This window comes from Vipera berus (genome assembly GCF_964194415.1).
Source record: "Vipera berus genome assembly, chromosome: 3".
NCBI classification, from domain to species: domain Eukaryota; kingdom Metazoa; phylum Chordata; class Lepidosauria; order Squamata; family Viperidae; genus Vipera; species Vipera berus.
In genome coordinates this window covers 25922825-26067003 of record NC_138204.1, presented here as the reverse complement: position 1 = coordinate 26067003, position 144179 = coordinate 25922825, and the positions used below count along the sequence as shown (strand labels likewise).

The following is a 144179-nucleotide window of genomic DNA, read 5'->3' as shown; positions in this document are numbered from 1 at the left end:
TTGTTCGGTCTCATGTCTCTCATCTTTCTCTTGGCAATGCCCCATAGATTCTCTATGGGGTTCAGGTCAGGCAAATTTGCTGGCCAGTCAAGCACAGTAAACCCACAGTCATTGAACCAGGTTTTGGTGCTTTTGGCAGTTTGGGCAGGTGCCAAGTCCTGCTGGAAAATGAAGTCAGAATCCCCATAAAGCTCGTCTGCAGAAGGAAGCATGAAATGCTCGAAAATCACCTGGTAGATGGCTGCATTGACCCTGGACTTAATGAAGCACAGTGGACCAACACCAGCAGATGTCATGGCTCCCCAAATCAACACAGACTGTGGAAACTTCACCCTGGACTTCAAGCATCTTGCAGTGTGTGCCTCTCCATTCTTCCTCCAGACTCTGGGTCCTTGGTTTCCAAATGAGATGCAAAAGTTGCTCTCATCAGAAAAGAGGACTTTGGACCACTGAGCAACAGACCAGGTCTGTTTTTCTTTAGCCCAGGTAAGACGCTTCTGACGTTGTTTGTTGTTCACGAGCGGCTTGACGAGACGAATACAACATTTGAAGCCCATGTCCAGGATCCGTCTGTGTGTGGTGGCTCTTGATGCACTGACTCCAGCCTCAGTCCACTCCTTGTGAAAGTCCCCAACACTTTTGAATGGCCTTTTCCTGACAATCCTCTCCAGGCTGCGGTCATCCCTGCTGCTTGTCCACCTTTTTCTTCCACACTTTTCCCTTCCACATAACTTTCTATTAATGTGCTTTGATACAGCACTTTGGGAACATCCAACTTCTTTTGCAATTACCTTTTGAGGCTTTCCCTCCTTATGGAGGGTGTCAATGATGGTTTTCTGCATAACTGTCAGGTCAGCAGTCTTCCCCATGATTGTGATTCCTACTGAACCAGACTGAGAGACCATTTAAAGGCTCAGGAACCCTTTGCAGGTGTTATGGCTTAATTAGCTGATTAGAGTGGGACACTTTGAGCCTAGGATATTGCACCTTTTCACAATATTCTAATTTTCTGGATTTGGGGTTTTCATGAGCTGTACGCCATAATCATCACAATTATGACAATTCACGGCTTGAACTATCTTGCTTTACATGTAATGAGTCTATCTCATATATTAGTTTCCCCTTTATAGTTGCATTACTGAAATAAAAGACCTTTTGCACGATATTCTAATTTTTCGAGTTTCACCTGTAAATTTTAAAGTGTTAAGACTTAGGAATGTGTAGAAAGCTTTGAATTTTAAATGTTTCAAGCTTGAAGCATTCAGTCCTGGGTAATCAACAATTAGTTTCAACCTTCATTAATATTTATTTCTTGGATTTCTATACCAGGGCTTTTCAGCCAGTGGTACGGGTACCACCTGTGGTACATTGGCACCTGGCAGGTGGTACAGGACCATCCTAGAAAAGTAATAGCGGGAAAGGGGAATGAGCTGAACTGGTGGCAGCACCACACAAGCCTGAGTGAGAGACGGCTGGAGCTGCAGGGCTCAGTGGAAGCGCCAGGATCAGTGCCAGGCTCCAGCTGGAGCTCGGTGCTGATCCTGGAGCTTCTGATTTACATTCAGATGCTTGGCAACGGATTCATATTTATGACGGTTACAGTGTCCCAGGGTCATGTCAAGTGACCAAAACCTGCTGCAACCACCCAGCAGACGGGGGGGGGAAGAATAAAAACCAAACACACACACACACACGCTGCCAATCCTCAACAGAAATGCTCACAACAATGAAAACCTCGGACAGGAGAAAAAGCGCTGCCGGCTGTGGCTTGGGGGACACTTTTTTCAGTGCCATTGTAACTTTGAACAGTCACTAAGTGAACTCTTGTAAGTCGAGGACTACCTGTACTTCATCACTTTTTTCCTTTTTTTATGTCATCAAGTTTTTGACAACTTGCTAGGCGACTGGTGGTACTTGGATGTTGCCGTATCCTAAAAGTGGTACAATGGGTGAATAATAATAATGATAATGATAATGATAATAATAATAATAAACCTTTATTGTCAAAGTACAACATGTGTACATTGATATTAGCTGAGTCTCTCCCCGTGCTCCCTCCCCCCAACACACAGTGACAACAAACCCTCCATCCTACCACACCATGTGAACCAACTACACCACACACTGGCCTCCCAAGTCAATTCTGCATAAATTCACAGAGATTATATCCCATTCAAAAGCCTAACAGCCCACGGATAAAAGCTGTTTTTCAGCCTGTTGGTACGGCTGGCTATACTCCTATATCTCATACCCAATGGTAGGAGAGTAAAGAGATACCGTCCAGGGTGTGAGTCATCCCTGAGAAAAGGTTGAAAAGCCCTGTTCTATACCACCTAATCTCCAGATGGTCAAGGCAATCTCTCTTCCAGATTTCCTTTCAAGATTTCCTTTGATGTGAGTTAGGATAATATCACTAGCCCAACGCATTAGTTAGCTTTCCTGGACTTAATCCTGGGTCTTCCTGATCCTACTCTAATACCTCAAAATATTTTCAATTTGCAATCTTTCAAACTCATACTTCTGGAGTGTTATAACCCTGCCAGTAATGATAGAAATGCTGCATTAAATTTGGAAGACAGCATTTTGAATTCAAAAGATTTTCCATACTGCCAGTAATATCCAAATAAGATACTTCTGATGGAGACAAATGTTGGAACAATGCAGTTTCAAGAGTTCTGCTTTCTTGGGAGGTTTAACTGAGGCAGGTCCTTACAGTCATCACTGATGGAATAATATAAAAGAAGCTTGGATAAGAACTGGACTTGAACATACAGATTTATAAGTTTTCTGAAACATGCTGCAAACAAGCTTCCCAATCTGGATCTGCTTCACTATCACTGTCACCAAAATTACTGCACCGTGAGCATATTTACGCTCGTAACATTTACCTTAAAAGATACAAACCTATTAACAAATAATGCAAAATAGCCAAAGAATTTTCTCCATTTTCTCCATTATACCAAAACACTCCAAGAAGTTACTGGTTGGCTTTTTTAAGATCTCATCTCAGAAGAGTGTAATGTAAACATTTGATTTCTATCTGAGGGCAGTTCTACAATTTCTTTCTCCACCACAAATGTTAAATGTTTTTCACCTTTTTATTCATATATACTGCACGCTTATTCTTCTTATTCTTCTATTCATTGAAATAATCTCATTTATTATATCGTGACTTCTTCTGAGTTAGACTTAAAAAGTATGTCAGTTTTTTTCTTTTCTTTTTTAAAAAACAAGGACCCTGGGGAGCTGCCATCCTTCATCACAAACCTTAGCAGGAAAATATAAAGGCTAAGTGTGGGTTTTTCCCCCCCTCCCTCCCCACTTTTCATATGCAATCGATAAATGCAAGCAGATTGAAAGTCTTGATTGAGGTCACAAAAACAACTTGCCGCCCATGCTGACGTGATTTCTGAAGTGCTTGATATTTGACCAACTTGTGTCGGCAATTGGTATATCGTACTAATATTTATTTATGACACTTTTAGTTTCCCCTTTTGCAGAGCTAAGCCCTCCAGCTATCCTTCCGCTCTCGAAGGAGAATGGAAGCACATCCAACCTTGCTCTGAAGAGAGAAGGGGGGAGGGGACAGCCCCCTCCTTGTCCCCCCCCCGCACCAAGATACAAGGAGGGGAGGCTGTCCCCTCCCTCCCTTCCTCTTGCTCTCAGAGTGTGTGGCAGTCTCTTTGCCCAGGGAGCCTCTGTTAGTCCTGGGGACGGATGGAAAATCCTCATCTTTACCATAGAATCAGTGATTTCTCTGAGAGAGAAAGGGGAACAAACTAATCTCTGCCCCAGCACTGAGGCTTTCTCCCTTGGTAGTCCTGAAAATCCATGATGAGACTATTTTCTCCTAAGTGCAAAGGAAGGAAGTAGTACCTAGAGCAGTTATGAAACTGTTTGACCCTCCCCCCCACCCCGCTTTTCCTAGTCTCAAATAATGTCATTATTCCTCCTGCTACTGAAAGATAACTCTGTTGTTTAACACATGTGTCTTGGCAGTAACAATCTCAAACTGCCCCTTAACCACACGCAAATGATTACAAATTGTTTCTTTACCCCAAGACTTGCTTGACAGTGAGATGGGCAGTATATAAATGTAATACACAAATGAGTAAATAAAATATGCCCCAATTCCACTTGGGGGTACCTATGTCCAGTTGAAGAGCCATTGTTCCAAAGCAGGGGTCTCTAACCCAAGATGGTGGCCCACTACTGAGCTGTGAGCCATTCTTAACTGGGCTGTGGAAGTGCCCATCCCCTCTTGCGCGAGAGGCAGGAGAGCATGTCTGCTGCTCACACAAATGGAGCTAGGCATGTGCACACTTGCTGGCTGCTGACGTGGAACCATCCCCTCTTTCCCCCCCCCCCGGTCTGCAAAGCCAAAAAGGTTGGGCAACTCTGTTCTAGAGGTTCTCCAGGCCTGTTCTAGTCCACCTATACATTATAAGGGACTGGTGCTCTCCAGAGGCTCAAGCTGTTATGTTTTATGGCTTCTTTGCTATAACGTCTACCTTCTGAATTCCTTCATTTGGACTCTTTCTCTAAGTTGTGACCCTTTCACGCTGTAAGTCATGTTTCTGGAATAATTTGAGGGAGACTGGAAGCTGCCCTTATGAAAGTCTGGAATGACAAGTGAGGAATTGAACTCTGTATACCCAGAGGTGTTATTTTCTTTGCTCTCATTCCTCGTGTTTTAGGATTGGAATACATATACTGGCAATTACTTCAGTGAACTCTTGCCTCAAATTAAACCCTGCTGATAGTGTATGTCTCTACTTTGACTTTTTTATTTTACTGCTAAACACATAATATGTGGTCCAGTTCTTTCTGGTCAAAAGAACATTAATGATCTCCTTAATATTCTCCCGATTAGGAGTCAACTCTGCTTGCCCAGTTGCACTCCGATTAGATCCAGAGTGCTAGTAACCTTATGGTCATAAATGAGTGGCACACATATAGTTGGACAATTATATGTATTGTGACTAAATTTTCCCCTGAAGAGCTCATTCAAGATGTTAGAGTGAAAGATCATAAAATGAATTAATAGCTGATTCACTGTATAATTTCCTAGTTCAATATACTTTAGTGTACTCGCTAAATGAGCCATACACAGCATTCAGCCTGGCCAGTTAACAGCTTTATCATTGAGATTTCAGGCATAGAAATAAAAGCGATTCTTCTGAAGTAATTGTGTCTAATTAAAAGAAACATTTAAAAAGTGTAACCAAAAGGAATTCATTTCAAATGGAAAATTAATGCTGAAAAATAGCCCTAAGCTCTCTTGTCTCTGCTAATAGCTAAGCATTCTTGAAATAATTAAACTGTTTTGAAGGCATGATATCTTCCTTGGTTAGGAATGATGGCCAGTGGTGTGCCTATTAGGAAATTGTCAAGGAGTGCCTGACTGTAAAAACAGGGCACCATGTGCAGGATAAATAGTGATAAAGATGGAGGATATCTGTTTTCTTATTTCATTGTTTCTAATATCTATAGATAAGTGGAAGGCAGCTTTCTAAGTTTTCAAGACAAGTAAAAAACAAAAACCATCCCTCCCCCAAGTTTTAGCCAGCTACATGACAGCCAGTTTCTGGTATCTATTTAACCCAATCATAGGATGGTGACAATGGTATCTATTTAACCCAATCATAGGATGGTGACAAAGTCCCTCTTTTTTATGTATCACAATATCTTGGTGAACAGTGATGTCTCTGAAAGGGACATCTGGATAGGACAAAGTCAGAGGGGGCACAGGATTTTTTTTAAAAAAACAAACAACAACGGGTGCCTTGTGCAGATCTAAAAGAGATCTAAAGAGCCTTGGTGGAGCAGTGGGCTAATGCCTCCTTAAGTAACACTAGCTGCCTGCAATTAGTGCAGGTTCGCATCCCACCAGGCTCAAGGTTGACTCAGCCTTCCATCCTTCCGAGGTAGGTAAAATGAGGACCCAGATTGTTGGGGGCAATTAAGCTGACTTTGTAATAATGCCGCTTGGGGTGTGTGTGAAAGCCCTAATAAGCAGGCATATACATAGAATGAAGGCTACTGCTAAGCTTGTAAGCCGCCCTGAGTCTTCGGAGAAGGGCGGGATATAAATGGAATTAAAAAAATAAAAAAAATAAAAGATGCTACAAGTTCCTAGAGGGAAAATGACCTAAGAATTTTAAAACAATTCATATCGTATCTTGTTGAGAATGGAATTTCGCAGCAGCAGATTCATAGTGAAATGAACATTACTCTGGCTTTTCAGCTTGGCCTTGTGACCACGTGACAGTAGGAGGTGGTGGGATCTTCAAACTACAATCCTATGACAGGGGTGACTGTAGGGTATAGTCAAAAAAGTCAAAGATGGCAGCCAGTGTTTTTGACATGTGTGTGTGCAAATGAAAAATGGATGGGGCTTTGATCACACCACTCAGTTGCCATCTTAGCTTTTTTGACCACAACTTTTGCCTATAAGATAGGAATGCCAAATTCCCCTTTGTTTTTATTTATAAGATAAGAACACTACTAACACTTGATTAATCTAAAACTATGAAGTATGAATCCAAACCTAAGCTTGTACTTGTGCAAGAGGACCTTATTTTTCCAGACCTCTGAAAGGAGAAGCATTTGGTGCAGAGGCTAAGGGCACTGGACTTGTGGAGAGTTTTAGTCTGGCCTTAGGCACAAAACTGCAGGGTGATCTTGAGCCAGTCCCTTTCTCTCAGTCCTAGGAAAAAGAAGGCAATTCCAAACATCTTGCAAAGAAAATTATAGAAACAAATCAAGAAGGTGATCAGGAATCAAGAATCTCTCTCTCTCTCTCTCTCTCTCTCTCTCTCTCTCTCTCTCTCTCTCTCTCTCTCTCTCTCTCACACACACACACACACACACACACACACACACACTTACTCAATGCTACATTTCTAGGGGAATGGATATCTATGAGGAAGAGAGAAGGGCAAATGACCAAATAGTTGTTGCCACACTGTAACACAAGCTCAACCCCTTTGTATCACATACATGTTACACACATGTACATCACAATGTCACAAACTCATTTTGGCTTTCTAAAAGAACTCTTGAATTCTGCCTTGGAAGTAGTTACAAGGAGACACTGTCACGCTGACACTTTCTTCAGTACCGTTGAGCACAACAGTAAGAGCAAAGGAAAAGTGGATTTGGATGTCTCTTTAGATAGGTTTTAGCCTGGGAATGTCTGGACATTGTCAAGAGGAATGGTGTAATACTTGGGGAAAGATATCTAGTTTTATCACGATGCAAAACCTCCATTTGCTCCTGAATCCAAAATAAGTCTTTTAACAGAATTTTAAAAGGTAATTTGGGATTTAAACATTATGAGAATAGAAATAGGTTCCTAAAGCTGAGCAATTAAATAAATGCCTCTATCACAGTCTGATAATCTCTACCAACAATTACTTAAATAGATCTTGACATATTACAGTGAAAAGACATCATCATCTAATCCTCTGCTATTTATAATTGCTTTGTTATTATTTTTATTAAGTGGAAAAAAGCAGAGCCAACAACATAAATATTCATAAAAAGAGAATAAATATTTCAAAGTAAAGGGGCAGTTTATGGTTAAATATTGTCCTGTTATTTATTATTTTGGAATTTTGCAAATGAAGTTGGTATTTCAAATGCCATTATTTATGTGCTATGTATCATTTGATTTTATATACATTTTATAGAACGTTACACTTTTACTTTATTCCAAAGCATTCAGCCTGCAATAAAATTTTATTTCAAGTTATTATTACATATAATTTAGCCTCCATGAAGAAGTGCAAGAATTTCAAATTCATCAAATTGGTAAGGAAAAATACACAAGACCCCTATGGCACTGCAAACTGGATGTTTGCAAAATACATGCAAAAGCCACACTGCAAAATTATTCCTGTATAATCCAAAATAATTGTGAATGTATAAAATAAAAATATATTTAGCTTATCTGGAATGAAATACAATTAATGCTGATTTTTAAATAATATTTTCAATTAAAAGTTCTGACCATCCATTTTTCACTTCTTTAATGGATTCTCTTTTCCCAAATATTTTATTCATTAAATGCTAGATACTTACAGGTATCTAATAACACAGCAAAAAGTTAGCTCATAAAACCTTTAGAACAATTAATGCCCATCTATAAAAAGAAATTTCCTTCATTTTTCATATTTTCTGAATGTTTTTTGCTTGAATATACTGAAAAAAATCCACACTTCATTTTTTATCAAGACTTTTTATCAAGTTTTCCATTCTTTCTCTCTATAACTTTAAAATGTGGTATGTCAAAGTTTTTAATTCATTATGTGTTTCTTAAATAGCAACCTGGAGCAATTGACAGAAAGATTTTTAAGAGCAGTAACAGAAAACTGCACGGGGAACTCAGAATTTGGGGATATGATTTTATCAATATTAATCTTCCTGAAGAATGCACACATCAATTAAAAAATCCTCTATGAAGAATATTTTACAATTTGAGAAAGATAATGTTATCTCAAATTGTCTGTTCGAAAGTACCTGACAAATGTGATACATGATGTATTTAAAAATGTTTTTTTAGAAAAAATAAATAAAAGGAATTTAAGCAGAACTCATTTCAGCAATCCAAAAAGGGTAGTTCAGAATTTGTCTTCTTTGCATGGTTCAAATAAATGTCATCAGCAGTCATTGTTATAAGCCTTGATGCAAAAGGCTTTTAGTGATTTGATTAGGTAAAGGGTAATAATTTAACTTATTCTAGCCTGTTACAGATGTTTGTTTTAATAAAAAGAAAAAGTTGCTCTATTTTCAGATAATGATCTAAAGATAAATGCAGTGCATCTTAGGCCCCAAGAGATGCAGGTGAAGTTTAACAGTGCTCTTCAAGAACTCTATAGTGTATTCAGTAACTGATAAGCTAACGACTAAGCTAAAATATATCATATTTTTAAGCAGAAAGCAATAGCTCACATGCTATGACCTGAGTTAGGGTTAGGATTAACTAGCAGACATAGGAATATATATCTGAAGCATGTATACAGTATATGTCAGCCTATATGGGGAAAACCTCTTTTCTTGGTAATTATATGTATTTAATTCATCAGAATTTTCTTCCAAAACAGATGGTGTTTCTTGCTCTCTTATACTATCAAAAAAATTTAGGCAGGATCCTGCCTATCTAAAAGCAATATGAATTAAGACAAACAATACAAAATTAAAGACAAGAAGTAGAAAAATGAAACAAAACAATATAACAAAGAATAAATAAATTAAAGCAAGTTGTAAGCTTCTGCTTTAAAACTGAAGAGGATTTAATAATCTTAGACAGCAGAATATTCCAGCGTTGAAGAGTGATTCTTAAAAATAAATCAATCACATAGAAAGAAAATAATTCCATTACTGATCATGGTGAAAGCAGTTTTGAGTATTTTTCTTCAGGAAATTTATAAATCCTAGCAGGAACAAAATTTGACTAGTGTATATTCCCACTTAAAAACGAAAAGGGTTTGCTGCTTGATGTAGTTATAATCTCTGACACAGACACACAGCACCTGAAGGAAAAGCTGTGGATGAAATTCTTTACAAGGAATTTGCTGTAAGCGTTCCTAGCTTTTTAAAACATAAAAAGTTGAAAAACCAACATGTACATTTTGGAAATGTATCCAAATCTCTGAAAATCTGCCCCTACTCCACAAAAGAAAGGCTGGTATATCAAATTGAAATATCCTAGATTACTCATGAAGGAAAAGACCACTTTCACTAATAGAAAAGAAAATCATGAAACATTAAACATGTGAAGACAACTGTCTGGAATCTGTAAAAAGAACATACAGCGATCCTCTTTGTCACTTTTGTTTATTTAAGACTAGGTTTGTTCAAAAGAGAGTCTCAATAGATTGTTTTCATCTCTGTGAATAGCGTGCATATATGCCTGTGTGTGCTTTAAATCCCCTGATGTTCGTGAGCTAACATGATTAGATCTTGTGGGGGGGGGGTTTAACCACAAAAAAAGAAAAGGAACACCTTCCCAAATTCTCTTTGCATCTCAGCAGCTCCTTAATATGCAAGACAACAAAAGATGGGGCTGGTCTAATTATGAGTCCCAGGAGTAGCCAGTCAGAAAATGAATTGATTCCTTTTCCTTTATGAACAATACATGGACCACAAATTAGAGGCACCATCACCAGAGATTTAATTACAAAATATCATTACTTTCACACATCATTTCAGATTTGGCTGATCAAATCAGGGTTAGGAAGAACAGAAGACAAGGAAGAAGAGCGAAAAGCTGCACTACTAACAGGGTCATTTCTTCAGGGGTACTTGAAAGCAGGAAACTAGTGTTATTGGAAAGTGAGAGGAGGAAAAATATATTTTCCTGTTATCTTTCAAGAAAGCCCAGATAGTTTTTCTTCAAGAGCCATGGTGACACAGTAAATAGAATGCAGTATTGCAGGCTAATTCTGCCAACTGCCAGCAGTTTGATTTTGACTGGCTCAGGGTTGACTCAGCCTTCCATCCTACCGAGTTTGGTAAAATGATGACCCAGATTGTTGGGGAAGGGGGCAATATGCTGACTCTGTAAACTATTTAGAGGGCTGTGAAGCGGTATATAAGTCTAAGTGCTATTGCTATTTAACAACCATGATACAGCAACCAGGATGTTCATATATGCATGAAAACATGGCTTTGGGCCTTTAAAAGACAGCATTTTCTCCTGTGATTGCATAGAATTGAGAAAAGCTATTGTTGCTGAAAGTAACTTGGAAATAAACAGTTCGAGACTCCCAATGAGGCCATAGCAAGCTAGACATCCTTGCCAATGTGGGATGGTGCTTACAGTAGAGATTAGAAGCCAGACACAGTATTCTGACCAAGAAAATCTCTCCAGAGAAAGGAGATTGTGAGGTTGACCACGTGCACTTCAGACATGAACAGACTGCAAGTTTTAATACTTAAAGGGGACATACAAATGTCAAACCAGAAGTGTTAATTGTATAACCTTTTTTTACTGGATGTACGAAAGAGATCTGTTAAAGTTTTGATGATTTTCAGAGGAGAGACAAAGAAAACTGAAAAGAATACATTATTTGAAGGGATAAAAAACCAACATAACTAAAAGTACAGGGAAGAAATATACAGTTGGTTATTTGATCAAGGTTAAAACAAATATGGTTTAGTATTAAACTATTAAAGGCAACTATTAAAGGACTTTTACTGATAAGGAAAGAATGACAAGGCTTTTGAATTTTGTTTATAATTAAGAGATGAAATATGGGAAACAGAGACCATTTGTTGCATTTTAAGATAAGATGATAAATTATTAAAAAAATTACTTGTGATGAAGGGAAAAGTTACTTCTTTATATACTTACCCCTTTTCTCTTTTCTTTTTTTTCTTTTCCACACTTTTTATTTTTTTTATTCTTATATCTTTTGTAGTTTGTATCAGATTTTACTTTTCTAATTGTAATCTCTAATAAAATTATTACATATAAAAAAGGAAATAAAATCACACAGACCAATGTATTTATTTCTACATTATTTTTAATTATTAAGATCTGAAGTAGTATACAAAAAATTAAAGAAAAGCAGTAATAATACACTGGAGAAATATTAGCAAAATATTAAAATGTTTTAAGATTCATTTAAAAAAGGCAGAGAAGCAAGGTGAGATTATTGAGAAAGAACATTATGAAAATGTGAGGCTGTGACAGAAGAGGCAATGTTCTTAGGACCAGCTAAATAATTCTGCTTAGTGGTGGGATATAGATAGTCTGAAGCCCATCTTGATCTGTAAGGAACAATTCATTTACTAAAATTGCTCTAAGGTGTGAAAGTGCCTCTCATTCGTTGCTGCTGTCCTTGCTGTTAGGTTTTAATAGCAGACTTTTGAGCTCTAGATATCCTGCACTGAGGAGAATAATTGTATATACCGGTATTGCCCCACAAGGGCCGTTTCTTTCCTAAAATGGCAGGTATTATTATTTGTCCATTTATCTCAATACAGGTAGTCCCTGACTTACAATAGTTCATTTAGTGACTATTCAAAGTTACACCACCACTGGAAAAAGTTTATTATGACCATTTTTCACACTTATGACTGTTGCAGCATCCCCTTGGTCACATGATCAAAATTCAGAAGCTTGGCGACTGACACATATTTATGACGTTTGCACTGTTCTGGGGTCATGTGATCACTTTTTGCAACCTTCTGACAAGCAAAGCCAATGGGAAAGCCACATTCACTTAACAACCATGTTACTAACTTAACTGCAGTGATTCCCTTAAGAACTGTGGCAAGAAAGGTCATAAAATGGGGCAAAACTCATTTAACAAATGTCTCACTTAGCAACAGAAATTTTGGGCTAGTGGTCATAAGTCTAGGACTATTTGTATTATTACTTTCACTGGTAACAGTGGTCAGAATCCCAAGAGAAGTTGTCCATTCCGCTTAACTGGAGGTACTTCATGTTTATAGGCACTGTAATTCTAATTGCTGTTGGATATGCTGGAAATGAATTGGTGAAAAGAGCTGTAACAATCAAATCCCTGCTTGTGAACAAGAGCCCAATATCTGACTGGTGGCCACTGTTGGACTAGATGGCATTTTGATTGGCTCCAGCAGGGCACCTCTTTCCTAAAATAAGACTCTTAGCTTGATTTTCACCATAATGGTTGTTGATGAAGTTAAAATTTGTGCATATATAAGCTGGCACCTCTTTGACTGTCACACAGATGCAGGTCTTTCTTTCAATAGTGCTGTATATTCATATAAACTGGAGTGACAGTTGGGAAGGGGAGAGGCAAGTGCCCACAAACCTCTGAGACTGATTTACAGCTGCAGCTTTCAGGGTAGGCCGTGGCTGTGATTATTTCTCCAGCTGACTTGCAAGCCAATCGTTTCAGGAAGTAAAAACACTCTTCAAAATTGATGAGGGAAATGACAGCTTGTTGAATACATGATGTTGTGCAATGTACTTATACATTAACTTAAGAGGCACTTATGGGGGCACTATTCATCGTTCCTGTATTATAGCAAGTATAACAGCAAAGGACGCTATGTCAGCAGGATATTATATCTGACAGCTACAGTGTACATGGAAAGCAACAGCGGCAGGTATGACAAAGAACAATATGGCAGAGGGCTGGGTATGGGCGAGAGAGAAACTGTAGTGGGTTCTCACATAACTTATCAGTAATGCCCCTTATACTATACAGCACGTTTCTTCCATCTACTGATATCTGGGTTCCCATTGCTTGTTTCATAATTGCAAGCAACATTGTTGTATTATAAGTGCAGATATTTGTGCTGGAAATGATTTAAATGATTTAAATTCCATTTTTCCCCACTATAAGCAGTGTATGTGTGTGTACATGTGTGTAGGTGTGACTCATATGAATCAAAGTAAAACTGAACAAAATATACAATGTGTATACACACACACACACAAATAACACACCTATACATACTCTGCAGATACGTTTTATTCAGTTTTACTTAGTTACCAAACATCTTTGATTTGCATGAGTCACTGACCCATAAAATAATCACATCTGCCATATGGCAAATACTTTGGCCACCTAATGAGAAGGAAGGACTCACTGGAGAAGAGCCTAATGCTGGGAAAGATTGAGGGCAAGAGAAGAAGGGGATGACAGAGAATGAGGTGGCTGGATGGAGTCACTGAAGCAGTAGGCGTGAGCCTAAATGGACTCCAGAAGATGGTAGAGGACAGGAAGGCCTGGAGGAACGTTGTCCATAGGGTCGTGATGGGTCGGACACGACTTCGCAACTAACAACAACATATGGTTTTACACAACATATTGGGCTAAAGGATGATTAGCAAAACTGTCATTCGGTGTCCCATGTAACTGCAGCTTCTACCTATTTGACGTGGGGAGAAAGAAAAGACTTGTTGCTTTTTATTATTTCTCCACTCTTCTGATCTATGTTGAAGGACAGAACAAGACAGGAAGAACGGGAGGCAAAAGCTGTATTTATAATAAAAGTGGCTTCCTCGGGGACAGTTGCAGTCTCATTCAGGACAAAACTAGTAAATGCAATATCAGGTTGGCCGAGAGACTAGTAAATGTGCATCAAATAGTCCTAGAATAAACTTCACTTGAGCCATTTGAGCCAGGGCTTGAAATCAAACATGTATATACTGGCTTGTCTAGAAAAAAAAAACATTCAGACAGCACCAGAGAGAACTGAAACAAAAGCGGTTGGGTGAAAATGAAGGAACAGAAGCATGACATATGAGTCCCATTAGATTGAGGGAAAATTGAAAGGATTTATTGATATCAATTATCTAGAACAATTTGTTGCAGTGCAGATGACATGTGAATTACCCTCCCTTGCTAGATTTCAAGCTTACCAGATTTTAAGCCAATCTCAGAGGTTTACAGTAACAATACGATGCTGATTTATCTCTCCTTAATAAAAAAGTGATCAGGAAAAACCTGCATCCATCATTCTATTTATCACTCATGGTGATTTATTAACTAATTATACTTACAGTGGGTCTTTTTCTATAAGTACGGATAATAGAGTGATGTAGTAGCGATCCAAGCAATAAATAATACCAGAGTACAGTATTTTTAATACTTAGTCAGAGACATTGCCCATAATACAGTGCTTTGATTAAGTAACCAGATGGTTTTGTTTGTCATGTTTTTTTTTTCTGTATGTGTGCATGTGTATTTTTCCTATCATGTAACAGCCTAGTTTTTCCTTAAGTATAACATCTAGAAAAAATTACAGATTTTGAGGAGCATCTTACAACAAACAATAGCCTACAACAGGGGTCCCCAACCCCAGGGCCACAGCCCACCACCAGGCTTTGAGTTGTTCGGAACCGGGCCTCGGAAGTGGCGGGTGTGTGCATGCACATCCCCATTTGTGTGAGCAATGGGCAAGCACATGCACATTCCATTTGCACAAACGCAAGGTTGGAAAGGTTGGGGAACTCTAGTCTAGAAAATAATATTATGAAATTTTCATGCCCAAATTCATGGAACTTCTTCACATCATTGTCCCCACTCCTATTGGATCTAGAAAGAGAATGGTCCTTTCCTTCATAGAACAAGGAGCCCCTTCTACATTTGCAATGCAAACTAATTAGTGCAGGTTCGCATCCCACCAGGCTCAAGGTTGACTCAGCCTTCCATCCTTCCGAGGTAGGTAAAATGAGGACCCAGATCGTTGGGGGCAATAAGCTGACTTTGTAATAATGCCACTTGGGGGGGGGCGAAAGCCCTAATAAGCAGGCATATACATAGAATGAAGGCTATTGCTAAGCACATTGATTTTTGCTTCTTAGATTGTAAGCCGCCCTGAGTCTTCGGAGAAGGGCGGGATATAAAGAGCCTTGGTGGAGCAGTGGGCTAATGCCTCCTTAAGTAACACCAGCTGCCTGCAATTAGTGCAGGTTCGCATCACACCAGGCTCAAGGTTGACTCAGCCTTCCATCCTTCCGAGGTAGGTAAAATGAGGACCCAGATTGTTGGGGGCAATTAAGCTGACTTTGTAATAATGCCGCTTGGGGTGTGTGTGAAAGCCCTAATAAGCAGGCATATACATAGAATGAAGGCTACTGCTAATCTTGTAAGCTGCCCTGAGTCTTCGGAGAAGGGCGGGATATAAATGGAATTAAAATAAAAAAATAAAAAATAAAGATATAAATGGGATTAAAAAAAATTAATCTTCACCCCTCCCCAGCTAGCTGAGAAAGTTTATGGAGTACCGAGAACATGAAAAATCTTTCAGAAAAAGACAGGAACAATAAAATACAATTTGAATTTTTATCCAGACCAAGAGCTGTCAAAGAAAGGCAACTGGCTAATCCAAGTGCTACTGGAAAAAAGATCAATTCATCTAGTTTCTTGGAGAGAAACTAGAGAGAAGTTGAGAGGGGGAGGGGGCAAAAACTTAATAAAAAATAAATCCAGATATGATTCTCTGTAGTAACGGGGATCCACATGACAGCTCTATTAAGAGTCTAAGAATAGAAAATAGAATAACAGAGTTGGAAAGTCTTCTAGTCCAACCCCCTGCTCAAGCAGGAGACTTAATACTAGGCAAATGGCAAAATATGAATAAAGTCCATTTGGGTAAAACCCATAGAGAATTCAGATTCTCTTGAAGAAACATATGATGAAGAAGCTTGAACTTGCCATGGGCTTCATTACATTCATTATATTTGTCCAGTAAAGTTCCTGGAGAATGAAATAACATGGATGGAGCAATAGAAAAAATAGAAAATGCAGTCTCAGCATCCCAAACTGATTGCAGTATTTGACTCATTTGTTGTATCATTTGAGTAACAACATTGTTCAAGCTATTTATCTGTGCATCTACCTGTTGTAAGTGTTGAAAAAGGGTACTGCTGACCAATTCACCTGTCAGAGGTTCTGCAGTGGATCAGCTGTCATGGGATAGTTCAAAAACAAAAAAACTAGATAACTTCTCTTATAAGGGGAATAGTAAATTTCCAAGCCCCTTCATGGATTACTGCCTTGTCGTGGTAAAGGGGCTTGCGTAATTCAATGAAGCTATGAGCTATGCCATGCAGGGCCACCCAAGATGGACAGGTCATAGCAGAGGGTTCTGACAAAACGTGATCCACTGGAGAAGGAAATGGCAACCCACTCCAGTATCTTTGCCATGAAAACCCTATGGACAGTACCAAAAGGAAAAAAGATATGACGCTGGAAGATGAGCCCCTCAGGTCGGAAGGCGTCCAATATGCTACTGGGAAAGAGCAGAGGGCTAGTACTAGTAGCACCAGAAAGAATGAAGCGACTGGGCCAAAGCCGAAAGGACGCTCAGCTGTAGATGTGTCTGGTGGTGAATGGAAAGTCCGATGCTGTAAAGATTTTTTTCTCCATAACAACCTGGAACGTAAGGTCCATGAATCAAGGAAAGCTGGACGTGTTCAAACAAGAGATGACAAGACTGAACATTGACATCTTAGGAATCAGCGAACTAAAATGGACAGGAATGGGTGAATTTAATTCAGATGACCATCAGGCATACTACTGCGGGCAAGAATCCCTCAGAAGAAATGGAGTATGCCCCAACCACCGGTGTTGAAGAGGATGAAATTGACCGGTTCTATAAAGCCCTACAGCACCTTATAGAACTAACGCCTAAAAATGATGTCCTTATCACCATGGGGGATTGGAATGCTAAAGTAGGAAGCCAAAAGATAACTGGAATAACAGGCAAGTTTGGCCTTGGAGTAAAAAATGAAGCAGAGCACAGGCTGATAGAATTTTGCCAAGAGAATACGATGGTCATAGCTCTTTTCCAACAACCCAAGAGACGGCTCTACACATGGACATCACCAGACGGTCAACACAGAAATCAGATTGACTATATGCTCTGCAGCCAAAGATGGAGAAGCTCTATACAGTCAGTAAAAACAAGACCAGGAGCAGACCATGAGCTTCTCGTTGCAAAATTTAGGCTTAAACTGAAGAAAGTAGGGAAAAGCATTAGGCCATTCAGGTATGAACTAAATCATATCCCGGACGAATATACAGTAGAGGTGACAAATAGATGTAAGGAATTAGATCTGATAGACAGAGTGCCTGAAGAACTATGGACAGAGGTTCACAACATTGTACAAGAAGTAGCAACTAAAACCATCCCAAAGAAAAAGAAATGCAAGAAAGCAAAATGGCTGTCTGACGAAGTTTTGCAAATATCTGAGAACAGGAGGGAAGCGAAAAGAAAGGGAGAAAAGGAAAGATACGCCCAATTGAATGCAGAATTCCAGAGAATAGCTAGAAGAGATAAGAATGCCTTCTTAAATGAACAGTGCAAAGAAATAGAAGAAAACAGTAGAATAGGGAGGACTACAGATCTCTTCAAGAAAATTGGAGAGATGAAGGGAATGTTCCATAAAAAAATGGGCATGATAAAGGACCAAAATGGCACGGACCTAACAGAGGCAGAAGAGATGAAGAAGAGGTGGGAAAATTACACAGAAGAACTATATAAGAACGAGCTTAACGTTCCTGATAACCACGATGAGGTGGTCACTGACCTCGAGCCAGACATCCTAGAATGTGAAGTGAAATGGGCCTTAGGAAAGCTGAGCAACAACAAAGCTAGTGGAGGTGACAGTATTCCAGCTGAGCTATTCAAAATCTTAAAAGACAATGCAGTAAAAGTGCAGGAAATTTGGAAAATACAACAGTGGCCACAGGATTGGAAAAGATCAGTTTACATTCCAATTCCAAAGAAAGGCAGTGCCAAAGAATGTTCAAACTATCGCACCATTGCACTCATTTCTCATGCTAGTAAAGTTATGCTTAAAATCCTACAAGCTAGACTCCAGCAGTATGTGGATCGAGAACTACCAGAAGTACAAGCAGGATTTCGAAGAGGCAGAGGAACTAGAGATCAAATTGCCAACATACGCTGGATCATGGAGAAAGCTAGGGAGTTCCAGAAAAGCATCTACTACTGCTTCATTGACTATGCTAAAGTCTTTGATTGTGTGGATCACAACAAACTGTGGCAAGTTCTTAAAGAGATGGGAGTACCAGACCATCTTATTTGTCTCTTGAGAAACCTATATGCGGGCCAAGAAGCAACAGTGAGAACTGGACACGGAAGCACTGATTGGTTCAAAATTGGGAAAAGTGTCTGGCAAGTCTGTATACTGTCACCCTGCCTGTTTAACTTATATGCAGAGCACATCATGAGAAAGGCAGGGCTAGATGAATCAAAAGTTGGAATTAAGATTGCCGGGAGAAATGTCAACAACCTAAGATATGCAGATGATACCACTCTAATGGCAGAAAGTGAAGAGGAACTAAAAAGCCTCTTGTTGCGAGTGAAGAAGGAGAGTGCAAAACTTGGGTTGAAACTAAACATTAAGAAAACCAAGATCATGGCATCCGGCCCTCTCAATTCCTGGCAAATAGATGGGGAAGAAATGGAGGTAGTGACAGATTTTATTTTCCTGGGCTCCAAGATCACCGCAGATGGGGACTGCAGCGAAGAAATTAAAAGACGCTTGCTCCTGGGGAGGAAAGTCATGGCAAATCTAGACAGCACACTAAAAAGCAGAGAGATCACCCTGCCAACAAAAGTGCGTATAGTCAAGGTTATGGTCTTCCCAGTTGCAATGTATGGCAGTGAAAGTTGGGCCATAAGAAAGGCTGAGCGCCAAAGAATTGAGGCCTTTGAATTATGGTGCTGGAGAAGACTCCTGCGAGTCCCTTGGACTGCAAGGCGATCAAACCGGTCAGTCCTAGAGGAGATCAACCCTGACTGCTCTTTAGAAGGCCAGATCCTGAAGTTGAAACTCAAGTACTTTGGCCACCTAATGAGAAGGAAGGACTCACTGGAGAAGAGCCTAATGCTGGGAAAGGTTGAGGGCAAGAGAAGGGGACGACAGAGAATGAGGTGGCTGGATGGAGTCACTGAAGCAGTAGGCGTGAGCCTAAATGGACTCCAGAAGATGGTAGAGGACAGGAAGCCCTGGAGGAACGTTGTCCATGGGGTCGCGATGGGTCGGACATAACTTCGCAACTAACAACAACAACAACAAATTTCCAAGATTAATATCAAATCCTTTGCAGCAGGGGCAATTCTGAAAGGCAGAGGCAATTCTGAAAGCAAGACTCTCAAATATTTAGAGTAATATGGTCTATTGCAAAAGAAAAGTAGTTAAGTTACCAAATCTTAGAAACTGTTCCTCATTTATCAGAGAATAAGTTAAGGCAGGACTTCTTTATTATCTTTGATGTTTGTTCTAACAATCTTTGTTTATTGGGGAAGATGCTAATCTTTTTGTGATACCACAGAAATGTCCACCTATTCTTATTCTGCAGTACTTTGGAGGCGTCCACCTTCATTCCCATGGACAGAGAATTCTGTCAAAAACAGTCCCACATAATACCTACCCTTAAGCATCACTCTCTACAGAAATTCATATTGCTGCACAAGTGTCTACATTGATTATTTCCATCTTTCCAACCTAAACAGCCTTGAGTAGGAATACACAAAATTATATTTCCCCCAAGAAATATATGCAAGCACAATAATATTCAAATGTTACTTTATGAGAACTTGATAAACTTTAGTCTTAATCTAATGCCGTATAGTTCTACAGTCAACTAACTGGGGCAGCAGTGAATTAAGTGACACATTTGCTTAATAAATATAATATATAGTTCAACTGGGGCACCAAACACAACAGTGTTGCCTGATGGCAAGATGGAACGTATATAAATTCAATTCAATTCAAATCAATTCAATAAACAAAGTAACTGAGATTGCTCAGTTTGGAGATAATGTGACTGATGTATCTTAATCTCAGGAAGTGAACCTATTTTTCATATATTAACATATCTCTCTCTTTAAATTGCTAAAAAGAACTTTTTTCATGTTTCAAAATTACGCAAGTGTAATAAGACCATAATCAGCCTAAATAAGGTTATCATTTATTTTAATATCCTAGTCACAAGACCAGATCAAGGGATTATCATTATTATTATATAATATATATCCAACCCTTGGTGCATAGGCAACAATTTATAGCTAGTAACCCTTCAGGTGCTCATTTTTGGTAGGTAATTTTGTAAACCTGAGGAAAGGGTTAGTCCATCTGCTCTTTTCTTTCCTCTTGATTGCGGGTGCATTCACATCTACATTTCAAGAGTTCTCTTAATGAACTGCAATTAGATACTTGTGCTTTAAAAATATATTATTAGGCCATCTTTTTTATCATTTTTAATTATTAATCATCATCATGATTATCATTGTCTCTGTTTCTTGGCTAAATATTCAAAACAGTCTAAAAGCAAGTAGCTAGTGTGATGAGCATAGACTATTAAAAACAAGTTGAATAAATTTTCAGATGCTAATTTCCCTCGATATCTTCTTCTCCTTTTGGTATATATATATATATATATATATATATATAAGTTGCTGTGATTTGGGCTTCAAACTGTATTCTACAATCTCTCTCATCTGCCAGCTTTTATGTATACAAAAGTAGAATAAGACAGATACCTAGTTTCTATCTGATAAAAATGGCAGTGTTGGTTCATTATTTCACGGTTTCTGAGATTGTTTCTAAGGTTTTCTTGACAAGAAATAAGAAACATGTCTACCAAAAATTTGCAATCAGAGCTGACCCTATCAGGAGATGCCTTGAACAGCCTCTTTAATAACACAAGCTTTGCTTTGTCGTTTCAAAGGATACATGGTGGATAGCTTCAGTGTGCATGTTGGCATGAGTAGGATCTGTGGAAAGTAAGATTGGAGGGCTTTTTAAAGTGAGATGACTGTTTCAGATTTTATTGCACAATTCTGATGTGTTATCTAGGCTCAAAATTAGGAGTTTGGGGTACAGGCAGCCCTACAGCCATAATTGTATAGGTCATCAGTAAGGTCATCTTTTGGGGTTCATCCAATCACTATTTGCTTTATGATGGGCATGCAAAAGAAATCAGGCAATTTCAGTGAAGATGCCAAATCAAAGAAAGTCCTCTCGGGAAGCTTCATTGGCCCCCTTCTGTATCCACATTTAAACAAGTAAGCAGGCTGTAGTTCCCTGCTGCTTGAACATCTCGCTCCTTTATCGCTATGAATGTTATAGTTGTCATTCTTTAGGTTTAAGTGTTTCATTTATCACCTATATTTCCTTTTTCCACAAGGTTTTTAATGTCTATGTGTGCTCTTACAGTTTTATTTTACAAAAAGGCACAGTTAAAATAAATCAGCAGACTGAACAAATGTCCACTGAAAAAAGAAAAATAATGAAAAATAGACATACATTCTTTCATTTCTCTGTCAGAAATCCTTTCTCTGTCCATACTTATTTATTTGCCTGTTAAATTCATTTACATCAGTTCCATGTCTTAAACATAGCTACTGCTGGCTGGGAAAAGCAAAAGGATAAAGCAAAAGAGCTGTTCAAGTGTCAAAAGATGTGTGAAATGCCCTAAAGTAGGGTCAAATGCTGTTGCCAAAATGTGTTTGCAAAAGGCATCCACAGTGATTGGTATGTGGCAAGGTTACCTATTCTCTGTTCCCATTTCACTGACATTTTCTTGCTTGCAGCTGTAGAAAAGGCAAGCCAGTCGCAAGGGAGAATATTCCCTATCTTCCAGCATTGACCAAGTGAAAACAAAGACAGGTACAATACATTCTAATTCTCAAAACAGTCAGAGCTCTACCGTGATTGAAAATGATCACATACTCATTTATTTGCCAATATCTATTGTGTTTTTCACTGGTTAAATATGCAGGAAATGTAAATGTTCTGCAGCTAAAGCATATTCTAGATTCTAGAAGGTTCTTGGATTTAAGATATTAATCCTGCTCTTCATGATCCCCATTTCAGAATGAATTTTACCAATCTGTAAAAGGATCATATATACTGCTAGATTTGCTTTTTTTTAGTTTAGTTTTGCTTAGTTCATTCAGTCCAGAATCAGAAAAGTGCATGGATATCCCTATCTCAACACCAAGATTCAATCTTCATTCAAGGGGATGTTTATGTATTAATATATGCACCTTCCTCTCAGTAAATTAGCTTTATAGGTTTTATAGGCTTTGTACTGAATCTCTACATCTTTTGCAAACAATAATTCCCTAATAATGCAAACAATCCCTCATATGAAAACAATTTTCCCAATACATGCATTTTGGAATGGGGGGAGGGACATTGTTTTGAGTAATAAACTGCTTCACAAACATCAGGGGGAAATCAGTTAGGAGCAAACTATTACATTATAATTATTACATTATAGTTCATATATGGGTTCTGAAAGTGGCAATTATGTTAGTTCTCATTAAAAGGTGAATTTTAATCTATGCATTGCACTGGCCATGTTGAGCATTTCTGTGCATTTAAATACATGGGGGGGTTTTGTGCAATTTTAATTTGTTTCAGGATTAATTCCTAAAAGAGGAAGAATAATTGCTGGAATGGGCTGGCAGTTGAGGTTTACATTTATAGCACTGTGAGTTTTCCATGCTGATAATTAACAAAAGAAATCCATAATGAAACCTTCCTTCCTTCTCTTCCTCCCTCCCTCAATACAGCTTGCCAATTTTGATATTATTACATTATCCTGTCATTTGTTCTGATATTCACATAACAACAGGACCGACTGTATTCCCCCATTTTTCTCAAAGCATGCTTTTGCAGCAGTAACCATGTATAAAATTAATTCATGATAGTTAGTTGGTATCCATTGGATAAGTTAACACACGATTAATGAATCTCAACATACTCATAAGCAATAGCAGCATTAATTTTATTCCAGAATGTTACCATTCCTAAAGAATGGGCATTTTTGCATGGTTGCTTTAAAATATAGCTTTATGAAAATAACATAATTTTCTGTTAAAAAGGTTTGAAGATATTCAAGAAATTGTAATTCCACAGAGGCATTTCCCTTTTGCGTAAGATATATACGTGAGGCATGTAATTCACCCTGTCCATTACAGTTTTCATCATTCTCTACATCCTGGTGGTGAATGTTTGAAGAGAACATTTATCCATCAAGCAGACTTGATCCATGTTTTTAAAATTTTGCAGTAGCCTTTTGGGACAGAGTTGTCATTCTCCTTTCATGTGTATTATAAATTATAAATCACTTTTCTGGTTTCACTAATGTGAAGATCATAATTTTACTTTATTTCTGCTCTCTGCCACAACACAACCTTAAGCTTTGTCCATGAGAAAGATTGGAAACTAACAGCCATGTTGGATGGGGCAACCCCAAGCCCTATTCTGAATATGAGGTATAAACCTGATTGTGAGAATTTGCTACATGCAGTCTTCACTTCCATGCTGACTGGACTTTTAGCTGTGGAATTCATGGCTGAAACAACTGGCTTTCTTGCTTTTTTCCTCACACAGACACAGTCACATATACCACATACAAATACGTTTTTTCAAACAACTTGCCTGATGAAGACTTTTGGAGTCCTCAGATGTTTGCACACTCTTTTGTGCTAGTTTGATTGGCCTTAACAAAAGCATTGCCTTACTGTGCATTTTGGTCTGTCATGTCTATTATTAATTTTTAAGAGAATTTTTGCCTCAGGTAAACCCCTTATGAAATGAAAAAAGGCAAGTAGCTTGAATTGTAGAATTTATCCCCTCCAGCTCTAAACAGACCTTTCAGTCAAAATACAACAATCCCATGACAGGATTGGTGAAAATGCAGCTTCTGCTGGCCCAGCTTGTACATGATGGATTTGTATTTCATTCAGTCACAGGCCAATGCAAATCATAAATAAATCGCAATGGATATTGTGTTGGGAGAATAGGACACTCAGCTGGCAAATTAAGTAGCAGCCATAGTGCCTCCATCATCACTGCTAAGAGCTGAGAGATATTCAGAGATATTCAGAGTCATCGGTTTACAGGTCAAGGACAATTTTTGGAAGAGGAATTGAACCAATCTCCTTCCTCCAAAGAAGCAAAATAATCAATCAACCAGTGAAAATCTGAACAGAGGTTCCAAAGATCTTGGGAGTAATAGGGAGGAAATAGGATCTTGTGAGTAAAAAGAGGCCTAACACATCCCAATGCAAAGCTGGTAGGATGCTGGGGGATTAATATTTATTTATTTTATTTATTTTAATCCCATTTACATCCCGCCCTTCTCCGAAGACTCAGGGCGGCTTAAAATTTAAGCACAAACCAATGTGCTTAGCAATAACCTTCATTCTATGTATATGCCTGCTTATTAGGGCTTTCACCCCCCCCCCAAGCGGCATTATTACAAAGTCAGCTTATTGCCCCCAACAATCTGGGTCCTCATTTTACCTACCTCGGAAGGATGGAAGGCTGAGTCAACCTTGAGCCTGGTGGGATGCGAACCTACACTATTTGCAGGCAGCTGGTGTTACTTAAGGAGGCATTAGCCCACTGCTCCACCAAGGCTCAATATGGGCTAAAGCACTCGTGTTAATCTCAAGGGCCTCCACAAGCATGGATCAGGAGGCACTTGAAAGAACTTGGAACGTTTTAATTTTCCAAAGTTAAGTATAGTAAATCGCTTTTGGCTTTATCAGCCTGATACTTGGGAAATGAGGCATAGATTTCCAGAATCCTCCCAATCCCCACCAGAAGAAGTAAAGCCAGCAGAACGGCCACAGGATGGTCAGCCAATAGCCTTTGGAGCTTGGGCTGGAGGAGACTGTGGGGGCCAGTGGGTGGGAAAGGGTGTGGCTGAAAGGAATGGAGTGAGACTTCCCTCACCTTCATGACATTTCTGACCTGATGTGATGGTACTGTCATTAGTTCTGATTTTTCCCTGATATTTAACTGTGGATGGCACAGCATCTTACATGCCCAGAAACAGCACCCTCTCCAGTAATAATTTCACTTTGCCCTTGATTATAGTAATGTCCAAGACAGGATCAGACACAAATTCAATTCAGCAGTTTGTAAGAGGTTTGTGTAGCTGGTTGTAGCATTGGATGCTTGCCAAACTCCAAAGAAGGGTCTGTTAAGAGATGAAAGTGCCAAGCTTCACCTTTCTCTTGTTTAATAAATATAAATTTTCAAGAAATCTAGACACTTTCGCTATTTGGGGAATCTAAATCGCAGAGTCTGACAGAACACGCAGCTATTATTTAGCACAACAGAGAAGAAACTAACTTTCAAATTCCTTTTTTTGTTGTTATTGTTTTGCAGAGCAACAGCGCCACCTAATGGAAACATGACCAATCTTGTCCTTTCAGCAGCGAGGTGATATACCTAGCCCATCAAACTGGTAATTACGCATAAAGAATGCTCGTTTGTAGCTAGCACTGCACAAGGGAGTGATGTGACCATCACTATATTTGTCAACCTTTTAATTGCCCCATGAATGCACTGCCTGGTCGGATGCTTACTGAAAATAGTCAATCAAGAGAATAGAAATGCTATGTATCTTGCTATCCAATAGCAAAGGAAGGCTTTTAAAAATTATATCCCTTTCATCCCAAACATCAAAGGGCTTTTACAATGAGGAGGAACACTATCATACAGATGTAAATCTAAGGTGTGTTTAAAGCAGAGTTTCTCAACCTTAGCAACTTTTAAGATGAGTGGACTTCAACTCTCAACCAGCCATGCTGCTATGCTAGAGAATTCTGGGAGTTGAAGTCCACTCATCTTATTTTTTTATTTTTATTTTATTTTAATTCCATTTATATCCCGCCCTTCTCCGAAGACTCAGGGCGGCTTACAAGCTTAGCAGTAGCCTTCATTCTATGTACATGCCTGCTTATTAGGGCTTTCACACACACACCCCAAGCGGCATTATTACAAAGTCAGCTTATTGCCCCCAACAATCTGGGTCCTCATTTACCTACCTCAGAAGGATGGAAGGCTGAGTCAACCTTGAGCCTGGTGGGATGTGAACCTCCACTAATTGCAGGCAGCTGGTGTTACTTAAGGAGGCATTAGCCCACTGCTCCACCAAGGCTCTTTGTTGCTAAGGTTGAGAAAAACTGATTTAACAACCTAAGAAGGACTATGCTGGGTAGAAGGTTCCACTAACCCTGCATTCTGCTCTTATAGTGGTCATCCAGATGCCTCTGAGAACCCAAAAAGCAGCAGAAACTCCAATATTATCTTCACAGTCGTATATTTCTCAAGAACTGAGACTGATGATCATGTCACCTTTGATAGTGGAGAAGACATACAGATACTAGGACTAGTAGCCATTGATGGCTATTAACTGCTATAAATTTGTCTAATCCCCCTTTAAACCAATCATATGTTTTAAGAAATGAGGAGGATAAGGAGCTAAAACATAAAAAGACCAAACAATAGGTCTAAAACCATTGCTTTTCATAGTTCTGTCATTATTAAATGCTTTTAAAATGTAATGCATTTCACCTGATATTATATAGTAAGGTGCTTTACATACATTTGTACCTGAGCCCAAAGAGGCTCTTATCCTGTGAAGTGAATATGCCTTCTTTAAAGCTGTGTGCTCTCTACTGCAGCCTACAAAATGTATGACACATGGGACACATTTTTCACCAGGCAAGTCAGTTTGGAAATGACTCCTGAAATTAGAAAATCTGAAAACTTGTTAATCTAAGACACAAAGATCAAAGAAAACAGAAGATCTGGTGTAAGGCACAAAATAGTTCATGGTTTCAGTTCCCAGAAAACCCAGTTGGAAGGACAATACAGATGGATGGAACAATAATTAAAAAAGCAATGATTTCTACGAGCAAGTTAAAAGAAAAAGCATTTGTAACCATTTTTCAGTGGACCAGTTGCAGCTAATAACGCCATTGGCAAGATTTCTGAATCATGGGTTTTTCTCATGAGCTGGCAAAAAAAGGCAATGTTGGCTGTTCACGATTTACAGTCTTGTCATCAATTACATTTTAAGACTAGAGTTTTGTATCATCAGTAAAGACACATTTTATTTTTATATAGATCTGTAATACACACTTAAGGAGAATGATAGTGTTGTCAAAGAACATTGGGGTGATGGAAAGGATGTGGGTAGTATAGCTCAGAAGAAGTTTAAACTGCAAAGTCTTTATGGTTCACTGCACAACGGTAACAAAACTATTTTTACCTGCATAACAGTAATGTAGGTGATCTTCTTGCACTACCTTCTATAAAGATGATTCACAAATCCAAATGAATGTTAGGAAATTCTTCTCAACAGTTAGAGTAATTCAAGACTGCAACTAAGTTTAATAGTGGCTCCCCTTTTTCTCTGAGGAGCAATTAATTTTTTACTTACTGAAGAAAAAGACAGCCCCCCAAAAATGTTTTTTCACTGGGAACAAAATTAATCTTAAGGAGCTCTCAAACCACGTCAGCAATCATTCCTTTGTAAACCATTTTAAACTCACACTGGTTTGTAGTTTGATTAACAATAAATGCTTCGCATCTAAGAATTGATACTATGGTACTATTTCACAAAGGTAGCTCCGCTTTCATTGTTGGCAGCTCCTACATTCAAAAAAGTAAGATGCTCCATGTTGACAATCATACCAAGACTGGCCACATCACCTTGCTGAAAATGCCACTGGAAGCATGTTATGCATTTAAGTGAGCATGAATAAAAGATAATCAAAGACCACCAAAGGAGCTGCTTTGATAAGATTTAATTATGTTGAGTGACCAGTAGATACCAGGCACTGCTTTGTTTCATGGAGTAACCATGAAGGACAATGAATAAATTCAGCCTTTGACCAACCCCTAATTTACAAGCTTATGGTCTGGTTTAAACTTGCTGTTAGGTATGTCATAACCAAAAATAAAAGTAATGCTACGCTACGAATAAGAATTTCATTTAAACTGAGCTATGTTTTCCCTAGCTGTAACATCACTTACATGGAGGGATATTTTCATTTACACACTGTCCATAGATAAGGGCTATGGAGCAGATAAAACTAGGCTCACAGAATGAAGTGCTGTCTATGCCAATGGGGATTATGGAGCAGAAATCCAAGGTATTTGACAGGGACTAAGATTGGGAAAGACAATAGAGTCATAGATGTCTACAGATAGCCACAGTTGCAAAGAAATTATACTACATACAGTATACAGTAATGCCACAGTACATATCCTGCCCTGGATGAAAGTACATACATCACGGACTTCATGTTATGTCATGTGACCTATGTTTTTTTCCATTTGCCTTCAATATGAAACACATACAATATAAGAGAATATTAGAGTAGGCTCAGGTAGACTGAGTTCCTTATATTCTTCCATCTACTTCAGACATGTCAAACACAAGGCCTGGGGGCCAGATCCGGCCCGTGAAGTGGTTTCATGTGGCCCGCGAAGCCATCCTGGAAACAGTGAGGGAACGGCCCCCACTGCCTTGGCCCTGGCCCAGAGACCCTCCTCCTGCCAGAGCCCCCCAGATCTGTCCCACTCCTGCCCAGGCCCCCATAGGCACCCTTGATCCGAACGATGTAGAGCTGGCCATGCCCACCCAGTAGGCCATACGCACTCTAGCCACGCCCACCCAGTAGGCCACGCCCACCCTGGCCACACCCACCCAGCCCCCTGAGGGCAACCACAATGCTGATGCGGCCCTCAATGAAATTGAGTTTGACACCCCTGATCTACTTTACCTAAAAAGAAGAGTATGCTTTTTTTCCAAGCTCCCATCCAATGGCTGGAATAGCACGAAGGTCAGTTCTTGCTCCCTAATATTATGTTAAAACCAGGTGTACAAAGTACTAAGAGAGGATTGCCCAGATGTTCAGATTCAAAGACTAAGGTGAATGGACTCATTTTCTATTGGAACCATGAGCTAAAATTGGATAAATTGCATTAATTTGATCCAAATATGAAACATAGGTTCCAGAAAAGGAGGTGTGGCTGTGTCCATCACTTCTAAGCTTCCGAAGCAAGACATGGTTATACCAGCAGGTATAACAGGACCGGCAAACTATTACGGTTGTTGTTGTTGTTGATGATAATGATGATGATGATGATTCATTGCACAATCAGCCAGAGGTTCAGACTGGGTTTGGCATTTTTGTTCTACCTATCGAGTCCTTACCAAGGATCTGGGATAGGCAGATGTGGATGTTTGATGTTTTACAGATATCGTCGCAGGATGGAAGCTGTTCCCAGTAAGGACACCTTTTTCAATTGACTGATGGTGAATTTGTCAATGCCTATTATATTATTATTATTATTATTATTATTATTATTATTATTATTATTATTATTATTATTATAAAACTTTTATTCATAAAACATGAAACTCAGTCAACTGAACACTCAAATTTACTGGCACTAATGGTTGACATGGGCTGCTGCCAGCATCCTAGGTATCAACCAGGTATCTCCTTAAAATGTAAGATGTTCCAAGTAGCACAGTTTTTTGTAGCTTTGCTGGAGTTATTGCAGGAAGCTGCAATTTCTTGATGTATTTTGCAAAGTTTTTGGATATAGTTCCCAGTGCCCCGATGACAATGGGTATCACTGTTTCGCGTTTGATCCATAATCGCGCAGTTTCGATGGCCAGGTCATGGTATTTCGTAATTTTTTCCAGTTCTTTTTCTTCAACTCTGGTATCTCCTGGTATAGCGATATCAATCAGCTGTACACTTTGGTTCTCTACAACTGTGATATCTGGCGTGTTGTCTTCCAAATGGCAATCTGTCTGCATTTGGAAGTCCCACAAGATCTTCACCCTCTCATTTTCGACAACTTTTTCCACCCTATGTTCCCACGATTTTTCAGACTAAGGCAAGTTGTATTTTTTACAGAATGCCCAGTGGATTAGTTTAGCAACTCGGTCATGTCTAGCTTTGTAATCAGTTTGCGCAATTTTGCTGCACTCACATATTAAATGTGAAACAGTTTCAACTTTGTCTTTGCAAAGTCGGCAAATTTGGAATGTCAGTAGATTTTTGTATCTTTGCTTTCATGGCATTAGTTTGTAGTGCTTGTTCTTGAGCAGCCAGTATTAAGCCTTCCGTTTCTTTCTTGATGTTTCCCATCTTAAGCCACGCCCATGTCAAGTTATTATCACATGTTCCTTCAATGTTTTTCAAATGTTGTCCATGCAAAGCTTTGGTTTTCCATCTATTTAATCTATCAATCCAGCCATTTTCCTTATATTCTGCCTTTTTTTCTGTTATTTTGATAATGCTGTTTTCACAGCCTGCAGCAATTTTTCTGTATTTTGATTCACAGTCATTCAAACTTTCTTTTTCTTCTTCTACAGTTTGGTGGATTTGCAGTAGCCCTTTGCCCCCTATTCTTCTTGGCAGGTACAATCTGTCGACGTCACTTCATGGATGTAGAGCATGGTGCATGTTCAAAAGTTTACGTGTTTTCCGGTCTAGGTGTTCCAATTCGGCCAATGTCCAGTTGATAATTCCAGCTGGGTAGCGTATCACTGGGACTGCCCATGTATTAATGGCTTTAATTATATTTCCAGCATTCAGCTTTGATTTTAGTATTTTGCAGACTCTTCTGGTGTATTCCTTTTGTTTTGACTCTTTGACTTTTCCATTCAAGATGTTATCTGCTTCCAATATGCCTAGGTATTTGTAACCGTCATCCTTTGCTACTGCTTTCATAATACTTCCGTTTCCCAGTTCTATTCCTTCTATTTTTCCCATTTTTCCTTGTTACATGGATAATATAGCACATTTTCCAAGTCCAAAGTCCATTCTGATATCACTGCTAAACAGCTGAACTGCGTTGACTATTGATTCAAGTTCAGTGTGGCTTTTTGCATACAGTTTTACTATACCATGTATATTAGATGGTTTATCTTGAAATGCTGGCTTGAGATGTGGTATCCCAGTTTTGTGTTTTGTAATATTATTGTCAATGGAATTAATGCGATGTTGAACAGTAGTGGTGAAAGTGAGTCCCCTTGGAAGATTCCTCATCTGATGTTGATTTCACCAATGTTCTCCCCATTTGCTGTTAGAACTATTTTCCAATTTTTGCATATTTGCTTTCAAAAATGTACAGATGTTTTTGCTGACTCCAAAGTTTTCCAAACATGCATTAATCCAACTGAGGGGTAATGAGTCAAATGCTTTCTTGTAATCAATCCATGCCATATTTAAATTTGTTTTTCGTCGTTTTGCATTTTTAAGTACCATTTTGTCAATGAGCAGCTGATCTTTTGTTCCTCTTGATTTTCTATAATTTCCTTTTTGTTCTGCTAGATACAAATTGTTTTCCATCAGATGATTGAATACTGAATTTGCCAGTATTCTTGTAAAAAGTTTGAATGTTGTTGGCAGACAGGTAATTGGGCGGTAGTTGCTTGGTTCTGTGCTCTTTTCAGGGTCTTTCATTATCAAGTATGTTCAACCAGCTGTTAATCATTCTTCACTTGTGGCATTTTGAAGCATTTCATCAAACTGAGTGGCCATGCAGTGATGGAGGCTGATGACGTGTTTCAACCAGTATCCATGCAGCTCGTCCAGGCCAGGTGCACTCCAGTTCTTGACCTTCTTTACTTGTTTTGCAACCATATCAGTGGTTATTACAATATTCTCCATTTTGTTTTATTATTATTATTATTATTATTATTATTATTATTATTATTATTATTATTATTATTGTCATCAACATTATTATTCCTTCACCTACTACTTCTTGTCTTATCTTGTTTTCAGAGTTTTTAGTTTTCTTAAAAATTAGGATGATGATGATGATGACTTTAGGTACTTTCTGTTTTAGCTTTGTTATATGCCACCCAGAATCACTTGTTTCAGGAGACGGACAGCTATATACAATGGACAAATAAATAAAAGTGGTAGGAAGTTAATGGGGATATATTGTGGTCCTCCCTTTCTCCCACTAAGATTCCCCAGTGCCTTTAGTCCTTCCAGAAGCGTATTGAATTATCAAGGCAGCTAAAAGGCAGACTGTTTACAACTTGAAACATCATCTGTACTCCTTTTAAGAATAGATTTTATATTTTGATTGTTGTATGTATACTACAAATCTTTCTCACTGACCAACAGAAATGTGTTTGCTTTTGCTTCTTTCCTTTCTATCTTTCTTTTAGGAAAAACATATTATTGGACAATAATAAGAGCACAGGATTGCTTTGTTTTAGGTGCCCCTGAAAAGGAGTTCAACTGAAATATAATGAACTAAATAATGCCCTAAATTAGTGAGCCTTCACAGGTCTCTCTTTTCTGTCTCTGGAATTTTATTTTGCAAATTCCTTTAGGTTGTTAAAAGAAACCAAAAATTTTTTAGATCTCATCTGGGATATCTTGGAAACCTGCACAATGCTTACTTTTATATGGGGTAATTGACAGCAGTGGTGTGCCCCTGTGCAAGTAAACACCGCTGACCATTTTGTGACAACAGGAATGCATATCACCCTTCCTATCATCCTGATAAGGAAGACAATTTCTACCTGCCTTTTTTTCTGGCTATCATGAGTAGTGCTTTCTGATTTGTGCCAACAAGTGGTCCTGTACAGCAGAGTTCCCCAACCTTTCATGGTTGGTGGCCTGGAGCAAGGGGGAAGGGATGATTTTGTGTATGGGGGGTAAATGCATGCACACATCTGCACACACACACACACACACACACACACACACACACACACACACACGTGAGTGGGGTCATGAGCACTCACACAAGCAGGGCTGCAAGAGTCCACAATGTTCATGGTGATGGAGCGATCACACGTGGGGCCGCAAACACCTGCAATGCTCCCGGCGATGCTCATGCAAATAGGTCCATGGACACCCGCAATGCTCGCATGAGTGGGTCCACAAACGACTGCAATGCTTGCAGAAGTGAGACTGTGCATGCACACACATATGCGAACACCGGCCAGCCTCTCACACAGCCCAGTGGCAAATAGGCCATGGGCTAATAGTGGGTCATAGTCTACAGGTTGGGGACCCCTGCTGTACTGTTTGCTTACAATGCTTATCTCATTTGAGACAAATCCTTCCATTTCAATTGTCTACTATGCTCTGTGGCAAGAACACCCCCTGTCCTCCGATTATTCATAGAGAAACAAACTGGTGAAAGGATGAGTCTTTTCTTTTTAAAAGTTCACCAATGGAACAGTGAAAGTGGACCTTTTTTTAAAAAAAAGGTTAAGTTGAACAGAATTCTGTCACTTTCCTGTTCTAACTCAAGCGAAAAAATATAATAAAACTACAGCTTTCTTTCTCTTTTCTTTTCTTTCTTTTTTTTGTCCACTAGTAGATATATCTGATGAGAAGGCATCAAGTCAAGCAAGAACATAGAGGAATGCATATAAAAAGATATATCAATGAAGATTAAGGAGCCCTGGTGGCACAGTGGTTAGAATGCAGTATTGCAGGCTAACTCTGCCCTCAGCCAGAAGTTCTATCCTGATCGGCTCAAGGTTGACTCAGCCTTCCATCCTTCTGAGGTTGGTAAAATGGGGACCCAGGTTGTTGGGGGCAATATGCTGACTCTGTAAACCACTTAGAGAGGACTGTAAAGCACTAAGGAGTGATATATAAGTCTAAAGAGCTACTTCTATATATTCTCAAAAAACCACCACAAAAGATAGGTACTCAGCACAAATGGGAGAAATAAAAAGGCAGGGCCCCAACCAATCAGTAGCTCTAAAAACACATCTGGATCTTCACCATGAACAGGAAGAAATCCAGTCAGTTTACATAAAGAAGTCAAAGATCTTTAAGCAGGAAAGTGGAAAAGCCCTAAAATTGGAACTCTAACATAGACAGAGAAAATGGAAATGGACACCCCAGTCACTTTGTACTGGCTGTGTACCTGCCATCCAAGCCAAACCGCCAACTAGCTACTAATATCTGCTCTGGTATTGATTTGGAAAAATGGATTCCTGCTTGGATAGGGGTGACAGGGTAGGCAGGGTAGGCAGGACACAACCATGTGATTAAAGCCCCACACCTTTTTACAGGCAATACACATAAAATGGGGGGGGGGGCGCTTTGATCACATGATTGGGGACACCATCTTGACTTTTTAGTTACATTCAGCCTTGCAGACACCCCTGCCCTGTGGTATACAATAGAAACTATTAAGACAGCTGGGGGGTGGGAGAGAAAAGAAAATCAAGTGTTCTTCATTTTTATCCAGAGGAAATTGGAGCTCAAGGCGAGAACAACTCTTGCTCACTTCCCTCATGCCGGTAACTTCAATATTTACTGGAGCAACAACTCCTGGAACTTCTACGTGGCACTGTTGTATTCAAGGGGTTGTAGTCCCAACACAACTGTAGGATTGGAGAAGACTGTCAAGGGTGGTAAGGAGTGCTAGGATCCCTGCTCAGCTCTGTCAGAGAAATTGCCCAGAAAACCCACCAAATATAAATTAATCCAATGTGTAATATTTCACTCCCAAACTGAAAGGCTTATATCTGACTCTTTGCAGACAAAGGAGTAACTTGTAGGCAGCTTTAAAACAGTAGTACTGATGACCATTTCTGCTTCGCCCAGACCTTTGATGAGGTAGAGGAAGACCTCTTGATTCATTGCACTTGCATCTTTTATCTTTATGTTTTATTGATTTTACTGTAATTTCTTATTTGATTTTGTAAGCACCCATAGTCATTGAGAGTTGGGTGACACATAAATTTAATGGATGATGATGATGATTAAAGTGATTTACAGGTATGTGCTCTCTATAGGTGCTGTATGGTACACTGCAGTTTCTGTTTTTGCCCACTAGGTGTCTCTTGCGCCTCAAAAAAGTCGAGCTATTCTCCCTTTGCAGTCCCCCCCAAAAAAATGATAAGAAATTGTTGACATTTTTATGCTGGCAAATTTTATGGTTTTTTTTTAACAGCTCTCACCCTGTCTGGAGTGCATTCTTCCTGAACAGAATAAATATTCTGCTTATTTTTCAAAAAGGGGAAAGTACTTTTCAACAAGTGCAAATTATTTTGATAAAGAAGTATTCTGACAGTTCTTTTAAATATTAGTGAAAGAAAATCACTTTTGTGCATATTTAGAGTTCCATCTTATAAAGGATGTAAACTTCCCTTTAAAATATTTTTTCCAACTTAGTTGCATATTCTGGAATGCAAAATAAACAATAATATTACTTCATTCCCTCATTGCCAAAGCCCTAACTTTGAAGCAATTCCCAAGTCAGTAGGGTATACAACTTTAAGACAGTCATAAAAAATGACTGCAGTTTACCATGTGATTATCATTCAAAAGGAATTCACTTTGCACCATAAATGCATGGACAACCAACAATAATGTAAAGAGAATGAGTCTGAAGTTCAACTTATCCCAACATTCAACTTCTAACAACAACACAAAGCCAAATGCTTACCTATTTTAAGTCCTCAGTCCTCTTGTTAGTCTACATATAAGGCTGGAGACATAATTTATTTACCACAGCTAATACATATTTATAGACCTATCTTAACTTTATTTGCCATTTCTGGGGGAAAAAGGAGTGTTTAAGCTATGGCTGAGTTTTTGGATCAAATGAAGCCATACTTTGCTGAATCCTGGTTTACTCAGTAAGCCACAGACATAAGATTATAGTGGCTGAGTTTATACAAAATTCCAAAACAAAATTCCAGAACAAACCCAAAGAAATCACATTAAAAGGTTAGCAAGATCTGTGACCCCTTCATTACTGCCATGTGGTGAAGGGGCTTGCGTAATTCAATGAAGCTATGAGCTATGCCATGCAGGGCCACCCAAAATGGACAGGTCATAGCAGAGAGTTCTGACAAAACATGATCCACTGGAGAAGGAAATGGCAACCCACTCCAGTATCTTTGCCATGAAAACCCCATGGACAGTACCAAAAGGGAAAAAAAGATATGATGCTGTAAGATGAGCCCCTCAGGTCGGAAGGCATCCAATATGCTACTGAGGAAGAGCAGAGGCTAGTACTAGTAGCGCCAGAAAGAATGAAACGACTGGGCCAAAGCCAAAAGGACGCTCAGCTGTGGATGTATCTGGTGGTGAAAGGAAAGTCCAATGCTGTAAAGATTTTTTTCTCCATAACAACCTGGAACGTAAGGTCCATGAATCAAGGAAAGCTGGACGTGTTCAAACAAGAGATGACAAGACTGAACATCGACATCTTAGGAATCAGCGAACTAAAATGGACAGGAATGGGTGAATTTAATTCAGATGACCATCAGGTATACTACTGCGGGCAAGAATCCCTCAGAAGAAATGGAGTAGCCTTCATAGTCAATAAAAGAGTAGGAAAAGCAATACTGGGATACAATCCCCAAAATGACAGAATGATCTCAGTTCGAATCCAAGGCAAACCATTCAATATCACAGTAGTCCAAGTCTATGCCCCAACCAGCGGTGTTGAAGAGGATGAAATTGACCGGTTCTATAAAGCCCTACAACACCTTATAGAACTAACACCTAAAATGATGTCCTTATCACCATGGGGGATTGGAATGCTAAAGTAAGAAGCCAAAAGATAACCGGAATAACAGGCAAGTTTGGCCTTGGAGTACAAAATGAAGCAGGGCACAGGCTGATATAATTTTGCCAAGAGAATATGACGGTCATAACAAACACTCTTCTCCAACAACCCAAGAGACGGCTCTACACATGGACATCACCAGACGGTCAACACAGAAATCAGATTGACTCTATGCTCTGCAGCCAAAGATGGAGAAGCTCTATACAGTCAGTAAAAACAAGACCAGGAGCTGACTGTGGCTCAGACCATGAGCTTCTCGTTACAAGTTTAGGCTTAAACTAATGAAAGTAGGGAAAAGCACTAGGCCACTCAGGTATGAATTAAATCATATCCCTGTTGAATATACAGTAGAGGTGACAAATAGATTTAAGGAATTAGATCTGATAGACAGAGTGCCTGAAGAACTATGGACGGAGGTTCGCAACATTGTACAAGAGGTAGCAACTAAAACCATGCCAAAGAAAAAGAAATGCAAGAAAGCAAAATGGCTCTCTGAGGAAGCTTTGCAAATGGCTGAGGAAAAGAGGGAAGCGAAAGGCAAGGGAGAAAAAGAAAGATACGCCCAACTGAATGCAGAATTCCAGAGAATAGCTAGAAGAGATAACAATGCCTTCTTAAATGAACAGTGCAAAGAAATAGAAGAAAACAATAGAATAGGGAGGATCAGAGATCTCTTCAAGAAAAATGGAGAGATGAAGGGAACATTCATGCAAAAATGGGCATGATAAAGGACCAAAATGGCTGGGACCTAACAGAGGCAGAAGAGATTAAGAAGAGGTGGCAAAATTACACAGAAGAACTATACAAGAACGTCCCTGATAACCATGATGAGGTGGTCAGTGACCTCAAGCCAGACATCCTAGAATGTGAAGTGAAGTGGGCCTTAGAAAAGCTGAGCAACAACAAAGCTAGTGGAGGTGACAGTATTCCAGCTGAGCTATTCAAAATCTTAAAAGATGATGCAGTAAAAGTGCTACACTCAATTTGCCAGCAAATTTGGAAAACTCAAATTTGGCCACAGGATTGGAAAAGATCAGTTTACATTCCAATTCCAAAGAAAGGCAGTGCCAAAGAATGGTCAAACTACCGCACCATTGCACTCATTTCACATGCTAGTAAAGTTATGCTTAAAATCCTACAAGCTAGACTCCAGCAGTATGTGGATCGAGAACTATCAGAAGTACAGGCAGGATTTTGAAGAGGCAGAGGAACTAGAGATCAAATTGCCAACATACACTGGATCATGGAGAAAGCTAGGGAGTTTCAGAAAAACATCTACTTCTGCTTCATTGACTATGCTAAAGTCTTTGATTGTGTGGATCACAACAAACTGTGGCAAGTTCTTAAAGAGATGGAAGTACCAGACCATCGTATTTGTCTCTTGAGAAACCTATATGCGTGGAAAAGAAGCAACAGTGAGAACTGGACACGGAACCACTGATTGGTTCAAAATTGGGAAAGGAGTCCGGCAAGGCTGTATACTGTCGTCCTGCCTATTTAACTTATATGCAGAGCACATCATGAGAAAGGCAGGGCTAGATGAATCAAAAGTTGGAATTAAGATTGCCGGGAGAAATATCAACAACCTAAGATATGCAGATGATACCACTCTAATGGCAGAAAGTGAAGAGGAACTAAAGAGCCTCTTGATGTGGGTGAAGAAGGAGAGTGCAAAAGTGGGCTTGAAACTTAACATTAAGAAAACCAAGTTCATGGCATCCAGCCCTCTCAATTCCTGGCAAATAGATGGGGAAGAAATGGAGGTAGTGACAGATTTTATTTTCCTGGGCTACAAGATTACTGCAGATGGGGACTGCAGCCAAGAAATTAAAAGACGCTTGCTCCTGTGGAGGAAAGCTATGGCAAATCTAGACAGCATACTACAAAGCAGACATCACCCTGCCAACAAAAGTCCGTATAGTCAAGGCCATGGTTTTCCTAGTTGCAATGTATGGCTGTGAAAGTCGGACCATAAGAAAGGCTGAGCACCAAAGAATTGAGGCCTTTGAACTATGGTGCTGGAGAAGACTCCTGCGAGTCCCTTGGACTGCAAGGCAATCAAACCGTTCAGTCCTAGAGGAGATCAACCCTGACTGCTCTTTAGAAGGCCACATCCTGAAGTTGAAACTCAAATACTTTGGCCACCTAATGAGAAGGAAGGACTCACTGGAGAAGAGACTAATGCTGGGAAAGGTTGAGGGCAAAAGAAGAAGGGGACGACAGAGAATGAGGTGGCTGGATGGAGTCCCTGAAGCAGTAGGTGTGAGCCTAAATGGACTCCAGAAGATGGTAGAGGACAGGAAGGCCTGGAGGAACGTTGTCCATTGGGTCGCGATGGGTCGGACACGACTTCGCAGCTAACAACAAGATCTGTGAACTCAGTCTATAGTAGTCTGTGAATGTCATCTGACTTTCTCTGTCTGCAAAGCCTGAAGAAAAAAAAATCCAGAACTTTTGTTATATTTGGGTTGTTTCTACAATGCAATAGAATTTGGAACTGTTTTTTTCCTCACGGACTAATAAAACCATCTTGCTTTTTATAAATGATAAGGACATCATCATCGTTCTTTTCTGGGGCGGATGGAGATCTCAACACCTACATTATGAACATTCAAGTTGGGTGAAAACAAGCAAAATGGCAAGATTAAATTAGCTTTATCTGTCTTCAGAGCCATCTGTCAGCTGGTGAAAATCTGTGGAGATGTGTCATTACAGAATTAGTTGAGTATCTGGCTACACAATGAAATTCTGAGTCCCAAAATTACCTACTGAGGAGAAATAAAGGTTATTTTACTGATTCTTATGAAAAGTAAACTTAGAAATCTGTCAAAACACATAGAGGCAGGGGACATTAATGCAATTTGCTGAAGGAAAAATACCTTCTGTTTAATGGTGGGCTCACCAGTGTTATTTTTCCAGTGACCTGATCAGCTGCTAAGCTGGCAAAAATGCAGCAGGCAAAGCATTTTGAACATTTTAAGGAAAGCTATTTCCGATGAATTTCTGGCTGATCAGGGAGGATTTTTTTAAAAAGGCACTCTGGAGAGCTAGAAAAAGAATGTCAGTAGCTATATTTAATAGACAAAATCAAAATATAACTAAAGAAAGAAACTGATCCATTCATACAGAGATATCTTCAGGAGAGGTCAAAGATGAGGCAAATTGGCCCCATCCTTTCCTGACTTTTGGAAAAATGTTAAAACCGAATTATTTGAGAGGATATTCTCTTATATTTATATTTGATGCCATCTTTCTTCATGTCCACTCCCTTCCATTCTCTTTCTCTCTCTGCGTGTGTATACAGACACAAACATACGTACCCATACATAGAGTGGGTTTTGTCTCATTGTCATTTTTTTTTGCTGGAATTGGGGTTAAGATTGCTTTTAATTTGACTGTGGACATTTTAATTCCTGTTTGATATAAATAAAAAGTCACTAAATTGCAATGGGGTAGAAGCCTGCTGAATGAAATGAAATGAATCAATGAATAAATAAGGAAAGCATCATTGCATGTACAAAAGGGATGTTGCAATGCTGCTTTCATCCTTTTGATGACAGTACTAGTTCCTGTTAGTCTTCTGAGTTCATCCCAGTTTGAATCTCGGTCCTCACCTGACTCCTTTCCTACTTGTGTTGAAAAGTCTTCTGAGGCAGTTCTCTGCCCAGGTAAATGGCAACACCCAATCTGGGCCATCTGAAGAAGCTAAACAGAGTTCAATCTGGTTAACCCTTGGTTGGGTGACACCCAGGAAATTCTACCTACATTTATAAATTAGTCAGGGAAGTCAAAAAGACATCCTAGAAGAGAATGACAAGCATTGTGATGTGGTTGCCAAGAAAACAAGATGAATGTGTCCATATAGTCACCAGGAGTTGAGCTCATCTCAAAGATTTTATTTTCAATATTCAAGTATTTGAGGGGCTGCCACAAAAAGAGGGGGTCAAATTATTCTCCAAAGCACCAGAGGGTAGGACAAGAAACAATGGTTGGAAACTGAGCAGAGAGAAACAACCAGGGGAACAGCTTGCCTTCAGACATCATGGGCGCTCCATCACTGGAGGTTTTTAAGAAGAGACTAGACAGTCACTTGTCTGAAATGGTATATGTTCTCCTGCTTGAGCAGGGGGTTGGACTAGAAGACCTCCAAGGTCCCTTCCAGCTATTCTATTCTGTTCTGTTCTACTCTACTCTATTACAAGGGACTTGCCAAGGAAGCCTAGAGTTGCTATCTAGCTGAGGAAAAGAGGACAATCTTTCTTAGGGCCCCTTAGTGATTTTCCACTGACTACTTTTGGAAACAAAACAGCACAACTACAGGGCATTTAAGGGTTCTTTTTTTTTAAAGCTATAAAGTGCTTTATCTTGGGGATGCTCACGATTTTTTAATTGAAAGAACCCCAACCTGTTGTTTATTGTACAAATAAGGGAGAAAACATTACCTCTGATCAATAAATGAGTATGTTTAAGATTTCAGCTGGGAAAAATAAGGAACTAAGGAGAAATTTCCTGACAGTTAGAACAATTAATCAGTGGAACAACTTGCCTTCAGGTGCTGTGAATGCTCCAACACTGGAAGTTTTTAAGAAGAGACTGGACAGCCATTAGTCTGAAATGGTATAGGATTTCCTGCCTGAGCAGGGGGTTTGACTAGAAGATCTCCAAGGTCCCTTCCAACTCTATTATTGTTGTTGTTGTTGTCATTGTCATCATCATCATCATCATCATCAAATGATATGGCAGGAAGTTTTAACCTGTTCCCAAACTCTTCCCCCAAAAATGGCAGTTGTCTGCATGGCAGATTTAAACAAAAAAAAAAAAAAAGTCAGAAATCAAGTCCCAGAGTACCTTGCATAATATTAAGTTTGGCTATTTAATAATTAGTTTACACAAGCTCAAAACTTCTAAATAAAGTGGACTGGATAACCTGCATATAGCCCCCTTATACCATAAGCAACCAAAGATTATTGGAACAATATTCAACATTGGCAGACTGCAAGATCCAGGCCAATGTTTCCAAGATGTACTTAGTGAAAAACTCTCTGGCTATTTAACACTTGTAGGAACCTGCTCTGAAAAGTAGATGAGGTTTAAAAAAGGTGTCATCTGCAACAACTGTACTTGGACTGAAAACCTTGGCAGTCAAGACTGATTTGATGAAAACCACAAGACCATTTAAGCAGTCCTCAATGCCAAGAACCAGGCTTATACAGACTGACAGCATGAGCCATCATCTGTCTAAAAAAAAAAGACAAGTTTGGACTTGTAGTCCTAAGTACAGGTGAAAGATAAGTAGTGGCAAAGAAAGGGTGAGCAAGTAGAATGTACACCATCTGAGAATTCTTCAGTGTCATAAAGGCAGTTTATGGTCCTTCTAAAATAGGTCAAGGCTAATCAAAGACCAGGAAGGACTAAAAGACCACTGGGCTGAACACTTTTACAACCTATTCAATAGGCTGTCCATAGTTGATCCTGATGCTTTATGGGGGTTTTCTCAGCTGCCAGTCTTGGATGCTCTAGACCACAGGTATCAAACTTGCCACATCACACGACATGTTGCGACATATTGTGACTCTTTTTGCATTGCTGGCAATGGGGTGGGCGCAGCTTCGGTATGATGAAGCCATCAGTTTGACACCCCTGCCCTAAACCTCCCTCCCTCCACTGATCAGATCAAGAAAGCAATCCTGCAGATGAACTCAAAGCAACAGGGTAGGATGGCATTCCTGCTGAGATCTACACAGCACTAAATCCAGGTATTCTAAGATATCTTGACTCACAGAATAGATGCATGATGACTTCTGCAATGCCTTCTTCATAGCTGTATATAAAAATAAGGGAAGCAAATCAGACTGTGGAAACTACAGGTGTATCTCACTGCTGTCCATTGGAGGCAAGAATTTTGCCTGCATTCTCCTTGAACAGACTTGTCAGTCTTGGAAAGAAACTTCCCAGAGGCACAATGTGGATTTCAGCCAGAACAGAATACAGCAGACATGATTTGCCAGAAGACAAGTCCAGGAAAAGTACAACAAGTAGAACAAACCTCTTTACTCTGTCTTCATTGACCTGACAAAGGCATTTGATACTGTAAACAGGGAGGGTCTCTGGGCTATTCTGAGACATTACGGATGCCCAAGGAAATTCATGTAGTTGATTCAGCTATTTCATAATAGAATGACAGGACAGGTTCTTTACAATTGGAATACATTAGCCGCATGTGCCATTTCCAATGGAGTGAAGCAGGATTGTGTGTGCTCGGCCCCATCCTGTTCAATATGTTCTTTGCTTGCAGTTGTCACATGTGGTCCAGGGTCTGAAGGAGAAGTGTATGTCAAGTACCAATTGGATGATTGTCTCTTTGATCTTTGCTGCTTGAATGCATGAAGTGCCTCTATCCAGTCATTCAAGAAATTCTTATTGCTGATGACTGTGCACTCCTGGCACACAAAGACAGTGTCCTACAGTTGATGCTGAACAAATTTTCAGATGCTGCTATGCTCTTCCACCTGACTAACAGCCTGAACAAAATTAAAATACTTTATCAGCCCATACCAAATATAGAACTAAAAATCTCTGTGGAAGACACCCAGCTGACAATTGTAAACAGCTTGAAATACTTGGAAAGCATCATCTCAAGCAATGGATATTTTGGCAATAACTTAAGGATCAGCAAAACACCAGCCATGTTCTAGGGCAGCTACATACTAGAATACTCAATCAACACAATGTCTGTCTTTACAAAACTGAAAGTTTACAGAGCTGTGGTTATTTTTTCTCTCCTATATGGATGTGACTCTGCACTAACAACACATCAACAAATCCATGCAGCTCCCACCTTGTGGGCATTCTGTAAAATTTGAAAATTTGGTTGTTCTCCCAGGCCTTGTGATGACATGGATGGGGCTTTTTGGTTATATTAGTTATGTATTTTTATTTTCTGTCTGTACAGTATATTTCACTGAGTTTCCATCTTGGTTTTGCTCTGCATGTTTTTATTTTATTATTTGTAATTCACCCAGAGTCAGCTGAAGTTGGACAGTATTCAAACTGAATTAATGAATAACCATGCCCATCCTGTTTAACTCTTCCCCCCCCCTTCTCCTCCTTTTTTTTTTTTTTTTGCAATCAGCCACGGTTAGCTAGATGTCTTCTGCATTGGAAGGGGCAAACATCTATACTGGGAATCAGTATATTTGTGGCATATTCTTGAGGTAGTATTTAGTTTACAACAATAATCTTTCCTCATAAGATCACTGGAATTCTTAACAATGTCTTTAAATCAATATTGACATAAAACTGTTTAAAATATTTATATCTAGAATACACTTTTCTTGAATTATTATTTCAAGATAACAAACAGAAGTAAAACTGAAGTAAATGAAACCCTAATTTGGATGGATTTCCATAGATACATTAGAGTGTATAGGAAGTGTATGCAAATTACTCTAATTAATTGGGAACCTGATACGTCATCAAACTGTTGTATGAATAATATTTGGCATAAATGTTCATAATTATGAATAGGACATAAAATATAAATTCCAGCAGTTTTTATGCTCTGCCTGGCCTTCAGTTATCTGACAAGACAGGATGGTGGTTCTGACATCAAATTAAAGAAGATATCCTTGATAAATTCTACAAGACATTTTGATAGGTGAAAAATAATAATTTCTGAAATACACCTCACTGAAGGATTAGAACACCACATTTTAATCCAATCAATTTTTAAAAGACTAAATTTGCTTTCAAAAATTTGAAATGCATCATATCAAAGACTTTTTGACATCTAATGAGGCCATCACTGCCAACTCCAATGTATCTGAATATGTAGCATAAATGTCAGTAATCTAATATTATACAATGCTTGTCATATTATCAACCCAGACTTTGCAAGATGAACAGTCAAAAGTAATATATGTACCAGAGTCACTGTCAAAATTTTGCTATCAGCGTTTAGCAAGGTTAAATGGTTTTCAATGGTTAGCTTGCACTATCAGCAGAATCTTTACCAGCTTTGAAAATTAAGTTACATGACCCTCATTAAAGGAAGTTGGAAAAATGTTATTCAGAAAAGTACCATTATAAACCTCAAACATTGTAAGAGCAAATCAATATGTGTCCTATCCCACTTAATAGGATATCCATCAGGACAGGAACTTTTCCTGCTTTCGCAGATTCAATAATATCTATTATTTCCTGAGGAAATAAAGAAGCAGCTAAATAAACTGCTTGGTTATATGTAATCTTTGGAAGATGTAGATAACTTTAAATGGATAATTTCTTCCTCAGTAACCTCTGATTCAATATTATAATGTTGAGGTTAAAAACAAATATTTAAAGTTATTTAGATATATTAGATCATAGTTTTGTATACTTTGCCCCAAGAACCTTTAATAAAAGAAGTTATAATATTTTGCTGTTAACAATTTCAAGTGAGAGGCTCATAATTTCACAGATCTTTTCTCCTTGATTCCAAAACGTTTGTGATTTATGTCATTAATTGAACGTTCTGTACCAAAAGCATAAATGGAATTGTGTTCTAATTTTACAGAGATAAAACCTTTTGATATTTCCATTATTTATTTATTTATTTATTTATTTATTTTAATCCCATTTATATCCCGCCCTTCTCCGAAGACTCAGGGCGGCTTACAATTTAAGCACAAACCAATGTGCTTAGCAATAGCCTTGCAAATGTATTTCCATGCCTTGCAAATGTATTTTAAACGTCCTTAACTTTATATTTTTCTAAGTTTCCTGATTTATAAGAGTACATAGGTAATCATACGACCACAAGACTTAAAAGTATTCCAAATAACTATTACGTTCATGAGTGTTTATTTTTATAAAATCCTTCTTCAAAATGCTGTAAGTATTCATTCTTGCGAGAGTCAAGTCTGTTATGTAAGCAACCACAAACTTTCCTGTAATCAATGAAGAGAATAGCCTCTTCATCAGTTCATTCAGAAGGCTGTTAGAAAGAGAATTTGTGCCTTAATTGTACATTAAGGGTGTTTTTGTTCTGAACTGAAGACATTCCATTGTTGAAATTCTTGTAATGGCAATCCTTCCATTTCAATAAATCTTATTCAAGAGAACTCTATGAGACTCATGCTTGGAAAAGAATCATTTCCAATTTGGATGGCTGCTAATCTGTTTATAAAATATAAATCTATTAGAAAGAATGTACTTAAAAACTATCTTGGGGAAAATGACTTTGTTTATTGTTATTGATGGAATAACTGCAACATCATTAAATTCCGCAGCATAATCTATATTACAACAGAAGAGAATACAGACTGCCCTAGGCTGAACTGAGGAGTCCTTGTTGCTCTGAGATTGGTTGTTCGCTTGCAGATATTTGGTTACTAGACTAGATAACAATTTTAAGGCACCAAGGACTTTACAGTCTATATTAGTTTTCTTATCTGAATAATTAAGGAGTGAGATACTAAGAAAAAATTAAGTTGGGAACATGCCTGATGTGAAACTGAAAAAAGTACATCCTTGTTGTCTCCATATAGCCACTAAATTAAATTCTACATAAAAAGATTTTTCTCATGTGGAAAAAACTTCCTATAAACATGTAATAGGCTTGAGTTTTAAAAACACTGAACACTTGAAAACATGCCAAAGGTATGTGATACCAGCATCCTTTTTGTGGCACTCAGAACAAGAAAAATATTGCTTCTGATGTATACATGACTCTGTGTAGTGTTTGTGTTCATATTTGCACTGCAAACATGAACAAATACTGTAACAGCAGATTCACAAATCAGTCCATTATAAGCCTCTGAAAAACATACAATAGCATTTTAAACGTACAACCTCATTGGAATTAGGTTGTAATGTCTTCCAAATTGTACAATGGAAACATTGTTTTTAATTTAATAAACTTGTCTTTGCCATTTTGAACCAATTATGTACAAAGCATGAGATTTGGAAACAGGCATACAATATTTATCATCTCACAATATGTACTTTTGAAAACTGCGACATAATATATTTTCCTATATGAACAATTTTAGATTATTAATGGAATTACTATGAAATCACTGTAGCAGTTACAAGATGTTTTTGATTTACATGTTGTCCGGTGCCAATGGGGGTACTTAATTTCAAACACTATCCGATTACCAGCTCAATTACTTAAGTACTCATTTCAAGGATATATGATACACCTTCTGTCAGAAATGGCTGGGCCTAATTGTTATTGTCTGGTTTCATTAATTGGTTTTATTCTTATTTTAATCAGCTGCTTTTCATTATGGATAGTGGTTGAAAGAAACAGAACTAAACTGACAAATATGAATATAATGATATTTGCTTTGATTTAGGAGCTTGGTATACATTCCCTTCCTCTATACAGTGTTATTCAAGCCTGAGGAAGCACCATATTCCCATGAATTTGAATTTAACCAGATATTTTTTTTACAAAAACTTTATTCACTTTCATTTGAAGTCAGAGGAAATCTTTTGCACTGTGCTCGCTCAATGTTGCCATATTACATTAATTACTTCTCAGAAGAGCTTTTTGCATCACTACAGCCATGTAGTTGCTCATCAGAAATCAAGAACATGGCCACCTCCTGACAAACGTCTAGAAACTGCTCTGCTTTGCTATAAAATACCAGAGATAAAATACCAGAGATAAGCAGGTTCACTCTTAAAATTCAGACCCAGAACTGGAGCAGATTGGTGAAAAATCAAGTGACCAACCATCATCATGCTGGGTCTGAGGAAAGAGATGCAGGCACCTAATTTGGTTGGGAAACATAAACTGTTGCGGCGATGAGGACGGCGAAGGCTAATTACTTCGCTGCCCTCATCACGTCCGCAGATAATCGCCCGGCCGCCCTGTTTAGCGTGACTCGCTCCCTTCTTAATCAGGAGGTGAGGGAGGATCCCTTACAGGGACGGGTTGAGGAGTTTAGTCATCATCTGACGGACAAAATTGCTCAGATCCAGGCCGGCTTGGACTCTGACTGGGCGGAGTCTGACGTGGAGGAATCGGACGGTCTTGAGCATGTTATCTGGACTGAGTTCGATCCTGTTTCCCCTGATGATGTGGACAGGATTATGGGGAGGCTGAGCTCCACCACCTGTTTGTTGGACCCGTGCCCCTCCTGGCTGGTTTATGCGGCTCGGGAGGAGACACGAGGCTGGTTCCAGGCAGTAATAACTGCTTCTTTGAAGGAGGGTATCTTCCCCGCCGCCTTGAAGGAGGTGGTGGTGAGACCCCTCCTCAAAAAGCCTGCCCTGGACCCGGCTGTTTTAAATAACTATCGTCCGGTCTCCAACCTTTGCTTTTTGGCGAAGGTTGTTGAGAGTGTGGTGGCGCATCAGCTTCCTCTGTTCCTGGAGGAAACTGATTATCTGGACCCGTACCAATCAGGTTTCAGGCCCGGGCACAGCACGGAAACGGCATTGGTTGCGCTGGTGAATGATCTCTGGCGGGCTCGGGACAGGGGTTGTTCCTCTGTCCTAGTCCTATTAGATCTCTCAGCGGCTTTTGATACCATCGACCATGGTATCCTACTGCGGCATCTCAGGGGGTTGGGAGTGGGAGGCAACGTTTTACGGTGGTTCTCCTCCTATTTCCTGGGCCGCTCGCAGTCGGTGTTGACAGGAGGGCAGAGATCTGCCCCGAGGCCTCTCGTTTGTGGAGTTCCTCAGGGGTCGGTTCTCTCTCCCCTCCTGTTCAACATCTATATGAAGCCGCTGGGTGAGATCATTCGTGGTTTCAGGGTGGGGTATCATCAGTACACTGATGATACCCAACTTTTTTTTCTTCACCCCAAACCAACCCAGTGATGCGCTCGCCGTGATGTCCCGTTGCCTGGAGGCGGTCCAGGTCTGGATGGGGAGAAACAGGCTTCATCTCAATCCTGCCAAGACTGAGTGGCTGTGCATACCGGCATCTCGGGTTAACCAGACTATCCCATCTTTAACGATGGGGGTTGAGGTGTTACCCCCTGTTGATAGGGCTCGCAACTTGGGCGTCCTCCTGGATTCACGGCTCAATTTTATTTATTTATTTATTTATTTATTTAGTTACATTTATATACCGCCCTATTCCCTGAGGACTCAGGGCGGTTTACAGGAAATTAAAAAATCCACCATACAAAAGTTAAAAAACCAAATTAAAAAATATTAAATTGACCCTGTATACTTAAAACCCCAATTAAAATTAAAATTTCTCCTCAGCCTGGGCCCGAGAGCTCAAAGAGCCAGGTCTTCAGGCCCCGGCGGAATGATCGGAGGTCGGGAGCAGTCCTGAGCTCCACCGGCAGCTGGTTCCAGAGGGCAGGCGCTCCCACTGAGAAGGCCCTATCCCTGGGTGTCACCCGCCGGCAATCTCTCACCGGCGGCACCCTGAGCAGACCCTCCCTGTGGGAGCGCACTGGGCGAAGGGCGTTTGATACCGGCAGCAGGTGTTCCCTCAAATAGCCCGGACCCAGGCCATGTAGGGCTTTATAGGTAATAACCAGCACCTTGAATTTCACCCGGAGGGCAACCGGAAGCCAATGCAGCTCGCGGAGTAGAGGTGTTACATGGGAGTATCGGGAGACCCCCATTACAACTCGCGCGGCCGCATTCTGCACCAGTTGAAGCCTCCGAGTGGTCTTCAAGGGCAGCCCCATGTAGAGAGCGTTACAGTAGTCCAGACGGGAGGTAACAAGCGCATGAGTAACTGTGCGTAGGGCGTCTCGGTCCAGATAGGGACGCAACTGGCGCACCAGGCGAACCTGTGCAAAAGCCCCCCTGGTCACGGCTCCTATGTGGTCTTCAAAATTGAGCCGTGAGTCCAGGAGGACGCCCAAGTTGCGAGCCCTATCAACGGGGGGTAACACCTCACCCCCCATCGTTAGAGGTGGAATAAGTTGGTTAACCCGAGATGCCGATATGCACAGCCACTCAGTCTTGGCGGGATTGAGACGAAGCCTGTTTCTCCCCATCCAGACCTGAACCGCCTCCAGGCACCGGGACATCACGGAGAGGGCATCGCTGGGTTGGTTCGGGGTGGAAAGAAAAAGTTGGGTATCATCAGCGTACTGGTGATACCCCACCCCGAAACCACGAATGATCTCGCCCAGCGGCTTCATATAGATGTTGAACAGGAGAGGCGAGAGGACCGACCCCTGAGGAACTCCACAAATGAGAGACCTCGGGGCGGATCTCTGCCCTCCTGTCAACACCGACTGCGAGCGGCCCTGTCAACACCGACTGCGAGATCACATAGGAGCCGTGACCAGAGGGGCTTTTGCCCAGGTTCGCCTGGTGCGCCAGTTACGACCCTATCTGGACCGAGATGCCCTACGCACAGTCACCCATGCGCTCGTGACCTCCCAGGTAGACTACTGCAACGCTCTCTACATGGGGCTGCCCTTGAGGACCACTCAGAGGCTTCAACTGGTGCAGAATGCGGCTGCGTGAGTTGTGATGGGGGTTTCCCGATACTCCCATGTAACACCTCTACTCCGCGAGCTGCATTGGCTTCTGGTTGCCCTCTGGGTGAGATTCAAGGTGCTGGTGATGACCTATAAAGCCCTAAATGGCTTGGGTCCAGGATAATTAAGGGAACACCTGCTGCCGGCATCGAGTTCCCTTCATCCTGTGCGCTCCCACAGGGAGGGCCTTCTCAGGGTGCCGCCGGTAAGACTGCCGGCGAATAACACCCAGGGGGAGGGCCTTCTCAGTGGGTGCGCCTGCCCTTTGGAACCAGCTGCCCGTGGAGCTTAGGACTGCCCCCAACCTTCGTTCATTCCGCTGGGACCTGAAGACCTGGCTCTTTGAGCTCTCCAGCCCAGGCTGAGAGTTTTTAATTGGGGTTTTATATTTTTCAGGGATCAAATTTAATTATTTTTAATTGTTTTTAACTTTTGTATTGTATTGACGTTTTTAAATACCTTGTAAACCGCCCTGAGTCCTACGGGAAAAGGGCGGTATATAAATTCAATAAACTTAAACTTAAACCAAATATGGGATTAATAGACAGTGACTGGCTAACTATATTAAGCTTAGTACTGTATCTTTCAGACTTTTATTGGCAGCTAAGTTATCTTTAAGATAAAAGAAAACATAAAAGCCTCTTTGGGACAACCATGACCTGGAGGATGATTGAGAAACTCCATAGACAGTTATCCTCAAGACTTTTTCCATTTTTTCAAGACCCTCACAATAAAGTCCCAACCCCCAAAAACCACAATCAGTCCACACATCTGGATTCTCCCTTTTAGGGCAAAGGACTGCAACTCCAAATTGCCAGAGTTGAGCTGGTTAGGAGGGTGAAGGTAATAAATCTAGCATCAGTGGGCATCCAAGAGTGGGGGGGGGGAGAAAAGAGGAAAATGTGAGAGTTCAATTGTGGGCTGATTGTAACTTGTATTTATTTATTTATTTATTTAAATAATTTATATAGCTGCCCAACTCATAATGAGAGTATAGACAGTATGCAAAGATAAAAAGCTCAACAGATAAAAACAGTAGCCTATGACATCCAAGGTAAAGATGTTTTCCAACCACTTCATCAACAAAGTTGACTAACTTTCTGGCCTGAACACATGTGGAAACAGCCAGATCTTCAGAGCTTTACAAAAAGCAAACAGGGTCAGGGACATCTAGATCTAAACTAGCAGTTGTCGAAGCAATGGACAAATGCAGGGTGCCTGCCTTGACCAAAGGGGCAGCTAGCTGGCCTTCTTCCCTCTTTACAGCTCCTCCATTGTAAGCCTTCAGTTCTCCTAATTTAATTAACTATATGTAGAAACTCATTTGAAATTAAGGCACACGGTGCAGTTCTTGTGCTGCACAGTCTTATCCTTCTAATAATTATCACACTCTGGTTTCTGGTTTCTTGAATGACCTGTTTCCTCCTAAAATAGCAAGAAGAAAAGTCTGATAAGCTAGTAACATCACATACATCATGACCTCGATGCTTTTATATCCATTTCCTTGGAAGTAACTCCCACTGCAATTAGTTCTCAGTAAATTTGCATTGGATAGTGCTTCAACATTACTGGCAGTGTTATACTGTATACTTAACAGTTTGTATTTTACACCTTTAGAGCTATAAAATCCCTCCTCAGTTTGGTAGCATTTGCCATGCTGGCTGAGGAATAATTAGATTAATTGGAGGAACTCTGATCTACAATATTAAAACAATACTGGCTTTGTATTATCTCTTTCTTAGGCTTGAATTCCAAGAACGTGATGCGCCATAATCCAGAAACCACAATATTTGATTTACATGCTGTGTTAACCTATACCACAGGTCTGCAACCCGCGGCTCCGGAGCCGCATGCGGCTCTTTCAGCCGTCTCCTGCGGCTCCCAATCCTCTGCCATGTGCAGTCCAAAAAAAAAAAGTGGGACTAAAAAAGTTCAACCAATCAATTCAAATATGCAGGGTAGGTGCATATCTCGCCTTGGCTCCACTCTTCAGTCAAACCCTGTTCTGCGCATGTGCGCATGTACGTGCATGCGCACATATTTTTTGCGGCTCCCAGGTTTTCCTTTTGTGAAGGAACCGGTTCCGAGTGGCTCTTTCACTGTTTCAGGTTGCTGACCCCTGACCTATACCAAACAAAACAGTTTATGATACAGCATACTGCATAAACCCAATCATATTTTCTCTTAATCTCCAGCAAACCGATATAGGCAAATTGAGAGGGTAACATCTCAATAGATGAAAAGGGTTATCTTCTCCAGAATCATAAAACTTCACTGTTGCAATCAGAAACACTGCTCTTGAACTAAAATGTCATTCTGCTACTTACCATTTTGCTAAAGCAAAACAAAGAAACACTATCTCTGTTCTAATTCCCACATTATTATTTTGGAAAACCCATTTCCCAGGTAGAATCTAAAAATTTTAAATAGTAGGGATCTGGTACCTGTCTTTGAATGTCGAATAGTCGCTACAAAGTGATTCCACTCACCATTCATACAGATTTGATAACTGAGTTTCTAGATGTGCTGGTTTTCATATAAGTCAGATCATCTCCCCCATCTGTCATTTTCATGTGAGTGCTACCTAATTCCTTGTATCTTAGGCTATAGATCTGCAATACTGTGGCCAAAAGGACATAGGGCTATCCTGTCACATAAAATGAAACTGAGCAGAAAGGAGAAGTGAAACTAGCAGATGTCATATCAGAGCTTATAACAATTTGAGCAATTGTTATGCATTGTCCCAAAACAGTGATTCTCACAAACTAACCTACCAAAAGAGATAAAGAACTTGCTAGCAGGACAGTTTCGCTGCTTAAGTCAATAGTTTCAAAACTCTATGCATCTTGATTCTTGTTCATTTAATAGTAGAGCTGGAGAGCAATTCCACATCTTATTTGTGGATACAGCTTTAAATCATTATATTCTTTGGTTCTCATGTTATCTATTGTGTGAACCTAGCCACTGCAGTTCGCTCCACAATTCATAGTTAAAACAAACCATGGATTAACATGGAGTTCCCACGTGGTGGTATTACAATTTGTTCATTAAGTAACAATTAAGCATGTCACGTTATTGACATGTTAAAGTATTAATTGTGCTTTGAAAATCATAGTGATTTCTACAATACATGATATTAAAATAATAAATCACAATGCCCATCTAATTATTATTTTCTTTTTTAGTTCAGCAGGGCTACCATGGGACTTTCAAACATCAAGATCTATGCTTTCTTTGGTCTTGTTTTATCTCTTGGTGAATTTTCATACCTCATGTTTAAGGACGTTTAGCATTCTGTAATAGAAAGATAATAAATCAGTGCTGATTATGGTTAGTCCCAAGAATCTAACCAGGTTATTCCTAAACAGCACAGCTGCTAAGTGGTAGTTTTACAACATGCAACAGGAAGTACCTCTTTGGTTAGACCTTTCCTGTTTTGTCATCTTTCTCAGTGCACTTTTGGCCATTAAAAGCAACCTAGAAAATGATACTATCAAACCTGATGCAAAGGAAAAGATAAATCAAACTCTTTCAATGAAGTGTCAAAGATATATTTTGTACTATACAATCCTATTTAAGTGCAAAGAAAAATCATACTTCCAGTTTCTTATAATTGTAAGATGAAAGCTGTGGGGATGGCTCGTTTATTTGTGATACACTGAGAACAAAGATTAAAACTCATTTTTGAGTTTAATGTGCAGTAAGCTTTTAAATGTAGTTTATATAAAAATAAATATGGAGAAAGAATATAATCTTTCCCCAAAAGATCTTTTTTTTGGAAACCAGTGGTTGCATATCACTTTTTAACACCAAACTTTCTTTGAAACAGTGGAATAGGAAAAAAAAGAGTTAGATTTCCTTTTTATACACACAATGAACTTATTAAAATCAAAAACTAGTTGATTGCTAGGCTTGGGCACAAGTCTTGCCAACATTGCCAACTTTCTGGTGCAAGGACTTCAACTCCCAGAATTCCTATGAATGGCAATAAGGAATTTTGAGATTAATAATCCGAACACCTAGAAATTGCCAAAGTTGGGAAATAGTGCTGTGGCAGCAGGTTCTTCATGCATGGAGAAGGAAAGTTTCATTGTTCTTTCCTCAGTTGCTTTCAAATGAAAACCTCTCCCATAAATTGTGGCTAGAAAGATGGGTGCCTTCTTATTAAGTGATTGGCTTCCATAAAATGGGTCTTCACAAGGGAGATATGATGGAATGAAATCTTCAGTGGTTCAAATGATTAGAGAAAGGTCAGTGCCCTGGACAAAGACTCATCATAAAGTTGATGCCAGGTAGACATTCTGAAAGCTATGCGTTTAGAGGCTGGGTGAACCAAGGAAGAAGAACAAAAAATACTAGGAGGTAAAATTCAAGGATTTGGTATTAAAATGGGTGTCAGAGATAGGAAATAAATTCAGGAAGTTCCAAAAAGAGAGGAACTAGAAGGAAACTTCCCTGAAGTCTTAGGGAAAGATGAGACATAGAGCTACAATAGAAGTGGAATGAGTGGCTCCTCATGATCCAATGTTATAATATAATAATGATTTGTTGAATCTGGCCATATTTGTTTCAGAAGCACCTACAAAGCTAACTGAAGAGCGCTTCTGGGTTGAAAGGATTTGCAGGTGACAACACTGTTGCCCAGGGGACGCCCAATTGCCAGAAATAATGCAGTTTTTGAGGTGGGTCCTTTCATGCCCCAGTTTGTTGAATAAGTCATGATAACCCTGGGTTCTTATACTAAAAAAAGCAACTGTACAGTATACCTGTGGTGATGTTTGAATTTAGTCAATAAGGAAAAAGGTATAAGAAGTTTGGCTAGTCTAAAGAAAAGAAGAAATGATAGTAGTATTCCAGTATTTATGGGGCTACCATTATTCCTGGGTTTGGCTAGTCTAAAGAAAAGAAGAAATAGGGGAGGCATGATAGCAATATTCCAGTATTTGAGGGGCTGCCACGAAGAAGAAGGGGTCACATTATTCACCAAAGCACCAGAGGACAGGACAAGAAACAATAGTTGGAAACTGATCAAAGAGAAAAGCAACCTGGAATTAAGGAGAAACTTCCTGACAGTGAGGACAATTAACCAGTGGAACAGCTTGCCTCCAGAAATCGTGGGCGTGCCATCACTGGAGATTTTTAAGAAGAGGCTAGACCAGGGGTAGGCAGCATTGGCTCTTTTATGACTCATGGACTTCAACGCCCAGAATTCCTGAGTCAGCCTGGCTGGCTCAGGAATTCTGGGAGTTAAAGTCCATGAGTTGCCTACCCCTGGGCTAGACAGTCACTTGTCTGAGATAACATAGGTCCTCCTGCTTGAGCAGGGGGCTGGACTAGAAGACCTCCAAGGTCCCTTCCAGCTCTCTTCTCTTCTCTTCTCTTCTCTTCTCTTCTCTTCTCTTCTCTTCTCTTCTCTTCTCTTCTCTTCTCTTCTCTTCTCTTTTTAATATTTCCTACCAGTTTGAAGCATGTTCTTCCTGTAAGAAAAGCCTTCATAGGAAATTTTGAGAGCTTATCCTGGAGACTCTCTTGTTTATTGTATTGATATTCCACATTCTTTATTCAAGCCAAAATTCGTGGTTTTTTATCCCTTTTATTCTGAAAAAACAATATAGATTAAACTACCAATAATCTAAAATCTTTTCGTGAATGGGCAGCTATTCTGTCTTCAGCATCTTAATTTTACACTTTAACTTCTTTTTATCTACCACTTCACCTACTTGCTACCCAATCAATTATAAATGGTCAGATGAGATTTATGCATGTGGACAATGCATGATAAGTACTACTACTTGAGAACAAGTCAAAGATCTGTCTTTGTACTCCTCCCTGAGATTAATGGCATTTCAACAGTCTGATTCATTTACAGAGAAGCGGTGTAGCAAGAAGTTTTATATAGTCCAAGCAGGCAATGTTAGCTACTTAACTCAAACTTATAATTACATGGGATTATACTATGTGCCAGTAATTAAATAATAACTTTGATGTTCACTTAAAATCATAGAACCATGAACAAGCTTGACCATACAATTACCTTGTCCTCAAGTAGGTGGAATATTGTGGATTGTATTGTCCCATCTTGAAGTTGATATCAAATGTAACCAGAAATTTACCCAAAGCAATCTAATCCCTTGGCTACCAACAAATATTTCATTTCAAAGCAAATTTCCCAAATCACATATTGCATAAATTTACATATTTTGTACACATGTATTATAAGCATTTACATTGTACAAGTGATTTGAGGTTTAAGCCTATCTAAGATCCATGGAAGCCCAAACGTCACAATGAATAGATTCACAAATTATATTCATCTATTAATTGTGAACCAAGAAATGTAAAGTTTCATACAACACACTAAACCATAAAAATGGTTTATAGGTTAAAAAATGACACACTATAGACAATACTATGTGTGAATCCAACTACATTATTTCCATGATGTAGTACACAATACACAATTTTCCCAGAGTAATTTTGTTTGTAACAAGTATGTAATACTAACTCATTCAAATTCCACATCAGCTACTCATTCATAAAGTAAACTGGCATACACTCCCTGCTACCTGATTTGTAATATACAGATTAGACAAATCTAATTTACTGTTGGAGATAGGTAGGTATGCTGAAAGAATATATAAACTGGGTTTAAATCTACTGATTAAAAACCCTAATTTAAGCAACCAAAACAACTACATCTGATGAGTAATAACAGAGTAAGCCAATCATTATTTCCATGAACAGGCAGCCAAAGAATCTCAACAGATCTCTATCAGATGGGTTTTGAGAGCACCATCAGAATGAGATCCTAGTTACAAATAGTTTCATTTGAAACATTTTTTTTAATTTTTACACCCAAGAGATTTAGGCTGAAAATTATATATAGTTGTTCATATGTAAGCTATATCTGCATCAGGTTATAATATTAATAAAATTCATCTGTTGAAGTCAAAACTTTCCCCATTTTAGGAGGCAAGTAACAGAATGACTAGACAGACTAGTCACTATACCAACAACTTGAAATAATAAATGGAATTCATCTATTAACAGTATATGGTGGTTGTCATCTGCTCTGAGGGCTCAAAGGAGGGCTAGATACATTTATAAAGGCATATCCATCATAAAATCATATGGTTGGAAGGAAACCTGGCCTGGAGGTTTTCTGGCCCAAACCCCAAATTCTGATATCATTCAAAACAAATGGCCATTCTTTTCTGGAAAACCTCCAGTAATATAGTACCCACAACTTCAAGAGGCACACTATTCCACTTTTAATAGCACTCACGGTCAGGAAGTCCTGATCTCTCCTTCCACCTATTGGTTTTTGTCTTACCTTTGGATGCTATAGAACAGTGTTTCTCAACCATGGCAAGTTGATGTATGGACTTCAACTCCCAGAATACCCCAGCCAGCCGCGCTACCTGTGGAATTCTGAGAGTTGAAGTCCACACACCATAAACTCGCCACAGTTGAGAAATACTGATATTTCTCTTCTCTGTACTGTTTAGACTGCTTAGGCAAATAAACAGTTACTATAAAGACTACTAAACAGTGATTGGACTAGGTCAGGGGTAGGCAACCTTGGCTCTTTTATGACTTGTGGACTTCAATACCCAGAATTCCTCAACCAGCCATGCTGACTCAGGAATTCTGGAAGTCCACAGGCAATAGAAGAGCCAAGGTTGCCTACCCCTGGACTAGGTGGACTTTTAATCTGAACAGAGTTCATCTTGTGAACTTACATTCACTTTTTTATATACTTTGTATCAGATTTTTTAATGGGAAGGCTAATACAGTAATATCCAGAAATAAACAAATATGGACCAAGAATATTTTCAGGAAATTTGGTGGCTCAGTGGGTTAGGACGCTGAGCTTGTTGATCAGAAGGTCGGCAGTTTGGCGGGTCGAATCCCGAGTGCCACGTAGCACAGTGAGCGCCTGTTACTCATCCCAGCTTCTGCCAACCTAGCAGTTCGAAAGCACGTAAAAATGCAAGTAGAAAAATAGGGACCACTACAGTGGGAAGGTAACAGCATTCCGTGCGCCTTTGGCGTCTAGTCATGCCGGCCACATGACCACGGAGACATCCTCGGACAAGCGCTGGCTCTTCAGCTTTGAAACGGAGATGAGCACCGGCCCCTAGAGTCGGAAATGACTAGCACGCATGTGCGGGGGAACCTTTACTTTTACCTTTATGATCACTGCATGATAATCTTTTAGAATCACCAGCTAATTCATCTCAACTCATTAGGAAAATATCAAATTGGAGAAGGCAGGGTTAAAATGTTGTATATGTGCTTTTTCAAAATAGAAAAACTGTGGTGTTAGAGAACTCTCAGTTGTTCGGCATTGCTGATGATAAAAATGCTAACAGATCTATTTTAGCTGTGTCAAAAGTAAAGGTGTGTTAATTCAGATTTAAAGACGTTACTTATGCCACAGAATTCTCCCCAAATTAATAAATATTTATAAACAGAATGACAGAGATAAGGATGAGGGTGTTCTTTCAATATGGTTAATGCAGAAAAACACTGAATATTCAGCATAATTGCAAAGATCTACTGCAGGACAAAGACCAGAGTGACCCAAGTTCAAGGCTACATTCCATTGACGTGAACAGGATAACTGGACTATCTCTTGGCCCAAACTCCTGAAGTTGTCGTGATGGGAATAAAATTGAAGGAGGGAGTTATTGCAAAAAAGATGGATATAAATAGGAATTAAATCTAACAAATAAAATTATGCATCATGGAGAATTATTTTTCAGGATTACAGACACTTTCATTCATTCAAATATTTTTTATCCCTCCCATTCAGCTGCTAATCAATTTTTTTTTGGGGGGGGAGAATATTTCCAATCAAGATTTTTTCCCCTCCTTTAGATTTATACCTATGAAAATTTTAGCACTTCCCAGTCTGTGTTAATATTCTTCTCTTCTTATGCTTAGGTTGTGCAGTGTTGATTGAGAATGTTGTTTAACATTAAGATAATATTCATATTATTTGTACCCATGTGGTTCTTGAATAATTTGAATCAGTCTAACTATGGAAGAACAGCAAAAAACCTATCATAAGACATACCTATGATCATTGAACATGTGAATCAAGATCAGTTTCTATATGTTAGTGCAAAGAGGCTATGCACACATGCAAGGATGCAATATGTGTGAGACCAAATCAAAACATGCAGATAAGGAACTTGATCCTGAACATTTATATTCTTTCAAATTTTCATGATACAAGTCACTTGGAACCAATGTACAACTGGAAAATTGGAATTAGCTATTTTTTTCTTCTTGCCAACATCACAGTAAATAAAACATAATTGCACATATAACTAATCTATTGGTATAAGATCCCTACCTATCAAGTATTCAGGCTGGAAATAGTTAGCATCAGTGTTAGGGATTAAAAAGTAAAAGTTTCCCTGTCACTGGTGTCTGATAGAGTGTGGTGCTCATCTCCATTTCTTAGTCAAGGGAACCAGCATTGTCCGAAAATATTTTCCGTAGTCATGTGGCCAGCATGAATGGTACCTTCCCACCGAAGTGATACCTATTATACTCACATTTGATACTTTCGCACTGCTTAGGTGGGCAGGAGCTGGGGCAGGAACAGGAGCTCACCCCGTTGTGTGGCGCTCGGGTCACAAACCTGAGTTGTCAAGCTCAGTGTCTATAACTGCTCAACCATTGTGCCCAGTAATTAGGAATTATCTTTAAAGAAATGACATTGGTTTCCTCTGTGTCTTATTTATAATATTTATTTTTGATAGTTCTTGTTGGTCATAATTACACATGTTTAATATATTGGCTACATTGTTAATATTCTATTTCTACACTTTACTGGTAGATACATGGTATTAAATAATGCTCATGCTAATATACTAATATACAGATTTTCAATAATCCGATAATTTACTAAATGACTTAAAAGCATGGACCAACTATGTTTGGCTGTCAAAGTACAAGGGCTGCCTGCCTTCAGTATCCATTGAGTCAGAATTGCTGAAAGCCAGCATTGATGTTCCAGAAATGCAGCAAATATAGACCAGAATTGAAAAACCTGTAAGGAAGCAGACTAGAGGCATTCTGCTGACACACTGCACTCTTTGCTGTTTATCTGCATACTGTTTATTTAGAAAAGTGATGAGAAAGGCTCTTGGTATAAGACATGAGTTGCTGCAAACAGAACGAGGGAGGGAGGGAGGGAGGGAGGGAGGGAGGGAGGGAGGGAGGGAGGAAGGAAGGAAGGAAGGAAGGAAGGAAGGAAGGAAGGAAGGAAGGCTTGATGCAAACATAATTAGCCCATTGCAATTTTCCAAGGTTATGTCATAAACAGATAAGGAGCTCACTGGGAACAAGCAAGGTTAACTCAAGATTTATTGTTATGAAATGGATTAAACTGGCAGTTGAATTACTTTTAACACAGTAATGGAGTAACAGTACACAAGAGGGCAGAAAGGGAGTTGAAGTCCACGAGTCATAAAAGAGCCAAGGTTGCCTACCCCTGCCCTAGGTGCTTTGAGTTGTAGATAGTTTCTACAGCAGACTTTTGTTCCATGAAAAAAGATCTACTGGGAATTCTACTTTTGTTGTTTGTTGATACAGTAATATTATTATGAATATTTATATTTACTTTATGCTCTTCTACAACAGTTAAAAGTCACTCAGAAGATTTTAAATCAAGAGCCGTACCAGCATGCTTTTAAATAAAGGTGTTTTTTAATTGCACTAAAAAAATATGCCAGATGGCATTATTTGATGAACAAATGGCTGCACACACCATATCACAATGAGGAAAGAGAGAGAGAGAGAGAGAGAGAGAGAGAGAGAGAGAGAGAGAGAGAGAGAGAGAGAGAGAGAGAGAGAGAGGGCGGGCCCTCAATATTGGTAACTGTATAATAAATTTTGTTTACCTGAATGAATGCAGCTTTTCCATTATCTTATCATTATTTTTCCCATATCATTTGAATCAATAATACATTTTCTTTTTTAGTACCCCCTTGAATGAGAGCGACTATCAGTCAACTCTGAAGAACCCAGATTTCTGAAGAAATAGAAAAATAAACTTCTGGAAAAAACAACTCATATTTGTGAATAAGTTATGCTGTTCTGTATTTTGATTATATAGTATGAAATTTTGTGCCTGTTCTGCAAAAGCTTTTTAAAATCAGCCTTCTCTTTGATAGTACCAAGTAATGGGCCTGTCTACATTAGTACATTCAAATTGGAAATCCATATATATTGTTGCAGCCGATTGTAAATGAGATTTATTTCATTGCTAGCTTGAGTTATGAAGAACACAGAATTTGGTTTCTTTGGTTTTATTAACCTGTATTTTTATTGCAATTTTATACATTAGTGTGTGTGTGGTTTTATTTTGATGCTGTAAGTTGCCGAGTCTCTTTGCAGTGAGATAGATGGCAAAATAACTAAATAAATAAACTAACTAACTAGCTAAATAAACTAAATAAATAAATAAATGTTGGTGTGTTCTATGAACCCAGTCAACTGTGATTGTTTTAATAAATCATGATTAAATAAAACAGTCACTGCTGGTTTTATAGTTAACCAGGATCTGTTGAACAAAACATAATTCATTTGGTTTGTACAATGTGCTAAGCTAAAAAAACAAGCAAACCCTGATGTGGATTGCCAGTTACAATACTTACTTGCTTTCCATCTAGTATCAATCCCTACAATTGTCCAGAAAAAGCAGATGTGGGCAGACAGTGGCACCTGTTATGGCCAAAAGGAAACAAAGGCAAATACAGGAGTAATCTAAATCTATTTATTAGGTCACCTAATAAATAGGTTGGCTGGCATCAAATACCACCAGGTTAGTCATCATAACTCCAAAAAGTAGATTGGAAATGGTAACTGACATTTCAGACTGCGGTCTTGTTATAGAGAATAAACAGCATCCACTCAGAGCCTCACTTCAGATTGTAGTGTGTGTATGTAGGATTGCACTGCTAGTGAATTTCAATTGTAAATAAAAATACTAGTCTCTTGAAAGTTCAAAGTTCGGTCCTTTATTGATTCACTGGCATTTGATTTTGGAATTACTATTACGCCCAAGAATGTACATTTAACAGTCATATTCTATGAGTATCATGTCTTATAGGGCTAAAACATCACTATTCACATTGATGCAGAAGCATCAGGTTTGATTTGCATTGGGGGGGCGGGAATTAAGTTTTTTAAAAAAAAAATGAAACAAAGCAGAACAATCCAAGGGTTATTTGAGTAAATTGCTTGGCATGGAATATTAATTGACCACTGGAGTGCAAGGATTCAAATACTTAAAAAAATGGATGGAGAGGATAGTAAAATAGAAAACATGGCTTATTAGCTGAATTACTCAAAAGAGCACTACGTGCTACAGCACTATGTAGTACTTCCCATTGGAGACATTTGCTCTTGACTATAATTTGCCTTGACAGGCTTGTTTAGCTATTGTGCCATCCAGGATGTTATTAGCTTCCCTGCCCTGGATTTTTTTGATATTTTTAATTAGATTTGTGAGCCATTGCAGGAGGATATTTGTTTTGCTATCTTTGTGTCTGTCAGGAAAAAGGTCTCAATAGTCTTCAATTGGTGGCCTGATGATATTGACTAGAGAGAGGGAATGATCAAGGGGGAAATGATAAGAAAATATACTCTGGCCAGAACCATCACATCCTATCTCTCAAGAGTCTGGTTTTCCTCCTGGAGAAAGTATAAAGAGAGAAGCCTGTATTTCACCTAAAGTCCCTGTGTTATTTAAAACCCTGCATGATTGAAGTTCTAAATTAGCAGGGTGCCTACAAATAAAAAAAAAAGTTTCTTGTTCTGAAGACCTTCTTCCACAGTGGGAGGACAAGAATGGCTGCAAGGAAGGAGGCAGGGCTACGAATGCAGAGAGCTCCACTTTCCTTTATGCATAGTCATAATCGTTTGATGGAAATACATCTGAAATGGACTCCCAAGATGCCATTAGCTATCCTGTCCTTGTGGACAAAGACATGGTCAGATGGCATTATGCCTATGAGGAAACCCCACACCACAGCATGAATGCCATTGCTCCTTCCTAGTACGTTCTCTCTGACAAGTAAGCAACATTAGAAATGCAGAGGAAGAGCAGTTATCTCCTGCTCCAAATAATTTTTCCCCATTATGTTGGCATAAAGAAGCCAGTGGATAATGGACAGGAGGAAAAGGATATCCAGGCACGGAGCTGGGATACCTCTATTTGAATATATAATAAATGTATTAATAATGGTGATAACAGCAATAGAGCAAGCTATTATAGCAATAATTTTTTTATTTTTTTATTCCATTTATATCCCGCCCTTCTCCGAAGACTCAGGGCGGCTTACAAGCTTAGCAGTAGCCTTCATTCTATGTATATGCCTGCTTATTAGGGCTTTCACACAACCCCCAAGCGGCATTATTACAAAGTCAGCTTAATTGCCCCCAACAATCTGGGTCCTCATTTTACCTACCTCGGAAGGATGGAAGGCTGTCAACCTTGAGCCTGGTGGGATGCGAACCTGCACTAATTGCAGGCAGCTGGTGTTACTTAAGGAGGCATTAGCCCACTGCTCCACCAAGGCTCATAGTGAGCTAGCAATATAAAAAACTGTTAACAAATAAAAATAATAAAAATATCATTAGCAATATTACAGTACCATTTAAAATGTTGTATTTCTGGGCTGAAAATAATCTCAGTCTTTTCCTGAAATTCCTTTACTTGTCTATACAAACACACACACAAACACAAGTACAAGCAGACACACACAGCCAATTTTGATCACCATATCACAAAAAAGGATGTTGAGAGTTTGGAAAAAAATGCAGAGAAGAGCAACTAAGATGATCAAAGGCCTGGAGAGTAAAACATATGAAGAACGGCTGCGGGACTTGGGTTTGGCTAGTCTAAAGAAAAGAAGAAATAGGGGAGGCATGATAGCAATATTCCAGTATTTGAGGGGCTGCCACGAAGAAGGGGTCACATTATTCACCAAAGCACCAGAGGACAGGACAAGAAACAATGGTTGGAAACTGATCAAAGAGAGAAGCAATCTGGAATTAAGGAGAAACTTCCTGACAGTGAGGACAATTAACCAGTGGAATAGCTTGCCCCCAGAAATTGTGAGCACTGCAGCACTGGAGATTTTTAAGAAGAGGCTAGACCAGGGGTGTCAAACTTACAGTGTCACATGATGTGTCATGACATATCATGACTTTTTTGCCATTGCTGGCAATGGGGTGGGTGCGGTTTGATACCCCTGGGCTAGACAGTCACTTGTCTGAGATGGTATAGGTTCTGTTTGAGCAGGGGGCTGGACTAGAAGACCGCCAAGGTCCCATCCAGCTCTATTCTAGTCTATATACAAAATTCTATCTCTATACAAAAGGAATGAGGGAATGGAACATGTCAAAAACTGGATCTTTAAAGGAATCCATGGTCACTGATTCATAGTGATATTGGTACCTAGAGAGGCATCATGATCATTTAATAGCAAAGTCAGTCTTTTTTAAATCAATAATTACTTTACTGTGATGAGTCTGCATGGTTAATGTAGTAGTATTCTCGTATTGACAAGCAACTTGTGCTTTACTGTGCTAGATATTGTGGCACTAAATACTATGCAGTAGAGCAGCTCTTGCACGAAACCAGAGAAATGAAGTGAAACAACCCAGCTCAGATTAGATGTCACATTTTGGAGAAACGGTTCTGAAAATAATACAATGGGAAGCTAACAGTTTGAAATATAGATGTTGCTATTATTTATACTACACTGTAACAGTGCCTGGGGCAGTATGCAAAGAGAAATCTATCACACTAAGTGTTTATTATATGAAACTATCCAAGAGCAAATGGATGAATTTTGAAATGACTGTGACCGAGATTTTACTTTAGATATGACTCTTAAGATATGTTTGTCTAAATGTACACAAATGAGAAATATGTAGGTGGTGCTTATGCAATGCACTAAAGCATGATTAACAAATCATATTGGTGTATTTGCACAACATATGAAGGTAAAACAAAATACTAATTTATAATGTAGTATATTCTATATTCCAGGCTCTCAAGTTATTATATAATGTATTTTTTTACATCTACTAGTCACTATGGCTTATTTGCTGAACAGAAAGGGATGTTAAGGACACAGTCTTGTGCCCAGTTCTCTGGGAATTAACTCAATAAAGTCAATAGTTTATCAGTAAATAATTGTATCATAATCTTTGCTTTTCCTTCAGCTGTTTAGTCACAGAATAATTATTATTCTACAGACTATCCCTTTGTGTCTATTGGCATGTTATAAAGTCACATCTTGAGATGTTTCTGGTCTTTTTAATCATCCAACTGCAGAAAGACGAGAACAATTTGAGTTTCTTGTAGCCCACTAACTCCTCAGTGTCATGTTTATATAGCACCTTCTCTTTGCTAAAGAGAAAAATGTTACTTAGTCCATAATTTAATGATGGAGCAAATGAAGTCCTTACTCTGCATGTACTGCTACTTGATGGCTTTAGAGAAATCTGCACAAAATATCTACAAGTAAGCTTAGAGTAGACTTTGGCGGTATCTGTAACCATAGTAGCTAAAATATGCAAAAATTGACTGGTACTGTCATTACCATAAAAAGGGAATTGTCCTTACGAATGTGTATTTTCTATATATAAACATTATGTGAAAGCCTCAGTTGATCAAGACCATAATAAGTGGCAGAGGTCAAGTCTATGTATTCATCTAATATCATATAGGATTGGATATTGTGACTTGGATTCAAAGAGGAATGAATGACAAAATTATATATATATATATATATATATATATATATATATATATATATATATATGCTTGTTAACTATCCAGGCAGTATATATATATATATATATATATATATATATATATATATATATATATATATATATATATATATATATATATATATATATATATATATATGCTTGTTAACTATCCAGGCAGTAGTCATATATACATATATATATATATATATATATATATATATATATATATATATATATATATATATATATATATATATATATATATATATATATATATACCGTATATACTTGAGTATAAGCCGACTCGAGTATAAGCCGAGACCCCCAATTTCACCCCCCAAAACTGGAAAAAGTTATTGACTCGAGTATAAGCCGATCCGCCGTTCTGCAAGCCTGAATACACAGGAATACCCTGTGTGGCCGCGGCTCGTCGGCAGGTCTCCGTTCCTCCTGCCGACCTTTGGGGAGGTTTGGGCGCCTCCCCAAACCTCCCCAAACGTCGGCAGGTCTCCGTTCCTCCTGCCGACCTTTGGGGAGGTTTGGGCGCCTCCCCAAACCTCCCCAAACCTCGGCAGGTCTCCGTTCCTCCTGCCGACCTTTGGGGAGGTTTGGGCGCCTCCCCAAACCTCCCCAAACCTCGGCAAGTCTCCGTTCCTCCTGCCGACCTTTGGGGAGGTTTGGGCGCCTCCCCAAACCTCGGCAGGTCTCCGTTCCTCCGCGCAGACCTGCCGACCTTTGGGGAGGTTTGGGCGCCTCCCCAAACGTCCCCAAACCTCGGCAGGTCTCCGTTCCTGTTTGGGGAGGTTTGGGCGCCTCCCCAAACCTCCCCAAACCTCGGCAGGTCTCCGTTCCTCCGCGCAGACCTGCCGACGTTTGGGGAGGTTTGGGCGCCTCCCCAAACCTCCCCAAACCTCGGCAGGTCTCCGTTCCTGTTTGGGGAGGTTTGGGCGCCTCCCCAAACCTCCCCAAACCTCGGCAGGTCTCCGTTCCTCCGCGCAGACCTGCCGACCTTTGGGGAGGTTTGGGCGCCTCCCCAAACGTCCCCAAACCTCGGCAGGTCTCCGTTCCTGTTTGGGGAGGTTTGGGCGCCTCCCCAAACCTCCCCAAACCTCGGCAGGTCTCCGTTCCTCCGCGCAGACCTGCCGACCTTTGGGGAGGTTTGGGCGCCTCCCCAAACGTCCCCAAACCTCGGCAGGTCTCCGTTCCTGTTTGGGGAGGTTTGGGCGCCTCCCCAAACCTCCCCAAACCTCGGCAGGTCTCCGTTCCTCCGCGCAGACCTGCCGACCTTTGGGGAGGTTTGGGCGCCTCCCCAAACGTCCCCAAACCTCGGCAGGTCTCCGTTCCTGTTTGGGGAGGTTTGGGCGCCTCCCCAAACCTCCCCAAACCTCGGCAGGTCTCCGTTCCTCCGCGCAGACCTGCCGACCTTTGGGGAGGTTTGGGCGCCTCCCCAAACGTCCCCAAACCTCGGCAGGTCTCCGTTCCTGTTTGGGGAGGTTTGGGCGCCTCCCCAAACCTCGGCAGGTCTCCGTTCCTCCGCGCAGACCTGCCGACCTTTGGGGAGGTTTGGGCGCCTCCCCAAACGTCCCCAAACCTCGGCAGGTCTCCGTTCCTGTTTGGGGAGGTTTGGGCGCCTCCCCAAACCTCCCCAAACCTCGGCAGGTCTCCGTTCCTCCGCGCAGACCTGCCGACCTTTGGGGAGGTTTGGGCGCCTCCCCAAACCTCCCCAAACCTCGGCAGGTCTCCGTTCCTGTTTGGGGAGGTTTGGGCGCCTCCCCAAACCTCCCCAAACCTCGGCAGGTCTCCGTTCCTCCGCGCAGACCTGCCGACGTTTGGGGAGGTTTGGGGAGGCGCCCAAACCTCCCCAAAGGTCGGCAGGAAGAACGGAGACCTGCCGAGGTTTGGGGAGGTTTGGGGAGGCGCCCAAACCTCCCCAAAGGTCGGCAGGTCTGCGCGGAGGAACGGAGACCTGCCGAGGTTTGGGGACGTTTGGGGAGGCGCCCAAACCTCCCCAAACAGGAACGGAGACCTGCCGAGGTTTGGGGACGTTTGGGGAGGCGCCCAAACCTCCCCAAAGGTCGGCAGGTCTGCGCGGAGGAACGGAGACCTGCCGAGGTTTGGGGAGGTTTGGGGAGGCGCCCAAACCTCCCCAAACAGGAACGGAGACCTGCCGAGGTTTGGGGACGTTTGGGGAGGCGCCCAAACCTCCCCAAAGGTCGGCAGGTCTGCGCGGAGGAACGGAGACCTGCCGAGGTTTGGGGAGGCGCCCAAACCTCCCCAAACAGGAACGGAGACCTGCCGAGGTTTGGGGAGGTTTGGGGAGGCGCCCAAACCTCCCCAAAGGTCGGCAGGTCTGCGCGGAGGAACGGAGACCTGCCGAGGTTTGGGGAGGTTTGGGGAGGCGCCCAAACCTCCCCAAACAGGAACGGAGACCTGCCGAGGTTTGGGGACGTTTGGGGAGGCGCCCAAACCTCCCCAAAGGTCGGCAGGTCTGCGCGGAGGAACGGAGACCTGCCGAGGTTTGGGGACGTTTGGGGAGGCGCCCAAACCTCCCCAAACAGGAACGGAGACCTGCCGAGGTTTGGGGACGTTTGGGGAGGCGCCCAAACCTCCCCAAAGGTCGGCAGGTCTGCGCGGAGGAACGGAGACCTGCCGAGGTTTGGGGACGTTTGGGGAGGCGCCCAAACCTCCCCAAACAGGAACGGAGACCTGCCGAGGTTTGGGGACGTTTGGGGAGGCGCCCAAACCTCCCCAAAGGTCGGCAGGTCTGCGCGGAGGAACGGAGACCTGCCGAGGTTTGGGGAGGTTTGGGGAGGCGCCCAAACCTCCCCAAACAGGAACGGAGACCTGCCGAGGTTTGGGGACGTTTGGGGAGGCGCCCAAACCTCCCCAAAGGTCGGCAGGTCTGCGCGGAGGAACGGAGACCTGCCGAGGTTTGGGGAGGCGCCCAAACCTCCCCAAACAGGAACGGAGACCTGCCGAGGTTTGGGGAGGCGCCCAAACCTCCCCAAAGGTCGGCAGGTCTGCGCGGAGGAACGGAGACCTGCCGAGGTTTGGGGAGGTTTGGGGAGGCGCCCAAACCTCCCCAAACAGGAACGGAGACCTGCCGAGGTTTGGGGACGTTTGGGGAGGCGCCCAAACCTCCCCAAAGGTCGGCAGGTCTGCGCGGAGGAACGGAGACCTGCCGAGGTTTGGGGAGGTTTGGGGAGGCGCCCAAACCTCCCCAAACAGGAACGGAGACCTGCCGAGGTTTGGGGAGGCGCCCAAACCTCCCCAAAGGTCGGCAGGAGGAACGGAGACCTGCCGAGGTTTGGGGAGGCGCCCAAACCTCCCCAAAGGTCGGCAGGAGGAACGGAGACCTGGGGAGGTTTGGGGAGGCGCCCAAACCTCCCCAAAGGTCGGCAGGAGGAACGGAGACCTGCCGAGGTTTGGGGAGGCGCCCAAACCTCCCCAAAGGTCGGCAGGAGGAACGGAGACCTGCCGAGGTTTGGGGAGGCGCCCAAACCTCCCCAAAGGTCGGCAGGAGGAACGGAGACCTGCCGAGGTTTGGGGAGGCGCCCAAACCTCCCCAAAGGTCGGCAGGAGGAACGGAGACCTGCCGAGGTTTGGGGAGGTTTGGGGAGGCGCCCAAACCTCCCCAAAGGTCGGCAGGAGGAACGGAGACCTGCCGACGTTTGGGGAGGTTTGGGGAGGCGCCCAAACCTCCCCAAACGTCGGCAGGTCTGCGCGGAGGAACGGAGACCTGCCGAGGTTTGGGGAGGCGCCCAAACCTCCCCAAACGTCGGCAAGTCTCCGTTCCTCCGCGCCCTGCCTGCCTGCTTCTTTCCGCTGCGGAAAGAAGCAGGCAGGCAAGGCGCGGAGTTTGGGGAGGTGCGCGCGCACCTCCCCAAACCTCCCCAAACTTCGGCAGGTCTCGGACGGCGGTGGCTTGGGAGAGGTGCGGGCGATCCCGGAAGCACCAAAGCCTCGGCCGCGCACAAGTCCTCGGTAAGTTTTTTTTGTTGACTGGAGTATAAGCCGAAGTGGAATTTTTCAGCCCAAAAAGTGGGCTGAAAAATTCGGCTTATACTCAAGTATATACGGTATATATGCTTGTTAACTATCCAGGCAGTAGTCACAACAGTGACAGCTCATATTTGTGTAAATTTTAGATTGCTAACAAAGAATTAAAGGGAGACTGATATGCATTTAATTCTTTGTTAGCAATCTAAAATTTACATACACACACGTGTGTGTGTGTGTGTGTGTGTGTGTGTGTGTGTGTGTGTGTGAAATGTTTGCTAAGCATTCAGAATACACTTGCTTGGTCCCAGACACAGGACAAATCTTATTTCCTGTTTCAGCCTAGCCCAAGGCCATCTACAGGCAGTAGCCACAGCAGTGGCCTAGGGGTTAAAACAACTGCTTAAGATGCAGTCGGCCCAGGTTCGAATCTCAGAAGGGTATGGCTGACTGATGAGAACAAATAAGTTTGAAATGATCATATCGGTCTCCCTTTATTCTTTGTTAGCAAGCCAAAAAAAAAATACACAAATATGAGCTGCCACTGCTGTGGCTACAGCCTGTAGATGGCCTTGGGCTAGGCTGAAACAGGAAATAAGATTTGTCCCGTGTCTGGGACCAAGCAAGTGTATTCTGAATGCTTAACAAACATTTAACACATATCTCCCTTGCTTCTTAGCTAACAAAGAGCCTGTGGCCTAGGGGTTAAAACAACTGCTTAAGATGCAGTCGGCCCAAGTTCGAATCTCAGAAGGGTATGGCTAACTGATGAGAACAAATAAGTTTGAAATGATTGTATCGGTCTCCCTTTATTCTTTGTTAGCAAGCAAAAAAAAATTTACATATATATGCTGTATATTTATGAAACTAAGAGACAGGGCAAGGACACTTTTAATTTGAATGAAGGTGGTTTCATCTTATGGAAATGGTAAAGATACAAAGGAAAGTGAAGGTATAAGATTCTAATCTATAAGATTAGAAATCCATAATTATGATGGTCACATTACATACTGATGAATGTTCTTAATGGAAGAACCGAAATCAGAAATATATTTTTGGGAAATATGTGCATTAGATAAATGCGCACAAGTTTCTTGATCTGGTCTACCTAGTGGATTTAAGATCAGATCTACAAGTTAACATTTGGAAGTGGATCAGGCAAAAGCCTTTCTAGTTCACTAAGAAGGAAAAAAAGGTACAGTGCAAACTTAGATTATTTTTATTACAGATTTGATTGGAAAGAATTATGCAAAAAGAATTAGCAAATGATACAAGAATTCAAGAGGCTTTGAATGTGGATTAGTGGAAGTAAAGTAGAGGATTTAGAACCTGCTTTGAACAGAATAAAAAAAATGTTACACACTGCCACAGAATGATGTTATGATGTTATGTTATGCTTGTATAAGTAGCTTAGGAAAGGCTACTTGATGGAATGATGAACTGTGAGTTGAGCTGGAAAGGTGCAAAACAAGGAGTTTGAAATGGAATGAAGAGTTCTGTAATCAAAAGCTACTTGAAGGGCCAGTGCCAGGAAAGATCTGCAAGCAGTTTGCTGCAAAAGAGAAGAAAACAGCTCAGAATTTAAATCCAGGGATATGCACATAAATACCATTAGATTCCTCACTTACTTTGTTGTTGTTGTTAGTTGCGAAGTCATGTCTGACCCATTGCGACCCCATGGACAACGTTCCTCCAGGCCTTCCTGTCCTCTACCATCATCTGGAGTCCATTTAGGCTCACGCCTACTGCTCCAGTGACTCCATCCAGCCACCTCATTCTCTGTCGTCCCCTTCTTCTCTTGCCCTCAATCTTTCCCAGCATTAGGCTCTTCTCCAGTGAGTCCTTCCTTCTCATTAGGTGGCCAAAGTATTTGAGTTTCAACTTCAGGATCTGGCCTTCTAAAGAGCAGTCAGGGCTGATCTCCTCCAGGGCTGAACGGTTTGATCGCCTTGCAGTCCAAGGGACTCGCAGGAGTCTTCTCCAGCACCATAGTTCAAAGGCCTCAATTCTTTAGCGCTCAGCCTTTCTTATGGTCCAACTTTCACAGCCATACATTGCAATTGGGAAAACCATGGCCTTAACTATACGCACTTTTGTTGGCAGGGTGATGTCTCTGCTTTTTAGTGTACTGTCTAGATTTGCCATGGCTTTCCTCCCGAGGAGCAAGCATCTTTTAATTTCTTGGCTGCAGTCCCCATCTGCGGTGATCTTGGAGCCCAGGAAAATAAAATCTGTCACTACCTCCATTTCTTCTCCATCTATTTTCCAGGAATTAAGAGGGCCGGATGCCATGATCTTGGTTTTCTTAATGTTTAGTTTCAACCCAACTTTTGCACTGTCCTTCTTCACTCACAACAAGAGGCTCTTTGGTTCCTCTTCACTTTCTGCCATTAGAGTGGTATCATCTGCATATCTTAGGTTGTTGACATTTCTCCTGACAATCTTAATTCCAACTTTTGATTCATCTAGCCCTGCCTTTCTCATGATGTGCTCTGCATATAAGTTAAATAGGCAGGGTGACAGTATACAGCCTTGCCGGACTCCTTTCCCAATTTTGAACCAATCAGTGGTTCCGTGTCCAGTTCTAACTGTTGCTTCTTGACCCGCATATAGGTTTCTCAAGAGACAAATAAGATGGTCTGGTACTTCCATCTCTTTAAGAGCTTGCAACAGTTTGTTGTGATCCACACAATCAAATGCTTTAGCATAGTCAATGAAGCAGAAGTAGATGTTTTTCTGGAACTCCCTAGCTTTCTCCATGATCCAGCGTATGTTGGCAATTTGATCTCTAGTTCCTCTGCCTCTTTGAAATCCTGCTTGTACTTCTGGTAGTTCTCGATCCACATACTGCTGGAGTCTAGCTTGTAGGATTTTAAGCATAACTTTACTAGCATGTGAAATGAGTGCAATGATGCGATAGAATGAAGAGTTTTGTAATCAAAAGCTACTTGAAGGACCAGTGCCAGGAAAGATCTGCAAGCAGTTTGTTGCAAAAGAGAAGAAAACAGCTCAGAATTTAAATCCAGGCATATGCACATAAATACCATTAGATTCCTCACTTGCTAGCATCACTTTATTTTTCTATAGCTCCTTGATTCTGTAATAAAAGTATCATCACTTAAGTCAAATCCAGACTTTGAGTGAGTGCCAAACTCCAGAAAAAGGAATATTGCAAGAGACCACTATCTAACAGCGCAGGCATACAAAAAAAATATTGATACAAAAGATAAAGGAATAAAACTCGTGAGAGCCACTTTACTGCAGTGGCTAATGGCACAAAACTAGAAACCAGGAGACTGAATTCTAGTTCTACCTTAACTGGGTGATTTTCAGCCACTCACTCGTTCTCAGTCCTAGGAAGAAGACAGGAGCAAGCCACCTCTGAAAATGTTGCAAGCAGTCCAGGTAGTCAGTCACCAGAAGTCAACTCAAAGGTAAGATGTGTATGTGTGTATGCATGCGCGCGTGTATATTTAGAATTTGAAGGAACTTTTGATATCAATTCCAAGATTGGAAAGTTGTGCTACATTAAATAGCAACATCCGACAAATTATCCTCATATTGGCAGTAGAGGAAAAAGATCTCACTATGTCCTGAGACAAGTTGTTTAGTCGTGCAGTACTTAATGTCAAGAAATTTCTTTTAATTTAATATGGGGTTTTCCTTTCTGTTATGTCTTGTTATGACTAAAAATATTCAGTTTTTTCCATTTCCATCAAAGAACCTGATTTCTTGAATGCTTTCTTCCGCACACAGACTTACAATTGGTTAATATTCTTGTTAAAACTTGGCACCCAGGACTGTCTAGAATGAGGAAATGTTTTGTGAAAATATACATAAGATTGTGCCTCACTTACATAAAGGAAGTCCTCGACTTACGGCCACAATTGAGCCCAAAATTTCTTTTGTTAAGTGAAACATTTGCTAAGTGAGTTTTGCCTCATTTTACAATCTTCCTTGCCACAGTTGTTAAGTGAATCACTGCAGTGGACAATTTAGTAACATGACTGTTAAGTGAATCTGGTTTCCCCATTGACTTTGCTTGTTAGAAGGTCACAAAAGGGGTTTACATGACTCCGGGACACTACAAGCCATAAACGTGAACCAGTTGCCAAGCTTCTGAATTTGGATCACATGATCATGGGGCTGCTACAAAAGTCGTGTGAAAAATGGTCATGTCACTTTTTTCAGTGCTGTTGTAACTTTGAATGGTCACTAAAAGAACTGTTGTAAGTCAAGGACTACCTGTACTTATAAGCCATGTTTGATCTACTGTCATCATTTTTTAAAATAATAACACAATATGAGCAGTTAAACACAATATTTTTGTTCTTATTTCTTGAAATATTTTTGAGTTTGAATCAACTCTCCACCAGCAGCATGCCTGAAAACAGCACATTTCCAGCACTGATAACATTTGTTCAGAAATTCTAGTATGAACCTTTGCACATTTATGTAAAAGAATTTATAACTACAACAACAGAAGGTAACATTCAAACAATCAAATCCAGTTTCCTATTTTGTGCAAAAATCCAAATTAAAATATTTACTTCGGAGGGTCCATGCTCTGCTTAAACAGATCCAGTGAAGACAACAGTACAGGCAGTCCTCGACTTACAACCACAATTCAGTCCAGCATTTCTGTTACTAAGTGAAAGATTTGTCTTGACACAGTTAAGTGAATGATTACATTCTTAAGTTAGTAACATGGTTGTTAAGTGAATCTGGCTTCCCAATTGACTTTGCTTGTCAGAAGGTCACAACAGATAATTACATGATCCCAGGACATTGCAATAGTCATAAATATGAGGCAGTTGCCAATCATCTGAATTTTGATCATGTGACCATGGTGATACTACAATAGTTGTGTCATAAGTCACTTTTTTCAGTGCTGTTATAACTTTGGATGGTCACTAAATGAACTGTTGTAAGTCAAGGACTACTTATATTCTCTTTTATGTACTTTCCCTGCCAAACCACTCTGTTCTGGTCATTTGAGATAATAAATGTCTTTCTTCTCTATAACATGCTTTCAGGTAATTTGAAGAGTGCTGCTATGCATCTCTTAGGCTTCTAATTTCAAGCCTAAACATTCCCATTGCCTCTCTTCATAGGCTTAGCTTTTAGTCTCCTGATCATTTTCATTGCTCTTATTTAAACTCATTCCAACATTTCTGAATATTTCTTACAGTGTGTGGCTCATCACTGGACGCTGTACTCAAGATCAAATCTGACAACCAGAAAAAAAAATGGAATAATTACTTGCCATATTAACCCATGGGGGAAAATAATTCCAGCTAAAAGTTTATAACATTTTATATTCTTCTTTCCTACAAGAACTGAAGCTAATACAGATTTTTTCTTTTATTCTTGAACATCTTCACTATAACAGATTTTTGTTGTTAGCTGCTAAGTCGTGTCCGACCCATCGCGACCCTATGGACAATGTTCCTCCAGGCCTTCCTGTCCTCTACCATCTTCTGGAGTCCCTTTAAAGCTCACGCCTACTGCTTCCGTGACTCCATCCAGCCACCTCATTCTCTGTCGTCCCCTTCTTCTCTTGCCCTCAATCTTTCCCAGCATTAGGCTCTTCTCCAGTGAGTCCTTCCTTCTCATTAGGTGGCCAAAGTATTTGAGTTTCAACTTCAGAATCTGGCCTTCTAAAGAGCAGTCAGGGTTGATCTCCTCTAGGACTGAACAGTTTGATCGCCTTGCAGTCCAAGGGACTCGCAGGAGTCTTCTCCAGCACCATAGTTCAAAGGCTTCAATTCTTTGGCGCTCAGCCTTTCTTATGGTCCAACTTTCACAGCCATACATTGCAACTAGGAAGACCATAGCCTTGACTATACGCACTTTTGTTGACAGGGTGATGTCTCTGCTTTATAACAGATTAAGCTAAGCAATTATGAATGGCTGAAATTTAGCTCTAATTGAACATTCTACTATTCAAACATACTTATCACAGATATCAGTTACATTCATTATTAAGTTGACATGCAGAAACCTCCAAGATCTGGAAATATATTACCAAAGACTTCTGTTCATTAAAATGTTTTAAGATCGTCTATATTCACTGTCCTTCACTTACGCCACTGTTACCAGCACTATTCTATCTTTATTGTATAAATTCAGCCTTTGTTACAAACTCAGAAAACTGAGTAGAAAAAATTACGGTTCAGTTAGATATGGGTCATGAAAACAGAGTCTATTATTGATGCAACAGGCCTGGGAGGGAGGTTGTCTCTTATAGACAGTGTCTAGCCAGTTTCATTCAGGACTGAATTTAACCAGAGTCCAAACCCGACTTTATATATTAATAATGTCCACATATCCAGACTTCGTTTTTTGTTAACTGCAACAGGAACAAAACAGGAAATAAGCACAGAAATAACAAGATAGTTCTTCTACCTCGTCTCCATACATACCTCGGGATCCCTAACTGTAAAGCGTCGCACGTTCATAACTTTGCTTTTCTGAAGTCTCCAAAAGGACATGTACGCATGCGTAGCGTACTCGTGCTAGAGCAAGTAGAAATGCGTCGCAAGAAAATCTCTCTCAGATAGCAATAAGAGGAGACCTTGTAATTTTTTATTAGAAGACCACCTCTTATTGCTTATTGGCGGCGAGTAAAGGGGCGTGACAGGATATGTAAATAGAAACCCGGCTTTTGCAGACGGAAGCAAGGGAAGGGGTGGAAATGCAACCGGCATTTTCGTAAATGGCGGAGAAGGAAGAGGCGTGGCTACGTAGAAAGTCAGGGGCAGGAGACGGGCTAACCAAGAGCTGGTGGGCGTGGCCTACATGCAAATATAAGCACAGATATTACTGATTGAAGGAGAGGCAGATAATAGGTTGGGTTAGGGAAAGAAGGGCGTTCTTATCTCGGATCTGTCGTCTCGCCTCCGAAGCTTCGTTTAGCTCCGCCCCATCATTTAAAAGTCGCGGCGCCTGCGCAGTGAGTGGAAATGAGGACTTAGTCTGTTACACAACTGACTACTGGGCTGTTTAGGGAGCTGTGGTTTCCCTTTGGCCTCAAGTCCTTCCCTCTCCCCGGGTTTTTCTTGCTTACGACTGTGGTGTAGGCATGAGTGGGGATCAGCTGCATAACGACTCCCAGGTAAGGGGGCTCTCGTTTTTCTGGTATTTTAATAAGGGAAAGAAAGAAAAATCTGTGGACATTGAGGCCTTTCCTCTCTTTTGAGGAAAAAAAAAGTGGAGGATTTCTGATGATGGAGAAGAAAGGTTTATGCCCATAATTTAGCCGTTCCTCAGAAAGACTGAGGAGGTAATATTTTTCAGGCCAGGTACAATTTGCTAGATACTTTGGGGACGGGGGTGCTACTCCCAGGTTTTTTTTTCGGAGGTTTCTTTTTGTGTAGGGGGGAAAAGTCCTGTTTCCTTGGCTCTGTCCATGGGCCCTTAATCTTATTACGAGCTTTTGGGCTCTTCTCTTGTCCCCTCCGCCCCTCCTTGCTTCTCTCCGGGGTTCCCTTTAAGTTGCCTATTATTCCAATAAGCCCTGATTAAACTGGCCCCCATTCCCTAAAAGGGAGAGGGTCCTTAAGGTGGCCAGTTCTCTGTCTTTGCCAATTTCTTACCTCCGCTTGCCGGACATGGGGGACTCGTAAAAGGGAGGGGGGGAGGTCTGAGGAAACCTGGGAATTGAGAGCTACGCACGAGGAGGAAGGCAATTAAAACTGGAGGGCAAAACTTCGGTGAGGGTGGTGGGGGAAGGGAGGTGCAGTTAAAATCGCAATTCGGTTTTTTGTTTTTTTAGTCGAGGTATTTGTGTACGGTCCTTAGGAATGATTTCTTCCCCTTATCCAGGCAAGCTTGTTTAATAAAAAAAAAGCACGTAGTTTTTGTGTGAAATCATTCCTTGGTGCTGGGATGCCTTTTAAAACGTATTTTCCCATTTTTCCCTTTTTAATAATATAGATTGATCCAGATTTCCGAGCGAATGGTGAGTGTCTTTTCCTTAACCTTATAAAAGTGGGGAGCGGGATCGTGTTTCCCCCCCCCTCCGCTTTCTCTTTTTCTCCCCTTCTCTTGCATTGCTAAGGATAGTAAAGGACAGACATGGCGTCCCAGAGACTAAGTCCCGTCTCCTCGCTCACCGGCCCCATTGTTCCCATCGAGGTTCCTAATTCTCCGAAATCTCAAGACCCTCAGCCTTTCTGACATAGTTTCTCCGTAGTGAGGACAATTGAGACCCCAGATCAGGCTTCCTTTGTTTTTTAAAAATCTCTCTTGGGCCTCTATTCGCCCTGGAAAGTCGCCTTGTCGACGGTCGGGACTTAGTCTCTGCGCCATTTTCTTTTTCTCTCTCTTCCCTGTGTGTGTCTTTCTCCTTCTCCTCCTCCCTCGAGCTGCCTAGAAGGAGCCTTCCGCAGTCAAAACACACGAAATAATCAACATCCATGTTTAAGATATACTTTCTGAAAAGGGGAAAACACCGCTTGGTTTTGGTTCTCATTTTAAAAGCCTGACTTTGTCGCTTGGTTGCCTTTTTTTATTCAAATCTCCCCAGTTCCTTCTCCCCCAGGTCTGTTTCTTTCAGTCCATTCCATTTCCTTCCCTTCCCCCTATAACAAAAGGTGGTTGCAACATGTTGCTTTTTGAACAGATTCTCTATCTCTCTGAGTAAGGAACCTATTTAAGGTCTAAATGCAGAAACTGGTTGGGTGGGGTTTCTGTTTTAATATCCCGAAATAAAACGCCATAAAACTCAGTGGGTGGTTTCAGGATAGTATCCCACATCACTTTGGTAAAGTTTAATGGTTGGTGCAGGATATTCCTTTGTCTTCTGTTTGAAGAAGAATATATATATATATATATATATATATATATATATATATATATATATATATATATATATATATATATATATATATATATATATATATATATATATATATATATATATATATATATATATATTTTAAGGTATATATATAGTGTATTTTTTTTAAAAAAAACGCTGTATGATATATGAATGGGTAGAGGAAGTCATTATCTTATAAACGGCTTTGTCACTTTGGATAACAAGCTTTCCCAGCCCTTTGAAAGAACAAAATGAGACAAAAAGTTGGAATAGCATATCTTGTCAAAAATGCCAAAAAGGTTTCCTCCACCTTTTAAAAAGGTGATTTTGCTTAGAATTCAGCTCTCAGAGGCTGTATGGTACTGGGTATTTTGTTTTCATAAAACATTGCCATATTCTAAGTAACATACTTAAACACTGGTTACTAGTGGACTCTGTCACCTACATTTCTACTGTTGTGTAAGACATTTCTGATACAAGAACATTATATTAAGGTATGCAGATATGGCATATATGGTTTCTTTATACAGATGTATTTAATTTGAGAGATTTAAAATTTTAAAAGAATATCCTTGATCCCAAAATGAACTGCTTAAATTTAAGCGTAATTTTACAATTGTTGAAGGGAAGTTAATCCCGCACATGAATTACATATGAATACATATGTTTAAAATTTGACTTGAAAGTGTTTCCAGTGCTTTGGCTATCCTTTTTTTTTTAATTGAATAATTCAATTGAAACTATGTTGAGTCTTTCAGTTTCTGGCTTAATGTATAATGTATATTGGGGGATCTAACTCATGTTTTGTTGTCCAGGCACATAATTGTCATACTAGCTCTTATCTCAACATAGAATTGACAACTAATCTTTTGTATCTTGTTCTTGGTGATGTTGCTAGTTTATTTCTATTGGCTATTTCAAGCAGAAGAGATACATACATATTTTTTCTTTCTATTATAGATCCAATCCTTCCCTCAACTGTTATAGTAATTAATAGCCACTAGTTTCAATATTGTTTAAGTAATAACAGTGGCAGTAGTCATGTCCTCTGTGACCTTGCTGCTAAGACAAAATTTGCTTTCATGTTGTTTTCTACCAATCAGTAGTATACACTGTATGTTTGCTACAGTATATTATATATTGCTCCTGATTTCTCAGTCTATCATTGCCTTCTGCTGTTAGTGTTTTCAATATCCATTTTAATGTGCCCTGGTGCTTTACCTAAAATTTATTTTTACATATTTATTTGACTTGCCATTATTATAAAGATGTTATGTATTTTTTATTTTACTTATTATAAACTGATGTGGTACAATTTTATGCTGACAAAAGCCTACTAATGAGTAGTTTTAAATTAGTTTAATTTTCATCACTAGCATGTTTATGGAGTTTTCTATTTCCATTTCTCTATTATCTCTGCTGATAAAGTTTCTTCAGTTCTAAAATTGCAAAATGTTTTTAAAGTCCAAAATTGGCAAGCTATTGTCTCCTTACATTTATTTAAAAATAGCTACTGATTAAAATAACATTCCCTATTTTTCAATATATATTAGCTATTAATATGCAATTACAGTATCTGTATTCATGTGATGAATGCTCATTTGATATACTGTAATGTGCTGCTAAGCCACCTTATATACATAGTTTCAGATTTTATAACCCAAGAAGTATAGCTAGAATTTTTGTTGTTATTGATGGGAGACGTACAGGGAATCGGACTGGTATTTATGTAGGAGCATACTCTGCAAATAAGATTAAACTATAATGGCTTCAGAAAGATTCTGATTGATATAACTCTGATAACTTAGTTGTCAGTATTTTTAAGTAGTTTCCTAAAATGCAAATTATATTATTTTTGTTGGATGTTATGTTTTTTAACTTAAGATTCTTACTTCTACATACTCTTAAAAGCATTAACATTCTTATAAATATCTTAAGATTTATTTTGGTTGTTTACAGGATTCTTTCTTACTATACAGATACATGTTTGCATCAAATACTTAAGAAATTTTATTAAAACATTTGAGTAAAGCACCAAGGAAAATCTTTCTAGATCTTGACCATTTTAGGGTAAAGAAAGATAAAGAAACATTGCCATTTTGAAAGCTAATATAATGTTTAACTACATACAGAGTGTTGTTAGCTCATAGATTACCTCGACTATGTTCTGTTAGAGTGCAGTTCTGAAAGCACTTTAGCCATCTGCTCATGTTGTAGAGCCGTAGAATTCAAAGGACTAGAGGTCAACTAGTTCAGTCTGCTGCTCAGTGCAGGAGCCATAGAACATTTCTGACAGATGACAATGCAGCCTCTATTTGAAGGACTCCTAACTTTGTTTTGCAGCCTGTTCTACAGATGCAGGAGATTATGTTTCTCCTTTTTTAAAATTCATCTTATTTATTTCAACAGGCTCAAGCCTGTTTACATTTTTTTGAATTTTCTCTTTCATCAAAATATTAATACTATCTGTTCTGTGTCATCTGCAAACAGCTTCCCTCATCCAAATTACTGATTAAAAATGTTCACCAGAAAGACGGCCATGTGGCATTCTATTGAATAGTTCTCTCAAGATGAATCAGTGCCTTTGAGTACTGAACCATCCAGCAGTATCATCTTCTAATCCTTATTTTATCATTTTGTAAAGGAAAATTTAGTAAGACTGTTGAAGGCTTTGCTGAGGTCCAGGTACACTATGTCTGCAGCATTCCCTTGGCCTACATACTCTGTCAAATAATAGATTAACTGTATGTCTGGCAAACTCCTGCTGGATCTTGTTAATGCCAACGTAAGATCTGCTCCAATGTAGATGTCACATTGACAGTTCTGTGGCTTCCCTGGTTGTCTTCCTTTCTCTTTAACAACAATTGGGTGACAGTTACTTTCTCCTGGGACTTCACCAATCCTCTGAATAAGTAGATTATGGATAGTAAAATAGATCCATTGCAAACTTAAAACAGCATAATAGACTTTTATAAGAATATACTCAGTATTTTAAAATCTAATGATTTTATCTTTATTCTCTATTGGAAAACCTGGAAACTTTATCCAGTTATGGTAGACAATTTGATTCCAGGATTTACATCATCTTTCAGGATGTAATTGGTTAGAGGACTAAAGCAAAATAATGTGGTTAGGATTTTAAAATCATTACATGGAGAGCATTTGGAAGTAAATGAACCCTGTCATAATGAAGACAGGCATTGGTGTTACATGTGTTTCAATAGTTCCATGGAAATTACTCTTCTGCAACATGAATTTGCATGTCAAGCCAAGGAAAATTTCTGAAATCTATTTCAGCAGAATTTTTTCCCCAGCTAACAAGTGTATGTGTTTGAATTCCTCTTTCCCTTCAATATCTGCATTGTTTGCAAAGCGTGGTGTTTTTTTCATTTTACAAATAAAGATTTGGAGCTGCTAAGAGTCAGTAAACCTGATTCTTTCAATAACTTTTTTGTAATGTGTAAGACTTTGTGTGTTTCTTAAGGGAATAATAAATTTCAACTAACTTGCAATACATTCTCAATGAAAGTTATTGAATGTGATCTGATTTTACAAGATATTATCTCAGTAATACTTTCTGAGGTTTGAACAAATAATCTAAACCTCTGACTTTTTTCAAGTATATATTTGTAAGCACTTCTCACTAAAGTATATATGCAATATAACTTGAACCATTTTTATTTATTTGGAAATAAGTTCTAATTATAGCAGGATCCATTTCTTAGTGTTGTGGAGGTGATGGTCAGCAATTTGGATGGCTTTAAAGAGGGACTAGATTGTCAGTGATTACTACTCAGGAAAATGACAGCATAATTCCAGAATCAGAAGCAATGCAAATTGCAGACAAACTTAAGGAGTATATTGCTGCTTATGTCCTATTTGTAGACTTACAGCATTTTGTTGTCCAGAAAATTATTACTGTAGCACTGTATTACTCAATATATGTAGGACACCTAACAAAAGGGCCTTGCATATAAACAATATTAGAAAGATGTTTAATAAGATAGGTAAATTATTCATTTGTAAATAGTGATAAATAGTGTAAGGATATTACAGATCATATAGATGACTTGAATTAATTTGTGTCCAAACTCAATATTCAAACAGGAATATCTGTGTTTAGTGTTGTTAGAAAATGCATTTGCTTGCAGTTTTCTAAATCAGCTAATATTTAATATTTTTAAAACAGGTCATGTGAAAGCCTGTTTAGCAAATCATATGATACGTGCTACAGTTTTCCTTTGCCCTCTATAGGCATAGCCTCTGTAGTGTTCTTCTATATGGTTTTGCAGCTAAGATTGTATGTGACATTTAGCACGTTGCTAAGAGTTTTATCTCAGTTCTTCACATTTCAGTGTGAATAGTCTTAAATGTGGTATCTAATTGAGGAAAAATACTGAAAGTGCTCTATGGTTGAGCTTATTAGCTAAATTAGATTGTTTATTAACAACTCTGGTGTCAGGGTGAAAGACTAGATACCCACATGAAAGTCAAATTAAAAAGATTTTTGCTAAAAACCTAAGCACAGTAATCTTCTCAACTAATGATCAGCACCAACTTGGAGTTAGATAAGGACCAACTGAATTCTCTCTCTCTCTCTCTCTCTCTCTCTCTCTCTCTCTCTCTCTCTCTCTCTCTCTCTCTCTCTCTCTCTCTCTCTGTGTGTGTGTGTGTGTGTGTGTGTTGGGCTTAGTACACTTGTGAGTGTGTGGGGATTCTAGGCTTATCCCTCTTAACTTCTCCCCCACATTCCGCTACTCCTACATCTCGCTGGTACAATAGGATGATTCCATCTTTAAAAATGACTGGTCACTTAGTGACTCTTTGAAGTTATGATGGACACCTCCCCTTCTGGTTTGTAGCATCCCACAGTCTCATGACCATAGTTTATGACATTTCTGCTGAAAATTTATTTATTTATTTATTTATTTATTTATTTATTTATTTATTTATTTTATTGCATTTATATACCGCCCTTTCCCTGAGGACTCAGGGCGGTTTACAGGGAGTTAAAAAACAACCATACAAAAGTTAAAAACCAATTTAAAAAATATTAAATCAACCCTGTACTGTACTATTAAAAACCCCAATTAAAATAAATTGCTGTTTACTTTGTGGTCAGCAAAAACACCTCCTTAACTATGGATTCACTTAATGACTAGGCTGGTTTGCTTAATGGCCACTGCAAATTCATAAAATCAGGTTGGTTAGGGTTAGTCACATGACTATCTGCTATATAACCATCATGATTCACAACCGTAATGGGCAGCTCCATTACAGTTGTAAGTTGAGGACCTATATGGAGGTTTCATGATTTCAAACTGTATATTTGATTCTTTACCCTGTCATTGTCAATATTACAGATTCTGTTTTGGATAAAGGATACCCCAAACTATTCAATAGATACTGCACTAGGAGTTTAAGATGCCCTTTGCCTTCGAGCATAAGTTTAAGGAACCCCTGGATTTAGCAAAGCCGTGTGTGTCAAATGGCATGTTGAAGTACTGTTTTTGAAACTTTCTGCTCAGTTTCTCATTCCATCTTACATCAATGTTAATATATTCTTGTGCTACTTATTGCAGGTAATGTAGTTGCTGTTTTGCAGTAATGTAGGTTGTTGTGTAAGAAACTCTGCACCTTACATTGCCAACTGTGACATTTCTTTATGAACCAATTAATAGCAACTGAAATATTATTGATTAATATAATTATTCTAGAAAATGGGAGTACAGTTTGCCTTTAATGACATACTGATGACATACTGAATAATATTGATTTGTCATGTTAATTTGTTGAAGCAAATATTGGATTCATGTTCAAAGTAAACTCTTTATACTTTTCCTGAAGAAAATATTTCTGTTCCTAATTAGTATTATGACTGGTATGCAACAGCATATTACTAGATTTTCAAAACTTACTTCATAGGAAATGGAAATTAGGACTATGTGTGGACAAAGTAGAAAAAAATGTGTTCAGTATAACAAGATTATGCATTTTCATTCTAAGCTTGTCTTATTTTAATGTGATTACTGTTTTTTTAATTTTGCTAACTAGTATCACAGTAGTGTAGTTGCTTTCAAAGTGTTTCAGGAATGTCAAGACTCACTCAGTGATAAAAGCAATAACTGCACAGATTTTATTACAATTTATTGCTTACATATTGCTGCTTCTGTAAGCCTTCACTCCTGGCTACTGTCAGGACAAGTTCATGTAGTTTTCTTGACAGCATTTTCAAAAGTAGTTTGCCATTGCCTTCTTTCTTGTGCTGAAAGAGAGTACTTGAACCAAAGTTACCCAGCTGGCTTCCATGCCTAAGCAGAACTAGAATTCCTAGTCTCCTAGTTTCTAGCTCAGTATTTTTAACTTCTGTGCCAAAATAAAAACAAATCCTGGAAACTGTAAGAGAAATTTTCTAGACTTATTCATAAAGTTTCTTTTCATATTTTGAAATGCTTTTTTAAAAATTTCTCTTCATCTGGGCTACATTTCTGAGTAAATATTGCCTGATTTGGCCACTATTTTTTGATATGTCTGGGTTACCTATTGTTTCTGCTTGTTTTCTCTTTCTTTCCTTTTCCTTTTCCTTTCTGGACTCAATAAAATCTCTTGCAGAGAGATAGCAAATACTTATCTTTATAGACATACTGGATTCTTGAAATACTCCAAACCCAGCATGATTTCAGATTGCTAATCCATCCTTGAAAAGAAGCCATGGATTTGTAGGTGGCAGCAAGCTGTATTGTGACCTCCTGATGTGTCATTATTTAGTGGTGGGAGAAACTTTCTGAACCTTTTAGAATTATCCATAATTTTCTAGCGCTGTGACCACAATGTGATCAGACTTTTGACTAAGTCATGTTAATAGAAAAATAGATCTTTTTTAAAATAACACACACACAAAAGCCCACTATATTGTGCCATGATGCATAAAGTATTATTTATATCCAGGGTGGGATCAGCACCAATCTGGTTGGCACTCAGGAAAGTCACCAAAAACTGGTACTGTAGTTTTGGAAAGCCTTTATGGTCTATTGCTCTTTGCAATAGCTAGGGGTTGTTTACTGCTAGAACTATTTTCCTCAGTGTATCAGTAGCTATGAAGTTGAATATCATTAGGTATTTGAATTTAGTTATTTTAATTTTTTCTATTTTATTTTTTGTAAGCTGCTCAGAACCTTAATGAACTGAGAAGCATCTAAATTCCAGTAACAAAATCAATGTCTTTACTAAATACATTCATTGTCTTTGTTGGAAATGGGTGATGAAGCCCTAGAATAATCAGTTCTGTTAAGTAGATAAATTGATTCAGATGTTATACTCAATGAGATGTAAATAAGGTGTGAATTTGAGTGGCTGCTGCCTATTAAAAACATGCATACACATTGATTGACACCATTAGAGTTTGCTGTTGATGGTACAGATTTGTAGACATGAATAATATCCTTATGGCATGATAGTGTTATTCAGAAAAGGGACTTGCAAGGCTGGAAAGGTTCACAAAATTATTGCAAAAAAATTTGCCCTCCATCATCCATAGATGATGAAGAAATGGAGAAAATGCAGCATAATTGTTTCTTTTTCCCAGAATGGATGTCCATCAAAAATAATTCCAACAGCACAATGTATAGTTTTCTGGGAAGTCACAAACAATCCTGGTCTGATGACAAAGGATCTGCAGCATTGTCGGATATTAATGTTCATGAAGGAAAGCACTGAAGAAAAAACATGTGCATGGGAAGTTAGGAAAGGGGGAAACTCCTGCTGTTTCACATGCTGATGGAACAGTCTGTTCTTTTGGACAGATGCAGTGAAGTGGAATTGTTTTGAAAACAGAACACTACATTTCAACAAAAGAGCCACATCCCAACCATGAAGTATAATGGTAGAAACATAATGGTTTCAGGCTGCTTTGCAACCTCAGGACCTGGACAGCTCATAATCATTTACAAAACAATAGATTGTACCAATATTTTCTTCAGAATGTCAGGGTACCTGTCCATGATTTGCAACATGACAATGATTATAAATGCACAAGTAAATTCACAACAGAAACAGAAGGAATGGCCTAGTCAAAGCCCTGACCTTAATTTTGTTTCCGAGTTGTGGCTTGATTTGAAGCAAATAGTTCATGCAAATTGCAAAATAATAAGTTGAAGGCAGTTCTGGAAAAGGGAAACGTGCAAAGATATTTCCAAGCCAATGTGTGATTTAAGTATGGAACCTATTGATATTTATTTATATCTCACCCTTATTATTACAAACAACTCAAGGATGAGAACATGTATATTGATATAATTGCAAGCTGCCAATAACGTTAGCATTTGGTCCAAAATGGGATAATATTACAGAAAAACATTAAATATTTGCTCTAAATTTAGACATATATTTAGGGCTTAATTTAATTTATTGCATTTAATTTATTGCATTTATATACCGTCCTTTCCCTGAGGACTCAGGGCGGTTTACAGGGAGTTAAAAATCAAGGAAAAGATTCTTAAGGAAAAGATTCTAAAAAATATTTTAGACTTCCATGTAATATTTACTGTATCAAATTGTTACAGTTGTAGTACAAAATCATTGTGAAATGTAACTCAGGTGTAAGATAAAATTTCTTTTCCTCTTTAGGGTGATACTGGCATTACAGGAAGAAGAAAAAGTTTATTTTCTTATGCTTTAAAATTTCTTACAAATTTACAGTTCTGTTTGTTATTTTGGGATACAAAATGTGTGCCAAGCCATCTGTCACCTGCCACAATACGATGATGCATAGTAGGCCAATTAGGTCAGTATATGGAGATGCTTACTGCTGTCTACTTTCTACTCCAACTAGTGTTGTGAAAATGTCTATGATCAGGACAAGAATCCTTATATCTAGAGGAGTTAACAAAGCATCACCCTTGTTGCTTCAACAATCCAAATGTATTTCCTCGTATTTCCTCATTTTCTGTGCTGTTCTTCCGTGAAAATAAATACAGTGGGGGGTTTTGGTTCAGGGAACCTATAGTGTTAATTATTATGTTCATGTAATGTTATATTCATTACATGGTATCTAATTAAATGGAGATCAAAAACAAATTCTTTGAAGTACAAAACAGAAATCTGGACAAAAACAGTTTTAAAAATGTAGTACAGTATTTTTCCCCATTAACCCTTCACAAGTTTGGCATTTGTCATAGTATCCTAACCTAAAAAGTGTATTTATATAGTGACAAGATTTTCAAAAGATATTAAAGTCCTGGTGGCTCATGATTTCATGAAATCTTGAATTAGCCAGCAAATGATGGAGTAATATATCTCCCTTTTATGCTTTGTGATATTGAAATAGATATTTAATTTAATTTAATTTAATAATTTAATTTGTATACCGCCCTTCTCCCGAAGGACTCAGGGCGGTGAACAGGGCAATACATAATAAAAAACAGAATACAAAAATTAAAAAACCATTAAACCATTATGCCCATAAAATTAATACATATTAAAATTAAAACTATTTATAAAAACTCAACCCCGTCCCGTCAGACCGGGCCAGCTTGTTCGAAAAAGAAGGTTTTGAGATCGCGCCGGAAGGAGCGAAGGTCGGGGGCCATCCGGAGCTCAACCGGTAAGCGGTTCCAAAGGTCTGGCGCGCCCACAGAGAACGCTCTCCCCCTGGGGGCCACCAATCGGCATTCTTTGATCGGCAGCACCCTGAGGAGGCCCTCTCTGTGGGAGCGCACTGGACGGAGGGAAGTTGACGCCGGCCGCAGGTGTTGCCGTAGGTAATCCGGACCCATGCCATGAAGGGCTTTGTAAGTCATCACTAACACCTTGAACTTCACCCGTAGAGCAACTGGTAACCAATGCAGCTCGCGGAGCAAAGGTGTAACATGGGAGTATCAGGAAACCCCCAAGACAACTCGCGCGGCTGCATTCTGCACCAGTTGAAGTCTCCGGGTGGACCTCAAGGGCAGCCCCATGTAGAGAGCATTACAGTAGTCTAGACGAGAGGTCACGAGCGCATGAGTGACTGTACGCAAGGCATCCCGGTCTAGATAGGGTCGCAACTGGCGCACCAGGCGAACCTGGGCAAAGGCCCCCCTAGTCACAGCTCCAATATGCTCTTCCAAAGAGAGCTGTGAATCTAGAAGGACCCCCAAGTTGCGAGCCCTATCTACGGGGGGTAATAGCTCACCCCCCATGGCCAGAGATGGAATAATTGGAATTTCCCGGGATGCCGGCACGAACAGCCACTCAGTCTTGTCAGGGTTGAGTCGAAGCCTGTTCCTCCCCATCCAGACCCGGACCGCCTCCAGGCAACGGGACATCACGTCGAGGGCATCACTGGGGTGGTTTGGGGTCGAAATAAAAAGCTGGGTATCATCAGCATATTGATGATACCCAACTCCAAAACCACGAATGATCTCACCCAGCGGCTTCATGTAGATGTTGAACAGGAGAGGCAAGAGAACCGATCCCTGAGGAACTCCACAAGTGAGAGGTCTCAAGGTCGATCTCTGCCCCCTGCCAACACCGACTGCGAACGTCCCAGGAGGTAGGAGGAGAACCACTGGAGAACTGTGCCTCCCACTCCTAACCCCCTGAGACGTCGCAGCAGGATACCATGGTTGATGGTATCAAAAGCCGCTGAGAGGTCTAAAAGAACTAGGACAGAGGAGCAGCCCCTGTCCCGAGCCCGCCAGAGATCATTCACCAGCACGACCAATGCCGTCTCCGTGCAGTACCCGGGCCTGAAACCCGATTGGAACGGGTCTAGATAATCAGCTTCATCCAAGAACAAAGGGAGCTGTTGCGCCACCACGCTCTCAACAACCTTCGCCAGGAAGCGAAGGTTGGAGACCGGACGAAAGTTGTTTAATATTGCTGGGTCCAAGGCAGGCTTCTTGAGGAGGGGTCTCACCACCGCCTCCTTCAAGGCGGTGGGAAAGCTACCCTCGCTCAAAGAAGTAGTAATCACTGCCTGGAACCAGCCTCGTGTCCCATCCCGAGCCGCATAAATCAGCCAGGAAGGACACGGGTCCAACAAACACGTGGTGGAGCTCAGCTTCCCCATGATCTTGTCCACTTCTTCAGGAGTCACAGGGTCAAACTTCCCAGATTAAATCGACAAGGCCGCCCGTATCCTCATCGTCAGACTCTGCCCAGTCGGAGTCCAGACCGGTCCGGATCTGAGCGATTTTGTCTGACAGAAATCGACTAAACTCCTTGGCTCGACCCTTCAAGGGGTCCTCTCTCACCTCCCGATTAAGGAGAGCGAGTTACCCTAAACAGGGCGGCCGGGCGATTATCTGCGGACGCGATGAGAGTGGCGAAGTGGTTAGACCTCGCCACCCTCATCGCCGCGAGATAAGTTCTCGTAAACGACCTTAGTTGTAACCGGTCGGATTCGGATCGGCTGGATCTCCAACAGCTCTCTAGGCCCCGTCTCCGACGCTTCATCTCCCGGAGCTCCATGGAGAACTATGGAGCCCATTGGGATCTGCGCCGGGTCAAGGGCCGCATGGGTACAACTTGGTCGAGTGCCTCTGTGGCTGCCCTTTCCCAGGCTTCCACTAGGGCATCGACCGAGCTGTGAGCGAAGGAGGCAGGTGGGGGCCCCAGCGCCGTCTGGAACTGCTCAGGGTCCATCAGGCGCCTAGGACGGAACCATCTTATTGGCTCAACAACCCCACGACGGGGAGTGGCAAAATGGAAGACCAACCGCAGGAGATGATGATCGGTCCATGACAGGGGTGTAATAATTGGAGAAACCCCTCCCCCAAAATCATCTAACCACCGTCCAAATAGAAAAACCAGATCGAGCGTGTGACCCCCCCCATGAGTTGGGCCCTGAATAACCTGCATCAGGTCCATGGCCGTCATGGAAGCCATGAACCCCCGAGCTAACTCAGATGATCCCCCCCAGGGATGGTAGGTTGAAGTCACCCAAAACTATAAGTTTGGGGAACTCAACCACCAACCCTGAGAGGATATCGAGAAGCTCAGGCAGGGCTGCTGCTACGCGACTAGGCGAAACGTACACCAGCAGCAAGCCCAACTGAGCTCTAGGGCCACATCACATTCTGCTAAGCTTGTAAGCCGCCCTGAGTCTTCGGAGAAGGGCGGGATATAAATGGAATTTAAAAAAAAATCTCAGGAGGAGGGACTCACACCCGACTATCTGGACCATGGTGGCCTCCTGCGGACATAAGGTCTCCCTCGCCACCACTGCCACTCCACCGCCCCTACCATGAGCCCGAGGCTGGTGCAGCACCCGGAAACCTGATGGGCAAAGATCCACCAGGGGGACACCGCCCTCTGGGCCCAATTAAGATATCAATTTCTTAAGCACATCTGTAGATCAGATAGAACATTTTAAAAACACTGATATAACAGCTTATGAGATCTGAACATAAATATCTCAGTATCCTGAATTGCACTTAGTCCATAAATAGGATTGACTTCCATCTAATAAATCAGAACTTCATGCTTAAATTACAGTTTAAAACTTGTGTCACTCAGTTTCAAGGAATGTCTTTGGTTCAAACAAATACACATATACATTTAAGTGTTTGTGTAAGAGCAAAGACTGCTAGTGAAGCCTCAAAAGTTTGATAGCTCTCTGGATTTAATTCATTTTCTTAGTGCATTGTCAGTATACAAAATGTGAAAATTGCAATGAATATGCAACATGATTCATAAAATTTTCTGTTTAATTTTAATTTAAAATTGTGCTGATAAATGTTGGCAGATTACTGTGGTGTTATCATCAAAAAAATTCTCATTTTAATGAGAATATTAGTTCAGCTAAAGCATAATTCTTAACAAGAAGTTTTTGCCAATTTTAGTTAAACCTTTTCTCCTTTTTATAATTTTAACCAGAAATAATTTATATAACTATTTGTTACTTAAACTGGTTTGAAAACTGCTGCTATTGGGAATTAATATACTGATTGCTTTGTATAAAATATTAGGAAAAGAAAAACATTGCTAGAGTATATCTGGAAAAAAGTGATAATACAATTCTACTCGACATATATCTCAGTTTTGATTTAAGAGAGTGAAAGCGTAACTTGGCAAAACAGTTCACTGAGATATTAGCTATATTAAGTGCTGAAATGCATCCTTGAAGATGTGTATAGTCAATCCTATGCATATGCTCTCCTTATATAAACAAATACTTTATAAAATTACTATATTGAGAGCTGTTCTTTTTATTAAGTCCTTGGAGTGGAAAAGGGAACCTGAAACATTGATTTGATACCAGTTTTCGGAATCAATCGTATTATAATATTCTAGTTTCCAAAATGTTTTATGTTAAGAATGAATACATGTAATTCTGAGTAACGAATTCCGGGATACATGAAAAGATCTAAAAGGCTGCAGTACTTACCAAACTACTTGAAAACATATGCAAGGAATGTCTTTTTGTATTACAAGTTGGGCCAAGGCACTATTGTGTATTATGCAAACAAAATGTTTTATTCCAGATGTGACTTGTTTTGACTGTAACATATCTGTTTTGATAGAATGAATTAAAATACCAAATTCTGGTTAGGTTGTACTGTATCTTAATCCTAAAATTGCTTCATCCTGCTCCCTGATAACATTTCACTGTAGCAACAGGAGATGTCTGATTTGTCTGGATGTGATTCTTGTGGAATGGACTGGCAGTCTTATCTAAGAAAGCCCTTTGTATCCATTACAATGGGAGCATTTTTCTTGGAGATAAAGTTATTGTTAAAGGTTAAGAGGACTGATAAAAAATATTGACCTCGATGGAATTATAAGGTTCTTTTGAAATGTTTTGGCAAGCTAAGTTTGAAAGGCAAATGAAGTTTTCTGTGAGCTGTTCTATTTTCATTTTAGCATGTATGTTATACAGCCACATTTTGTATCTACTGAAATGTACATTAAAGGATTGAAATTCAAACCATTTCTTTGATAAGTGTGTTTAGGAAATCATTATAAATATTGATTATCATACTTGTTCTAAACAATTCCTGGTATACAATTAATATCAATACCAGTATTTTAATACCTGTATATTAGTTTATTCAGATAAGCCCTGTAAAGAGGCCCTAATTTTTTATCCTGTCTATGAACAGGATACAGGATATTCTGTATCCTACATCATTACACCACAAGTGGACATCATGGGGAAAAAGCTAAATACAATGCTTTTGTAGAATATTAAATTTATAATATTTGTAGTTTCATTTTTTCTTTTTATTTCACTAATTTGTAGAATGGGATACACACAAAAAATGTTTCTGTTTTTAATACAGCAACAAACCAAATTAACAAAAATTGTGATTCGGTTAAAGTAAGATTGACCAAAAAGGAAAGTAAGATTACAAGTGAGGCATGGCAAAAAGGGACACCATCTGATACAATGGCTTTTATCAGAAACTTAAGGGAAAATTACTTTCTGCCTCTTCATACTGTGTTTCCCCCAAAAATAAAACCGGGTCTTATTTATTTTGCTTCCAAAAGAGGCACTAGGTGTTATTTTCGGGGGATGTCTTTTCCCCTCACCTCTGGCACTGACAGCCCCGCCCAGCCAGCCCACTTACTCTTCAGCTTTATTCTGTAGCTCAGAATGGAGCTCAGAAATACATTTTGCAATCAGGCCTTTCTGGAAGGCCTCTGCAGCTGATAACTGCAATGGATTGAATCCATAGCTTGGTTCTCAGCTGCAGTGACCTCTGGGCATGCCACAGAAGAAGTGAGCCAACAAGGAGAGGCCTGACTACAAGGTAAGTGGGTGCGGGATGCATGGGGCAATTCCATCCCCGCCCTAGCTTGATTTTTAGGTTTGTGCCTCATCACAAAATTAGGGTTTATTTTAGACCCACCCCCCCAAAAAATCTAAGGCTTATTTTCGGGGTGGGTCTTACTTTCGGAGAAACACGGTAATATACTTCAAAGGTCAAGAGTGAAGAATGGATGGTTCAGTAACCATCTACATCTGTAAACTCTCAGGCTGAAAATCAGTTATAGCTTTTTTTAAAAAAAATCCCTATAGTAACTAGTGCTGGCAATAATGTGCATTTAAAAGATGTGTACAATCCTATGCCTAGCTTTTGTGCAAGCATTCAGATTATAAAGTCTTTATATACAGCTGTATCTTGTTTTTGTAGCCAGAAACAAACTTGAGCCACATGTTCATATTTGAATAGTGGCCAAAGTGATGTGTCAACAGCTTCTTATTTTAATATTCCTTTGTAATAGCTGTCTTGATGCATTACTTTGAAATGTAATAATCTATACAAATTAACAAATGGTTAAAAATTTTGTTTCGTCAACTGCAGGGAAACAATCACTGTTTTTTTTTAAAAAAAACTTGTATTACTTGATCATAATTTACTTTTTATTTTTTTAATTGCCAATATACTGATGATAGTAGGCTCCCATATCCCATACATTGTGTTTTAATTTTGAAGATTATGTCACCAGAGAAATTGTCTAGAATTTATAAAAGCAATTCAAATTTATGTTGAAAGAGATGTTTTATGATGTTTGGTGGACATGTGAAAACTAGAAAATTTTCTATTCAAATACATACACAATGATTCAGAGGATTTTAAAGATTAATATATAATTGATAACAGAAATTTTTCTTCTGAGATTGATAGAAAAAAATGAACTTATGATTTATGGTTTTGATGATTAAACAGAATAGATTATAGAAAGAGGACAATCTTGTAACAATCTTGTTGTAACTATAGTGTAGGAGTAAATTTATAATTGTACTTACAACTGTTGTAAAGAAGATTCTGGTAGTCCTTGATTTACAACCATAATTGAGCCCATAATTACAATCATAAATTGTTGTGGTCATAAGTTGAGGCATTGCGTCCATGCTCCATTTTTTGATATTTGTGCAACAGTGTCAACGCTGCTAACATCGAATGTTCTTGCTTTGACAAGATGAAGAAGCAGCTATTTCATATGTTAAACTTGTGTGTTACTGTTAAAGCTAGAATTAGTTATTGCTGGGAGGGAGGAGGAAGAATGTCTCTCAAGGCCATTATGAAATAAGAGAAGATAAGAATTTGGCGGGTTGTCTAACAGAAGGGAAAACTGACCCTTCAAATTAATTGGAGAATGTGATTTATGATAGCAATGAAAAAGAGGAGAATTGAACTTAACATATTGTGCTAAGGGGGAAGGGAATTCAGACTCCAGCTTCTCCTAGCAAGGATTGCCAATGTTATAGGGCTAATAAAAGACTTTTAAGGTAAACAATGCCTCAGAGTCCTTTGAAAAGCTCATTCCATCGGAAACTTGACAAACAGTTGTTACATGAATACCATGATCATTAAGTGAATCAATTTTACTTAATGACCAGAAATCAGAAATAAAGACCAAAAACTGACAAAATATGTAGAAAATTGGGAATCATGCAATCATAGAATAGGATACTGCAGATAGCTGTTAAAGTGAGCTGGTTGGCAAGCACCCAAAATGTAATCACATGTCTGCAGGGATATGTGTCCGGCTGTCATTTGAAATTGGTTCATAAGAAGCTTTTCGATAGATTTGTACTTTTTCCCCTTTGTTCCACTTTTAGATATCTCTGATTTTTTTTTCCTATTAATACACACAAACACCATACTGATATTCTTGTACTTTGAATTCAATGCAGAATGGGGTATCAGGAAATTCCCTTCCTTTTTAAAGAGGTTAATTGTTTATGACCCATAGACTTAAAGTGAATGTTTCGTCTTAATGCTGTTTCCCGTTTGTCTTTCTTGTAAGAATTTAGCAGTACAATTAATATCTGTCAACATCATACTCAAAATTATGCATCGGTCACTCAAAAAGCAATGGATAAGTTTTTCTTAATAAAAGTCTGATTTACTTTAATGGTCCAGACATTTTGTTCTGTTTGGGTCCAGATGTAAGATTTAGCAAACTGATTGCTTCTTGACTTCAGAATCTGAATATATAAGCAATCCTGTTTATATGTACGTATATGTGCATCAGTGGTAGCATACTGTAGTGATTAAGAGTGCCAAGTTAAATTTTCAATTAGTACATGCCAGTGTAAAAGAAATGTTTGTGTTAAAATCTTAACTTTGTAAGTAAACTTCAGGGAAAAGCATAAATACATAACATATTCTTAGCATACTATTCTGTGTTGCAGAAACCTAATTTTTTTAGGTTAGACTGTAGAAAATTTTTAAACAAAGCTTCAATATGTTCTCAGTTTGAACTAAACAGCCATCCTGGTTAGTTAAGTAGCAGGTTATATTAATGAAATAAATGCTCTAATTAAAATTATATTGTATTAGATTATTATCCTTCTAAAGAGGCAGTTCAACCCTGTCTTTTCACAAGAATACTCTTTCAAAATGTTTTTTACATGCTGCATAATCCTGAAAAAATGTGTATGTTGTGTTTTAGAACTATTGTTTTTATTAAAGAAAATGCAACTAATTGGCTAATGCAGCAATCCTTAGCATATTAAAAACTAAAACCTTTTGTAACTAGATAACAATTTTAGTTATTTTTTAGCAAACCCTTTCAAGTCCAGGAAATATTCAATGCTTTGTGGAGATATCTATATCTCAGTGTTGCATAGACATTGTTTTGGGTTTTTTTTAAAATTGACAGACAAACAAAACCATCAACATTTTGTCTTCCTGTGAACAACGATACATAATCTGCTCTAGTTCTGGTAGTCCTCAATGTATGACTAATGGAGCCTGACTATTATGGTTATAAGTCACCTTTTTTGTGGCAGTCATTAAACAAACACCATAGTCGTTTAACCCATTATTTGCTATGGACTATTTTTGGTGAAAACCCAAAGTGCTAGTTTTCATCTGCAAATAGTCATAAATGTAGGTCAGGTGTCAAGTGCCCCAAATACTGTAAAGTGGGGGGGCAGGCCAGATGTCAGAACTTCGGAATTTTATAAGTACTTTTGGGTGGTTTATCATAATTTTGCAAAATTGCTAAACAAACTGGTCATTAAGTCAAGACCTATCTGTAGTCCACACAATGGCATATGTATGTTAGCTTTTTAATTTATCTAAATATTTATCAATACAGGTAATAATTTTATTTGAGGACTCTGAATGGATTGTTGTAAAATTATACCACCCCCAAAAGCCTGCCTAGCCACTGAGTCAGTCACTTGTTTTAATTAGTAACTTACATAGGACATTTTTTTAAAAAAATGATCTATCTCGCTATAAAAAGACACTTTATGAAGTATAAGTTTGATTTCTAAGAAGTAGATAATGATACTCATAGCTATAACGTCAACAAGGTAACCATAGATAGCAGGCGTGTTCTGAATTATCACCTGGCCCAAAAGAAGAGCTCACTTGAATACTTTATGGATAATTTATCCGGAACAAAAGAGAAACGAAGATTACATCTAGGCTGAAGGTTGATGGAACACTTCTTTATAATTGAGGATTGGTTGGGGGGGAAAAACACAGAAAATGTTGCTAACAATAGGAATAGCAATAGCACTTAGACTTATATACCACTTCACAGTGCTTTGCAGCCCTCTCTAAGAGGTTTACAGAGTCAGCATATTGCCTCTAACAATCTGGGTCCTCATTTTACTGACCTCTGGTGGAAGGTCGAGTCAACCTTGAGCTGGTGAGAATCAAACTCCTGGAGTGAGCAGTGAGTTAGCTTACAGTACTGCATTTTGACCACTGTGCCACCACAGCTACATTTTAGTGTAACACTAAATCATGATTTTCTCAAGATGTTTTAGATTTTGAGTCCAAACTGCCCAGAGATTTTAAATAGGAAACAGTAGCAGAAAATATCTGAAAGGTGCCAGTTATGCCTTCATCCTAAAATAGTATTTAGCAGCATGAGAAAAAAAAACTGATCTCATACATCTTCCCTTGCACAGCTGAACCTATAGCTTGTTTAGTCTAAAAAGGAATTGTGTGTTCAGTTGTGAGCCTTCAAATCAAGGTTGACTCCTGCTGACTATCTGGACAAGTCCCTGCAGTTTTCTCGGCAAGATTTCAGAAGTGATTTGCCCTTGCCTTCTTCCTAGGATTTTAAGAGAGTGACTGGCCCAAGGTCATCTCATTCACTTTGTGCCTAAGGCAGGAATACAACTCACTGTCTCCCAGTTTCTAGCCTGACGTCTTTATCTACTATACCAGATTGATTGTGGGAATTGTGGTCACTATAATTAGATTGAAGAAATTAACTTTTGTGTGGTCACAGCAAGTGATTAAATACATTCTGTGCTTAATTGTGTTAAAAACTAGTAGAAGGTAAATGGGATCTTGATCCCCTTTTGATTCTTAGCCATGTATTCATGCATTCCTCTGTTGCTTAAAATTCAGTTGCTATCAAAAATCGAATGAGTTAACATTGTGCAAATATTTTCACAGAATAGGAAAGATACTTTTTCCATTGTTTTCAAAAGGGAAAACAATTATGAAACAATATTGAAATTAGTACAGGTCTATTCTTATTATTTTTATTTATTAAATTTGTTTTTGTAATTACATTACAAACTGTAAGGCTGGATGGAGTCACTGAAGCAGTAGGCGTGAGCTTAAATGGACTCCAGAAGATGGTAGGAACGTTGTCCATGGGGTCACGATGGGTTGGACATGACTTCGCAACAACAACGTAGCTTATTAAAATATTCTGTATGGTTTTATGGGTGAAGAAAGCTGTAGATTTCTACAAGTGGTAACTTAGTTCAATAGCCAGATTCGAATCCCTTTCTCAAGGGACTACTACATCCAGGAAGATCATTCCAAAAGGCAGGTGTCACCATAAAGAGGGGATACCTTCTGGGTCCCATAAGTGTGTCCTTATCAGGATGTGCCAAACAGGCAGACACCTTTCCATCAGTAAGTGGTTTTGAGTAATGAAGGAAAAAGTTCCTCAAATTCTTAAGGTGTTTGTTTTAATTTTTTAAAAACATAAAGCAAATATTCTTACACAGACACTAGAAAATTAGCTTTAATCATCTGTGATATATAAATGTATTTCATTGCCCTCCAGTTAACAACACAATCCTATACATGTTCACTGAAAAGTTAAATCCTAATGTTTACTGGGATTTGTTCTCTGGAAAAAGTATAAAATTACCTTCTAATTACAGACTTATCTTACCTAAGCCTATAGCTAAGCATGGAATATAAAAATTAAATGGTTACTTATTCTTTTCATATCTACCCACTTGCACCTCATTTTACTCTGTAAATCTTATATAGCTCAATTGCAATAATAAAAATAAATCCTAGATTTTTATATTGTGCTATGAAGATTATTATATAATTACATTTCTAGTTTATTAATTCAGACATGGGAACGGAGTGGAAGTGCTAGTGTATTTAGGAAACTGAACAAAGTAACATGGCTTAGTGAAAACAAATTTGCTGCATTCACAGGAATAAAAACAAAAAAGTCATGTTGAACACCAGTACTTTTTTGTGCTAACTTATGGCTAAAGTAAGAATGTGTTAGAAATTTTTCTGCTACAGCCTAAATGCTTCTCTTGGCTTCTCTTGCAACATGTATCATCACACTCTGTTGAGTGGCCAGTGTAGCTTATTCAGTTAGATTCTCAAACAAGTTTACTCTAAGGCATGTCAAACTGCCGGCCCGCAGGCTGGATGCATAATACTGAAACCGCGCTCACCCCATTGCTGGCAATCGGGAAAAAGTCGCAATACATCGTGCAATGTCATATGACATCGCACGTTTGACATGCCTGCTCTAAGTGTTTTGACTCACAGGAAAAATCAACCAGTCGAATGAACAATACTCAAAGTTGTAACATAGTTGGATTTCATATCCCCCCCCCCCGCCACCCGTCTACATATGCAAAGTAGATAAGGAAGCAATTCCTAAGAGAATTGTGTGATTCTGAGGATAATAGTTTCCTAGCCCCAGGATTATGGGAGATCAGGGTTCAGTTTTTATTAAGGTCAGGTGGTACTCTTGGGAAAATCAGAATTTCAGTTTAAGCTGTTTGACAGCGATTGTAATGTCAAAAAGAGAAAAATGCTGTGAATTCTAACACATTATTTTATTTTAAAATGTTAAAGAGATTGTTTTAAACATCTAAAAAATATTGGACAACAGGATATTAATAATAGAGATACTTAATAATTCTCCAATCCCCAGGGCTCATGGTACAGCCAAGGTTGTGAGGGTCCTTTGGAAGGTCAAAAGCGATGAAGCCAGTTTCACTTCATGTTCCATAATGCAGGGGCCATAGCAGAAAAAGCCTGCCACCAAATGTAGCTCTCTAGCTGGTGAAACCCATAGCCCAGGGGTCAGCAACCTGAAACAGTGAAAAAGCCACTCGGAACCGGTTCCCTCACAAAAGGAAAAACTGGGAGCCGCAAAAAATATGTGCACATGCGTGTACATGCACACATGCGCAGAACAGGGTTTGACTGAAGAGTAGAGCCAACGTGAGATATGCACCTACGCTGCATATTTGAATTGATTGGTTGAACTTTTTTGGTCCCAGTTTTTTTTTTTTTGGGGGGGGGGGACTGCACATGGCAGAGGACCGGGAGCCGCAGGAGACGGCTGAAAGAGCCACATGTGTCTCCGGAGAAGCGGGTTACAGACCTGTGCCTGTCTTCTTCTCTACTATTTCTGGTGGAACAGGCAGATATAATTGAGGAGAAGCAGTTCCTCAGATAACCCGGTCCCATGCTATGTAGGTTTTTAAAACTTAAAACCAGCATCTTGAATTGACCTGAAAACAAATGCAGCATCTTGTCCCTATGTAGAAGAAAAATTGCTGACTTACGCACTACCAAGTACAGCCAGAGTGAAGGAGACAGTTCTACCACAGTTGAAGATTGGACACGGCATATGTAAGTGCCAAACTATGGAAGATTTTATAGATTAAGGGCTATACTTTAAATTGTACCCAGAACTGAATTGGGAACCAGGGCAAGACTCTTGGTATTACACGTTCCCAATTAATATATGTGGTGCTGCATTTTGGACAAGTTTTAATTTCTAGTCTTTTAAGGCACACTTACATAAATCATGTTGCAAGACATGAGTTACTGTATCTAGGACCTCCTGAGTCAGGTATGGCCACAAATTACATACCATAGCTGGGCAAAGCCTCTCAGTTGCCACCTGCTAGGAGCCAAAAACACTAAAGGACTTCCAAATTGTAAACCTGTTCTATCACAGGGCAAATAGCACTTCTCTATTGCTTTTGTTTAAAGTTACCTTTTCTCCCATGAAGACCCTTACAATGTCTAGCCACCAAGACAACATTGATAGCACATGTCTCACAGCCTGGGGTACCAATGTATAATTAGTAGCACTGTAGCAGTTTGGACAACTGCTTTATTTCCCTGTATAGCTTAATTCCTTTCTTTGCTGTTCTGTCCACAGATTCGCACAAACATAAAGATAAACACAAAGACAGAGAACATCGACACAAAGAGCACAAGAAGGATAAAGACAGAGAAAAATCCAAGTACAGTAACAGGTAAGGCCAGATGCTTTTATGATCTGAGCTTGCAAAATCTGAGTTTTCAAAATCTTGAATAAATTTTTATAGTGTCTAGATTATTTCAATCTAATTGTTATTACATAGATGAATTTGGACAGTTGTAACAGTTGAAAAATTTAGTTCATCTTTTATTAATGTTCTGGTTATTCTAAAGGGCATGATACTTTTGGGTTGATTTAACCTGATAAGACCCCTGTTGGTAGGCAGATTAAACCTGATCCTATAGATTAGCCTTGGGGAGCATAAAATAATTACATGTTCTATAAAATTATTTATACTAACACAGTATATCTTGAAGTAAGTCATCTTGATAGATCTGTGATAACTGCTACATTTTTATACATAAAAATGCTGACCATTTAAAATGTTACGCATAATAGATCTTGTCACATCATAAAATGATATTGAAATAGAAAAACCTTAAGGCTACAAAAATACATTTTAATATAATTTTTTTATTTTAAAAAAATTAAAAATATGATAAAGACTACTACTACTAATACAAAGTAAGACAGAAAAAGGCAAACAGTACAAGTAAAAAAATGAAGAAAAATAAAATAGAAATAGAAAAGTTTAAACTTACTGAATTTCCAATTACCAAGAAATATAGGTGTCTGTTCTCTAATCCGGGGGTTCCCACCTGTGGGTCGTGGCCAACTAAAAGGCCACCGGGCTCCATGAAGGCATGGTCACACGCGCTAGTGCCACCACAAGCATCTTGCCAGCACTAGCATTGCCCCGCCCTGAGCATCCCACCAGCACTAGCACCACTCTGAGCATCCCACCAGCGCTAGTACCGCCTCAAGTGTCACGCCAACACTAGCACAGCTCTCAGCATCCCACCGGCACTAACACCATGAGCTTCACGCTGGCACTAGAGCCACCCTGAGTGTCCTGCCAACGCTAGCCGTCCCATTTGCAGCATTTGCGCAGCCCCATTTGCGCATACGCTCACACACTGCCCACCAAAATGTTGGTGACCTCTGCTCTAATCACGGAAGTCAATTTATCCATGTCAGCAAGTTCTGTCAATTTCACCAGGCATTCTCCTTGTGAAACTTTGTGCATATAATGCTATCTTAGTTTTCCATGGTTTTTTTTAAAGCAGTTAATTGGTTAATTATAAAAGTTCTGGTTTGAATCAAATATTAATCTTTCAGTTTATGTATCATGAATTTCCTGTATTGTATGTATTTGAATCCAATATTTTTAGCTTTTTTACATATCCCCCAAGGACGCTTAAATATCCCTTCATGTTCACTTTTAAGACATATATTTCAAGTGCCTTTCTAAATAATTTCTCTGCCGTTGTGTTCCAACAAAATACATTTTATAAAAATTCCCTTTGAGATCATATCCCAATGTAACTTTCACCTTTTTAACCACATATTTTCCCATTGATCCATCTGTATATTATAATTAAAATTCTTAGCCTACTTTTTCATACATTCTTTAAGTTCAAGGCCACAAAAATTAGATCTCTGTTACTGTGGTGAAAGATTATGAATAGGTACTCATAATAATAGAAAACAATTTAAAGCTGCTTTTGTTTCTCTTCATTCACATATTGTTGTTTTCTAATTTTAAGATCACATAAATCTAAGATTGGGTAAAAAGAAATTTCAAAGCATAGAAAGAGACTCTGTAAGTAAAGCTAGGAAATGTTTAATATAGTTTCCAAGATTTTGGTTTTAGTTTGGCATAGTGGTTAAAGGTACTGTGCTAAAAACCAGGAGACTGTGCCATTATATTTCCATGGCTTGAAACGCATAGTCAGTTTAAGTATGAATTGAGATATCACATTAGGTTTTCCTTGGTTTGTCTTCTCCATAAGCATAATTTTGTACATGTTGAACATGATGTATTGCTGTTACTAAAATGATGTCTGAAAGATAATAAAAGAGAAAATGAAAAGCTGCAGAAGTATAAAGTATCCTAAAAGAGTCAGCGGGGTTCAAGTAGCATCTAAGTCGCTTTAAAAATTAGTGGGAAATTCTATTTTGGCGGGTGGTGGTGGTGGGAAACTCAGTAAAATAATTGCTGAGAGAATTTCTCTGGAGAAAAGACTGTGACACCTTTACTCCTTCTGCACAGATTTTCTGGGTTTCCCTGGAGAATAATTAGACAAATAAAGATGTGTTACTGAAATGTTTGTGCCTCTTTTTCTTTTCTTGAAAGTATTGAGTAATTTAAAGAAACAAAGTCATATATGCAGTGTTATAATAATTGCATTGTTTTCTTTAAGTTTACATGTTCCTCACTAAGCTGGGATAGCACCATTGAGAATCCAAGTTAGTGATGTATTCAAGATCATTTGAGTTGAGATACATTAAGCAGAGCACACATGCCTGCAATTATGTCAGAGGAATGCAGTCACTTTTGAATTTTATTGATTTCTCTTAAGCAGACTGGCATTACTGTTGCTAGAAAAGAAATAGAAAGTTTAAGTTAATGACAACTAGTATTCCTTCCTCTTATCAATACAACCATTGCAATAAATTTTTGAAAGCTTGACTTTAAATGCTGATAAGTCTATTTGGATGCTGATAATGTGACTTTTTTTCAGTTGCCTCTTCTCTGACTGAAAGTATTCTTAAATCTTACAGCGAACACAAAGAGTTTTCAGAGAAGAAACACAAAGAGAAGGAGAAAACCAAACATAAAGATGGTAGTTCAGAAAAACATGACAAACACAAAGACAAACACAAAGATAGAGAGAAGGAGAAGCGAAAGGAAGAAAAGGTACAGTACTATGATGGGATGTTACTCCTTTGGATTGTACGTTTACCAGGGATAAAGCCACTTTCTGCTTTCACGTTCTGAGTTATCTGATCTGCAGCTCTTGATGCCAAGAAAAAGTTAAGGTCCTGAGGATAAAATGAAGTTACAAATTGTGTACAACTTCATTGTATTTGAATGTTTTGTTTGTTTGTTTAAAATGTCAAAAAGGGTACAAAGATAATTATGATAAAAATGCATACATTGTCAAATAAAAGAAATACGTAGAAAGTACTTTTTAAAAAGGGGACACAATAGAATAAAGAAAAAAGAAATATATAATTTTAAAATACAATTCTATTTATACTTATCTAATGTGATTATTCAAGTACATCTGTATTTCTAATACATTCATATAATTATCGTGCTTATTTTACATGCTGCATTTTATATAAATAAGCCCCATATTTCATTACATTTGTCCATAGAAAGTCTATGCCAATAGGCGATCTGCTGGTAATTGGCAAGTGCAATTAGATATTCAATTAAGTGAAGAGCCGAACATCTACATTTCGAATACTGCAATATCTATCATTTAGCCATAATAAGGCCATGGAGAATCCAAATATATTATCCAGTTATCAAATTCCAAGTGCTACATATGTAGTTCAACAGAATATTTTTGTCTGAAAATTTTAACTTTTGTCTCACAATTACATTAATGTTATCACTACTTTCTCCCAAAACTTAGTAAGCTTAGAGCATTGTAAAAATGTCTTTTATGTCACAAACATAAGACATTTAAAATTAAAAATAAGCTTTACATTGTATTTGAATATCTTAAGTTTGTAAGAATAAATGCCATATTGTTAGAAGAAGAAAATAGAAAAGATGCAATGTTTGAGATTAGTCTCACAGATTGAAAAGTTTCTCAGCACAAAAGCTTCTGGTGCAAGGTCTTTTGTCAGTCCCATGGGGAAAAAAATCTGATGTCATTTTTAAAAATTGTAATGACCCAGTTCTCTCTCATGTCTTTTAGAGTAAATCATCTGGTGAAATTAAAATAAAGAAAGAAAAGGAAAATGGCTTCTCCAGGTAGGCAAGTAACGACTTTGCACGAACATGCTTTCTGAATTTTTGTTCTTGTCTGAAAAGAATGAAATAAGTTTCAATAATAGTCCTGGTCTATATTATCTGCAAATTAGTACAGTGTTTCACATCAGGTAACATGCACACCCTTGCTAGTATGCTAAATTGGATCTATCCTATTATATTCTGAATCAGGGCACGAGAAAGCTGAAAGATGGCAGAGAGCCAATGAAAGGACTTTGTTCTAAAAAAAACCTAAAATATTGAAATGGTGTATCAGATTACCTGAACTCTGTGAAACAGGGTGAACTCCCATTACTTGTCCCAGCTCCTGCCCAGTTTGAAAGCATGCAAATGCAAGTGGATTAATACCTACCACTTTGGTGGGAAGGTGACAGCCTTCGGTGAGCCTTTGGTGATAGCCATGCTGGCCACAGGACCGTGGAAATTGTCTTCGGAAAACACTGACTCCTTCAGCCAAGAAACAGAGATGAGCACCGTGCCCTACAACTGATGGGGAAAGTTTTTGCTTATGCTCTGAGGCTTATGTGTTATCGTTGAGGAGTTTTATTCTCTTGCTCTTTGTCATGAAATTCTTGCAGGAATTTATTTCCATTTTAACATTGAATATTGCAAGTACTTCATTCCAGAGCCAGATAAGAATGCAACGATAATGAGTGAATTCTTGTTGCAGTAAAATTAGTGAGTAAGGTGAGCTTCCAGATGATGTTTAAACTGTTGTGGGGTTGTTGTTGTTTTTTGTAAACACGTATGTTCTTTCCTCATATAGTCCACCACGTATAAAGGAAGAAATAGATGATGATGGGTATTATAAAGAAGATTACAAGAGACCCCGAGAGGATGATGAGTGAGTGTTAAATTCAGCTGTCTTTCCAGTACTGAGTCTTGATCACTGAGTTGCTTAGCTATATCTCTTTTGATAAGATCAGATCACAAATTTATATCTGGTGTGTAGAATCTACAATTCAGAGTACATCAGAGTGTTTTCCAGTTGACACATTATTATATTATTTTGCAGAAGTTCTGTAGAATAAAGTTGATCAATATAAGGGGCAGTGAGGAGCAGTAGGCTCAATCAAGCACTAAAGCATTAAATGTATGCTGTTTCACAGATATAGCATAGAAAATTCATATTCATTGTCAGATGCTAGGATAATTTCTATAGTCTTGGAAAAGGTTTCTAAAGCAAGCAATTATTAAACCAACAGTTTAATGACAACCTTATTTTAAGAATGTTTACTTCTCAGAGTTGTTTTTTGAGATGGACAGCCATACAAATTGAAGGAAAATGAATGGATGATTGGACAGACAGACAAAAAAGTAACCTTTTGAAATGGAGGCAGGGTAATTTTTTCAAGCACTAATATTCAAATAGAACTTATGGGGCTAAAAAGAAATGAATTATTTGCAATTATTTTGCAATTTCAGTATTGACTACAAACCTAAGAAGATTAAAACCGAAGATGTGAAAAAATCAAAAAAACGAAAACAGGAAGATGAAGAGGTATTTTATTTTATCTTATGGACTGCCAACAATTTATGACAGTGGATCAGTGTTGATCCAGACATAGCTTTAAATGTTTTAATGATAACTTTATTGTCACTTTGAATGTACACCAATCGGCATACATCAAAATGAAATTTCGTTGCATACAGCTCTCAAAGGGTCCCACCTCTGATATATACTCCTTGTTCGGGGCCCGCTCAAATTTCACATTGTCCATTTTAGTCTCTAGGAAGTGAACGATGGCAAACAGGACAGATGGAAATGGGGCTCCATGTGGATTAGCCCTCAAATTTGCTTGTATTCTGACAACCTCGCCTCCTTTCCTTTTTCTGATCCTGACTCTTCCACCTTTTCCTTAAAGAGGCGTTGCTTCTTTTCACCCCTGGAGCACGCTGCCGCCGCCACCAACTCCTCCAAAAGCCTCTCTCTCTTCCTCTGGGCCTGCCGACAGCCTCATCCAGTTCCTTCGCTCCATAAGCTCCAGGTCCTCTCCTCCTCTGCCTTCTCTGGAAACAGCCCTGATTTGCAATACAATCCATCACTAGGCCAGCAGTCAGATCTTGCTGCTGGTAAAACAAATTCAAACAGCGCCAACGACTTTTAACGGTCTCACCAACAGTTCCAAAACAACTAGCAACTCGTCATGCCAGCAAAGATTGTCGGTCGTATGTTACCTTAGTTCTACCATGTTGCTCAAACACATTAAAATCTTCCTGATCATGTGGCCTATACTATCCCTCCCAAAACTATTCGCCTTCAAGAGCCAATGCAGCCGCAGCCATTCCAGGCGCCGCCATCTTTTCCGATATATATAGTAAGAATCCTACTCTATTTCCCCAGAAATAAGACCCACTCTTATAAACCTTTTTTGTCTCCAAAAGAGGCAGTAGGTCTTATTTTCGGGGGATGTCTTATTTTTTTTCCCCAACACCTGCCTCGCAGCTGCAGCACCAACAACCCCCATCCAGCAGGAGCCTGTTGTTGCTTCCTGCTCACTTCTGCAGCCGCTTACGACAGGAAGCCATGCAGCCCACCATGTGCCACCGCCACCAGGCGAGGCAGGTAGGGGAGGGGGTGGAGCTGCCCCAAGCGCACCATAGGCACTCAAACACTTTTCGCCCAAAGACTGCCATTCGCTCTGTCTCTGAGCGCTCCATTTGCAAGCTGACAGCTTCCAGTCTCCATCATTTCGCTCAGTTTCCAAACGCCACATAGGCATCCAAACACATTTTGTCCAGAGAGAGACTGGAAGCTGTGTCTGCTTGCAAATGGGGTGCATGGAGACGGCGCAAATTGCTTGGTTTCTAAGCATGACATTCGCAAGCAGACAAAGCTTCCAGTCTCCCTCTGGGTGAAAAGGGCACATCCAGATTGCCTGTTCTCCCCCCCACACACACACACACCTCTGCCTCTGCGCTTGGACTTACCTGCGCTGCGCCAGACACCATTGGGCCCCGCGCACTCACCGCCACTTGTGCTGGCTACACCTCCTGGACTTATTTTTGGGGTAGGGCATATATTAGGCCCAACCCCAAAAAATCAGGCTAGGCCTTATTTTTGGGGTGGATCTTATCTTCAGGGAAACGCAGTATCTTTAGCCTGAATTATTGCATCATCTACAAATTAAACAGATTTGTAGATGATGCAATATGAATATAGCATATTTACTTGAAAATACACTGTCTCTTTGTTTATACATGTAGCATTATATAAGACTTACAGAAAATCAAATTTTAATTTGAGCAGTGTTGATAATGTTGCTACTATATCTCACTTAAAAATAGTTATTCATAATAACCTTGACATATTAACTTCGATAAAACATTCTCATATCCCAAGTTTATAAGGCTGCTAAAATACTTGTATGTTAAACCTCCTTTTCTATTAAGAGTATTTCAAATGGATATCATCTTACGCTAAATTTTAAAATATAAAAGAATCTTGCGTTACCATGGTACATTTTCATTTATCTGTTTTTAGGAGAGCAAACCGAAGAAAATAAAGAGCAAAGATAAGAAGCCCCCAACAGGAGATATGAAAAAGAAAAAAACAAAAAAAGAAGAGGAACAAAAATGGAAATGGTAACACATACATAAATTTGTATATACATGTCCATCATGTAATTTTCTTTCTTTCATGTTAAGCAATATTATGCACAGCATAGAAAAGAAGTAAGAAATAATAAACCAATAAACAGTAGGAGACTAGAAAAAGGAAAGGAAATATTGCTAACTTTCTTTTATACCATCACCATTCACCTTACGTTTTTATCCTTGCAACCCACCTTTGTTTTAAAGAACATTGTTAAAGCCCAGTTTGTCTGCATTCAGGTTACTCCTAGGTATCTTTACTCATAAGATGCTATGTACTACCTAGCTAGTCCTCTTCCCCCTACCTAATCTTCTCTCTCGAGATGGGTGGCAAAAAATTGAATAAATTTAAAAAATCTGTCTTTTCACTAGTATTTGCTCATTGTATCATTTCTCAGTCAATTTATCTTTAGTAAAAATTTCATCAGGATACATTCATGTATTGGCCATAGTTTTAACAATTCATGCATGATTTGCAGTAATTCATTCTATTTTCCCTGTCAATGACAACCACTTTGCTCTTTGAGATATTGCCATATTTTTCATACTGAGGCATATACAACCTCTCATGCTTGATCCCCAAAGATGTTTATATATATATATATATATATATATATATAAATATATATATCTTTCTGAAAAACTCCTCTTTAGAGAAACTGATATCCTATCCTTAATATGATACAAATAAAAAAAAAATCACTGGTTCACAAGGGGTCATTGAGACCTGAGAATGCATGACAAAATTTTAGTAGAAATAGGGTTAAACAAATAAATGGCAGATTCTTGGGAATAAAAAAAAGTATGACAAGGACAGAAGGGGAAAAAAGGAATCCCGCCAAAATCCAAAGGACCTTACCACCCGAATTAGGACCACAAATGCTTAGTTTGCAAAGAAATTTGTCAATGGGGTAACAACAAAAGGAGGCATGGCATAGTCAAACCTATCCTGTAGCCAATAAGAAAGAAAAGAGCCTGGAGTTGATTTTAAAAATGCTCACAGAAGCTAACATAGTTATTTCTCAAGCTATAAGCTTAGTAATACTAGAAAAGGATAGATTAGAAAAAAAATTTGTATGGCAAAGAAAGAGAGTTTGCTAGTCAGATGGTTTAAGAAGCAAAAAGACATAGAGAAGAACAGAAATAATGGTTTGTAGACCAGAAGAGAGAGAGGAGCACAGGAAGAAATTTCAGAAATTGGTCCAAGCCATAATCCCAGTTGATAGAAGGGGAAAGTATTGGCGCTTTTTATGTGATGATGTGAGAGTGGCAATTTTATGCAGGTGATTTTATTCTTACTGTAAAAGGTTCAACAGCTTACTCTAATCATTTCAGTTACAGAATATGAAAAAGTAACTTTACCAGTATAAAGTAACCAAATAAATATGCCATCAGATATTTAGGGAACTTTCTCAGGAACATAGCCTGGTTTTTTAAAAAATGGTGTCCTTGTCCTAATATGTACAATGAGCTTTTGGGGTCAAGAGCAATATCTTGATAACTCACAACATCATTATTTTCTCTCTCCCTCTCTTTCTCTTGTCTTTTGAAGGTGCAAAGCTATTCCGCCTCCCTTTCATCCTCTGTCTTCCTTTCATTGGATTTGTTTTTCGTCTTTTAAGGCTATGAACTCATTAATGGCCTTCTCTAAAGAGTCTATTATTAGTCTCAGTGCCAGTTACGAAATTTGGAGAACCAGAAGCTCTCTCAGTGAGAGGAAATCAGTGTGTCATTCCCCATTATTTTATGAAATCCCTTTATTGCATTTTTGAACTCAGAATTTTAGCCTTTAAAATAATACAACCAACCCCACCCCTAACTACAACAGAACCATTTAGAAACTTTAAGAGCATAAGTTGGTTAAGAATGCTTCTGATTAAATGAAGGATGAAAAACTATATTTGCATATCACCCTTTTTATATACGGAATACTTTGATGCGGTTTTTTTTCTTTTTCTTTTTTATTTTCTGTTACAAAATAACTTGTTATTGTTTCAGCTAACCAGCTCTGAGTGTTTAGAAATAAAATCCCCCAATGAGAATATCAAATGATAAACAAACGATAACTTTTAAGAAATTATTTAAGCATACTTTAGAACATAAGACTATTGGTTTAATTTTCAGTGCAAATTTTTTATTATTATTTATAAAATAAGAGTAACTCAAGAATGTATTGGCATTATATTCATTCCTTGTTTTCACGTATCTTGTAGTTCTTCATTTCACACTCAACACACTGTTGTGTAACTTGGTGAACTTTAAAGATATGCTCCCATTTTCAGTTCTGGGAGCTAGATTGTGTTTAGCTTCCAGAGCCGAGGTGGCGTAGAGATTAGAATGCAGTATTGCAGGCTACTTCTGCTGACTGCCAGCAGTTTGATTCTCAAGGGCTCAAGGTTGACTCAGCCTTTCATCCTTCTGAGGTTGGTATAATGAGGACCCAGATTGTTGGGGGCAATGTGTTGACTCTGTAAACCACTTAGAGAGGGTTATAAAACACTGTGATGCTGTTTATAAGTCTGCTATTGCTATTGCTAGCATTGGAATGCCTAGAATGTTATGGTTTGACTATAAAGAGGGAGGAGGGAGCACAAAGAGCTGATCAATCACAAATGGTTGTGGTTCTGTCTTAAAGGGAACAGACCCCTGATTCATTACTGTGGACTAATAAGGAAAGCAGTCTTTGTTGCCTTGTTTACTGTCCATTCCATTTTATTGCTGCTTTTTGAGATGCATTCTTATGTATATGTTTTGTAGTGGTTGTTTTTGCTTCTGTCTGAAGCTAATATATAGTCATTTTGAATGCCGTTGTGTTTAACAGTTGCTTGGGATATATACATTTATGGATGAGAAATAATCTAAGCAGTATCTCTTTGTTTACCTTTCTAAAGCTGTGGTATTTTTCTTGAGTTTTGTGACCATTATCCTATCCTGTATCGTAACTGTTATCCTGTACTGGCCATCCTTTACTAAAATGCTCAAGCAGTAATTATATTCCTAGTTACATCAGCACACTTTGGGCTGTTTCATGTAATATGCTTTTTGCAAGCAAAATGCTCAGTGCCTCTAAAATATGTCACCAAATTCCAGTGGCAAACCACTGAGAAATGACGGGATATTTTCTACCTTTTTTGTGGGGAGGGGAGAGAGATGGAAAGACAAGAGGGTAAAAAAAAAACATTTTAAATGATCTTTGGAATCTGTTTCTGTAATAAACCACGAGACAATAGACATCTGAATATACACTTGTGCAACATTTAGAGCTTTCTATAGCCTAAGTCAGGAGTAGGGAACCTGGGCTCTTTTATGACTTGTGGACCTCAACTCCCAGAATTCAGCATGGCTGGTTCAGGAATTCTGGGTATTGAAGTCCACAAGTCATAAAAGAGCCAAGGTTCCCTAACCCTGGCCTAGGTGAAGGCATTCCCATATATAAGATATCCTGAAATTATACTGGGGTCCTATTGGGTAGATGCTGGTATTAGATAAATTAATGTTTATTATTAGAACTCTGATAAGGGCCCATTTTTAAGAATTAGTGCTTTACTTTTATGCAACCTATACTTGTTCTAATGTGATCCAAAAATTGATTCTCAGTTTCATTCTTGGCATATAAACTCAGAAACTTGCTTTGGTCTTGAAATTCCTTGGTCAGGCATTTCAAAGCATGTAAATGTTTACACACACACAAACACACATACATTATTTTATATACTTTTCAAAAATGTTAATTTATGGTCATTTTGAGTTTCATTGGATGTTTCCTGAGATGTTTTCACTTTGCATTTTAATGCAGAAATATATTAAATTTATATTAATATGAGATTTCATGAATTATATGTTACTAATAGGTTTATAAGTTTTAAGTACTATTTGATAAAACTTAGTACTGTATTAGCAAGAATGAATTCAGCTTTCCTCTATTATCCTCATTTACCTGTTTTGTATCTTTGTATAGTAGAGAACGGGGACGCGGTGGCTCAGTGGGTTAGGACGCTGAGCTTGTCGATCGGAAGGTCGGCAGTTTGGCGGGTCGAATCCCGAGTGCCGCGTAGCAGAGTGAGCGCCTGTTACTCGTCCCAGCTTCTGCCCACCTAGCAGTTCGAAAGCATGTAAAAATGCAAGTAGAAAAATAGGGACCACTCCGGTGGGAAGGTAACAGCGTTCCGTGCGCCTTTGGCGTCTAGTCATGCCGGCCACATGACCACGGAGATGTCCTCGGACAAGCGCTGGCTCTTCGGCTATGAAACGGAGATGAGCACCGGCCCCTAGAGTCGGAAACGACTAGCACACATGTGCGGGGGAACCTTTACCTTTACCTATAGTAGAGAACATTCATTGATTTATTGCCTATTATTTTTGAAATTCTTTTTAGAAGATATTTTAACTGTAAGTAATTCTAACATTTGTACAGAAAAAAAGTTGATGTGACATAAAAGCAAATCCAGAAATTAAGTGAAGAGCATTAACATTATTAACATTAATAAATATAGAGATATGTTTTTAGGTGCATCAGAACAATGAAAGACTCTCTTTGATTGACTAATGTAGACATTCAAATAGAATGCTGTGATACTGCTTTGTAGATTCTGGATTTATGTGCAGTAGCTGAATGGATGCTAGCGTTACTTATTTCACCTCTTCCTCTTGTTTTAAAGGTGGGAAGAAGAACGCTATCCTGAAGGTATTAAATGGAAATTCTTGGAACACAAAGGTCCTGTGTTTGCTCCGCCATACGAACCGTTGCCTGAAAATGTCAAATTCTACTATGACGGTAAGTTATAAAACTGATGTTTTGTAGAAGAGCAGAATTAATAGCTGTTTACAGCATGCTAAAGACTGGATGAGTTTTAATGGGCAGAAATGGTAATAGTTTTGCTGGTCGGTAAAATGAGGACCCAGATTGTTGGGGGCAATATGCAAAATAATGCTTCTGTATTGTAAACTGTCCAACTGTAAAGCACTATAAGGCAGTATATAGTCCTAAATGCTATTGCTATTGTTAATTTATATATCAAGTTATTGTGGGTAGAGAGGAAAGAAATAGTCAAATGTCTCTTGCATTTTCTTTATTTTCCATTTATTTCATTAAATCCTTTTTATTGTAGCTTGTAACATACATTGCTACTTCTGAAACTGTCAACATTTTAGTAATTCTTTTAGCTGTTTTTAATCATTACTTACTGTTATGGCTACATTACAGTGTCTATAGTATGCTCTTGCTGCACTATAAAGCTCCCAGTTCCAATCACATTGGAGGTGATTGTTGAATTAAGAGGTAATCCCACCTCTTCCCCCTCCCCCATACAACCTCCCTTCCTCCCCGTCTTCTAACTATATTTTACCTTGATTGGGATTTCTATTTTTATTCTTTTAAATATATTTAACTGTTAGGATTTTAATGTTTTAATGCTGGAAGCCACCAACAGTTGTTTGCTATGAGGTGGGTGACAAATAAGTCCAATAAATAATATTTTATTAACAATTAAAGTGCATGTTTTTTTAAAAATTATACTTGGTTTAATCTATAGGTGACATTTAGACTGATAAAAAGATATCACCAAGATGGTTATTTTTAATAAATTATCATTGGATTTGAAGAATTGTCATTCAATTGCTGTCTCTTTATATGCTTAAAAGGAGTTTTAAAGTGTGGCTTGTGCTTTCTGCATGTAGGCCCTAGCAGACATGAGCTTCTAGAGCCATGATAGATATACTAGTATATACAGTAACACTAGTATGCTTATCAGAGCCTTTTCCAGATGATTGCTCAGTAACATAGAGTACCTGTTTGTGTGCTAATTCTGCTTCTGCAATTGGGATATAGATGACAGCTGCTAAATAAATTAATTTATTAAAAAGGGAAGCTTGTATTGGAGTCCCTCAGACTCTATAGGCATTCTTTGTTAACTGAGGGAGTAAGTTGCCTTTTTGGAAGTGTTTACATGGTCAGACCTTGTATGGGGTATATGAACAATATTGTGGTCGTCTAGATCAGGGGTCAGCAACCTGAAACAGTGAAAGAGCCACTCGGAACCGGTTCCCTCACAAAAGGAAAAACTGGGAGCCGCAAAAAAATGTGTGCACATGCGCATACATGCGCGCATGCACAGAACAGGGTTTGACTGAAGAGTGGAGCCAAGGCGAGATATGCACCTACCCTGCATATTTGAATTGATTGGTTGAACTTTTTTAGTCCCAATTTTTTTTTTTTTTTTTTTTTGGACTGCACATGGCTGAGGACTGGGAGCCGCAGGAGATGGCTGAAAGAGCCGCATGCAGCTCCGGAGCTGCGGGTTGCAGACCTGTGGTCTAGATGAATCCCTATGAAGATGCTGAATCCAGGAGGACGTTGTTTGCCCAATACACTAACTACTCCCTACTTTTTACCCCTCAGTATTTGAGAATTTAGGGTATATAAATCCTTTCTCCTTCAATTGCTGAAGGGGAATCTGAAAATTGCAACTGCTTCATGGGCAAAGTTTTGTATTACCTGTGTCCGGTTGTAGTTTGTGGACAAAGCTTTTGACCTGTTCTTAATCTATACGCATGTTCAATATTGTTATCAGAGGTGAAAGCTGGGTACAGTGTTCCTATACATGCCGAAATGTATTTCCAACCAAAGATCAAATTAAATTATAGGAAAATGGAGGTATTTTAATGCCTGTAATTTTGTTTGTTACTCTTGAGATATGAAATAATATTTTTAAACCTTAAATTAACATTGTTCTCCTAGGTCTGAAGGCAGGGTAATTACGGAGCTCTGGTTTGGTTTGGTTTGGCATTTGTTTTTCTAGTCAGTTATTTTCTTTTATATGTTTTATATTAATTGGATGGTCTAAATAAAACACTGAGTAGAGGTTGATGGACAGATAAGTAAGATTATTGAATGACAGGAAAGTAGTACCTGAATTTGCAAGTGTGTCATAGTTTTGTCACAGTCCAATTCTGCCTTTATGTTAAAGTTCTGCCTTTACCACAGATTTTTATTGTACTGGGTCATTTGTTTCTGGCCTTGTAGGATTCTTAGGAGAGATAGAAGGATATACTTTTAGTCCTGTTACCGTACTTTATTTCTTCTTAAATGTTTATATTTAGACTTCTGGGAAAATAAACAAAACAGAGCTAGCTTTTGCCTTATATTCCATACACGGATATCTGTGTGTTTATAACATAATCTGAAAGGATGGACACTTGCTTTTTAAATACTAAGACACCTCCTTTTTTCCTGACTGTATTTATGTATATTTGGGGGAAAAACATACCATCACTTTTCTGTCCTTCAGAGTTCAGTATTTATAATAGAGAGCAACATATATAATGACAATCGCTGCTATGTTACTAAATCTTCTTTGAATTCATTTGAAAAATACCTTAAGAGCCTAAACCAAAGGTTGTGAGGCATTTTGATCAAACATATGAAAACTCTCAGCTGTTTCCCCTAGTATGACTAATGTTCTTAAAACAGAGGAAATTCTTCCTTCCTCCTGCCAAACATACCCAAAAGGATGTAATGTTTGCTTTTTCCCTGTGTCTTAATTACACAAGTAGAAGTACTATACTTGTAACTGGATTTCTCAAGAATCACATATTTTAAAATGACTTAAAGTATTTGTTTTTGTTTGATGTGCTGTGGAATGCTGACGAATTATGCAGCCTGAGCCTATGTTAGGCATATTGGGTAGGAAAAAGAGACATCAGATGTACTGTGTATTAGTGCAACAATTGCTTACTTTTAGCTGTGGAAGAAGCTGCCTTTCCACATATCTATGGTTTCATGTTGAGCTTCTTTGATATTCTTGAATGAAGGGGAAATGGGTCAGTAACAAACAGCTGAAATGTGAAGAAGACAACCATTTAACAATAAGTCCTTCGCTGGGGAATTTAGGAATACCAATATTCTTCTATTTGTCACACCCTTAGCCCAGTGTGATGCTCTAAAGTAGTTAATGGATCTGCAGCCCATTTCTTACTCCACGTTTTTCTGGAATAAAAGCATTCTGGTAATCCAGAGTAGTAAAAATCAAATTTTCTCATGTTTTGGATTGTATCTTTCATTATTTGTTTTTTTATTTATTACATTTATATGACACCCATCTCACTATCCAGAGTGACTGGGCTGCTTACAATGCTTACAATTATAATAAATATAAAAAGATTAAAATTAACAAGAATTAGGAAAAAAAAACTAAGAACCAAGAACACAAGTGGTATCAAGCAGTTAAAAGTGGAGGTGGGAGGGCTGTACTTTCAGCCTTGCAAGATTCTGTTAATGTAGCCTTACAATAAAGTAGAATTAGTTCATCTATTCATGTCTCTTGTCTGGTTTACCTGGGAGAGCTGACATCAGTCTTGCAAATCTGAAAACACAAGCTTCCCACTGCCACTTTTCATTGCTTGATTTGTTATGGCGGGTCCCTCCTAAATTTCTTTCTCTGACTGTCAACCCACTGGTAGCTCTTGCCTCTCTCATCTGATTGTTTCCTAGGCAGCATCTCTTCCCCAAGGTCATTCACACGGTCCATTACAGTTATCTTCTCAACAGCCTCTCTTAAAAAAATAAATAAATAAAAAGGAAGGTTGAAGATCCAATAATTATCCAGTACAGCTTGGTCAAGGGATGGCTTCTCTTTCATGGCCAGTGGAATCAACCCCAACTATTATTTTCACCTCATCTCCAATGCCACTTGCTGGCTTTCACCTGGCTAGTGGGGCAGTGATGCATCTAATCTCCCAAAGAATTCTGTACACTTCAAAACATTCCCAGATCACCTCACAAGATGTTTTCTCTGCTTCTCAGCTGGACTTGTCTATCTAGTGGCCCATTCTGAGGTCACACTGTCCATTATAGAATTGGGAATAAAACTGAAGACATTTGTCATTTTCCTTTGAAACAAAATAGCTTGTTTGCAGGGTGGTTATTCTGGCTTGCACTGTATATCTGCTGGTAAGTGTGCCTCTGGATCTTTTCCAAGAGTGGCTGGAAGGTTGAATATCTTTAGAATGTTGCCTTGTTATTTCATGCATAGTTTTCTTTGTTCAGGTAAAGTCATGAAACTCAGTCCCAAAGCAGAAGAGGTTGCAACTTTCTTTGCAAAAATGCTTGATCATGAGTACACTACAAAGGATATCTTCAGGAAAAACTTCTTTAAAGACTGGAGAAAGGTATAACAGCCTTTTATGGAAAAATAGTTTGTGGTGGGCTTCTTCATCGTTTAAAAATATGAACATTTACATACATCTCTGTCTTGGTAGATGAAAACTTCTCTAATACAGGGGGCCCCAACCCCCTGGCTGCAGCCTATTACTGGTCCTTGAACCATTTGGAACCAGGCTATGGAAGTGGTGGGCGAGCGCGCACACATGCACATACACACTTCTGTGAGCAGCGGGCATGCACACATACTCCATTTGCCTGCCATTCACACAGACCTATCTCCCCCCCCCTCCCCAAGTCCACAAAGCCGGAAAGGTTGGGGAACTCTGCTCTAATAGAACCTTAAAGCATGGAATCCAGTTTCATTTATATGATTATAAAACCTAAATTTATAAAAGCTAAAACACTGCTTTCTCATGCCTTTTAGTAGTGTAGTTCAATTTAGAAGAAAACTAGGTGCTAGTTACTGACAGCAACATTGTTTCTTGTTAGCTTTCTTAAAAAGTCTTTGCTATTAAAATTAACATGATTTCTAGAAATGTCCAAAGAGATGCTGATTTTTGTTACTATATGCCTACTTCTACTTTGACATTCAAGTCAAACCCTAGCTCATGGAGGAAAGACAGGATATAAATATAATAAACAACTATATTCATTTATTTTATTTTATTTTATTTATCTCATTTAACTAATAATACTTTATTCTGTTTTTCTTCTTGCAGGAAATGACTCCAGAAGAAAAGGGAACTATCACCAGCCTCAGCAAATGTGACTTTGGTCATATGAGTCAGTATTTCAAGGCCCAAACAGAAGCTAGAAAGCAAATGACCAAGGAAGAAAAGCAGGTATTTTTGTTTAGGATTAGGCTCTAAAAATGTTAACCTTGAAAAATAGAAGTCATAATTGGAATGCTCTCCAGCTATATTGCATGTTCTCAGTATATCAGATTTTATAAGTATCTTTATTTCCATTATACTTAGTTCTTAGTGGGGCTGCACCAGTCAGAAATCATGCAAAATTTAGGGGTCCTCCTAGATTCACAGGTCTTGTTTAAGGAATACATGGTAATTATGGTCCCAAAGGATTTTGTACATATTGGTCTTGTGACTAGTTTGGACCAGAAGACATTACATTGCTTATGCCTTACTCCAGACATGTCACACTCACGATGTCACGTGACGTCGTGCAACGTATCAGGACTGTTTTGCCATTGGGGGCAATAGGGTGGGCGCGGACACACCTGCCTTACTGTAATGCACTATACATGGAGCTGTCCTTAAAGACCACTTGGCTAGAATGTGGCGGCACAGCCATACTACAATAGATAAACCACAATATGCCTATGTTATGATTCCATAGGATTCCATAGGATTCTGGATGCACTTGAAGGTGCTTTTTTATAACTTACAAAGCCATTCGTGTCATTGGTTCAGGTTATTTATAAGAATTTATTTTATTATTATTTATTATTTATTAATTCGGTTTATATTTGGTTTATATATACCGCCCTACTCCCAAAGGACTCAGGGCGGTTTACAAGGCAAAATTTAAAAACAATACAATTTAAAATTAAAATTAAATTAAATTAAGTCTAGCCGCAAAAATTAAAATCACAATTGGCAGTTGATTCCATAGGGCAGGCGCACCCACAGAGAACACCCTCCCCCTGGGGATCGCCCGTCGGCAATCCTTGACCGGTGGTACCCTGAGGAGGCCCTCCCTGTGGGAGCGCACAGGACGATGGGAAATTGACGCTGGCAGCAGGTGCTCCCTTAGATAATCCGGGCCCATGCCATTTAGGGCTTTATAGGTCATCACCAGCACCTTGAATCTCACCCGGAGGGCATCTGGAAGCCAATGCAGCTCGCGGAGAAGAGGTGTTACATGGGAGTATTGGGAGACTCCCATCACAACTCGCGCGGCTGCATTCTGCACCAGCTGAAGCCTCCGAGTGGTCCTCAGGGGCAGCCCCATGTAGAGAGCATTGCAGTAGTCTAGCCGGGAGGTCACGAGCTCATGGGTGACTGTGCGTAGGGCATATCGGTCCAGATAGGCCCGTAACTGGCGCACCAGGTGAACCTGGGCAAAAGCCCCCCTGGCCACGGCTCCTATATGATCTTCCAAACTGAGCCATGAATCCAGGAGGACGCCCAAGTTGCGGGCCCTATCAGCGGGGGGGTAACACCTCACCCCCCATAGTTAACGATGGAAAAGATTGGTTAGTCTGAGATGCCGGTATGCACAGCCACTCAGTCTTGGCAGGATTGAGACGAAGCCTGTTTCTCCCCATCCAAACCCGGACCGCCTCCAGGCAATGGGACATCACATCGAGGGCATCACTGGGTTGGTTCAGGGTGGAAAGAAAAAGCTGGGTATCATCAGCATACTGATGATACCCCACCCCGAAACCACGAATGAGCTCACCCAGCGGCTTCATATAGATGTTGAACAAGAGGGGAGAGAGGACCGACCCCTGAGGAACTCCACAAACGAGAGACCTCGGGGCGGACCTCTGCCCTCCCGTCAACACCGACTGTGAGTGGCCCAGGAGGTAGGAGGAGAACCACTGTAAAACAGTGCCCCCCACTCCCAACCCCCTGAGACGCCGCAGAATACCTTTCCCCAATTATTTCTGCACAGCCCATTAGATCTGGAAGGGTAGGAATGCTTTTGGACCATCTGTTAAGCAGTGCCATCTAGGAAGATCCAGGAGGTAGGCCTTCTCCTTAGCAGCATCTGCCCTTTGGAATAACATATCCCTTGAGATTCATTTGGCCCTTACCTTGTGGGCATTTCATAAATCCTTGAAGATCTGGGTGTTCCCCCAGGTATAGAGCCTGTCAATTGTAGGTTTTTTCTGACATTATTATGGGAGTTGAGTTTAGTCTCATGTGCTACTGCACTATTACGTTGATGTTTTTTGGTATTTTTTTTGTTCTGTTCATTTTTATCCAGTATTTGCTGTCCAGGATTATGATTGCAAGACAGGCACTACATAAAGTGATACTTTAAAAAATGGAAGCAAAATCCTTTCATTCTCTTGCTACATGATCACAGAAAGGGAAGGATATGGCAAAGTGGAATCCGATGAGGAAAATATATCAGCCTAAACTGCTATCTTGTAACACCCATTACTTGATATCTCTAAACTAGGCCATTGTCTTACATTCCTATTTATTTCTCTTTTTAAAAAAATGATCTGAAATAACTGGTTCTGTATTATATACAAAAGCATAAGCAATCTTGCAGATTGATGATTGAATCATAGATTATCTTGTTAGGAATAAAATCTGGGATGCTAAGGTGGGTCAGTCAGGGTAACAATATGGGATATGGGTTTTTACCTGTAGTTTGAACACTTTTTTCACTACCACCAATAACACACCATACACAGCACTTCTTGTTTTGAACAAGGAAGCCTGAAAACTGGGGACAGTGAAGAAAATTTATCTTAGATGATGCTAAATTTATGTTCATTCAGGTTTAGCCCTAGATTAGTATATGAGGGCACACTATGAGCTACTTATCTGAATAAACCCACTGAACTAAATGGAATTCACGTATTGGTGCATCTATATGCGATTTCTTGAGGTAAGTGTGCATACAATGGTTATAGGGCACTCAGGATGATCTTGCTGATAAATTTTCAAGCCCTTTCTATGATGTATAGACCAAATGGCATACAGTAGCTGTTTTCTTGTACTGCACTTGCACTAAGAATCCTGTGCTTGGGAACCTGCTAAACACAACAGCTAATTAATTTATTTGATCTGAATAATTGATACAGCGGCTTTGGATATGTTATAATTTTTTTATCTTTGTGTGTGTGTCCCTCTAGAAAATTAAAGAAGAGAATGAGCGGTTATTAAAAGAATATGGTTATTGTGTCATGGATAATCATAAGGAAAGAATTGCCAACTTTAAGATTGAGCCTCCAGGTCTCTTCAGAGGGCGTGGTAACCATCCCAAAATGGGCATGCTGAAGCGACGAATAATGCCTGAAGACATCATCATCAATTGTAGCAAGTGAGGATGGGAGACCTTGCATATTTCTAGGAAAGAGTTCTGATTAGAGAGAACAGCAGTTAAATACAGGCTTTTCACTCAGATAGCATCTCACTCAAGTTGGTTCTATCCATAACTTTTCCTACAAGAGGAAAACCAGTGCATTTTATCAGATAATGCCAATTGTTTAAAATACATAAAACAATATCATGCCATTAGTATGTATGTATGTATGTTTTTCTTTAATGTAGTGTGAAATGCTAAAGTAACTCATACTCAGGTCAACTGGAAGTGGTTATATTTACATCTTATTTTTTCTGTAGAAAATTCAGATCAGCTTATGTTGGGACACATAGGCAGTCTTTTCTAATATGCAAACTGTCTTTCTGCTGCTATATACACTCTTGACAGCTTATAAAATATAAAAAATAAATCCATACAGTTAAAATATGCACTAAAATCAAGACAAAATTAGTATAATAGGTCAAAAGAGACATAGTTTCGCATTCTTCTTCCTAAGTACTGGGGAAGTGGGAGCCAGTCATATTTTCCTAGGATAGACATTTTTCATAGGCCATGTAGACAGCATGACAAGCCCTAATGAAGTTCGTGGCTTAGTATAAAAATAGGATTTTTTCATACTCAAGATACTGGCAAGGTTTGATCTGCTGGAAATTCTTTGTTTCAAGACCTAGTGCAGTCTAAGACCCATTGCAGAAAAACTTAACAATCATTAGTAGGTTTATGTCTGAGAAGCAGCATTTTACCCATAATTTAACAAATTTAAAGGGTGGGAGGATAGGAATGGATAGCACTGGATATGGAGCAAAATGACAGGTATCAGGACAAAGTTGTCGTGAGCCTGAATTTTCAACATCATTTGATTTATTGTCTTCAAAACTATACTGCAATGCACTATTTATCATCTAGATTTTTTTTAAATTTACAATTCAATTTTATTGAGGCAAATAATGATGGGCAGGCAAAGAAGGACACAGTGTGATCTATCCCTCTTACATTTGATTGGCTTCTGTGCTGCCTTGGAGAAAATGAATTCCTTGCAGTGAGAGAAGCCAGTTAGACTAATTTTGTAGAAATTGGCCATAAAGTTGTGCTAATTTGCTTAAAATTGTGGCTTACTGGCAAAGTTCATATTGTTTGTTGAATAAGTGATAATGACCTGATTTACCACATTAGTGGCTTTGTGCTATTTATAAGCTCAGCCTGTCAGATTTGCTCAGAATAAATTCTCATTTATAAACCTATTCATGAATGTATAAAGTTGGGATTCAAATGTTCAAGCTTGTCTGATTATTAGGCATTAAGGTCCACGATTATTGGATGTTAATTCATCCAGAGTTGCAAGCGGCAACCAAATTGAATGAAATGCTCATAATAATAATGATATTAATAATCAGATAACATCTGCCCATCCTAGGTCTTTGGGAAGGACTCTATAGAAACTCCAACTGTGTGACTAACCATAATAATAAGCCAGTCTGGTCTAATGGTTAAGGCACCAGACTGGAAACCAAGAGACTGTGAGTGTCAATGCCCACTTAATGTCTATGGAGATTCTCAGTCATCCAGGTCACAGTTATCTCAAAGATACTTTTTCACGAGGCGACTGGACTTTCTTGTTTTTCTTTGAGGACATTTCACTTCTCATCCAAGAAACTTCTTAACCTCTGACTGGATGGTGCGGGAATTTTCCCATTCCCCTACCATCCAGACGCAGCTGAAGAAGCCCCCTCAGGTATTAAAGCCAGCTAGGGGACTGGGCCAGTCACTGTCGGCCCAGCCACTTCACAGGATAGTGGTTGTGGGAAAAATAGGGAGTATTAGATATGTTTACCGCCTTGAGTTACTGATAATAATAAAAGGTAAAGGTTCCCCCGCACATGCGTGCTAGTCGTTTCCGACTCTAGGGGCTGGTGCTCATCTCTGTTTCAAAGCCGAAGAGCCAGCGCTTGTCCAAAGACGTCTCCGTGGTCATGTGGCTGGCATGACTAGACGCCAAAGGTGCACGGAACGCTGTTACCTTCCCACCGTAGTGGTCCCTATTTTTCTACTTGCATTTTTTCGTGCTTTCGAACTGCTAGGTTGGCAGAAGCTGGGACGAGTAACAGGCGCTCACTCTTACATGGCACTCGGGATTCGACCCGCCAAACTACCGACCATCTGATCGACAAGCTCAGCGTCCTAACCCACTGAGCCACTGAGTCCCTAAAAATAATAAAAGCGGGATATAAATAAAATAACGTGAAATAGTGTCGGTAGTAGTTGTTATGGTGCCACTGTTCATTGCCTGAATCTTGCTGAACAATTAATTTGCTTGGTGATATTCTATAGCTTCCTTATGAATTTTCCTGTTTTGAAATATATTTGCGTTTTTCCTGCCTAGGGATTCTAAAGTCCCTTCCCCTCCTCCTGGACATAAATGGAAAGAGATTCGGCATGATAACAAAGTAACCTGGCTGGTATCATGGACTGAGAATATTCAAGGATCTATTAAGTACATCATGTTGAATCCCAGCTCTAGAATCAAGGTACCGTTTTGTGTCTAGACTATTTCTGTCATGACTAATATGCTTTTGGGAAAAAGATATTGCATTATGAATATCCAAACCAGACTTTTTTAAAAAAGAGAAATTATTGTATCTTTTTAAAACTGCTTTTCCCTTCTGAAATCAGAAGTATCAATCAAAAATTAAGTCCTCTTTGATCAAAATAAATGAAAACATTCCCTGTGATTTTCGTGGTAGGGTGAGAAAGACTGGCAGAAATACGAGACAGCTCGGAGATTAAAGAAATGCGTTGATAGGATTCGAAATCAATATCGAGAAGACTGGAAATCCAAAGAGATGAAAGTGCGGCAAAGAGCTGTGGCATTGTACTTCATTGACAAAGTGAGATTCTGACTTTTAGATTCTTTTTTGTATAAATAAACTCCTGAATCCAACTTTGTACAACTTGGGTATAAAAAAGATTTAACAGGTAACTGGAGAAATCCTTGAAAAATGACAGGAAGGAATTTAAATAGACAAAAATTATTATCTTGTAAAGCTGGGATAGGCAACCTCATCTGACAAATCGACTGTTCAGATAAAGCTCTGCCTACTTTTACTAGAATGTCCCCACACAAATAATTTGGCTTTTTGTTTTGCAGGATCAGAGGTGTATAGAATATTCTGCAGTAACAGTCTGTAATTAAAGAATGAAAAACAGTAGAAATATCTGTGCTAGTAACCCTATGTTGTGCTTATCTTATTTACATAAGTTTCCGTGTTTATCTAAAGTGCTTGTGGATCCAAGTAATCTAAATATGCATAACTTTTAATTAGCGTAATCCTTCTAATGAATTTGCAGATACCTTAAATCTCACTCTGAAAGTTCAAATAAATAACTTCTTAGCTTAGTGAAGTAGCCTGCTGATCAATGAGTTACATGATTAAAATGTTTCTGTTTAAACTGACCTCTTTTTCTGTCTCACTATTCAATATTTGTAGCTTGCTCTGAGAGCTGGCAATGAGAAAGAAGAAGGGGAGACTGCTGACACAGTGGGCTGTTGCTCCCTCCGTGTGGAACATATTAATTTGCATCCAGAATTAGATGGTCAGGAATATGTAGTAGAATTTGATTTCCTTGGAAAGGACTCCATAAGATACTATAACAAAGTACCTGTTGAGAAAAGGGTAAGGGACTCTTCTAAAGAAATCTGCATATTGGGTAACTTTATCTTTTAAATCTTTATCTTTTGGTTGCTCTTCAAGTATTTATTACACTTGATTGGGTCAATATTTCATCAAGTTCAGCATGCACAGTGCTATAGCTTTGATTTTGGGAAATCCTCAAAAAGTGACAGAGGCAGAATCACTTTGCTGTGCTTGGTCTCCATCAAATAATAATAATAATATCACATTTTTCTGTTGAGCATGGATAATAATTGTTTGCAGTCATAAACACTTGACCTTCAATATTCCTACCTTTAGTATTTTTAAACTTTAAATTTAAACTCTTATATTCCTTATGATTACTCCCTCTTTATTTTATTACCAAATAAAAACAAATGCTTTCATCTGACCTCTTAGACCAGGGGTGTCAAACTGCTGGCCCACGGGCCAGAGCGTCATGGAGAAACTGTGCCCATCCCATTTTCGGCAATGGGAAAAAGTTCCGATACGTCGCACGACGTCATATGACGTCGCGAGTTTGACATGCCTGTCTTAGACAATAGGCTCCAATACTTTGCTTCACCTTTAGAATTCTGTTGTGAATTGGGAAATTTATTAGTATTGAAATAATAGCCGGCTAACTTTTTTTACATATTACCAACATAACTAGCACACTGCAGATAAAGGGAGTCAAAATCTGATGTCACGTATCTGATTATGGTTTGCATAGCCATGATTGTTTGTACTAATTATGTAGGCCATAAATCTTGATTTACAAACCTCAGTACCTGAGTTTGCACTTGCAGCCAAAACCGAACAGTCCATGTCATTGCTTAGCAAACAGTGCGTGTCCAGCAACTATATTAATATGGTATAGGTAATATAGTGAGGATAGTGTCATGTCATGCCAGCAGAGTCTCTTGTGTCTTTGCTTCATGTTTCTGTCCTTTGTGATTACTTTTCAGGTATTTAAGAATCTTCAGTTATTCATGGAGAATAAGCAGCCAGAAGATGATTTATTTGATAGGCTTAATGTGAGTATCTTCTTTTTTTTACATATGAAAGCTGTATGAACTACTATAAGCTTGAAAGGATGTTTCTTAAACTTCCTTCTGTGAAATTAATGCCTATTTGGTTGTTCTGGTATGGCTTGGAATAAAAGAGAGCCAGTTTGATCTAGTGTTTAAGGCACCATGCTAGAAACTAGAAGACTACGAGTTTTAGTCTCGCCTTAGGCATGAAAGCCAGCTGGGTGACTTTAGGCCAGTCACCCTCTTTCAGCTCAACTCAATTCACAGGGTTGTTGGTGTGGGGAAAATAAGAGGAGAAAGGAGTAATATGTTCACTTCGAATAATTTATAAAAAAAATAATAAAGGTATAATTTAAAAAAGCTTTTAAAAGATGTAATTTTTCATTTAGTAAAGGATACAGAGCTGTCCTAGAATACAGTAGCAGTATATTGGTAGCAGCCAAATTTTGATTTTACAACTCAGGCAAATGAAAGTACATCTGTCATTGGATCTATGGTATTCTAAAGTACAGGTAATTTAGAAGAGAATATTTGTAACTCACAGGTTGAACTGTGAGTTCCTTGGTTTTTTCTGAGTTTGTTATTTTCATATAGACATTTCCTTTCCAAACTAGGTAACATCAACACTGATGATGTTACCTAGTTTGATAATGAAATGTGTGCAAGAAAACAACTAAGCTCAGAGATCACAAGGACTATAGAGGTAATTTGCACTGGCAGAAAAAAATAACAAGATGTGAAGAAAGCCCTATATATACACTGTGCACAATTATTAGGCAAGTTGTAGTTTAGAGGATTAATTTTCTTATTGAACAACTACAGTGCTCTCAGTCAATCCAAAATGTTAATAAACCTCAAACTTGAATATTTAAGAAAGTAAAAGTGAGGTTTTGGCTTTCTTAGAAGACGTGCTGTGGGTGCTTGAGGGCTAGGCTGGGCATTTGACCTCTGCACCACCGTCCAGCCCCCCCCGACACACACACACATGGCCTGAGAGGATCAGTGAGGCTCCTCCAGTGGACCATGCCTTGGCACTTGCCCCAGTCCCATCTCCTTCTTCCAGAGACCCTCAGATCTATCCCATTCCTGCCCAGCCCCCATAGGCACCCTTGACGCGAACGATGTAGAGCTGGCCATGCCCAACCAGTAGGCCACACCCACCCTGGCCACACCCACCTGACCCCTCAAGGGTAACTGCAATGCTGATGCGGCCCTCAATGAAATTGAGTTTGACACCCCTGATTTAGTGAGTTTGTAAAATGTAATAAAGTTAAAGTAATGGAGCAAAGATTTGACTGATTGCCCAGAAAGCGATTTAAAATAGTATTATTAAGTGAACAAGGCTACAGTTATAAAGAAATTAGAAGAAAAAATGGTGGAAACCTAACCAAAGGTGGCATTTCTACTGTACAGTTTTCCCAAAAGGTTTTCATAATTTTGGCCACTACTGTATATTGGAATATTGGGGAGAAAGTAAGACTTACATTTTCCTCAGTTGTTTCTGTTTTTAGTTTTCTAGAGATTTGCACTTTCAATATTATTTTTTGCAAAGAATTAAGTTTTTTTTAAAATGTTATACATCTTTAGAAATGGAATAAGAATGTGTGATACTGTTTATTCAATAATTGCATTGTTATTTAATTTGGTATTTGTTTTACTCAAGAAAAGTTACTGTTTTAATTAACTCCTTTAAAGATCTTTCCAAACATGAAAAAATACAGTATTTATATCCTTTGAATGGTTTTATAATGCATTTAAATACTAAAATAGAAGATGCAGAAGTATAGAGAACTTTTGTTTGTTTACTGTTCCTTTAAAATATAAGGAAATATTGCTACGGCTGTCGTGTATTTCATTTATGTCCACCATCCTTTTAATAGCCATCATGTTACTATCATACAGACATCAGCAATTATCCAACTGAGTAAAAAGGAAGCAAAAGTAGAGGAGTCTACTTTTAGGTCTGCAACTCTCATTATTTGAAATGGTTTTAGGGCCAGGTTGAATAAGAATAAATTAATAAAAATATTTGGATCATATGAAGGAGAATGCAGACCATTGTACAAAATATCTCAATTTTATAGCTCCTCTTGTTTGGGGTACAGTTATTGTTTCTATGATTTGCACTTCCCAGTTAAATTTATTTATATTCTTTACCATTTGTTGAATTGGTATATAATTTTTCCTCTTTTCCCCTCCATCTTCTAGACTAGCATTTTAAATAAACATCTTCAAGATCTTATGGAAGGGCTGACAGCTAAGGTATTCCGAACATATAATGCCTCTTTTACGCTACAGCAACAACTGAAGGAACTCACAACCCGTAAGTACTTTTGAAACAGCCTGTCTCATCTTTTCTATGTTAATCAGGACTAAAACAGTACTGATTTCAGAAAACTACATTTAGGCAAGAAAAACCAAATGCACAGGTATAGTATAGGTGGTACCTTGATCAATAGTAGTAACTGTGAGAGGGATCGCGGAGTCCTAGTGGACAATCACTTAAATATGAATCAGCAGTGTGCTGCAGCTGCCAAAAAAGCCAACACAGTCTAGGCTGCAGAGGGATAGAATCAAGATCACATGAAGTGTATATACCACTTTACAATGCCTAGGTAAGGCCACACTTGGAATACTGCATCCAGTTTTGGTCACCACTATGTATAAAAGATGTTGAGACTCTAGAAAGAGTACAGAGAAGAGCAACAAAGATTATTAGGGGACTGGAGGCTAAAACATATAAGGAACGGCTGCTGGAATTGGGTACATCTAGTCTAATGAAGAGAAGGACTAGGGGTGACATGATAGCAGTGTTCCAATATCTCAGAGGTTGCCACAAAGAAGAGGGAGTCAAGCTATTCTCCAAAGAGCCTGAAGGCAGGACAAGAAGCAATGGGTGGAAACTAACCAAAAGAGAGAAGCAACCTAGAACTCAGGAGAAATTTCCTGACAGAACAATTACGGTAACCAGTGGAACAACCTGCCTCCAGAAGCTATGAATGCTCCAACACTGGAAGTTTTAAAGAAGAGACTGGACAGCCATTTGTCTGAAATGGTATAGGGTTTCCTGCTGAGCAGGGGGTTGGACTAGATGACCTCCAAGGTCCCTTCCAACTTTATTACTATTAATTGTAATACACACTTCACTTTAAGAGTAGTTACATAGACTGCATAAAGTAACCTCCGGCCTTCATAATTTAGGGACAACTGCTATATATGCTCAAGACTTTCTGACATTCTTTTTCAGTTGTTGGAAGTTAGCTTTTCATAAATGTTCATCTTGCTATATGGAAAGAAACGTGTTTCTTTTGAACTCTTCCAGCGGATGATAACATCCCAGCAAAGATCCTGTCTTACAACCGTGCCAACAGAGCTGTTGCTATTCTTTGCAACCACCAGAGGGCACCTCCAAAAACCTTTGAAAAATCCATGATAAATTTACAGACCAAGGTAATATGAGTGCTACATTTTTAGTTAAAAGATATACTAAGGTTAATTACCGTATTCTTCGGACCATAAGACGCACTTTTTTCCCCAAAAGTGGGGGGGAAAACAAGGGTGCGTCTTATGGTCCGAAGGTGATCCGTATGGCCAGCCCCAACCTCCGCAAGTGGAAAGCAAGGGAGATTGCCAGGAGCACGAATCGGCACGTGCTGAGAAACGCCGATCTCACGGTCCTGCACTCTCCCTCGCTCGGTTTCAGCTTCCCTTGCTACAAGAGAAAGCAGGCTGAAATGGAGTGAGGGAGATTGCCAGGAATGCGAATCGGCTGATCTCGCGCTGCTGCAATCTGGCTCGTTTCAGCCTGCTTTCTCTTGTAGCAAGGGAAGCTGAAACTGAGCGAGGGAGTTTGCAGGAGCGCGAGATCAGCCGATTCGCATTTCTGGCAATCTCCCTCACTCCGTTTCAGCTTGCTTTCTCTTGTAGCAAGGGAAGCTGAAACCGAGCGAGAGAGTTTGCAGGAGCGCGAGATCGGCCGATTCGCATTTCTGGCAATCTTCCTCACTCCGTTTCAGCTTGCTTTCTGCAAGAGAAAGCCGGGATGCAGGGCCGCCTCCGCGGGTACTGCTCTAATGCAGAGAGGGAAGGACAAAGAGGGAGGGAAGGAAGGAAGGAAGGAAGAGACAATGGGAGAGGGAGGGAGAGAAAGAGAGAGAGAGGGAGAGAGAGAAGGAGAAAGAATTGTTTTCTTGTTTTCCTGCTCTAAAAACTGGGTGCGTCTTATGGTCCAAAAAATACGGTAATTTCTCTTAACTCTTTCTTGTCATATTTCTCAAAGTACTACACAAATGTTTGGAGTTTGTTTGGTTTTTTACAGACTTCCCATGTATTCTATTTGGTCTTGTTACAGAATTACCTTCTTTATGTGCAATCACATCATTTTAAGCCATCCTAAAATCTGTGTTTCTCTGTGTCTGTAAATTTTAACTCTGAAAAACAGTAATAAGAGATATCTAGTAAAAGCAAAATTAATTAGATTTACATGAATAATATGTGTAGTGGTTACGGTGCTGAATTAGAAGCAGGAAGACTCAGTCCTCTTTCAGGTGTGGAAGCCAGCCCTGATGACTTCGGGCTAGTTACTCTCTTTCAGGTCTAGACTGGGAAATTAAAAAAATAAAAATAAAATCTACCAACCTGTATTGAACCAGCATGAGACATTCATTGAGCAGTGAGTTAATTTGTGATAGCAACAACAGTATAAAGAAAATGCATTTGGTTCTCAGGACATTGTCGTTTTAGATGTAAGAGGTATTCTGGGTCAGGGAAGAACAGTTAATTATTTACATATGTGTGTGTGTGCGCGCGCGTGTGCAATTATATATAATTATGAATGTTACAATTTTCACTAATTTACTGACCACACCCTTGTGAAATCATTATATACCACTTAACAAAAAAATCACCACCCTCAGGACCAGTTTGAGTTACTCAGTTATCATGTAACATGGAGCAGTTTTTGCTCTGTAGCTGGAACTAATAAGTTGACATTTGAAGAAAATTGTCATTTTGAAGCGGGGACGAAATGGTAGCTGTTTGACAGTGTATTGCTGCTTCTCTGGAGGATTTTGTTCTTTTCTACTATAATTATTTACGCAGAAACTAAAAAGCCATCTTTCAGAGTTGCTACAATCAGAATTATTTATCCTGTATGATAAAATTAGATTTTGATGGCCTCCGAAGTCTTTTAATTCTAAAAAGTGTATAAGTGCCTTAAATTTAGTACTTAAACCGTGGTGGTGCAGTGATTAGAATGCAGTATTGCAGGCTAACTCTGCCCACATTGCCAGGACTTGACAGGCTCAAGGTTGACTCAGCCTTTCATTCTTCCCAGGTCAGTAAAGATAAGCACCCAGATTGCTGGAGGAAATATCTTGACACTGTGAACTGCTTAGAGAGTGCTGTAAACCACTGTGAAGCAGTACATAAGCCTAAGTGCTATTGCTATTTAGAAACCTGGCTCTCTCTTTTTTTTAAAAGGTTGAATTTGTAGAACTTTGTTCTGTTCTCTGATTAAGACAAGAGGGAGATGCTCATTGTTAGGGGCCATAATTCCAGGGAGGTGATAAATTTGCTTGGTCTGCCTGGAAGGATGGACAGTTCATGGTGCCTCTGGATTCAGATCTAGTTTCCCAGATTAAGGCAATGGCCACTGGTACCTTTTAGCAGATTTAGTTGATACATCAACTATATCCTTGACTGGGAGATGATGACTTTAAAACTGTGGTGGAAGTGCTGGGAGTCCAACTTATCTATAACAATGTATATTACATGTGGGTTACCCTTGTTGTTTGGTGCAGAACTTAGTAGTCTGGTTATTTATTTATTTATTTATTTTATTTTAATTCCATTTATATCCCGCCCTTCTCCGAAGACTCAGGGCGGCTTACAAGCTTAGCAGTAGCCTTCATTCTATGTATATGCCTGCTTATTAGGGCTTTCACACACACCCCAAGTGGCATTATTACAAAGTCAGCTTATTGCCCCCAACTGTTATACTGATGCCTGGACTGATAATAAAAGTGCTGCGCTGTCAGTTTGTTTCTGGACAAAATGTAGACTGCTGGTCATTACCTTTAATGTCAGAAATAGCTTAGATCCAGCCTCTCTGAGAGGATGCCTCCATGTTTATTGATATCATTTGAAGAGATTCACTTACAGTTGTGAGCTTGTCTAGCAGTGACCTGAGACTAGTCTTTGGGAGGTGGTGGTGGTGGGGAGTTGCTGCTTCAGCTCTTTTTTTAAAAGAGCCATTGTATGAGGTTTAATCATTTTAATTATTAATTTTATTGTTTACCTGATCATTTTAATTGCTATTTTAACTGTTTTAATGTATACTGGGACACATTGGTAGCTGATGATACATTCTTTTTTTCTTCTTAAATATTTTAGCAAGTGCAGTGTCTGCTTTTTTTAGATCAACTGAGTGTTGATTCATTGTTTGATAGAAATTGATCGAACAACTTGTTGCCAGACCCTGACGTTGTGGGCTAAGAGAAAGAGCAGCCCAAAGTCACTCAGCCTCCTTTCATGCCTAAGGCAAGACTAGAACTTACAATTTCCTGGTTTCTAGCCTGGCACCTTAACTATTAAAACAATTACCTAGTTTAACGAACATCATAGACTTAAAATCTTGCTATCCATTTTCTCCTGTAGTGGACCTATATAAGCCTACTGCAATTTTGGCCCCACTTCTCACTATTATAAAATCTAGATACGTTGCAAACAAAACCATTACCATTTCTGCCTAAGAAAAAAACATAGCTTATCTACTTTAGGGTACTGTAAACAGTTACTAAGGGACGCGGTAGCTCAGTGGGTTAGGACGCTGAGCTTGTCGATCAGAAGGTCAGCAGTTTGGTGGGTCGAATCCCGAGCGCCGCGTAGCAGAGTGAGCACCTGTTACTCGTCCCAGCTTCTGCCAACCTAGCAGTTCGAAAGCACGTAAAAATGCAAGTAGAAAAATAGGGACCACTACGGTGGGAAGGTAACAGTGTTCCGTGCGCCTTTGGCGTCTAATCATGCCGGCCACATGACCACGGAGACGTCCTCGGACAAGCACTGGCTCTTCGGCTCTGAAACGGAGATGAGCACCGGCCCCTAGAGTTGGAAACGACTAGCACGCATGTGCGGGGGAACCTTTACCTTTACTTTTTAAACAGTTACTAATTCTGCTCTTCTACAAATATATTTTTAAATTTTAAAAATAAATATTGGACTTTACTATTCATGAGATAGAAAACGTATTCTTGAGAGTTTTATTTCCTTCTAGATATTGTGTTATGGAAGCTGAAAGTACAGTCTTTAAAAATAGTTGTGTAAATGTTTCAGCTTTTCAATAGCAATTCTTCCCATATCTATATTATGATCTATCTCTCTGCATGATCTAGATTGATGCCAAGAAGGAACAGTTGGCCGATGCCAAGAGAGAACTAAAAAGCGCCAAAGCTGATGCCAAGATCCGAAGGGATGAGAAGTCTAAAAAGTAAGTCTGTCTGACTGCTCTGAGTTAGCCACATTTGCAAGCATTTCCATATATCATGTTGGCCCCAAATGAAAGATCTTTTAAAATGTCTGTCATTTGAATATTTATTCTGCTTTTGAATATGCTGTTTCAGATCTTGGCCTGCAATTTTGTGCCTACTGATTTAAACAAGGATAATAAGTCTTCCTTCTGAATAAATACATACAGGTTGCTTTGCTCTTTTACATCAGTTCCCAGCACTCTGTATGTAAAAGGTTTTCTGGGCAAGGAACCATAAAGTAGAAATCTGTAATTAACTTTCATGTTTTGCTTTTATCTTACAGATTCCTCCTACTCCTAAAAAGCTTGGTTGGTTTTTTAAACATATTTATGTTGCTATTGTTGCCTTCTAACATGTGAAACACTGTTCAGTCCTTCCATTTCCTAACATTTCTTATGTCCTCTATATAGATACATTTATTGAATTTGTGCATAGATTGTCTTGAAACTTGAAAAATTAACCTTCTGGAAGTAACACCCCTGCAGAGGCATTCTTTTCTGCTCGCGGCAGAGCATTTGAAAGCTAGTGAACATCATCATCCTGAAGGGTAGAAAGATTTCTAGCCTTTAGAAGAATGGCCTTTGCTAGCTTTCTAACCTTCTTTTCAGCAAACATCACTGCACTGAAGGCTAGAAGGATTTTCTAGGCTACAAAAGCTAGTAACATGATTGTTATCACAATAATTTGGAAGCTTCCAATGATCACAAGAATGGGGACTGCCTGCAAAAACCCACAGTGAGCTGGGCCTCCTGTGTGGGGAGAACGGCCAGCATTTCGCTTAACGATCTATGCGATTACTTTAACAACTGCAACTGGAAGAGCTGGGATTGTGGTCATTGAGCAAAAGTGATCATGTTTCATCTCACTTAACCACTGCTTCACTCAGCAACTGAGATTCCAGTCCCAACTGTAGACATAAGTCATGGACTACCAGTATTTATCATTTTGTGCTTTAACATAAAGAAGGGATTAGGACTGCTTCCTGTATCAAATCCCTAGTGCTGTTGCAGGCATGGAAAGGAAATTTTTGAAATGGACAGATTAGAATTGCCTCTGTGATTGAGGCATCATATTGATTTGGTGATTGATTGAATGAGCAGGTAGATAGATAGGAGTAGTATACTATGCCAGTAGGTTCCCTACATTCCAATTCCTATATTAGTATAGATATATAGCAGTATAATCTAAAACATGTTGGGATGGCCATCAATGGAAGAAGATGCAATCTTGCATTTTGATCCTTGAGTAGTACAGGAAATTTAAAAGACATGACTTTCATTGAGAGATGCTACAGAGTTTTATCCCTTTCATCTAGCCCCCTAGTCATGTGAAGCAGCTATTAAAGGCAGCTTTGTTTCCATATGTGTAAAGAGCAATATTGTTAAGCGATGGAATGACAATGTTAACCTGCTAGAGAATAGGCTTTCTTCTTCCCTTATATAGTTCTGATTGCAAGGGCAGTGAACACCCACATAGGACTGTTTAAATAAATACCTGGATATACAAGAGTCACAAGACATGAAAAGATATCACTAGCAACTGTCCTGCACATTTGAGCCAGCAAGATTTCAGCCTTCTTATACCAAGTAGAAAGATGCCTAGATATGTCTGGAAAGATGCTTCAACTATAGGGTGTAGTAGACATCTGACTTGTTAGGTCATTGTTTCAGAGATATTTCCTTATCTAAACAGAAAAATAAAATGACCATGGGTGGGCAAAAAATCAGTGGGAGTGGGAGCAACTTCTAACTTCCTATCAGCCTGACCACTACTGATCATCCTCTGGCAGCTGATGGCAGGATCAGTCTACCCAGGCAATGGAGGGCTAGGGCAGGACCAGTCTATTAAATCTTCAGACAGCAACATGGTAGTGCAGCAGCACTGAAGTGGCCAAATTTGCCAAATTTCAATCCCACGAGTCATGTCTCCTGGATTTTGGACACAGAACTGCTTGTTAGCCCATTTGAGGTCCCTTGTTTCAAAACCTGTTGCTCTATGATGCACTATTTCACCCAACTGAAGGTTATAGACATCAGTTTTTAGTAGTATATAGATTTCTCATGACTCCAAGAAGTCAGTAATATATACATTGCTCTCTCCCTGGGCAGAGTTTCCTTGTATCAGTACTGTTCAGAAGCATACATCAGAATTGGCTAATCAGGTTATGAGCAACATTCTGTCTATAGCAAGATAATTCATTATTCCTTTCTTTAGCTATTATATGTAAGGTCAGGTATATATATTCTCAGTTAAAAATATCTATACAAAAGAACAATTTAAAGCAATAGCCATGGTCTTCCTAGTCTCTGCATTTAAGCATCCTGCAAAAGCTGGAATTTTAACATGAACAGACATTTGTTGGAATGAAGCCCAGAAGGCCTCTGATTCAATTTCCTTCCCAACCAAGGTCTTTCTGGGCCACTTTAGATAAGTCATCTTATCTGTCCATCGTATCTGTATAAGGGACATATTCCTGACATATCGTAAACTCTGATCCGGAGCCATGGGAAATAAGCATTGTTAAGCATTTTTCACTTCTAGTACAGGGAAATGACGATAATCCCTCCTCAGTTCTGCAGAAGAGTAAACTTAACATGTGCTTAGCAGTCCACTTAAGGGATTTTTTTTCCTGCTGGATATCTAATTCCTCTTGGAGAAATATATTTCAAAAAGTTACCTAATGTTCTCACCTGTTTTATTTATTTGTTTTCACCTTTTACAGGACTGTGGAAACTAAGAAGAAAGCTGTACAAAGAGTGGAGGAACAGCTGATGAAGCTGGAAGTTCAAGCAACAGACCGAGAGGAAAACAAGCAAATAGCCTTGAGTACCTCCAAACTAAATTATCTGGATCCTAGAATTTCTGTTGCTTGGTAAGTTCTAGTTTGAGAAAGGGGGATAATATTTTGAGGTAAATATTCATATTCATATTTAGCTTTCCAAGAAAGTTCTGTTAAGCTGGGTACATTTCGCTTTTCTTGATTCATGCAGCAATTTCAAAAGACTGATGTAGATACAGTTCAATCTATATGAAACCTACATCTGGTAGCGGTAGAATAAGATTCTGGGAAGTAGAAATTTCTTCTAGTGACAAAAGCAGCATGTTAAAGCAAAAGATTTTTGTTGGTGGGGTGTTTTTATTATGCCAAAATATTCAAAGAAGTGCTCTACATCTAGTCAAAAATGTTGTATCAAACAAAATAGTATATCTTGCTTGCACAAAGGAATGATATTAGTACTGCTCTTAACTGGGAACAAGCCTTCTCAAGTTCAAAATAACTTCAAGAGAAAAAGGTGAGTCAAACAGGTGTATTTGCTTACTCTGGAGAAAATAAATGCTTCATATTGTGGTATTAAAAAAAGATAACAGTTGAATGATGCCCTTAGGGCTTTTTTAGTCACAGAATAGGTGAAACTCATAATAGTTCACTCACTTTACTTACTTATTTAGAACGTAGAACTGGATTAAAGTTTCTGTGTGCTCCAGCAGAAAGCCAAGCTCCCAGTTTATGAATATGTCGTTGCCTAAACACCACTGGAAGATTATTTGATGCATCTGTTTGTCACTTTTTCTAACATTTTTGGCAGCTTACATCCTTAAAACAGAAAAATGATAAGTTACCTATAAATAATATCACTTATTAACTTATCACCCATTATGTAGTCCTTTCTGCTTCAAATTCTCAACAAAAAGCAGGTTTTATAGTTTTGACCTTGTGAATAAACTTTTAGAGCAAAGAAAGCCATCTTCTTAATGTCCTGCCCTATTAACATTCAGGTAAGGAGAGATGCAGCATGCTTTCTTAGGCAAATTCTACTTGGAGCAGACATTTCTGGCAGTAAGTAGGAAGTCTCTGACCAAAATGGCAGTAATGTAACATAAGGAGAAAAGCACAAACCTGGAAATACAAGTTCTATTCATATCAAATCAAGAGTAAGGAACGATATTAAGCATGAGTTGCAAATAATGACTTGCACATTCTGAAGATTCGGGAAACCCAGGCCATGTAGGTATCAGGTGTTGAAGTCACACTGAGGTCTTGCTGTGATGATTCTTATGATTTTTTTAAAAAATGGAAAATGCTACATTGAACCTAAGGATAGGGATTTAGTCACACTTGCTTTCTAAATTGAATAGCCTTTTTCCTCAGACTCCTGGTTTCTTGACTGCATTTGAACTAACGCATGATAAATTTCAGGGGAACAGTACATTGATCCTTTAACCTTGGATGGTAGTGCTCTGCAAAATGCACATGATTCAGAACTGTCGAATATGTTCCATCAGAGATGTGGACTGGCTGATTCAGATTACTTTCAAGGTGGAGTCACTGTAGTGACTGAGATCAAGACAACATATGTAGAAATGCAATGTTTATGTTTGCATATGTATAAATGGGTCGTGATTTATATACAGGGTTATAAGATTTAAAATCACAGTTACAGTAGGTTAGGGATGGGGATAGATACTTCAGCAGGTATAGAAGTATCTACTAGTGATCCATGCTTAAGTATAATGAGGATTTTAGCAGTCATACATTAGCCATGTGTATCTTAAATATTAATTTCAAATAATTAGAAGCTTTTGCTCCTACCCTCTATGAATGCCTATTTTACAGTGTTTCCTAAGATTTTAGACAAGATTTTAAGAATTAGTTCTAGACATGATCAAGTCACTCCACCATGTATATATTATAGATTTAGAAAGTATATCTCTGAAATTTTGATTTGTTGAGAGTACAGTACTTACGTTTTGTTGTCATCAACTGCTTTTGATTTGTCTCTATTTCTCATCCTCTCTCTCTCTCTCTCCCCCCTCCCAATTTTAAGGTGCAAGAAATTTGGAATACCGATAGAGAAAATATATAATAAAACCCAACGAGAGAAATTTGCCTGGGCAATTGACATGGCAGATGAAGACTACGAGTTTTAATGTGATTTTAATGGGCTGGATTTTATGGAAGAAAATGAGTGTAGCCTGATTTTAGGGAGATTGATAAACTGTGAGCCTTACTTGTTCTTTATATTGGGGGGCGGGGGGGGGGGTGTCAGAGGGGAAAGTGAGTGTCTGATGAAATACCCAACATCTTTGAGTAAAGATATGCCTGGAAATATTGTAGAGGAGCCAAGACAGTTGTCCTATGGACAACTTATTTAAATCTGTTTCAGAGACCTAAATTCTAGCTGTATGGTTGTGTTTTATCTCTGGAGTACAGTAAGGACAAATGAATGGAAGAATTTGTTAATGTTCTACCTGACAAATTTGCCATTACACTGAAGAGCTTGGAAATCATTATCTACTGTATACAGAATCCAATGAGATATTGATATGTTTTTACAGTTAGGGTTTTGCAATAACTTCTATATTTTAATAGAAAATGGACTCCTTAATTTCTCCCCACCCCCCCTCATTAATTTAACATAACTGAAGCCCTTAGCACACTGGTTTTGGCCACAATGGTCCTGGAAACAACCTGTTGTTTTCATTTTTACTTGTCACCATCATGGTAATGAAGCCTAGAATAAAAAATGCAACATCTCTTCAAAGCAAAGCATGATGGGAAGATCCTTCCTGACTTGAGTGTTACCTTTTTTTTGGTTAATGTGAATTTTTAGTACTTTTAATTATTTTAAAATATTTAAACTTTTTTTTCTTCTTGATCTTAAAGATCATGTAGATTTGCAGAAGATAGGGAAAGGGCTGGGGAGGGTTAATAGATTATGAGTACAAATAAATTTGTGACAAAATGTATTCCCATCATACTTTGTTCTGAGTACATTATATATATATATATGTATAGATATATATATGAGAAATATCCACATTTGTGGGTTTTGTTTTGTTTTTTCCTATGGCAGTTTTTTTTTCTCTCCCTCCTCACTTTTTTTAATAAAAAAAACCCTTTCTGCTCTCTCTTACTTGAAAGATTTTATTGTGTAAAAAGAACTTTCACAGGTCAATAAAATTTTGAGGGAAGTGAGCTTTGGTCCAGGAAAAAAAAATTTAAAAAAATTAAGATTTAGGGCTTTTATTTTTTTTTCTTTTGTAATTGTGTACAAAAAATAATAAAAAAAATTAAGCAGAATTTTAATGTGAACCTTTTTTTTGCTATAATCCGTTAGTTTTAGAAGCATTGTTAGCTTAGTGTGATGCAAAGGCAAGTTTCCCGCAGTCTCTCCTTGACAAGTATCTTCTATTTTTATCATGAATTCCCTTTTAATCAACTGTAGGTTATTTAAAATAAATTCCTACAACTTAACACAATGCCAGCATCCGTGTGTTCTTGTACCCAGAAGGCCAGTAGTTGGCTGCAAACCAAGAGCTGCAAAATTCTTTGTGGGGAAGAGGTGTTCCAGAATGGATTGCCCCAAAAAAATGCAGGTGAAGACTGGAGATGGAGAAATTGGGTTTATTCATCTTTTTGTTTAAATTCTCCCAATTCCCTCTTAACCAAATAGTTTTACTTCAGCATTTATATTTCTGTGAGTTTGATGATACTTTTCAGATTTTAAAAAGTGTGTATTAAAAGTATCTTCAAAATACACTTTGAAATCAGAAAACACTGGACATGCATACAAATGTTAGTGCTATTTGTGAACTGTTCAGAAATTGATGCTGAAATTGTATGGAATGAGTTTCATGCAAGAAACTGAAAGTAACAGATTTGCTCATTTAGTTGAGTAGTCCAGTTCCCACTGGCTTTCAACATTACCTAGATTATAATTTCTTGTCCTTCATGTAGTGTTTGGCTGATAAGATTCTGCATAAATGGCAGAATTCTGCATGTTCATAGCTTTTTACTTAGGTTTGTATCCACAGCTACAGTTTTGGAGGTGAGAGAAGGGTGTTCTTTACCCGTTGAAAACCAAGAACAATGCCTTAAAAAGAAACTTCAAATTATCCCATCTATACCAATAGCCTTTATATACTGCTCCATATAGCACTCTATGGACAGTTTACAATTTGAGCATTATTTGCATATCACCCCCAACAACGTGTGCAGAGATTGCCTGCAACACTGCACGTTAACCAGTGTGCCACCAATAATAGGCAGGGGTTATCCTTAAGTTGGATGTTGTGAACCTGGGGACTGCTCCTACATCTAATCGTATTTAGTTGTCAAATCTTGACTAATTCACTTTTCTATTTAATAAATTAAAAAACAAATCTGCTTGCTGACCTATGGCTATGATGCTTTGGTTCATCTGAATTTGCATGTAGAAACCACATACTAAAATGGCATTTTCAGTATTATGGAGTAGCTGATAAAAAATTCAGGAGTCTGCTACCAGGTTATTTCTGATTTTTTGCCATCATAGATTAATATGGTTTTCCTACACTGAGTAGGATAAAGAAATACTTAAATAGAAACAATTGCAACGGTAGGTTTACAAAGCAAGCAAATGTGTTCTTGCCCCATTCCCCTCCAAAGTCACATTTATGTGGAAAGAAGTCCTTTCATATAAAAAGCAGCATGTTCTTAACATACTACATTGTGTTGTTTAGTTTGATCTGTTTGTAGGAGTCAGAATTTCATTAAAAAAATACTGAATTGCCAAAATGGACAAATGGGATTAGTATGAGGAAAGGAAACTAGACACTAAACATTGATGTAGACGTCTGTATCCTTGCCTTTTCTATGTATTTAATGGCTTTGAGCTTCTTACTATTTTCAGCAGCTAAAACCACCTGATAAATATATGTGTGTATTATTACAGAGACTGTCATTTAACAACTGTTCGTGCTAAAGAGGGTGATAAAATAGTAATTTTACAACCAATCCTCACGTTTGCTACCTTTGCAGATATGAAAGCAAAAGAAAGCTGCACCAACAAGCAGTCAGTTTCACTTAGCAACTGTTTTGTTTAATTACCAAATTGCTAATTGCAACTAAATAGGACTAGCATACAGCAATTCTGCACATGTAGGTAGACAAGTTTCTTCCTCTGTTTTTATTCTTTTATAAATGTATTCAATTCAATGTAGACACCATCCAACTCCAAAATGACTCAGAGGTTCACAAATAATGTTAGTCCTGTCAGGTAGAGCAGATCAGAAGCCAGCCAGAAGTATTAGCTCTATATTACATTAACAGAATCTTGCAAGTCTGAAAGTATTTCTCCCTTCCTCTCCTTTTACTCTCCAAACTAGGGAAGGTCCCTTCTGAAAAATTTCCCAGTTACCTTCTTTTTGTGGACAGAGATGTACTTTAGATGCTGGTTGTCTAGTCTGGCTCTGCTACCAGTTTCCCACATAACATTAAAATTATGAGATCAAAACCAAGATGGGATTACAGTACACAAGACAAAAGTAAGGAACACACCCAACAAGGGGCTCTATCCATCACATACCAAACTCTGGGAAAACAATCAAATCTTAAAACATTTACAAATACAGATAGTCCTCGACTTACAACAGTTCATTTAGCTACAGCACTGAAAAAAAGTGATGTATGATTGTTTTTCATATTTACGATCGTTGCAGCAGATGGGTCTGATGTTTGGCAACTGGTTCATATTTGATGATTGCAGTGTCCTGGGGTCATACAATCACCTTTTCTGACCTGACAAGAAAATTCAATGGGAAAGCCAGGTTCACTTAACAACCATGTTACTAACTTAACTGCAGTGATTCGCTTAACAACTGATGGTCGTAAAATGGGGCAAAATTCACTTAACAATTGTGGTACGTTGAGGACTATCTTTACCAGCAAGATAGGACCACATAGATTTCAAGCTGAACTTATTCCATAGGGCAGACACTGCAATAGAGAAGGCATACCTCCTGGATCCCAATAAATGACACTTTAATTGAAGAGACATGGAGAGTTCCAACTGGTGGGATTAGGGATCTGGCATTGGTAAGAAATTTTGTATGTTTATGCAAGGCTAATAGTGTTCCAGGTTTCTCATGGAGCATATATTCCTACCACAGAGTTAGCTTTTCTTGTTGCAAACTGTTATGTTGCTTGTGCAGAGCTAAAGCTGTATTTGTGATCTCTCCAGAGATAACCTCCAGTTGGACTATGTTAAGCAGCATAATTTCCTGTGAAATTGATTTTATCTTGCCAATTTTAAGCTCATATGCAGGCCCACTGGAGGTGAGGAACTACTGCGAGTGTTGGCTATTCCTACCAGCTTGGTGCTGTCTACAAATCTGATGAGTTCCCCATCTGTAACTGGGCATTGTCATGGTTCCGATAAGATGAAACCCATCAAAAGAACTTCAAGGCAAAAATTCTTCCTTAAAGAACATTTTATTCAGGAAACACAAGTATGGCACTACATAGTTGAACCCAAAAACTAAATTCCCTTCCCTGATACAAAGTAACAAAATGCAATTCCCACCCCCAATAAGCTGTCATAAATCACATTCTCCAATTAGCCTAAAATGCAGGCTTTCTCCCCAGCTCCTCAGCCCGCCAGCTCATTGTCAGCTCGTCCTTGGGTTCCCACAAAGCAGCATTGTTATGGCTAGCTGAGCTCGAGCTTTCATCCCAACCCACCCCCACTTCACCTGATTTCTAAATACCAGAAAAAGCTGGTTAAAACAGAAAATGGCTGTAATTTTCATCAGTTGTCAGAGGGAACATCCAATGTTTACAGCGTTGACAGGCATCTTCATACAATCAGCTATAAAAAAGGACTTTCCTTGACATAGGAGTCACAGCAGAAGCAGTTGAAAGAAGATAAATAGTAATAATAGCACTTAGCACTTAGACTTGCACAGTGCTCCATAGTCCTTTACAGCACTCTCTGAATGGTTTAGAAATGTCTGCATATTACCCCCAACAATCTGGGTTCTCATTTGTTTGACCTCAGAAGGATGGAAGGCTGAGTCAATCTTGAGCCGGTCAGGATTGAACTCCTGGCAGTGGGCAAAGTTAGACTGCGATATTGCAGTCT

At 39.2% G+C, this 144179-nt stretch overlaps 1 protein-coding gene and 1 long non-coding RNA gene across 4 annotated transcripts; one reads left to right on the top strand and one right to left on the bottom strand.

Annotated features, from left to right (window-relative positions):
• Positions 1-77106: 77106 nt before the first annotated feature.
• On the top strand, positions 77107-140359 carry TOP1 (DNA topoisomerase I). 3 transcript variants are annotated; one of them, XR_014025734.1, is made up of 23 exons: positions 77108-77272; positions 78094-78118; positions 100714-100800; positions 101339-101435; positions 104066-104201; positions 105217-105272; positions 106057-106134; positions 106716-106791; positions 108775-108875; positions 113543-113658; positions 117928-118049; positions 118764-118886; positions 121880-122067; positions 124451-124595; positions 124812-124955; positions 125556-125741; positions 126686-126754; positions 128960-129074; positions 130074-130201; positions 134143-134237; positions 134561-134585; positions 137000-137149; positions 139104-140359. XR_014025734.1 is itself a non-coding variant. In XM_081322223.1 (22 exons), exons 1-22 carry the CDS (start codon positions 77240-77242, stop codon positions 139204-139206), a joined length of 2373 nt encoding a protein of 790 aa, XP_081178349.1. In that variant the 5' UTR covers positions 77107-77239; the 3' UTR covers positions 139207-140359. The 3 variants fall into 3 exon arrangements, 2 of the variants coding, with proteins under 2 accessions (XP_081178349.1, XP_081178350.1); XM_081322223.1 differs by lacking the exon at positions 134561-134585 and having other exon boundaries at positions 77107-77272; XM_081322224.1 differs by lacking the exons at positions 100714-100800; positions 134561-134585 and having other exon boundaries at positions 77107-77272.
• LOC308664754 lies at positions 103180-112837 on the bottom strand. The gene is made up of 3 exons (XR_014025735.1): positions 112822-112837; positions 104248-104326; positions 103180-103344 (listed from the first exon to the last, which is right to left on the bottom strand). It is a non-coding gene; the product is annotated as an uncharacterized lncRNA (long non-coding RNA).
• Positions 140360-144179: the final 3820 nt, after the last annotated feature.

Bases quoted from the DNA above. Each gene is read 5' to 3' on its own strand.
- TOP1 (XM_081322223.1), top strand. From the start codon at position 77,240: ATGAGTGGGGATCAGCTGCATAACGACTCCCAG. The intron at 77,273-78,093 runs GTAAGGGGGCTC...TTAATAATATAG, and splicing joins AGCTGCATAACGACTCCCAG to ATTGATCCAGATTTCCGAGC. The intron at 129,075-130,073 runs GTAAGTACTTTT...GAACTCTTCCAG, and splicing joins ACTGAAGGAACTCACAACCC to CGGATGATAACATCCCAGCA.